At 41.8% G+C, this 144,179-nt stretch overlaps 3 protein-coding genes across 3 annotated transcripts; all 3 read right to left on the bottom strand.

Moving 5' to 3' along the window:
* Nucleotides 1–59,816: 59,816 nt before the first annotated feature.
* On the bottom strand, nt 59,817–67,024 carry SPTSSA (serine palmitoyltransferase small subunit A). The gene is made up of 2 exons (XM_030559305.1): nt 66,847–67,024; nt 59,817–60,844 (listed from the first exon to the last, which is right to left on the bottom strand). The coding sequence occupies exons 1-2, from the start codon at nt 66,953–66,955 to the stop codon at nt 60,741–60,743; spliced, it is 213 nt and encodes a 70-aa protein (XP_030415165.1). The 5' UTR covers nt 66,956–67,024; the 3' UTR covers nt 59,817–60,740.
* Nucleotides 67,025–77,092: 10,068 nt separating this feature from the next.
* On the bottom strand, nt 77,093–87,685 carry EAPP (E2F associated phosphoprotein). Its single transcript, XM_030559304.1, has 6 exons — nt 87,526–87,685; nt 86,028–86,209; nt 81,942–82,040; nt 81,087–81,210; nt 80,309–80,425; nt 77,093–77,708 (listed from the first exon to the last, which is right to left on the bottom strand). The coding sequence occupies exons 1-6, from the start codon at nt 87,597–87,599 to the stop codon at nt 77,432–77,434; spliced, it is 873 nt and encodes a 290-aa protein (XP_030415164.1). The 5' UTR covers nt 87,600–87,685; the 3' UTR covers nt 77,093–77,431.
* A 3,943-nt stretch (nt 87,686–91,628) lies between these two features.
* On the bottom strand, nt 91,629–140,886 carry SNX6 (sorting nexin 6). Its single transcript, XM_030559989.1, has 15 exons — nt 140,695–140,886; nt 137,286–137,435; nt 137,152–137,199; nt 129,673–129,777; nt 128,912–129,022; nt 122,356–122,477; nt 119,702–119,825; nt 118,144–118,239; nt 116,459–116,564; nt 111,388–111,463; nt 110,659–110,698; nt 109,144–109,230; nt 108,059–108,218; nt 104,863–104,948; nt 91,629–92,320 (listed from the first exon to the last, which is right to left on the bottom strand). The coding sequence occupies exons 1-15, from the start codon at nt 140,884–140,886 to the stop codon at nt 92,267–92,269; spliced, it is 1,557 nt and encodes a 518-aa protein (XP_030415849.1). The 3' UTR covers nt 91,629–92,266.
* Between the last annotated feature and the right edge of the window lie 3,293 nt (nt 140,887–144,179).

Raw genomic sequence — 144,179 nt, 5'->3', positions numbered from 1 at the left:
GTCACAGTGACAGTTGTAGTGTGTGTAATACTATAGTACCAGATTCTATTACATACATATTTTTGCTAGAGGTTTATGATGTTAAAAATATTTCTTCATTTTCCAATACCTTTCTGTACCTGTTGTGTAAATATATTAGAACCTATAACACTGAAGTCAATTTCCAGATGAAATGTGCACAGGAACAGTAGTTTGTCCTTTTATTTAAAAAAAAAAAAAAAAAGAGCACTGCATACACACTAATTATATTCAAGCACAATATTGAATTGTAATAAAAGATGAATGAGAGAAAGTGTGTGTCATTATGAAGAATGGGGACGGTTACAGAAAGCTGAGACTGGGGAAGAATTTATCATGTGCACTGCTTCAGGCATTGTGTTGAAAGATCTGCAGACTTAAGAGCAGTCTACATAGGAAAGAATTACTATAGATTTTTATCTCTAATATAAGACAAAGATACAAAGATAAAACAGGGTTTCTTTTTTTAAAGAAATCTATGAGAGAAATCCCAATTGCAATACAGGAAATAACCTTCAAACTCAGCTGAGAGACCATCAACTCCATAAATTCAGGGACAAGACATTTGTTAAAATACAGCTGATCCATAATTTTCAATGTAAACACAAAAGAGTGTTTTGAGTTACAAAACACACAACCACCTGAGACAACTAGAAAGCTCACCAGTTTTGCTTGTAAAACCTCAATGTACATATATGTGCAAACAAACTTTTTGACGGATTGTTATAATTCAGATCTAGTACAGCCATAAAATAGCTGTGGAAGCTGGAAAAATAATGGCATTCTAGGTGTATTAGTAAGTAAATGAGCATGCCAACTGACCCACTTTGCTTCCAGGATTCCTACAGCCAGCACAAGTAGTGTTTCAAACCAAACAAGGATCTGTTGGGTAAAGAACAGTTGACACCTTTTGCTCCATTATTGCTCCTTAGCATAATGAAGCAGCTTGGATAAAGTAATTAGTAGCCCACCCCAAATTCAAAAAGACAGTGGGACCACGACATATTCAAGAACTATTTCTGATGGATAAAAGCGTAATATGGCTGCTTAGTGTGTCAGCTACAAGGAGGCTTCCAGTTAGCTCAGCTGTTAGAGCCACTACTGTGTGTCCCATGATATTGTGTATGTTGCGCACACAGCTGAGCAAACAGATTTTTTGGTTTGCTAGCAATTCTGAAAAGCTGGGGTGGGAGGAAGAATTATCTCAGGTCAACCTGAAAACAAATTTTCAATATTTTTGGCAAACTGAGGAGTTAAAATAATTCATTTGGGTCAAACAAAACATTTCCTTTTGACTGATCTTTTAAAAAGTTTTAATGGAAATTTCAGAATGAAAAAGTTGTTTCAAATAAAAAAATTTCAAAAATATCAAAATGAATTCTTCTGATTTTTTTTTTTTTTAGATTGGTTGGGTTTTCTTCCTGACCAAGACAATTTGGTGAAATTGACATGATTTGCAACAAGTTTCAGCATCATTGCATTTTTCTCCAAAATTTTTTTGCTCAGCTCTAGTTGCATATGTCAGGAACTTTATCAACTGCCTTAACAATGGTAATGCTTTGTACTTCCATCCACAGCTCTCAAAGCACATTATAATAGTTACATCTGAATCAAGCTTCAAGACATATTTATCAAGCTCACTAGGGTATTATCCCTATTTTACAGATGGAGATACTGGACATAGAGTGGTTAAGTAATTTGCCCAAGGCCACTGAGTAAGTGAATTTCAGAACCAGAATTAGTCTAACATTCACTTGGAATGTCTGACCACAGAAGAATAGACAGCATTGATTTTTTAAAACAAAAATATGTTTATAAGCTAAACTATTTAGGACCTGAAAGGTGAAAATAAAGAGAGCTTATATTTGAGGGTGTAGGGAGTTTGTTCTGATAACCTTAAATTTGAAGTGGAAAGGGACAGGAAGCTGATGTTGTAATCTCTCCCTTCCAGCAGCTGGAACCATTCTACAGCTTTCAGTTAGGTAATGAAGAGTCTCCTGTGGCCCAGTAGGTGGCACTATAAATTTGAGCCCCAATGATCAAATGAAATCCTCCTGGATGCATCTTATAATAAGTGAAGGGATGTTGAATGAGACCATTCCTTCCTTCAGGATGAAATTTACTTCACCGGTCCTTCCGAAAGCCCAGTTATTTATTTCATGCAGTCAAAGTGGAGGAGGGGGAAAATGCACCATGAACATCTTATTGCCACTGCATGGCAACACAACAGCTGCTTCTGTAGTCACTACTCCAACATATAGGCTACAGCGGCTCTCTATGCCGTGTGACTGGTAACTTGGGCCAGTGGATCCATGTTAACGCTCTCAGTCCACCACATCACTTCCATACATGTCTGCCTATGTAGGCTGACACAAAGATCCTGTGTGGGGGTGGGGGCACAGAGCAGCTGCTCTAGATCCCCTGCGCTATCCACAACACAGAGTCTGAGTAGTACAGAAGGCGCTGGTCATCTTAGAAGCCAGTGTTCTCAGATGAAGTTTCAACCCATTCTGGAAATCAGCGAATCTCCTCAAGCACAGATCTCTCGCTCTCTCCACCCTCCACTCATATAAAGAATTACAGATGAAACTTTAAACCCATAAAACACAGGAATAATTAGAGTTAACTGTAATTAGAGTTAAGCTTGGGTGAAATCTTGGCTCCACTGTAGTCAATGATAAAACTCCCATTGACTCCAGTGAGGTTAGGATTTCACACAATAATAATAATATGCATAAAAGGGTCAAATTTAAGTTATGTGCTATGATAAAGTAAATATGGGTTTTCTATTAATAGGTATAGAAATAGTTTACTACAGTTAAGGAATGAAATATCAGATCATACTGACAAATTCCCAGAATTATAGGCAATATAACTAGGATTCTCGTTTTATTCAAAATCCCCCAACAAAACCTGCAAATTAAAATAATTTTTCACATAGAAAGAGCTGCATCTGTATTGTTTAAACAGTATCAATAGCCAACAACGTCTATAATCATATAAACTACTAATAATCATTACAAGTACAGGAATTTCATTTTTTTTAATCAATATTTATTAGAAATAACAAAAATGGTTCAAACCGCAGTAGTAGAAAATATTTATATTATCGTGGCACTCAAATGGCCCCATTTTGCTGAGAGCTCTATGAATCGAGAAGAAAATTCCTACCTCAAATGGCTTATGGTCTAGAGAGAGAGAAATAAAGAGAATCGTATTATAATAGATAGCTTGTGAAATATTACTACACATCATCAAATATGGCTCCTGGATCTCTCTGTCCTGGAAAGGAAGAAACAACCATTTTAAGTGTACAGGATAACCATCTATAGCAGCTTTCTAAAAAATTCACTTTAAACTAAAATTTTCCATGCTTAAACAAAATTAACCTCTGACCAGAAGTCATTTAAGAATTTTCATAAAATTTATTCAGTTATTTTTGAGTTATGGAAAGGTAAAGAAATACTCCCCACACACACACACACTTTAAGTAATTTTTAGACACTTTCTTGCATACAACTCAAAAAGGGCTGAAGTTTATATATTGAAATTCACAAGTTAGCTAACAGGTTTAAAAACTCAACTTTAACGTTGCATTAATAGACATTTGCATTTAGTAATCTGCTGAAGTTTACAGGGATGGGTTTAGGGGTCCACTAAATCTCTTCAATTTCTCTTCCCACACACACTTTCATTTCATCCTCTCCCCATTTTTCTGTAAGACCAATTATAGTACAGATAATGGAGTCATGATCAGCCTATTCATCTAGGCACATAAGGCCCCAATTCTACAAACACGTAGGCACATGCTTATCTATGCATGTGTCTATAAATGTTTGCAGGATCAATGCCTCATGTTGGCATCCATTCCTTGTGTCTGCACGTGGGAAGCTGAGGCAAAGAAAGATTAGGTGACTTGCTCATGGTCACACAGAAAGTTTGTGTCAGAGCCAGATCTTCCCAGTCTCAGTCCAGTGCCTAAGCCACTAGAACATCCTTGTGCTGTTCCTCAAGGTGCCCACATGGGGCAAGCCCCATGGTCGCCAATTAAATGTTGAGACAAACTGAAATAGGAGGCTGCTGCAAACTGGATTCCCCCCTTCTCCTTTCAGTGAGTGGCTTTTGTGGATCCTAAAAGCCAGCTCTGGGAGTCTATCCCAATCAATAACTCTAAAAGGCTTTTAGAAACATTTCATTCTAACACACAGTATTAAGAAAAACAAAAGAAGAGTTATACCTACACTATATAAAAGAGTACAAAGAAATTCCACAGCACCAGACAAGAGAATGACTATTAAGAGACCATAATCTAACAAGGTGTCTGCTATCAGCTGCTGCTGCACTAGTCGAATTCACTTTCCATGAACAGTGGTGTTATTTGTTATAGCTTTCTGCAGGGAGTGATCAGCAGATACTCTATTATAAACATCTACAGAAGTGAAGTCAGAGTTGAAAAGCACTTCTAGCTCTGCCTCCTTGCTGTCTGCCTTGTTCCTTAAGCATTGTTTTCTTTTATCAAAAGAGATTGTGATATCAAACTTGAAAGGAAATGAAAGCTGTGAAAACAACAAAGACACAGGACAAAAAATTTTAATTTTGCCTCATCTTCTTTGATGATGAAATAGGGTGACCAAATGTCCCAATTTTATAGGGACAGTCCTGATTTTGGGGGCTTTTTCTTATATAGGCATCTACTACCCTCCACCCCCATCCCGATTTTTCACACTTGCTATCTGGTCACCCTATGATGAAACCTGTGCTGAATATTAAATAACAGCCTTAAAGTTGAATATCGAGTGTATGTGAAAATTCTACTTCTGTCAGAAACATGAGCAGATGCCCCACTAGCCACATTCAGAGGGGTATTCAGCGAGTAGCAAAAATTCTTCTTGCTTTTACAGTCACTCAAAATCAAAGGCCCAGCTCTTACAGCACTGTGATCCCCCAATCTCACACCATGCTGTGACATCACAACTACAATTCGTCTATGGGGTTGTGGGGTGGGAGAGCAGACATTTTTGCTTAGAACACTCGGATTTCATCAAAAACAATTTTTTTCCAAAACTTTTTGCTCTTTAAAAATGAATAATTAAAAAAGCACCAGGGGTTTCTCAAAATGCCCCAAAATAAAAACTTTTAGTTTTAAACCAGAAATTATTTGATTACCAAAAAATCCTTACCTCACCAGTTTTAAATCAAATATTTTTGGTCTAGGGAAAAAAAACGTCAGCTTCTCAACAAAACCCCAAAATTTTCATGGGGAAAAAAATTCCCAGACCAGAAGGAATCATCACTAGTAAACAACTCCATTGAAGCACAAAATTATCTCACATGGGTCAGGGAAGTCACATTTTTTCAGCATAGGTCATGGTTTTCCAAAGGGGATTTTTGGTTTAGAACCCAGATGGTGACTTGCAACTTCAGAGAACCTAAGAGAGAGAAAACATTATATTTTAAGGTGTACGCTGAATGTATCTTTGAGCCTGGTTAGTGAGGTCATTCAGCATATGTTGCTGAAGTAAAGAGAATTTCCATATTTACATTTCTAGCTCACTGGATATCTTTAAAAGCTACATTTATAACTAACAGAATTTATGGTCTTGATGTGGACATTAAGCAAGGTTCTTTGGCTTCTATTTTGCAGGAGATCAAATTAGATTTGCACATTGGCCCATTCGGGTCTTCAAATCAATGAACCATTATTATTGTTACTATTTTTAATTATGAACATATATTCAGAACTATCCAAACAGAAGACTCAGTTCTATCACTCTTAGTCAAGTTGGGTAATACTTGCTAAAGCTAATCAGCAGAATTACTTGAGGCATAAATTAAGTTATGACTCAGCCTGAGTTAGGGTGGCAGAATTGGGGCTACTGAGCTAGACTGGTTCTCTGCCCGAAAGAGCTTACAACTTACCCTCTGAAAGTGTTTGTCTTTTGTATTTTAAAGGGTCACTATAGTGTGAATAATCTTCAATTTAGAAATGTGAATCTTAGTTCTTTTTAGGCGCTTCTCACCTGGTTCAGAAGAGTTTGGGAGAAGCCAGGATGGCTGACATCAAGGGGATTCTCGGGGATTTTTTCAGTGTCAGGGGAGAGCAATCAGCCTTGTTTTACAAATAAGGCCAATGGGGACCAAAGTTGTTCTAATTCTAAGTGTTTCTCATTTGTTTTCCCCACAAGAAAAATAAATCAATCAATCCATTCTCTCATGCTCAAAGCTAGGGTAACTATTTCATTGATATTCATTGGACGTCACAGTTTGCTGGATATGTCTTCCAAAGCTTATGATTATTGCTGAGAACTAAACCAAAAACCTTCTAATCTCCCAGCTGGCTGAACATTAGATTTCAGCATCATTAATATTTTGGTTTGTATTAGTCTATTGTCAGTGGCTGGAGGAGAACATCAGTTGCCGAGTTGTTTGGTGGGATTGGTTTGTTTGTTTTTCACTTTGGTTAGAGTTGCTAATAAGTGTTAACTTTTGGTACCCTGATGGGAAGAGGAGATACTAGGCCTTGAATGTGCAATTCGGTCTGCAGAAAACGTAGAAAGCTTTTGACCTTTCCTAACCTCCTCCCACTTTCCCCCCCTGGAAAAAAAATCTTTAAATCTCACAGGGAGCTATTTGGATACATTTTAAATTACAATTAAGACTAATTTTAAATTGCTCAAATTGAGGGCCAGATTGTGAACCCCAGGCTACTATTGGTGAGCAATTACTCCGAGCAGTGGTCCTACTGAAGTAAATGGACCTAATCTCAGGAGCAACTCACTCCCAATAGCTGTAAGTGGTTCACAACCTGACCCCAAGTAATTTCTCCCCCTGAGCCTGTGTGTCAGAGGCATGTATTAACCATATTAGCAAGAATCAGGAACAAAATAAAACAATCAGAGTAACATGCTTTGTGGTGTCTTCTTGGCTATTTCTAATGTACAGTAGTTACCACCTCTCACCCTCATTAGTACGTCAACAAGCAACCCCAGGTCAGCTCTCCATCGCCTTCATGTCCAAGGTTCTATCCACCATGATCACCTGTCCCCATCTCACCAAGCTACTTTTTGTTTTAAATGTTCATATTTGTAGTTCAGAAAGTTGACATTAAACTTAATTAGCTGCATTAGAATCATAGACTATTAGGGTTGGAAGGGACCTCAGGAGGTCATCTAGTCCAACCCCCTGCTCTAAGCAGGACCAATCCCCAGATTTTTACCCCAGTTCCCTTAATGGCTCCCTCAGGGATTGAACTCACAACCCTGGGTTTAGTAGGCCAATGCTCAAACCCCTGAGCTATCCCTCCCCCCCATTACTCATAGTAGAGTAAGCAACTGGCTGCCAATATTGTCGTTCCACCTCAACTGGATGTATTTTAAAACAGAAGTAAAAAAAATGTAAAGCAATGATACATACATTAGGGCCTATGACAAACAATGGTTTTATATTGGGGAGAGGAAAATTGGCTGTATCAACTCAGCATTATTCAGCTGCTATCTGAGTGCATGGAAAGGTTATGCCCAGGACTCCAGTTCAGGCCTGATCCTGCAATTCAACATGTAGACAACACTCCCATAGATTTCCTTATGAAAAGGAAAATAGTGATGTACCTGGGGACGGTCTTGAGAACCCCTTGTTGAAATTCCACCACCAAACTGGAGAAAAGGTTGAGATTATTTCCCTGCCTCTGATGGAGTTAGTTACCTCATCTCTGGATACTGCTAAATCATTCCCATCAGAAATGTCTTATCTCTGGAACTCATAAAAATACTTCTGAAGACCATGCACTTTTTTAGAATGCACCAGGCTGTACCAAATTGTGTCAGGTACTTTAAAAAGCAAAGTAATCTCTTGAGGGAGCCTCCCTTTCCCCATATGGTCCTCACACAAGTTCCACACCATGCTGAGCTATCAATATGCCCTGTATATTTTTTCAGGAACAATGCATAAACATTTCCTGCAAGTGCCTAAGTTTGTTTGCCAAGTGCTTCTCTGCTTGGTTACAGAAAACATTTATGTTTAAAGGAGAAAAAGACCAGATTCCCAAAGTCCTTCAGCCTTTCTTTCTACAAGAATGTGCACCCATGCACATGTTTATCGTGCTAAAAAGAAATACTTTTTATCAGCACCCCTTGTCATAAAATTGGTAGCAGATCACTGGGATCAAACTATTAGTGCTGAGAGAAGTTCTGGATCTAAATAACCCACCTTCACAGTGTATACATTTTAGTGACTCACGCAGGATTTTAGCACAATATGCAAGCATGACACAAAGAAAATTGCTCCTTACACTAGAATTGAGTATTTCAGTTTCCAACTCATGAATACAATTTTGGTTGTTTTTGACAGAAATAGTTGAGCTAAGAAATCAGATTGGATTGTGTTATATTGCCCCCTACAGTTAAAAAATTAAAATATCTTCAGCACTGCTCCTAGCTTGACAGCTTGCTTGCCATGCAGTGGTATGGGAGCATAAAAGCTTTAGCATGACCAGAGTGCTTGCAAACACTGATCCTAAAAAAGGATTATGTTATAATTTTAATAACATTTTCCTTTCCAGACATAACCAGAGAAAGCTGGTTTGCTTGCTTGTTCTCAAATGCTCCTATCTGATTAGATTTGGCAAAAAAAATTACATTTTATGGAACACAGCAACAGATCTTATTATTTTCTTCTGTTTGTGGGTGGCAAACATCTCTCTCAAGAGAATTCCTCTCTTTTCATGATATGACAACCTGGGTTCAGGATGGGATGGGGAGGGGAGGAATAGCTGATGAAATATTGAATAATCCTACCAAGAAAAAAAAGCAGCATTCCAAAGGGGGTGTCAAAAAAAAGGGAAAGGGGTTTCCCCATGCTTCAAAAGGTGCTCTTATACCATAATATAAAAGATGGCTCAGAAGACCAGGCACAGAGGACTATGGAGACTGCACAGCATGCATGTGCGCACACACACACACACCCCCAAGAGACCACATGTTGGTGCCATTCTGTTTAGTAGCCAAGACAGTGTCATGTAATCAGTTATTTTATTCATATACTCACATCTCTGCCTGCTACTTTGCTGCAAAACTTTTCAAGTATCCTGGTTTACCAACTAGTAAATATTGAACTTCAAAGGAATAGGAAATGGCTGCTGAATGGCAAAATGTTTTTATTGCTCCAGCTACAGTGTGTAATCTGGAACATGACAGAACATTTTTCATTCTACAAAAACATTATAAGGACTACACTGTAATATGGTGCGACACAGGAATTCTGGCAAGATATTGAGCTTTATTTCCTGGCTCTAGTCATATGATATGGAACAGATTACAGGTGCCATAGCCCCCTCACATGGCAGAGCTCAGTATCCTACCTCAGTGGCCACATAAAAGTGTGCAGAAATGTAGTGGTCATTCTGGAAAATTTTACCTTAAACGTGACTTATTTGAAGTTTCTACTGAAATCTACCCCAAGTAGTACCCCTGAATAGCTGTTATTAAACTTCCAATGTTTCAAGAATTTCCATTCAACAGGAATAATGGAAAGCAACTTATTGTTGGGATTGGAGATTTGGATACATGCAACAGTTATCTTCAAATACAATTAGCAGCTCAGCCACTATTTCAGGCACCCTGATCTCTTGCTCAAATTTCAGAGGTTCAATCTTCAAACCCAATTTTCCCAGTCCTTGGGGAGGGGAGTCTTTGCCCCAGTAACTGTCTCCGTTTGAGATCAGTTAGGGAGCTCAGGTTTGGCTCCACTATTCCCTAGCCTTTTCAGAGTATCTGATCTAACAACTTATGTCTGAGCCTGTATAAATTTTCCCTATACAATTCACAGAACCTATTACACATTCACTAGCCAAATTCCCATTATTGTTGTTTATCTGCCTAGATCGAAAGAAAAACTGTGGGGCTGATCCTTGTACTTCCACGCTTTGCCCCTTTCATTCCCCCCAGCTTGGTGCAATACCACACACACTCCTTTCCCAAACTGGGAGAGAGGATTTCACTAGATATCTACAACAGTCAGTCTTGGCCCGCGTCAAAATTTATAACAATCCTTCCTTATGTGGCCAATTTTGTGTTAGTACCACCATTTAACTGAATTGTTTTCATTAATATTTGCATTGTTGCCAATTTCCCTGGTTGTACAAATGAAATGTATCATTTGTTCCAATCATTCAATATGGTCATGAACCAGATTAGAATCCCCCACTTCATCCTACATATTAGACAGAGAGCAGAACTTACAGTACTCATGCCGATCAGCTTCCATCTTCCACAGCACCTCCTGCTACCTCTTCTGGTGCACTGCTGCAAGAAAAAAATCCACATTCTCTGGCAATTTCAGCAGCCTCTTGGAAGGTCTTTGGTATCCTTTTCCTGATCTTGATCTGCAAGTCCAGGTCCAGATGAATAGCTATAGATTGGTCCATCACCTGTTTATTCTGGAAGGCTTCAGTGGTATCTGGGTATGCCAGAAACACAAGTCTCCACAGGTCCTCTGCTGGCTCAGGTAGGGTTTCTTCTTTCCTTCTCCTTCTAGCTCTAAGTTGTGCCTTGGCCAGCTTGTACTGATGGCTAGCTCCAAACCTCACGTCAAGTTCTTGTACAAGGTCTGGATAACTCCATCTCTTTTCTGGGGATAAGTTCTGCAGCACCATCAAAGCTCATCCACCAAGAACTGCTAGTAACCCCCTTTCTGTACCTCCTCCGAGCCATTCATTTGAGGTATAACATTGAATTGAGCTAAATAAACCCCCCAGGGCATTTTCCCTTCAAAGATAGTAGGGCTTTTGCATCACTAGAGCTGGGACAGCCTGATCTAGGCCTCTGTGGGTTCCAAACAGGGTAGAAAATTGTTGTAAATGTCTGGTCTTACCCAAGTCCTCTCGGTGGCTCAATTCCTCATTCAGATGGCTGCTGGGATTTTCTTCTGCAACTAAATTTTTCACTCCCTAAATTCTTACTGCAACTTGTCTGAGATGACAAGTTCCAGATTGGCTGGTCTCTACTATTTCAAGGAAGAGTCTCTGATCTGTGGCAGTTAAATTGCTAGTCACCTCATCAGTCCGTTCAACCATTCCAACCTGGATGTATTGCAGCTGAGGTTCCCAATCTGTCTAAACACTTTGGGCTGGTCTACACTACAGAGGTTGATGTAAGACAGCTTATATCGGGGTCAGCAACCTCTGGCACACAGCTCGCCAGGGTAAGTCCCTGGCAGGCCGGGCCATTTTGTTTACCTGTCACATCGGCAGGTCCGGCCAATCGCGGCTCTCACTGGCCGTGGTTCACCATCCCAGGCCAATGGGGGCAGCAGGAAGCAGCACGGGCCAAGGAATGTGCTGGCCATGGCCTCCCACCATCCCCATTGGCCTAGGACGGCGAACCATGGCCAGCGGGAGCCGCGATCAGCTGAACCTGCCGATGCGGCAGATAAACAAAGTGGCCTGGCCTGCCAGGGTGCTTACCCTGGCGAGCCGTGTGCCAGAGATTGCTGACCCCTGGCTTACATCAACCTACCTCTGCAAAGGTCTACACCACAATGCTGCTTCCACTGAGGTAATTCGCCTAGTACACTGACCTAATAATTCCACCTCTGTGAGAGGTGTAGCGCTTAGGTTGATGTAGTTAGCGTGACGCAGTATCTGTATAGACACTGCTTTTCTTACATTACCTGTTGGCTGACAGACCCATGTGGGGCTTACACCCCTTCACTTCCTCTGCAGAGAAGACTGATGCAAAGAATTCTTTAGCATCTCTGCAATGACCTTGTTTTCCTTGAGTGCTCCTTTAGCACCTCGACTGACTGTTGAGGCCTTTTTCATGCAGATCTGCTATACATGTTAAGGTGCTGTCTAACTTGGTCATGATGCTGAGTAATGCTCAGGAGATTATTGATAGCTTTTCACTGATGAGGTCCCCAAATTGTATTGGGGCAATTGATGGAACCCATGTGCCTATCATTTCCCCTCTCTCTTCCCTCCCAACCAGGGTGCAGAATTTATAAACAGATTCAATTCCTAGGACTGGTGGACCACTGTGGCAGGTTTCCAGACAGAAATGCAAGGTGGTCTGGGAGGGTCCATAATGCCAGGATCTTTCAGAACTCAGTACTATGTAAATTAAGGGGAAAGAACTTTTTGTCCCCAGGCGCTCTGTGGACACTGATGGTGTGGAGGTTGGGCCAGTTACTGCTGGAGTTTTGCACAATATTTGTGAAAGCAAAAAAAGAGAATAAAGAAGTGTTATTTACCCTTTCCCACAATACAAAAACCAGGAGTCACCCAATGAAATTAATAGGCATCAGGTTTAAATCAAACAAAAGGAAGTACTTTTTCCCACACAATGCAATCTGTGTAACTCATTGCCAAGGGATGTTGGAAAGGCCAAAAATATAATTGGGTTTAAAATCAAATTAGATCAGTTTATGGCGGAGAAGTCCATCGATGGCTATTAGCCAAAATGGTAAGGGATGCAACCCCATGTTCTGGGTGTCCCTAAACCTCCAACTGCCAGAAGCCAGGGCTGGATCATTTAATAATTGGCCTGTTCTCTTCATTCTTTCTGAAGCATCTGGTACTGGCCACTGTCAAAAGGCAGGATACTGGGATAGATGGACCATTTGTCTGACCCAGTGAGGCCATTCTTATGCTATCTTTTCATGCTGAATTGGCTGGCTACAGACCAGTAACATTTTGGGGTGGCCGGTTCCAGATGGTAATGACGACCTGTTTCTCTATGGGTTTGTTGGTACATTGTGACTGAGGCTCCAGGATCAGCTCTACAATTCTCCAAAATGGTAGCCCTCCCCATCTTGATGTTCTCTTGCCACTGCTACTCATCCCAGCTCTGCAGGACTGTTCTCTCCCACTAGGCTTGGCGTCCTCCTGTTCTTCCACCTTGCCCTGCTGCCACTGCTGCAAGTAACCTGCCACTGCCAGAGTCGTCATTGCTGCTGCCATAAAATATTCTCCTGTTCCTGCATCATCTGCTCGGTGGTGTGATGGGTGAAGTCCAATACATAATTAATCGAGCTCCAACTGATATAATACAGCCCAAGCAGCCTGTACATATTGACACTTACCACAGTGTATTGTTGGGTCCATGCGGGCTGACAGCATTTCAAAAATTGTGCATGTCAGCCCAGAACGAATTATAGGGAAGAGACAACGGAAACAAAAGATTTTAAAAAAAAATTGAAGCCACCTGGCTTTTCACAACTTACAGAGAAAACAATCCGAGGATGCATGCTGCCCAGCAGCAAAGCAAAGCATCATGGGAAACCTCCAGAGAATGCTACATCCTCAGTTTAGAGCAAACTACCAGCATGTGTTCATACAATGCGAATTGAAAACAGAACAGGTATTCTATGTGCACACTAGTGGTGCGAGCAAGTTACCTGAAACGCACCAAAAAGCTTTGGATTCCCCATCCCCCCATCTCTGCCAGGTAGACACACCCCATGTGAAGAAACTTCAGCAGCCAAAACCCTGATGCAAACCATGTATTACTGCCAGTCCCTAAAGACCTTGCTGGCAAGCATGCAATCAACATTGTATACTTCTGGAATTTGAAGTTATTTCCTTCCATTCACTAGTAGTTTCAGCTACATTGAAAACATGACAAAGGTAAATGATTGTAGCAAAGGAAAGATGATTAACATAGCAACTCTCTCCATAGAATTCTTTGTCCCACCACCTCCCCCTTCCTCAGAAATAGTGGACAAACCTCTAAAGGTTTGGCATTTGGGCTAGATTTGGATAATCCTCTAAAGGGATTGGCTGCTTAGCCAAGTTTTTCAAACTGCAGAATCTGACACTTTTGCATTTGCAAAATTGATCTAAAAAATCTTACGAGAACAGGCTTCCTTGCAAGATTTCTGGTACAATGCTTCCTGCTTCTGTTTCTGGTGGAAACACAGCGAATACCTCATGCATGGTATTTCATTATCTCTGGTTCTAGTGCTGGCTACGGAAGACTGACAATGCAAAGGTATGTAATAAAGAATAAAATAAAAATCATAACTGAACATTTTCCTACCTGTAAAGTTGTTTGGTTCCTGTTCTAAAAATGAGCAAACTTGTGTACCTAACATTAAACACCTAAATCCATATTTAGGCACCTAATAAGATGGTGAGGAGAAGGTAGGGCCATTGAAACAGAGGTAGGATCCATATGAATGATTTTTGCTCCCCAAATCAATTATGCTTCTAAGGGGAAATCCTGTCCCCTCTTCTATTTGGGAAATCAGATTTTTGAAACCCAGCTCTACAAGACTTCCTCACACAGGCAAGAGTTGTGACCAGGGCAGGCTAGTAGCAAAGGAAGGGTCAGTAGCCCAATGACCATCATCCTCACCATGGAGCAAATGTGATAAGCTACTGGAGCCTTGAGGGTGCAGTGGCAGTCATTTTGCTGCCTCTCTGGGAAGTAGAGGTGAGCAGACCACCTTAGTCTGAACAGAGAACCCCAGTGCAGAGCACAACTAGGCAGACTGCCCAGCGAGCACCAGGATTTGGGCCTATCTTGTAGTCCTTGCAATTGTCTAAGCAGCCTCTTGAATGCAATGAATCCTTTGCTAACAGAATCAGAGAACATGGAGCTGTTTATGAGGTTTCACAAAAACTCTAAAACTTTTACATTTGGGGTTTCATGAAACTTTGAGGATCACAAAACATATCTCCCTTTCATAGAGAGCATTTCTTTTTCGAGGGCAATTTCATTTAAAAAATAAAAATCAGATCGAACTGAACTGAAGCCAGTTCTGTGCACACAACAAAGATGCTCGTATGGAAATAATTCTCACCCTGCTTCTAGGCAAGCAGCGGATTGAAATAAAAACAGGCAGCAGCTTGGAACTCACATCATTGCCAAGCCAAAATCAATTCAAACCGCTGAGTTTGCTCCCCATCTAGACCCCCCAGTTTTCAAGTGAGTTCTGCATTTGGCAAAATGATAATTTCTCCAATGCCAAATTGCACAGCAAATTCTTGTAAAGAAATGCCCAGAAAGAGTCTGGGTAAAGTGCTCCGAAAGGCTGAAAGCATAAACTTGCTAGCTACACAGCAGTAGATCTGGGCTTTTCTTCAAGGTCAAAATGCTTTATAAACAGATCTAACCTCTCCCTACATCCCATTACCCTCTCCCCCTACCCCTACCCCCAGTTGCTTCCATAACATACCACAGAATGATTTTTTTAGACATAGACAACTACTAAATTTGTCCTTTGAAATTCTCCTGTGGTGCTATAACATTGTGCCCAGGTGTAGCAGACACTTATAGAGGTTTCGGACTTCTCCCCACATGCTCTGGTAACCCCTCTTTTGAAGTCTCACACATTCGAGACACAAGTCAGGGCCTGTTGCACCCCTGAGTTTATACCATGCTATACACTACGAACATTTAAAATGGAGCTGCTTGGTTGCTGAAGTAGGCATGGTGAATATTCATAAAAAATAACCTATACTCTCAGAGTCCAGAGCAGCAGGAGGTATCCAGTGGGCCCCTATGTCCAGGAGCCAGAGGCAGAGAAATTAGATCAGAAGGTCCTACTAAAGAGACTTTTTTAGTTTCCATGAGCCTATCTTCAAGTTCTGCAGGACCTGAGCAAATCCTTCTATGTGCACAGGAATAATGATGCAGAGGGGTGGAAAATACAGTGTGTGGCAGTGAACCAGGTAGGCACATACAGAAAAGTTTTTGGCCCCAGAAGGAATAAGTTGAGGAATCCTGCCTAAGAGAGGTGATGCCCAGTTGCGGGGAAATGAGAGGGAAGAATGATCAGGGTAGAGGAAACAGATGGGAGAGAGCGAGAAACATGAGGGAAAAAGAAAGGATGGGAAAGAGAGGAGAAAGATAGGAAATAGATGAGAGATCTAGCAAAAAAATTAAATAAGCTAGAAATAGGTAGGGGAGCCAGCAAATGAAAGGCATAGGAATAAGGAATACAAATAGCAATTAGAAACTATCTACACATTAGACCAGTGATACTCAGACTGAGGCTCGAGAGTCGCAAGTGGCTCTGCAATGTGTCTCCTGCAGCTCTTTGCAGCACATGATATTAAAATATTGTGTGGTTTAATTATAAACCAATCTAAGTCATTAACCAGTCAGGATGCTTTTACTATGTTATTAACAAATTGTAGTATACTTGGTCAGTCATTTTGCTGTAAGAATAAGAGAGAAAAAATAGTAAATGAAGCAATAAATTCACACTACTGTGGCTCTTTTGATCACTAATTTGGCTCCTGAACTACTGCCATCTGTGTATCACTGCATATCTCACTTATATCCTCAGTGTACCCATATCCTTCTGTATATGGGAATAATAGCACTCCCCTGCTTCACAGGGTTGTTGTGAGGAGAAATACATTAAAAAGATTAAGAGGTGCTCAAATACCACAGTAAGGGGGGCCATAAAAGCATGTTAGATGCAACTATGGTGAAAGGAAGAGAACAGGCTGGGCCATGCAGGCAACAGATGTAATAAATGCGACAGAGAAAACAATAGATGAAGAAGTAAGAAACAAAATGGAATGGGAATGAAATGAGAAAATGGAATGGGGAATGAGGATTGCCTAGACAAATTAGAGGATTTTCTAGACAAATTAGAGGATTGGGCCAAAAGAAACCTGATGAGGTTCAACAAGGACAAGTGCAGAGTCCTGCATTTAGGACGGAAGAATTCCGCACTGCTACAGACTAGGGATCGAATGGCTAGAAAGCAGTTCTGCAGAAAAGGATCTTGGGGTTACAGTGGACAAGAAGCTGGACATGAGTCAACAGTGTGCCCTTGTTGCCAAGAAAGCTAACAGCATTTTGGGCTGTATAAGTAGGGATATTGCCAGCAGATTGAGGGACGTGATCATTCCCCTCTATTCAACATTGGTGAGGCCTCATCTGGATTACTGTGTCCAGTTTGGGGCCTCACACTACAAGGATGTGGAAAAATTGGAAAGAGTCCAGTGGAGGGCAACAAAAATAATTAGAGGACTGGAACACATGACTTATGAGGAGAGGCTGAGGGAACTGAGATTGTTTAGTCTGCAGAATAGAAGAATGAGGGGAGATTTGATAGCTGCTTTCAACTACCTGAAAGGGGGTTCCAAAGAGGATGGATCTAGACTGTTCTCAGTGGTACCAGATGACAGAACAAGGAGTAATGGTCTCAAGTTGCAGTGGGGGAGGTTTAGGTTGGATATTAGGAAAAACTTTTTCACTAGGAGGGTGGTGAAGCATTGGAATGGATTACCTAGGGAGGTGGTGGAAACTCCTTCCTTAGAGGTTTTTAAGGTCAGGCTTGACAGAGCCCTGGCTGGGATGATTTAGTTGGGAACTAGTCCTGCTTTGAGCAGGGGGTTGGACTTGATGACCTCCTAAGGTCCCTTCCAACCCTGATATTCTATGATTCTATGAAAAGAGGAGAAACAGGGTTGGGAGAAATAGACGGGAATAAAGAAATTGAAAATAGGGGGAAGCAGCAAGAACAGCACACACAACATTGGAGATATTAAACTTCATTTTTATTTTGTTTATTTTGGAACCTACTAGCCAGTTTTCAGAGGTAGCTCTTGGAGAATGCTTAGTTCAGCAGATAGTATCTACAAATTTAATTTTGTTCAGTTTTGGAGCCACCAAAAATTCTTTAGTTAAGGCCAGCTTTGACTACATCCTTGGCTAGACCTGTCAACAACTGGATTCAGAGACTTGGGAATCTCTTTTCAAATCAATATTATTAGCATTCCCAGTTCTCATCAATGCCATTAGTGGGCATCCACAGTGCTTAATTTGTGCCAGGGCTGAGACCCAGCAACTCCAGGCTTGGCAGTTCATCGCCTGGCACCTCTGGGCTTTCCGCATCAGTTATGCTTGATCCCCAGCACCTAACTGCTTAAGCCTTGGCACCTCTTTCATTATAAATTAAGCACTGGGCATCCAGTTACAAAAAGCTTTGTTAAGCCTGGACCAATTCCTCATCATAGTTATTCAAACCAAATCTGCCTCCTTTAGTAAACTCTTCCTTTGGCCAAATAATAGAGATGAAAGCTTAGTGAGGATAGAGGACCATATTGATTGCATTTCAACAGCTGAAGTAAGCTATCACAGAAACCTCAACTTCCACTCAGTTTTTAGCTGCATTTCCTTATTAAAAACAATTTCCCACTCAGCTTGGTAAGAGATACAGCCAATATTCTGACTGAATGTCAGAACATTTGTTAAAGTGAGCATGGAGCTTCCAGAAAGAGCTTAAATTAAGGTTTTCTTCCAAGCATGCTGAAAGTGCGTGGAAGGCAAATTTAGACATCAAACAGGGTTCCACACAGTGGAAATCCATCTGGCTACACTCAAGATTGTGCATTCACTGACTCAGATGTGCTTTTACACTATAAAACTAGGCCATTTAGATAACAATAAAACTGAGCCAGCCAGGCGTATCATCAGTTTCTATATGCCAGTCCAGCCAGGATGACGTTGGTACATCATTCATGAGTATGCAGCAGTCCACAAGGCTCACAATATGGGAAATTTATCTGTAACCTCCTTACATAAATGAATATTTCATTATCTCCTATGCTGGGGCTACTTATATTGTGTGGGAATAGATTTTGTCTTTATCAACAGACTGGTGGATTTTTAATAATAGTTGTGGCCATTGTGGCCAATTGGAAAGACACATTGTGCCCATCTCGCTGAATGGCTCATAGCCAGTTGAATATATAAATTTGAAACAGCTCCAGTCAGGAATAGATTGAAATGGAAGCATTTTTCTGACATATGGGAGCCTTCAGGAATTATTTCTTTGTTATGCACCAACAATGTGCTCAGCACTGTACATGACTCAGAAGGAAGACAGCCCTGAAGAATTTATATTTATATTCCCCAATCTTGTAAATCCTCCAGCAGAAGACTCAAGTGAACAAAATTAAGCTTAAGTGTTTGTAGGATTGGGATGTAAGACATGAAACAGAGAGAATGAGACATAATGTGAAATCCAGAGGAAGGACTGATGGAGTTTAAACTTTGTGGTGTGTAATTAGGGGCAGAGGATAAGGGCACAGCTTACCTCACTGACATCAAGGGTGTGGCTCTGCCTCAGTTTACCCACTGAATGGGGTCTTGCCAGGACTGGTAGGGTGATTGCAGTGACCGCTCCAGGTACCAGCACTCCAAGCGCATGCCTGGGGCGGCAAGCCACGGGGGGCACCTTGCCGGTCCCTGCAAGGACAGCAGTCAGGCAGCCTCCAGCATCTTGCCTGCAGGAGGTCCGCTGGTCCCGTGGATTCTGTGGCACTTCAGTGGTGGGTATGCCAAAGCCACTGGACCAGAAGACCTCCCTCAAGCAAGCCGCCAAAGGCAGCCTGCCTGCCGTGCTTGGGGCGGCAAAAAAGCTAGAGCCACCCCTGGGTGATTGTGCCCACCAGCCAAATCAAACATCCTTCCTTTCCAGGGTAAATAAACCCAGCCAAAAGACACAACCAGCCTTTTTGTCCTCATTGGGCCACACCTGTCTGCCCTAGGATCTGTGCAACCATTAAATCCTTCCCTGTTGGTCCCTTTCACGGGGGTCAAGGCATCTGTGATCCACAACCTTCCCCAAGTTACTTCTCTGTCAGGGATGAGAGCCTGCAGCTGTACCTGCTCTGTCATCAGGCAGCCAGAGTGCAGCTGGGCCCCAGCAGAACCACCTGATTGGCTAAGGCAGCCAGGTGGCTTGCTGCTAAGCCCAGCAGCTGCAAATGATCAGTGGCTACTCAATGCACACACCTTTGAATTCTCTGCCTCCTTTACTCCAAGCCTTGCTTCTACTTTCCCCGATTCCAGGTAATCCAGTTCTGACTCTGCCTTGATCTTGGGCTCTGGTATTTGGACTGTGACCAGTAGACCTGACTCCTACTCTGACAAGTAGGCCTGACTGCCTATGACCTAGTCTCCTGACAGTTGCAGAGTTTTTTGACTGCCTCTAGATAGCATCATAAGGGAGCCCAGGCCCTCCCTCTACTCCAAATGCTGCTTCTGGGACCCTTTACTATTGAGCACCTATCTGCCCTAACTCCAACCTATACTGCTTCACAATTCTCAAAGGCAGAAGCAGAAGGTGTCCATCTCCTCCTAGTTTCTCCTCAAGCTTTCTCGAGAGGCTCCTTACAGGCTCCATCCCTGGTCTTCTCTGTAGGGAACTGATGCTATTCTCAATATAGATCCCTGGTCCTATGAAAACCCTGCCAACATGGTGCTGCTCTTCCCCAGATCTGCTCCTAAACTCTCTCACATAGCTTCAGCCAACCCCCTTCCAGGTTCCTTCCATAGCTGTCTCAGCCCTGGCCAGCTTACATAACCACCTAAGATTCCCCACTATGTCTCACTCTTCCATGCAAGCAACTAGAATTTGCCTTTTATTTCCTGCTTCCCCCTTTCCAATAGGCTTTGCTGTAGCCCAAAGTCACCTGATCCGGGAGGAAAACTAGGAAGAGGTAGGAATTGGGGCTGAGTTTCTGAAGCTCCCTTTGTGACTGGGTGGCTTGTTCATTTTGGGGTATTGTGAAAATAGTAATTCTTAGAGAGATGCCTGAATGCAGAGAGGGATCCAGTTTAGAGAATCTGGGTAGGGGGGTTATTCTATATGGAGGGGCTGTGTGGGAACAGGCACAGAGCCAGGTGTCAGAGAAGGAATCAAATAGGACATTGAGGTTCATGATGAGACACATTTGGGTGAAATCCTAGGCCCGTTGAAATAACTGACAAATCTTCCATTGATTTCAGTGGAACCAGGCCTTATCTTTAACTGTAATTTTGAGATGCTTGTCCAAAAGGCTTCTTCCTCCTCTCTGTGTTCTCATTTGTTACAACTTGTCCAGCTCTTACACTTGACCTTGGGATTGTATCTTACTCTGGTCTTTGTTCCTTCTAAGTCAGTGGTCCCCAACGCAGTGCCCGTGGACACCATGGCGCCCGCGGAGGCATCTTAATGCACCCATGTCCTGGTCCCTGGGAGAGCACCTGCCGGCATTTCGGCGGGGATGCCTCTCGCTGACGCCGCTTGTCGCCGACAAGTGATGTCATCGAGAGGCGTCGCCCCCGAATTTCGGCAGGGACGCCTCTCGCTGACGTCGCTTGTTGACGGCAAGCGGCATCATCGAGAGGTGGTGCCGCCAAAATTCGGCGGCATTTCAGTGCATGCTTCACCGCCGCAGTGGTCCTTCGGCTGGCGCCTGCCAGCCAAAAAGGTTGGGGACCACTGTTCTAAGTCATTTTTTAAACAAAATAACTGGAAAATATAAATCTATGAAATGTAACAAAATAACCCGATGACCATTATGTACATTTAAATAGCTTAGCTCCTAGGCCCAATCCTCATCTAGTATAAATTGGTAGGTGCTACATCACATTTACACCAGCTAAGGATCTGACCCTTCACTTTTCTGAAGTCTGATAATATCAGTCTCTCTCTCTCTGATAAACAAGGAATGTATAAAAAAAGGCTTGAGCTTTGGGACCATCTACATTTCCCTTGAAGAGCCCATGTGGCATTTCTGAAATGAGAAACCATTTTTTATTTAATTAATTTCCAATAAAGCTGCTTTAACTACAAATAATAAAACTCCTTCTACCATGTCACTCTTCCTGCTTTAATAAACACAAACCTCAAGAAAGCTCTGGGCATTTTGAGAAAAAGAAATAACCAAATAACTCAGAATATTTAATTTTCTATGCTGGAAATGAGAAACAGGTGTAATTAAAATAACACTTTTTTAAATTAAGTGACCTCTGTTGGCCAGCCATCTGTGTATAATTTAGATTTTTTTCCCCATTATTACTGTAACATTAAAACTACGGCATATAAATGGTGAGATCCTCTTTAAATATCTTTAAGCACCAGCAATATGTATTTTCTACCAGTTAAAATCCTTAACAATACCAAAAATCTGTCAAGCATAACTCGCCCAATTCATTCGCCTGAAACCATCAGTATTTTATCATGCACTTGCAGTTGGCTTCAATTTAACAGTCCAGGTTACTAATCAAACAAAACACCCAAGTCATTAAAAGTTAGCGTGCCATTTAGAAAGTGCATTTCACGTTTATTAAAATATCTTTCATGGAGCCATTAGAAGACTAAAGTTTTAATTACAATCAGATATTTAGTTCTACTTCAGTTATGCTTTTGGCACACTATTGCAACTGCCTTGATTAATCTTCTGGACAGAACTCATCCATTACCTCCTGAAATTATTTTCCTCTTAACTTCTTCATAATTCATCTCTTTTTCTTCCCCCCTCCAAACATATAAAATGTATTAAAAAGGTGTGCACAATACCTGCCTGAAAGATGTCATTAGAAAGATTCCATTTCAAATGCAATTTGTTCTCAAAAGTACTAAATAGCCATAATTCAAACAGATGTATTGAAATTGAAATATAGGTCTTAGTCATCATTTTAAACTATTTTCCTACAGATGAGACTAATATGAGCACCCCCCACTCCTTCATGGTTTGAAATATTCAGTTGTCAGATTTTGTGTGGGTAATTCTGAGAACACCATGAACTCTCAAACATTCCCTGTCACTGCAAATCTTTCTTCTTTTTCCTCCTCAATATAATAGTCAATGAAATATATTTTACCAAGGCTCTGTGTTGAGACCATTTCAATGGCTGCTTTCTGTCCACATTAATAAACAATTATATATTCCTAGCCTGCAGTAACTAAAATACTCATTTCTGTCATCTCCTCATTTAAGAGACCCATTTGCTAAGGGAATATCCAAATTTGAGCTGTGTACACAAAACAAAAATCTTGAGAGCCATGTCTGAAAGTCTGGCCCCTTTATGTATCTGTTTTGGATCTATGTATCACCTACTTTCTGTGGAAAGACCCTAGCTTGAAGCTTAGCCCCATTTTTAGCTTGAATAGGATCAGATTTGTTTCCTCTCATCTTCCTGATTTTTCAACATCCTTCTCCTTATTCCCTCCCTGAAACTCTCTGAATGTTGCCTTGGGTCCCACCACAAGACTCTCCAATAGGCCCTAGTTAGCTTTCTTTCCATCCTCCAATAAGTTTTACATTATTAGCATCCACTACCCAGACTTCCAGTCACAGGGTATTTAAGGCATCCCTCTTGCCATCTCTAGTGTTGCTCTGCTGGGGAATGGATTCCCACATTGAGGCTCTTCAAGGCCCAGCTCCCTGCTACCCACACTTATGGATTAGAGTCTACTGTGAGCAAATGAAGGGTATTTGGGGCTCTGATAATGCTATCTAGCCTCATAGATAGACTCCTAGCCAAAGGTTCATGAGGCCACCAGGCTTGCTCTTCACTTCTCCTCGTTCCTCATTAACTGGAACAGGGTCATTCCTGTCATCTGAGGAGTGCCTCTGCTCTCATGGTGGTTGAAACCGAGTGAAAATACAAGGTCACCATCTATAGGGTGCAGAAAGGCCACTAAAGGCTGCAAAGCTCGTATATCCAGCTAGCAAAAATACACAAATGGCACAGTGGCTATACTGGCTCATTTAGAGCCTGTTCACTCCTTGATATGATTGGCAGCATTGGCTCAAGAGGTGCATGGGTGTTTCAAGTCAAGGACTTAAGTACATAGGCCGAGAAGTAGGAGAAGCTTGCACAGCTCCTACTTGCCTCCGCCTTGGCTAAAGACAGTGGAAGTTGATCCTTTCCAATACCACCAAATTCACACCATTTATTTAAATTATTTTTATTACTTTGCAATAATACAAAATGTTATGCCTAGATCTAGCAAAATACAGCAAGAGGGTGTTTTTTGAATGGTAGGGACATAAGAGAAGCAGATAGAAAACTGATTAAGTATTCTTTTCTGTGATCATTCCAAATTATACACAGATCTAGGGTAATACAGGATAAAAGAACCCAGGGTAGTACAGTTTTTAGAGAAAGAGGACCCAAATTAAACATCAGATTTTAAATTGGACCTATTCTGATAAAAGCTTGGAATTAGTGCTACAGTTCAGCCCTCTCTAAACACAATATATTTTGAAAATGTAGCTAAACAAAAGGTGATACCACCGTGCATTATAAAAAAATCCTGTTCTTTTCAATGCTTTCAAGAAAAGGAAAAGATGTTAAGATAGGTTGTTGTGTTTTCTGGGACAATCCTTGATAACCTAGTACCATCTAGTGTTTGCTGTGAGAATAGTATCTTAAGTGGGACACTGGAGAAATGAATGAGTTGGTGAAGCTAACCCAGAAAAGATCTGAGTTTCCTAAAATTGCACCTTGCTAGACTTGAGTCAGAGTCTTTAGATCATTTTATATAAATGAATTAGCAATAAACGATAACACTAATGCTGTAGTTTTAACGGATAGGGATGATTAACTGTCCCTTTCTTTCCCCAGGGCAGTTCTGTTTTTCAGCAGTCTAATTTGGAAATTTGGAACTTTAAATCAGGACATGTATCTTCTTTCAATACTCAACATCCCTCACTCCTAGTTTCCAGCAGAGTGCTGCTGTGGGCTCTGGAAAGCTACTCTCTAGAGTACTGTGAATAACTGATTTGCAGGAGGCGGGGTCACAGGCAGTTCTAAAAAATTGTTAAGGGTTGATCTGAAATTAAATAAATTGATGTTTTTAGCTAAAAAAAAATTATTTTGAGTCAAACTAAATGTTTCATTCAACTCAAATTAAAATGTGTTTTTTATTTTGGCTAAAGAATACTTGTTTGAGTAGAAATGAAAATTTCATTTGAACTCTAAATTTTTTTTAAAGTAAATTGAAGTATAATTTTGAAATAAGAAGCATTTCTAATCAAAAGCTTTTGTTTCAAAAACAAATGTTGAGGGAGGGGGGTTCAGTTTTTCAATCAAATCACTTCAGCAAATTCAACATGAATGTGTGAAACATTTCAGCTGATCCAAATCTGCATTTGGCAGAAGAAAGTTTGCCCAGCTCTTTTATTCTCAGCCTTAGCACTTATTGGCAGAAGCTGGCAATGGTATCAGGAGGAAAGGGGCGAATGTAGGAAATAGACTTCTCATTATAGAGGGGGTAATGTGTGTCCCATGGTTTTTATTTTGGGAAACTAGTTACCTTAAGTAACAAGCACCTAGACTACAGTGAGGTAGTACTATATAAAACAGAGAGAGATGTTGGTACACTGTGTGTAATCAAGGACAGATATTAAAATTTGGTATTTTGTTAAGCCAAATTAGAGTAGCACAATAAAAAGCTTGGCCCAAATGTGGGCTGGCTGAGATATGCCTCTAATTATCAAAGCCTCATTCTAATGCCTCCCTGAGAGGTTTCTCCTCAGAGGCTCTTCTAGAAGCTTTTTTATTGAAAATGCTGGCAGAGGGAGCCCAGAGAGGGAATATTAAGCTTTTGAACTGGGAAAATGAGGTTGTTTAAAGCTTCTAAAAAAAGTGTATGGGGGCGTGGTGTTTCTGATGCCATGGGGCTAGACTAAATATGCCTTAGGAAAAGATCGTTTATCACTGGGCATATATTCTCAGACTCTCAGCTTTTTGGAGCAGGTATGTGTTCTCTGGGTTTATCCAGCACTTAACACAGTGAGGGTCGCCCCCCGCAATCCTCACTGGAGCTTTTGAGCACCATTCTAATGTACCTTAGAAATGATATTTCTAAAAACCCTGCACAAGCTAGCCTGACAGCAACAGGTTATCAGATCCACCTGAATTCTGCTCGGTGTAGGACCTGCAAGAAGATTGCTCTAGGCAAAGGAAATCCTCATCTGGCTATTTAAAAAGGGCAAAGCATATGGACTTAGATAAATATCTGGCATGAAATCCTGACCCCATTGAAGTCAGTAGGGAAACTCCCATTGACTTCAGCAAGGCCAGGATTTCTCCAGCAAGGCCTGGCCTTTCTTTCTTTCTGTTATTTCTTACTATGACACATGCCAAAGTTTGATACAATAGGAGGCTTTGGGTGAGTTATATATACCAGGCTAGACTAACACCATATGTCACAGGAGTGCACTCACAACTAGTAGCACTTCCTCCTGGAGATTAGCTCTGGCTAGGCGGCGTGCCCTCCTCCAACAGTGTCTCTCCCATCATCCTGTCACCATCTGCCACTCAAGGGGCTCCCCCATCATGACTTGGCCCTCTGGCCAAGTCACCACATGTGTTTCGCCTTCTAGGGGGAAGATGTATCAAAGTCCCTTCATATAAAATGGCACTCTTCCCTTTACTGCTCTGGCCTTGCCACTCATCCAGTGACTAATAGAGGGTACCAAGCCCACCCTCTACTCTAAGTGCCAGCTCAGGGGACATCTGGTCAGCAGCCAAAGCCTGCACTGTCCTACTTTGCTGTTTTCCCCCTGAGCCTTTTCCTACCTCCTCACTGGTTTGCCAGCCTCCCAACTCCTTACTCTCAGGGAGTAATTGTGGACTACCCTCTAGTCCTGAACACAGCTTCCTCCTCCTAGGGGGTAACTGTGGCCTACTTTCCTGCAGCCCAGACCTCCGTTGCCAGCTTCCTGACTTATATAGGCCACCTCTGTTCCTGTCCAGCTGAGCCTCTTCTAATTAAATCCCTGCTCCCTGTCTTCTTCTCGACTTAGTCATATTAACTCCTCCAAGCCTTGACTCTGCTCTTACACCACCCAGCTCTGGTTGCACCCCTGCTGAGTTCAGGATCTCAAAAGGCAGGGGCACGGCCCTTAGCATATTCTGTCTCTGGCACCGATGCCCAAACCTTGTTTAAATCTGTTTAACACTGTACAGTAACAGGGTCGTGTTAACACCTTTGATACTTTGGGTCCATTTATTCTATTAAAATTAATATGGACAGATAGGGAAATAAAAGGAAACAATGAGATATTGATCAGCATGATAGGCAGTTGTCTGAGGCCTTACCACTGGCAAGTTTTTTTATAGCACTAGGGGAACCTAAAATGAATGCTAGGTTGATTAGACCTGAGGTTCCCAAATAGTAACCCAGGGAGCTCTTATTGGTAGTCCATAGGCTACTAGCCGGCCACTCTTAAATTGCATGAAAAGACAGTTAAAATTTCATTAAATGCTTTCCTAATATTTTCCCATGTAGGTGTGACTGCTGCAGGGATATGTGATAAAGAATGGGACAATAGATTATCGAGCAAAACCAAATAGCTTCCTCCACAAGACAATCTATTAATGTGGCCTACACCCTAAAATGTTTGAGAACCCCTGAATTAAAGAATTCTCTAGCTTCCAGATTGTGCAGTTCTCTCTTCACGTGTCATGCAAATAGAGTTTCAATTGTGCCCACGGGTTTTTTAGGTTTCTTACTTTTATCTGTGGTCAAGATTTTGCCATTCATCTCTGCAGTTTGTTACATCAGTCTACCCAGTTACCAAAGATATTCTTTCTTTTCAGCCTTTGCTGCTTACATTTTTTCAACTGTGAATGTGTGTCTGGGAGGAAGAGAACAAAGAAAGCTGATTCACTGAAAACCAAAAAGGAAACACGTCACATAATGGCATGACTTTTGCCATCAGGCCCTGCAAAAACTCCTTCTTCCAGACGATGAGATGCTGAAATCTGGCAGCTGGTGAAGTCCTGACAAATGAAAAAAGCCAGCATTCTGGGATACCATTACTGGGGCAGTAAAGATATGAAGTGCACCTGCAGCAACCAAACTACCAGAAGAGAAGCAGAAAGACAGATTTTGGAGACATCAACAACAAAAAAATGAGCACCAAAAAAATACAGCCATCCTCTTTCAACAGATACAGCATGTAACAAGCATGCATGTTGATTGGGTAGAGACACTTCTGAGAAGACAGTACATCAGTACAGATTACTCTGGATGTGCTTTAATACTAAGAAGCCAACTTAAAATAGGCATAAGCAAGAACAGTAGGTATTGTGATGTTTTTCACAGAGCTAGGACAAAGTTTTTTTGGAACTGTCTAGGTACATTTGGTGCATAGGCCTCCTGTTGCCTTGGATATTTTGACTGTTCAAATTTACAGCAAACCCAACAGGCGACATGACCACCAGATTACTTAACTCATAGAAAGGCAGGCTTCACGCTGAGGAATACTTAAACTGGATAGAACATTAGGTAACACACTGTGGTAAGTAACCTTCACTAGATAATGTGCGTGGAACACAGACTATATTACCTAATAGACTTTATCTGGCTCTAATTTCTATGATTCCAGCAATGATACCACAAAGCTGACCCATGCTGAATGACTACAAGAACCATGTCAGAAATACTTCCAGCATTCAGACTACATATAGGTAAAACGTGTATTTGACAGAACAGGGTGATGGACTATCAGCGGGTAGTCTGGCAAATTGGATCGTTTAATCCCAGCAAATATCTACACCCGTCTGACGACTCTTATTTCCGGCTTCTGAGCAGTAGGGGATCTGAGCTGAAGTATTCTGTTAAAATAAGGATAGTCTAAGATTTTGACTAAATGTCACAGAAGATATTTTAAAGGTCAGAGAGTTGTTTAAGAACCTACAAGAAAGTTAAAGTAGGCTGAGGGCAGAGAACTGCAGAAAGCAAAATTATCTCTCAGTAGAGGTTGCTAAGAGGTGAACCAAAGGACCTGATGGCAAGAAGTTAGAAGGAGAAGGCAATCAGAAATACAAACTCGCTTAGCTATTAAGGGGAAAGAAAGAAGAAAATAATCCGATAGTATTTAATTATCCTCAAAATGTTTGGACAAGGGACACATAATGGTAGATCAACTGTAGAGACATGTCAGTGGTAGCATTTTAACTTTATTATAAATCATTGCTCACAGTTTGCTAATGTTAAAAAAGCAAACCTAGTAATAGTATTAGGCTGGAAAATAAAAAATGGACAGTCAGCTAAGATGTGATGAATTGTATTTTCCTGCTGAGAAGGGAGGGGAAGTGACTATCTGGAAGAGAGAAGACTTAACATTTGATGTCTGCTAAATGAGTCCTGATGAATAATGGTTATGCTTGTCACAACCACCACAAGATTCCCCTAAAGTAGTGAACTGATTGACCAGAAGCAGGGCCAGCTCCAGGCACCAGTGAAGGAAGCACGTGCCTGGGGTGGCCAATAGAAAGGGGTGGCACGTGTGATCTGCGGCAGGAATTCAGCTTTCTCAACTCCACTTCTGTCTTCAACGGTGGGTCCTTCACTCCGTCTCATCCTTTTTGGTGGGCACTTCAGCAGCAGCTCAATCGTGCTTTTTCCTTTTTTTTTTCCTTTTTCTTTTCACTCCTTGGGGTGGCAAAAAAGCTGGAGCCGGCCCTGACCAGAAGTATTTGTCCAGTTTCAACAAGATGTCTCATCCTGCTACTATTGAAATCAATGGAAGTTTACAATTGACTTAAATGGGTGCTGGAGAAGGCCCTGATACTAGGGTTGCCAATTTTCTAATTGCACAAAACCGAACAACCATGCCCTGCCCCATGCCTGCCCCTTCTCCAAGACCCTGTCCCCTGCTCGCTCTCCCCTACCCTCACTCACTTTCACCACACTGGGGCAGTGGGTTGGGGAGCAGGGGAGGGTGAGGGCTCCGGGATGAGGCCAAAAATGAGGGGTTCAGGCTGCAGGATGGGGTTCCAGGATGAGGCTGAGGGTTGGGGTGCAGGAGGCGGTGAGGGCTTTGGGGTGCAGGAGGGGGATCTGGGCTGGGGCCAAGGGGCTCAAAGTGCAGGAGGAGGCTCAGGGCTGGGGCAGGAGGTTGGCGTGCTGGAGTGGGTGTGGGCTCTCGCTGGGGGTGTGGGATCAGGGGGGCAGAGATGAGTGGTGTAGGATGGGGCTCAGGGATGGGGCAGGAGGGAGTGTGGGTGCAGGCTCCAGGAGGGAGTTTGGGTGCAGGAGAGGACTCAAGGCTGGGGCAGGGAGTTGGGGTGCAGGAGAGGTGTGGAGTGCAGGCTCTGGGAGGGAGTTTGGGTGCGGGAGGGGGTTCCGACCCGGGGCAGAAGGCTGGGGTGTGGGAGGGGGTTCGGGATGTGGGCTCTGGCTGGGTGTCACTTACCTCAGGTGACTCCCGGTGTGTGGCACAGCGGGGCTAAGGTAGGCTCCCTGCCTGCCGTGGCTCCTCACATCTCCCAGAAGCAGCTAGCATGTCCAACTCCTAGACGAAGAGGCCAGGAACTCCGAACCCTGCCCATGCGCACAGGCTCCATCACTGCAGCTCCCATTGGCTGCAGTTCCCAGCCAATGGGAGCTGTGGGGCCAGTGCTTAGGGTGGGGACAGCGAGTGGAGCCTCCGTAGCAGCCCCTGCGCCTAGGGGCCTTAGCCCTGCTGTGCCACTGACTAGACTTTAATGGGCCAGTTAGTGCTGACTACAGCCATCAGGGTCCCTTTTCGACCGAGCTAAAGTTTCTCACTCGCCCTGAAAGTGTCCTCCATCCAAAACAAGTTTAAAACCAAAATTTGTTTTCCCAGAGGTTTTTCCCTACAGAACAGACATGAGGAGTTAAATATATACCTCCAGATCACTGGTAGCACTATGGGCACCCGCATGGCCCCACAATATGCCAACATTTTTATGGCTGACCTGGAACAACGCTTCTTCAGTTCTCATCCACTCATGCCCCTTCTCTACCTATGGTACATTGATGACATCTTCATCATCTGCACCCATGGGAAGGAGACTCTGGAAGAATTCCACCACGATTTCAACAGCTTCCACCCCACCATCAGCCTCAGCCTGGACCAATCTACACGGGAGGTTCACTTCCTAGACACCACAGAACAAATAAGTGATAGTCACGTTACCACCACCACCCTATACCGAAAACCCACCAACTGCTATGCCTACCTTCATGCCTCCAGCTTCTATCCTGGATGCACCACACAATCCACTGTCTACAACCAAGCGCTGAGGTACAACCGCATTTGCTCCAACCCCTCAGACAGAGACCAACACCTACAAAATCTTCACCAAGCATTCTCAAAACTATGATACCCACACAAGAAAATAAGGAAACAAATCAACGGAGCCAGACGTGTACCCAGAAGCCTCCTGCTTCAAGACAAGCCCAAGAAAGAAACCAACAGAACTCCACCGGCCATCACCTACAGTCCTCAGCTAAAACCTCTCCAATGCATCATCAGTGATCTACAACCCATCCTGGACAACGATCCCTCGCTTTCACAAGCCTTGGGAGGCAGGCCAGTCCTCGCCTACAGACAATCTGCCAACCTTAAGCATATTCTTACCAGCAACCACACACTGCACCATCATAACTCTAACTCAGGAACCAATCCATGCAACAAACCTCGATGCCAACTCTGCCCACATATCTACAACAGTGACACCATCACAGGACCTAACCAGATCAGCCACAACATCACTGGTTCCTTCACATGCACATCCACCAATGTAATATACGCCATCATGTGCCAGCAATGCCCCTCTCCTATGTACATCGGCCAAGCTGGACAGTCCCTACGTAAAAGGATACATGGACACAAGTCACATATTAGGAATGGCAATATACAAAAACCTGTAGGAGAACACTTCAATCTCCCTGGACACACAATAGCAGATTTAAAGGTAGCCATCCTACAGCAAAAAAACTTCAGGACCAGACTTCAAAGAGAAACTGCTGAGCTTCAGTTCATTTGCAAATTTGACACCATTAGTTCAGGATTAAACAAAAACTGTGAATGGCTAGCCAACTACAAAAGCAGTTTCTCCTCTGTTGGTGTTCACACCTCAGCTGCTAGAAGAGGGCCTCATCCTCCCTGATTGAACTAACCTCGTTATCTCTAGACTGATTCTTGCCTGCATATTTATACCTGCCTCTGGAAATTTCCATTACATGCGTCTGACGAAGTGGGTATTCACCCATGAAAGCTTATGCTCCAATACATCTGTTAGTCTATAAGGTGCCACAAGACTCTTTGTTGCTTTTTACAAATCCAGACTAACATGGGTACCCCTCTGATACTTGAGGAGTTAAATAGTACTTCCTGGGAAATTTAGCTTAACCTGTTTTTCTTTTCATTTATTTGTTAAAGGTAAACAGAATTGCTGTAAAGAGATTTTCTAAACTAAGCATTAAAAGAGGATCTTGGCTACATAAAATAAGTGAAGATAGCAGAGATGTGACAATTGAGATCCTGAGATATGGTTATTCTAAGAGTTATACCAGTGATTTGTTTTTAATCTCTTTCCCTCACTTGCTGCATCTTTCCTGAGTTAGTTCAGCTGTTTTCTTACCTGTGCAGAGTAGGATCTTGTTCTATTTCTTTTTTTATTCTGTTGAATCACAATATTTCTGCAACCATAGCAATGAAATATATGTATTAGCTGCAATCACAAGTATTCTAAAACTGTTTTGTTTAATTTTAGAAAATCAGGACATTTCCCTACCACCATTATAATAGAATGAATGGGGAATATAATGACAAAACTGATACCCCATATCTCTTTAGTTTTCTTGTTATGGAAAAATATGGTGTTCGCTGATTGTGATCGTTGTCCTGGGGTTAAGTACATAGAGACTTACTCCATATAAATCAATAAACATGCTTTAAAAATCAGATGATACAAAAAAGTGCTATAGAGTAGTGATGCCAGAGATTCATTTTCCTTTCTCTTAAACATGTTTTCCGTACCATTTCCAAAGCTAGCTATGCCACTAGAAGACTACCAACAGGCTGCAAAAGCAAATTTATACTTAGAGCAGGTTATACATGCCTTCCAGACAGATTAGGTCATAGAATGGAGTGGCACTATACCTAAATGATGCCATAGAATCCAATTGGAAAATTTCTGAATGGAGAGGCCCAAACTGTAGAATCTGTACATATGGAGACGTATAAGAATGTAAACGTCACCTAGATGGTTATTCATATTTATCCACTACAGGGTTGCTTGCATCATTCCCAAAGCTTCAGGCAATAGCTATCTCAGACAAGATACTAAATTAAATAGAGCACTAGTCTGATCTGTTACGGCAGTTCCTATGTTCCAGACACAAAAAGAGAAAATCAGAGTTTCCTCAAGTACAGTAACTCTTAACGTTGTAGTTATGTTCCTGAAAAATCTGACTTTAAGTGAAATGATGTTAAGCGAATCCAATTTCCCCATAAGAGTTAATGTAAATGAGGGGGTTGGTTAGGTTCCAGGGAAAAAATTTTCACAAGACAAAAGATATTTTATATATATATATATATATATATATATATATATATATATATATATATATATATATATATATATATATATATACATATATACACACACTATAAGTTTTAAACAATTTAATACTGATACACAGTGATGATGATTGTGAAGCTTGGTTGAGGTGGAGGAGTCAGAGGGTAGGATATTTCCTTTACTGCTAAATGATGAACTAGCAATTGGCTGAGCCCTCAAGGGTTAACTCTCTCACTCTATAAGGCAGCAGGAATGGAGGGTGTGAGAGAGAGAGATGCATTTCCCCTTTAAGTACACTGCCTTGTTAATTAGATCAGCTTGCTGAAACTGCAGCTGCTGCAAGCTCCCTCTGTCATGAGCCCTGGTGTGTGTCCCCTGCTCTATTGAAGATGGGGTAAGCGGGGTGCAGGAGCAGGAGGGAGGGGGACACTGACATTCAGCCCCCTCGTCCTTCCCTGTCCCCCCCTCCCCCCGCAAAGCAAGCAGGAGTCTCGGGGAGCAGCTCCAAGGCAGAGGGCAGGAGCAGCACATGGCAGTGGCGGGAGGGACAGCTGAACTGCAGGCAGCTGCTGCTCAGGGAACTTAGGGAAGCGGGGAGCTGATGGGGGGCTGCCGCTCCATCCTGATTTCAAGCCCCCACCAGCTAGCTACAACGAGCTGCTCTTCCTGCAAGCAGTACACAAAGCAGGCGGCTGCCAAAGGACATTAGAAGGGAGCATTGCACAACTTTAAATGAGCCTGTTCCCTAATTGATCAGCAACATAACAACGAAACAACGTTAACCAGGATGACTTTAAGTGAAGAGTTACTGTACAGAAAATAGTTGCCCAATGCTAGGGCAACTATTCAAGCAGAATCTTAGAATTTAGAAGTGGGATCAAGCCACAAACCTTGGCTCTAAAAATCAAATTTCTCCAAAATGTGGAAGGAATCAAATCCCAAGTTATGATTTGGACTCATCTCTGTCTGGAAACAAGATAATCTAATGATTTTGAGAGAATTAAATCCACTAATGAGTCACTGTGTCTGTAATCTCGATTTGACAAAGATGATGTGTTATATAGGACAAGCTCATAAGGGATACCACATTTAAATTAAATCTAGAAAATTGACAGAGGGGAACCTCGCATTCCTTACGTTGTGGAGTAACTAGTGAAGCCTTATGGTGGATATTGCTTCCAATTATAAGCCTTTGCTGCAACAGACCATATTACATGACAACTACTAGCGACACACTGGGCAGTAGTTAATTTTAGGTTTTGTACTCTCCTGACATCTTATTGTTTGCATATGTCATAATTTTGAATTATAACACTAGAACACAAGAGAGCAGTAGCACTGGAATAACACCAGCAAGTTCTACACAAGCTTCTCTGCAGAGCTCTACACTGCCCCTCCATCTCAGGCTGAAATTCCCCTGCTGTTCCTGAGCAGAGGCTGCCAATTTTATACAACTTCCTGCTGTTGATGTGACCTTTCAGAGATGTTACAATTGAAGGGAATTACAGAATAGTTCACTATGCCTCAAAGATTCAGTGGGAAGAAAGCACAGTTGTGGGGATTGTTCAGGCTAGAGGAAAGGACTATTACATGGATGCCTTGCTGGAAACCATCCCCTCATTTTTCTTTAACAACAAGACCTCCTATTCTGTGTTCACTTCTGTAAGGAGTATTCATTTTTATTGATAACTCCTGTATAAAAAGAAAAAAAATCCTTCTTTAGTTTTGTTTTTTTCTGCCAGTGCCTTTTGTATATGTGGCTTTGTTCTTCTCTTGCCTTAAGTCAATTTTAGTACTATGTCATTTAATCAAAGAAGTGCTGAGCCTGGTGGGGATCCATAGCAGCTTATCTAGTCCACTGACTTTTTTTCCACAGATATCTAATAAGTACCTAAAAACAGAGTACAGGCAGAAGGATTCCTTTTTCATTTAAAGGACAACCTTTCTACCGTATTAATTTTCTACATATTCTATGTCTTGCCTTTCACCTGCTAATAAAGGTACCATTGCAAAGTCTGATGGTAAACGGGGACTGTTCTATTATGAAAAATCCTGGAAAAAGCATTCCTCTCTTCCCAGAAATGTATATTTGTACCTACTCCACCACAGAGAATATGAGATTAGCGTGCTTTGCCAGCCCACTGCAGAGTACGCATCACAGCTAAATAAAGTCTTTGTATGTTTAGGCTTATCTCATGCATGTGTGTTGCAAAGGATAGAACTATGGCATAGGTCAGGGATTGGCAACCTTTGGCACACGGCTTGCCAGGGTAAGCACCTTCGTGGGCGAAGCCAGTCTGTTTACCTGCCACATCCGCAGGTTCGGCAGATCATGACTCCCACTGGTAGCGGTTGGCCGCTCTAGGCCAATGGGGGCAGCAGGAAGCAGCGGCCAGCACATCCCTCGGTCTGCACCACTTCCCGCCACCACCACTGCCCTGGGACAGCGAACCGCCGAACCTGTGGATGCGGCAGATAAACAAACCGGCCCGGCCCGCCAGGGTGCTTACCCTGGCGAGCCGCATGCCAAAGGTTGCTGACCCCTGATATAGGTCATGTACACTGTATTTTCTTCTCCCACAGGTCAGTACAATAGTAATAACTAGTCTATGTTTATCTGATGGGAGAGGACGATGGGCATTCCATTAGGGCTGCAGCACCAAAAGAATTGTGGGCTCTTTACAGACAAATAAGGAAACATATAGTCCCTGCTCTAAATGTAAGGGCCCAGTCCTGCAAGCTCATGAACAACTTTACTGAGTTGGTGCCAATAGGGTAAGTTTCAATTACTGTATTTTTACATTTGTAGAGTATCATAAGCTGATATGCGGACTATATAGATTAAAGGGAAAAGATTTTTGGGAAAATCTCAAAATATGTTTTAAGAATGGGATTTGTTAAATAATTTGCTAAACACTTTTAGGTCAGTTAAGGATTGGATTGTCACTACTTACAGGAACTTCCCACATGTGCACACCAGAGGGCTGTCTAGGGCTTAGCAGAGGTTGGAGTTACAAGAAACAGACTTCTGTATAGTTTCCAGTTGACGGACGAGAACTTAATGCTGCTGGAAGAAAATGATCTTGAATGCTTATGGTTCAATGTCCTAATAGATAAAATATAACATGGGGTATTAGTGTCTGCTACAGACTACCACATCACACTATGGATTAGAATGACCAGCTCCTTGTGAACTTACTAATGAGAGAGGGAAAAAACTGTGTGATCATGGAGGACTCCAAGTTGATATATTTGAGGTCTCATGCTGCCAGTACTAACACAGCCTTGACATGTCTAACAATTATAGATGAATTTTCTGACTCAGTAAGTTTTGCAACCACCAAGGGGAAATTCTATATTAAACATCATCTTGATAGATCAAGAGAAACTGATCACAGAACTAAAAATTAATAGTAGCTTATGTACAAGTGATCATGACTTGATCACACATATGTGCAAGCAGAACAAAGTCCAAACCCTTAATATATACAGTTGATGCCTTAAAAGGGCTAATTTCACAAAGCTAAAAACAAGTGTGAAACAAATCAGCTGGCAGGAAGTCCACTCCTAACTTTTCCCATGGTTGGGTGGGTAGGTCATGTGGTAATAGAGTCTCTTTCTGCTAGCAATTATCACATGACCGGCAAGCATCACACCCTTCTATCAAGAAGCAGAGTTTCTATTCATTCCTGGCCAGTAAACACACTCTGAAGCCCATCTAACATAGAGGTCAGTGCCCAGATATGTATTTTTTGCATGACATCCCTATGTAATGAGGCAGGGACAACAGCTCTGTGTCCTCAAAATATATTTGTATCCTGCACATTCAGCTCATCCTTATTTAAAAGTATGGTTCTGCTCCTATTAGTGCTTAGTTTTAGTCTTCTGGCCACCCTGCTAGTATCTCTCTTGACTGCCTGTGGATGGATGTCCTTTTCCATAATCTCTTTGATTTCCATCAGCTTTTCTGCTAAAACTGGGACATTGAGTCCATTAACAGGCTTCACTATGTCTTGATCCCCTCCCGCCAGCTCACTGAGGCTGGATTGTTACTAATAGATCTGGAACAGTTGGGGGAAGGAGGAGGATGCTCTCAGGAGTGGAGGCTCTCCATCTTTTTGCCAGGCCCTTGGAGCAGTCCACCACGGCTGCTGTTTTTTCCAGGGGAGGGAGAGGGTTGACACAAGCTCAGATTTGGGTGGGCCTGGGTGCCACACCTCTGGGGACGAGGCCTTGGTTACACTGGTACTTTACAGCGCTGCAACTTTCTTGCTTAAGGGTGTGAAAAAACACACCCCTGAGCACAGCGAGTTACAGCGCTGCAAAGCGCCAGTGTAAACGGTGCCCCAGCACTGGGAGCGCGGCTCCCAGCGCTGCAAGCTAATCCCCACAGGGAGGTGGAGTACTTGCAGCGCTGGGAGAGCTCTCTCCCAGCGCTGGCGCTGCGACCACACTCACACTTCAAAGCACTGCCGCGGGAGTGCTCCCGCGGCAGCGCTGTATGGCTGCAAGTGTAGCCAGACCCTTAGACTTCACATTGTAATGCATAATGGTAGGTGCCCAGTCGCCCAATGGAATCCACAGACCAATTTAGATGCCCAAGAATGGAATTCACAAAAGCCAGCCCACTGGGTGGTGAACTGGCTAGACAATAGCAGATACTGAGGAGAGGGGTGGGACATAGGCACCTAAGTCCAGTCTAGAGGGAGAAAACAAGAAGCTGAAATAAAACAATTGGCAGCTTCCTAAAGCATTCCTGAATGAAGACATAACTTTGTGCGCAGAGTACTGTAAACTTTCATTATTTATTAGTTATATACATAGATCACTGTCCAATCACTTTTTGAATCTTGCTAAGTTCAACAGAACCCAGTACCACAATCTTCAGAAGAAGATGCAAGAAACCGTGCAGCTAGAAGTTTCTTCCTAAACCCCATTGTCACAGTTCAGGGCAACTGCACTTGTATTTTCTCTTAGTGGCTCAGCAAGGGCACCTGCTCTCAGACTCTGGCTCCCTAGCCATTGCCTTTCTTGGGTGGAGTCCTGCATTTATTTTCCTCCTGGTTGGGGTATCTCCAGGCTGAACAGTTCCCTGCCTTCACTATGTTATACTCAGCAAAAGACAGGCTACCTAAGCACACTTCTCTGACCTTCTCTTCAGAGACTAGTAACAGAGGGATTGCCTACAGATTAGATTACCACACAGCACTTCCTGTGCAAGCATATTATATTCTTAAGGTAAAAGCTTTACAGAGAAAACACATTACAAAAAATATAAGAAGCTACACACATGCTAATAAGCTTACCAGAGATCACTGCAACCCCAACATGGGCTCTGGCAAGAGCAGTCCACCAAAACCTCATCCAAGGGGTTTCCTTGTGGTTTTAAATTCATCATAGCTTCAGCTCAGAACAAGCACACTCATGAAATGTCTAGTCTATCCTTTATATAGTTGCAGGGGCTTTGATCTGGAGTTTTCAGGAGTGAGCAACTAGTAGACAATGGGTCTCTCTCCAGGGCCTCACTTAAAAAAGCCTCACCAGTACTGTCCAGGAAACCCACTTCACAGAAATTCCCCAAATGATTTTTTGAAGCTCCTAAGGTCATGTCCCTAGAACGTTAGTCATTAGACATTAGTCATGTCCCTAGAAAAGTTACATGCTGTCCCACAATAAAACGTAAGCAATTGCATTTTAATACAATGGATCACCAAAGCTATTAAACCTAATTCAATAAAGTTTATCTTAATTCCATAAGGTTTATTTAGGGTATTGAGGGATATTGTCAGTCTGCCACACCTAAATGTTAGAGGTTGCTTATGCCCTGAAGTGCAAGGATTTATATCACTTTTGAAATTTAAAAAATAATCCTTGCTATTATAACTCTGGGTATTCTCATTATACATAGAAATGTCCAATCTGTTTTTGAACTCTGCTAAACTGTTGGCCTGAATGGGCATCTTGAAGGGGCGACCTAAGGAAGGTTTCCCTTGAGCCAGTTGGCAGCTGGCGGTAACATTGCTAAATCATATTTTTGTATAGATGAGAGATGATGAGTAGGGTAGAGAGGGACAGACAGGAGAGAATGGTGGTTTGAAGAAATCCTGAGATGATAGAATGGTTTGAGGAAAGAGACAGGGATAAGAATTCAGGCCCACTGCTACAAAATTTAGAGAGAGAGAGAGAGAGAATAAAGGAAGAAGGAGAAACCTAAGATTAAAGAAAGGATGTGTGATGGGAAAGAGCTTTTACCAAGAACACATGCAGTTCATTTCTCACTGTAAGGAAGGTAAGACCACTTTCCTGGCAACATCATCTCTAATTTCCTAGTGAAAATGTGTGGGGTTTCCCTTTAATACAGGACTTAATTTTCAATAGCCCTATGCCTACACACAAGGGAGTAGGGGGATATAAGGAACTGCCTTATTTCCTTGTGTAGGCTACCTACTGCATGGAGTGGCAGTGCTGGAGAGGAAGCAGGCTCCACAGAGCCACTACTGACCCCCTCTCATATAGCCAGTGTGAGATACACCAGTTATAGGCCTGGCACAGTTTATTTCGTCCCTGGTGGAGCTAAGAGGTAGGAAGAAGATTAACACACTCAGAGTCACAAACTGCTTCCCTAGTTCCATCTTGCTAAGATAGATTGTAAAGTGACCATCTAGACCACAGTATGGGTGGGATTTTGAAAAATGCTCTATGTTGACCCAACTCTGCTTCCATTGAAGTAAAATGAGAGTGTTATTATTGACTCCAATGGGAGTACAGTTAGGCCAGCTCTGACTTTATAAGTACAGCCAAGCCCATTTCACTGCTTAAACTATTCTGAACACCAGCCCTTCTTGTATTGCCCCAAGGCTATTGCATCCATTTAATGAGTTGACATTGCATCATTTCCCATCTAATGTCACGTGAAAGCACAGCTAAGTTCACTCAAACAGCACTATTGTCAATTGTCATATGGAACTTGAGTGAGATTTTCAGTATTCTGTAACAAATAATGTGGCTAAAGCCTGTTCTGTCATTTAAATTTAGTGTTTTATGTTTATATGTGAACTTTCAAACCTGAGCTGATGAAGTGAATGAATGCTACTGTGGCTTGCTTTGGATGCAATCAGTCAGGAAATACTGCTCATCCACTTGTGTATCCTGGCAGGAGCAGACAGAATTGTGCTATGCCAAAATGTTTCAAGAGTCATTGCACTGGCATCTGTTCATTCTCCCCAACAGGTTGGACAAGTCCCAAAGGCAGGGCCGGCTAAAATATTGGCTCAGCCTTGTGAGTAAACAGCCATCCTCCAAAACGTCTGTTAGTCTATAAGGTGCCACAGGACTCTGCTGCTTTTAGCCATCCTACAGTTTGCTAGAGGCCTCTTAACTATTCCACAAATTCTGAAGTGGGAGGTGAGAAATTGTGTGTCCTCCCCTCCATTTTATTTCCTAAATGACAATAGCACTAATAATAAGCAGAATCCTGCCATTGAAGCGAATGAAGAGTCCTTTTAAAACTCCAATGCGTGACAGCCCCATTTGCTTGCAGAGCACTGGGTTTCCTTCCAAGTAAGGGAATGACTCTCAGCCTTGGACAGCTTCTCCACCAATCCTTTCCTATGGTTCTCACCCTCCTTTTCAGGACTTGCTTGTGCAACAGTGTCATTCTGCCTCTTCTCAGCACTTAGGCCTTGGAATATGACATTTTAAATGTCCAAAAAGACATTGGAATGCAACTTCCCCACCATGCCTTGTTGGCTTCCCAGCCCAACCTTACTTCTACCATTATATCTTTTGTAGCTCCACTCTTTCCACCTCTCCTCAAAAATGTTTCCTGCCTGCCTTGGCTTCTGCTCTCTTAGGTCCCCCATCTCTTGGCACTAGGACCTCTTGGCTCATAGTAGTAGTAAATGGTATAAATACCAAGTATGTGGTGAATGATTTGTTCATATGCAGAGTGATGAACGGAATGATTTTTCATTATGTTGCAAAAAAAGTTTTAGCAAAACCCGGCAAGTAGCAAATAGTAAGATTTGCTGTTAATAAAGCAACACAGTAGCTGATCTGATATGGCTTAGATAGGAAGCTGTGCTGAACTGAAGAGTTTAGCTCTTTTTAGGTACCTCCGACATCCAGATTTTTTACATTAATTTTTAAACGATGCTCTATTCTGAAGCTACACAATCTCCAAGATTATGTAATAGGTCTACTATCACTTACACAGTATAAGGAAGGTGTTTGCTGTGTCTGGTGTGGATAATATTCTTGGGTGGTGATTTTTTTAAAACAAAGGCCTTGGCTACACTGATGCTTTACAGCGCTGCAACTTTCTTTCTCGGGGTGTGAAAAAACACACCCCTGAGTGCAGCAAGTTACAGCACTGCCCCAGCGCTGTAAGCTAATCCCCACGGGGAGGTGGAGTACCTGCAGAGCTCTCCCGCGGCAGCGCTGTACGGCTGCAAGTGTAGCCAAACCCATAAACACGTGACTATACCATAACAAGATCAGCAACCTGCCCCCGAGACTGTCTTCTTGTGACACATGTAGAGTAGGAAGGAGAGCCATTTTCATTGCATGGGTTTCATTAGCACTTTGCTAACCCTTCCTAGAAGCCTGTCTGCATGTTCCATTAAATCCAGTTTGCAGGCCATAAAAGGGATCACTGTAAATTGGAAGAAGCTGAACGGTGAGGGAAAGGCTGTCTTCGTTCGTGAAGTAGGCGTCAGGGGGATCTGCCAGTTCCCCTTGGTCAAGTCCAGGGTGTAGATAAATTCTGCGTGGCCTAGTCTCACCAGTAAGTCATCCACCCGTAGCATGGGATAGGCATCAAAGCAGGAGATGGTGTTCACTTTACAGAAGTCGATGCAAAATCTGTACCTCTGCAGGCTTTTATACCTGACTTCCAGTTGGAGCATGCCCAACAGAGCCTCAGGAGCGGGGCTTCCTCTGCTAGGAGGGACTGGAAGGGTACAAGAAACAATGGGCTTAAACTGCAGCAAGAGAGATTTAGGTTGGACATTAGGAAGAAGTTCCTAACTGTCAGGGTAGTTAAACACTGGAATAGATTGCCTAGGGAAGTTGTGGAATCTCCATCGCTGGAGATATTTAAGAGTAGGTTAGATAAATGTCTATCAGGGATGGTCTAGACAGTATTTGGTCCTGCCATGAGGGCAGGGGACTGGACTCGATGACCTCTCGAGGTCCCTTCCAGTCCTAGAGTCTATGAGTCTATAAGAGTTAACCCCCTCAGTAACAGTGCATGGCCGATCCGCCCTGTAACAGTACCACAGACACCTCTGTGGGAATATAGCCATGCAAGTCATCGATCAGAGTGCAGCATCAGAATTTCATAGCTATAGAGCATGAAGCAAAAGAGGAGTCTCATGAACAATGGAACATACGGGGATGTTTTCAAAAGCAATGGATGCTTCAAAGGAAATCTGAGACTGGAGTAGACCCAGAGTGAAACCTGAGTGCTTACCAAGAAGGAAAATTCTAGTGGCATTATGTAAACCAGTATGCAAGGAGCTTGAAAGTCTGCAGCGCAGGAATATTATAGCACCTGTAGAGGCCAGTACAGTCTGAGTAAGCAGCATGGTGTTGGTAAAGAAAGCATCAGGCAAATTATGCACCTGTATAGACCCAAAGCCACTGGGGCATTGAAAAGATGCCACTATCCACTGCCCACAATTGATGACTTCTTGCCAAAACTCTCCAAAGGTAGATTTTGTATTGTCTGTGATGTGAGACATGGCTTTTGGCACATAAGCCTGGATAAAGAATCCAGCATGGTGACAACTGTTGCAACATCATTTGATCACTACAGCTGGCTGTAAATGCCGGTGGGCATAGGCCCAACACCATAGGCGTTCCAAGGAAGACTTACCCAGGTGTTGGAAAAACTGTCTGGGGTGAAAATAATTGCAGATGACATTCTCATTGTTGAAGGGTACAATGATGCAGAAGCTGAACAAGACCATGACAGAAAACTACAAGCTTTTCTACAGCAATGCAGGGACAACAACATAAAACTCAACCCCAAAAAAGTATGATTCAAACAGTGTAAGGTCACATTGGACATCTGCTCACAGTAAAGGGACAGAAAGCAGATCCCAACAAGATCATGCCAGCTCCAGTGGATGAGAATGGAGTACAACATTTCATAGGGATGATAAATTTTCTGTCCTCACCTACTTGCTATAGCAAAACCCACAAGTCAGCTCAGAAGGCAGGATGTTGAGTGGCACTGGGCAGGTTCCCAACAGCAAGCATTTGACATTCTGACACAAACAACAATGAATGCCCTGGTCCTGAAGTACTACTAGCCAGGAGAGCCACTGACATGGGGGTGCATCAGAGAAAGGACTGGGTGTGTAGCTCTTTTGAAGGAGCAACCAGTCACTTAAGCCAGAAAAGCCCTGTCAGAGACTGAAGAGGGGTATCCTCACGTAGAAAAAGACTTCCTGGTTGTGGCATTTGCAGTGAAGAGAGTTCATTGGTACACCTATGGTCACCCAGTAATAGTGCAATCAAACTACATACTCTTTCAGATAATCATTGCAAAGCCCCTACTTAGTGCTCCAATGAGATCACAGCTTGTGCTGATGCACCTCTAGCACTACCAGGTAGAGATCAGATATTGTCCAGGATGATTACTGGTGTTATTGTTCTGAGCAGTCCAGAGGAGGTGAGTTTTCAGGAGGAACTTAAATGAGTTGAGGATAAGCATTTGGCAGACCAGAGCAGGGAGGACATTCAGTGCATAGGCACCAGCATGGAAAAGGCACAGAGTTGCTTATGGGAAGGCCGGACAAATGTGTCAAAGTTAGTGTCGTTAGTTTAGTAGAGGAGGCAAAAAGGTGACACGATAAGAGATTACATTGGATAAATACAGGAGATGGAGTTCTACGGGGTCATGAAAGCAAAGGTGAGAAATGTTTTGTTGAACTATTTCCCTTGGTTTTAGATTGCTGAGTCTTGCTGGAGGGTAGTGGACACAAGTTGGTGGATCCATTACAAGTAATTCCATGACAGTAGTGCAGATTGCAATCAGACTCATCAGCAGCTTCATACTCTTTCTGGGCAGCTTGCTAGCAATGTGCTGATTGTGACGGCAGAGCACACCTACTTTAATCAAGATAATATATGTCATCACTCGGTTTCTTTTTTACAATATTAAGAGAGAGAGAAGGGAAATAGGATGGCTCAGCTAATCAGTAATAGGATACGTGGACTTTCACTTCTAGGTCACTGATTCAAGTCCACAACAAATCAAAAGTAGAGCGGATTGGGAATTTGTCAACAAAATGTTTTTTCCATCAGAAAATGCTAATTCAAAAATACTTATGCAAACAAATTTCAGTCTATGACTAGCTTGCTTTAGCTATTCACTGTTGGTTATGTGATTTGGTCATCTAAGTCATATGATATTGTTTCAGACTGGATCACAAACTTTCTAAACAGGAGAATAATTAAATAATATAAACAAATAGTGAAATTAGATTCTTTTTTCTTTTCCCTTCCTAAGCTGAACCTTCATAGGAAATGGAAAAGGGTATCAGATTTCTTCATCACTGCGTCATTCATGGTTGGTGATGTGGCAAATATCATTTACAGAAGTCCTTGGGTGTGGATAATAATGATTTAAATTTCTGCCTCATTTGTCTAAATGCATGGGAAGGTTTTAACATATACATTTCAAGGCTAAAGAGTCCTCATGCTGCCTGCCAAGAAAAAAAGGGGAGAGGGAGAGTACATAGCAAATCCACACTATAAACAATGAGGTTAGTGAGAAGGAAAGGAATTCTTTTCCTAAATCAAAGAACTCCATTTTATAGACAGAGTAGATTGCCTTTTATTGCTTTTATAGCAGTGGGTCTCAAATTTTTTTTTTCTGGTGACCCCTTTCACATAGCAAGCCTCTGAGTGTGACTCCCCTAATAAATTAAACACACTTTTTTATATACACCTCTACCTCGATATAACACTGTCCTTGGGAGCCAAAAAATCTTACCGCGTTATAGGTGAAACCGTGTTATATTGAACTTGCTTTGATCCACCAGAGTGCGCAGCCCCCCGCCGAGCACTGCTTTACCACATTATATCCAAATTTGTGTTATATCGGGTGGTGTTATACCAAGGTAGTGGTGTATTTAACACCATTATAAATGCTGGAGGCAAGCATGGTTTGGGGTAGAGGCTGACAGCTCGCAACCCCCCATGTAATAACCTCATGACCCCCTGCGGGGTCCTGACCCCCCTAGTTTGAGAACCCCTGTTTTATAGTAACTATGATCTATACTTTTCTTAAGTATTTCCTAATTACCAAAGCTCAGCAGATAGTTAAACAATAAGACGTGACCGTATAAAAATACAATGTACTAAAGTTTTAATTATGTTAATTTTAATTCATCTATAATGGAGCCTTGTTATAGAGGCTCTAGAATTATCAGTTATTACTGGTGCATGCCTCAGAGATATCATCACTTTACACAGCCAACAAATGAGAGGCTAAATTACTGAGTCATCCCAAACTACTAGCATTGGAGTCAGTTTCTACTATCTTTGTACGAGAGGTAGTAGAAGGGATAGTAAATTAAAATAAATATTGCACAATAAGACAAAAGTTATGAGACAAAGTACCACCATTCAAGTCTTCCTGAAATTAAATATAGTTACAATGAAATTTAATTACTTAATTCATGTGCTGGCTTACTTAAAAAAAAAAATAAAGTCCAGGGATGAAAATAGCTTCATAAATCCATTAAAGTAATTATAATACTTTTGATACGCATAGTAGCTTTCATATGATCAAAAAGAGCAGGTAATGATCCCTCAAACAAGCAGTAGCCAAGTTCCATTTCTTAAAAAGAAATTCACACAAACTACTACAAATTTCCAAATCCAATGATGAATGTATTTCTTATTTGAACCAACTGAAAAATAGTTTCACAAAAAACGGAAATTTCAGTTTTCATTTTGAAGAGATTGAATGGCCACATCTTTCAAAATTTTTATAAAAAACATTATTGAAATAGCTGTCACTTTTTGTTTGTGCTTTTGGCAAACCAAAATGTGATAACCATTTCAATAATGTTTTCAACTATATTTTGAACAAATTCATGCAAAATTTAACAATTTTTCACAAGAAATGTTGACGACTTTTTGTGGAAAATTTTGTTTTTGAAGAAAGGCCATTTGATGATTAAAAAAAAAAAAACTTTTGGTACAAATGCCCACCAGATTAAATGTGGGAAATTATCTGATAATTCTGGCTACAATTCAGTAAATATTTCCAAGTTATGGTTCCCTTCAGGCACTGGATTCATTATACCAAGTTGCCTGACTGTCTATCACTTTTGACCTGGTAATTATTTATTATTTTTGTTACCTTAGTGACTAGATGCCCTCTAGTCATAGAACAGGACCCCCTTGTGTTAGGCACTATACAAACAAACACCCACATGACTATGAACCTCTGTACATCCCTGGTATTATAGCCACACCATCAAATTCAGAACAGGTTATCTGAGGGGCTAGCACAACTGACTATGTCAGCAACAGTATTATGCAAATTTACATTTTCCACTGCAGTTTTACACACGGCTGGTCTGCAATTAATAAGACATGGAAAGTTGTGTGTTCTAAGCCATCAATTTTGTGCTTATTGAAAACAGATTAAGCTAGAATAATGGGGGGGGGGGTAGTTCAAAAGCTGTGGATAGAAAAGTAATAGCTACCAACTAAGGAAGAAGCGGACAGACAATTCTGATCCTGGTATTTTTTTAAATCACCAAAAAAATGCTCCTAAATGGCCCCAAATCACACAGGAAATACTCCTAAACAGGAAGTACTCTTAAATTGTCAAAAAGGAACAAGAACAAACAACTTCAGGCTGATTTATTGTGCAGAGAACCTTCTAGTTCTCAAGTTATAACAACTCCTCTTCTAGGCCTCTGCTCCATTGGTAGATATTGGGATGATCTTTAGTAACAGAACCAACACATTAAAAAAAAAAGAAAGGCACATTAAGAGTTTATTTATATTGTGTGAGGTTAACAACAAAAATTATAGTTGGTTTATGGATCAATGCCACTTAGTTTCCAAAACTGAATAAAAAAAGAAAACAACCACACCCCCATCACACAGCCTTCCATTGTTTACATTAAACATTCCCAAACCAGTCTGATCAAAAGTTACTGAAGGTTAATGAATGGCAACAAAGAAAAAAAAAGAGACACCTCAGTTAACCCGTAAGACAGATATGAGCCAACAACACAGTTCAAAACAAAACCACCCTTTTGGCGTTGCCATCACAAATATGCAGGAAATAAGGCTTGAGGGCTGTTCCCTGAGCAGTGTCTTTTCTTTGCTCCTTGATGTTTAGGGTGTGCCAATAACAGATCTACTATGCAATCTCAAATTCAGCTGTTTGTGCCTCATACGGTTATCAGACTAACCTAAAAGAAGTATCAAGGGATTCCAGAGAATGATTTTTACTGCCCTGCTCTACAAGCATGATCGTTGGTCTAATGTGTGACTGAAATAACAGAGCTCTTAGTGTTTCATTCACTTCAACTGCACCATGATAAATTTACACAACTTGAGGATCAGGTCCATAATGTGTTGAATGTCAACAAGTGTGTGTGATTTTTTTCTCCCTCCCCCCCCCCCCGATCTCTCCTCTTGCTTCTTTCCATTAGAGAGAGGAAGTTCGGATCCAGGTCTAGACCACGACTCCAGGTTTTAGATTCTTGCCCTTGTCTATTCAAACGTATAATCATAACACAAAGGGCAGAGAGATAGTTGTCTACAGATACAAAGCTTACAGTGAAGAGATGAATATAACAATCCATTCGTGAGAGAATATGAAATACGTGGAAAGATGTAAAACAAAGTGGCATGGGGTAAAATGAGAGGGGAAACTTTTCCCCCACATTAGCAGTTCTAAATAAATGTACCAATAAATCTGGCACACCCACACTGTACTGAGAAAAGCAATGCAGTGAGCCTACCTTTTAGAACTAACTAACTAATACAATGCACATGCCAGTAGTTCTGACAGCTCCACCGTAACATACACAATGACACTTCCAAATGGGGAGATCAGCACAAAGCTGCCTGTGTGTGTCCCACCTATGGAAATATGTGTACGTCATTCTACAGATTCTGTGATTTACCACTGGTGACAGTGCATAGCTTGAACCATGGCTACCACGTTATCACACAGTCCTATTAGTAAAGCTCCAATATATCATCAAGAAATGGGAGACTGACTGCCAGGTACAAAACAACAAACAGAAACCAGAAATAAACACAGTGCTTTTACATCTGTTGGTCAAAATTAAAGAGTTCAAATCCTTCACACATTTGGTTCGTATTGTCTCCCTGAAATAATCATGAAAGGCTAAGATGCCTGCTTTAGTGGAAAATAAATGAGTGCAGTCAAGAAAAAGATGGCAAATGTGACAAGAAAAAATGGTACGTTCAACAGAAGGTGAATTTGTGCTTCACTACAGATGACCACAGAGAATGAAAAATGACTTCATTAATCCCATTTTAAATGTCTCTGTGAGGTTAGGGAGAAAAGCAAGCCACAACAGGTCTCCATCACATTAAATGGATCTGTCAATCCAAGGTAGGGTTCAGAGAGGTATATCCAGTCACAGCTGATGTCAGATAAATCATGATCATATCAGCTATTGCCCTACAGTAGGGTCTTTTGCCTCAGCTGAATGGCAATCAGTGGTTCTATCTTTTACAGCAAGGTCAGCATAACTTGTCAGAAAATGAAGTTAGATAAATTCATTGACTACAGTCAAACAATAGTGCTGTAAACACAGAAAACAGCATTGCAGAATCCAAAATTCATGGTGGACATGGAGACTACACAGGATGTGCTGGTCAAGACACCTGTAGTTAAGATTGCTAGAGCATTTTCATCGTATCTACCTAATTTCCACTGCTCACAATTTCCTGACATTTTCATTGCATGGGCTGAAATTGTTCAGGCTCTGGCCTCTGCCTGAAGGTAGAGATTTCTGAAAAGGTTGAGCAGACATGGTTGAATCACTTGGAGAACAGGGAGGGTGAAAAAAAATGCCAGCCCACATTGCCCATTATAGGAAAATTGGGGTGACTTTCTTTTTTAAAGACATCCCTGGCACCAAACTGGCTGTGTGTAGAATGTTGATATTTGGCAGGGAAAACAGCACTCACTATGGGGAAGTGCCTTCAGTGCATTCTCATTAATTTTTTATTTAGCTGATTTACAATGTTTTGAAAGTTACTATTATGTAGGTGCAGTCACTGAAGAAACTAGTTAAAGCACTTTTTAGCAGAGGAAATAATAGGGTGAGAGGTTTTGGGGTGGGGAAGAGGAGAGATTGGTATGTGGGTGGGAGTGGCAGGGTATGGTCTGCTCCTGTCTTCTTGCTCCACAGAGACCTGCTCAGATTCCACTGGCTGGATAGCCACACTGTGCTGCTTATTAGGTTCCACTCACCAATACCTTTCCAGTCCCATGCAGCTATTTACAGTGTCCTCTGTGCTTTTCCCCAGGGCCTGAGAAAAGCAAAGGTTCCTTTCTCTAAGAACTCTGAGACAGCTCTGCTAGCTCCATTCCTCTCCCCAGTCCATGCTTCCTTCCAGTGCCCTTCTTATCAGTCTTGAGCTGATAGGCTAATTGGCTCTTTAGCTCACCCAGCCCCTGCCTCACACCTCATTAGATAATTAACTCCAATTACACCATTCAGCCTTCCCAGGCTACCAGCAGCAAAATCACAATCCTGGACAAATCCCCATGGTAGGAAGGACACAGTCCACTCCTGCCTTCTTGCCAGGGCCATCCTTACCCATACGCAAAGTATGCAGCTACTGGGCAGGGGGTACGTAGGGCACCAAAATGGCTAAGGTAGGGATGGCCCTGACCAACACCCTTGTGCCCCCCCAACTCTGCCCATGGGCTCAGGGTTTCTGCCTATGGGAGTGGTGAGACTCACGGCTTCAGTGCCATTCAGCTCCCAGCTTTAGCTGGTGGGGAGGGCTCCCAGCTTCCGGGGAGGGGGCCTCTGACTTCAGCCCCACAGGGGGAAGCCACGACTCCCGGCTTCAGCGCCACAGGGGGCACCAGGGCTCAGGGTTTCTGATGTGAATCACTGCTTTAGCTCCCCCCTCCCCCACCTGATTAGATAATTAACTTCAATTACCTCAATCAGCCTTGGGGGAGGAGAAGGAACTAATCAGTGGCAGAGTGATCAGAATGCAGCCTTACCTGTTAACTCTCTCTTCCCTGTTAACTCAGGGAAAGGGTCTTGGGAGAGAGAAGAAACATTGCTGGAATTTCTAGGAAGTAGGAGAGAGTTAAGATTTCACACAGACAGAAGTCAGGATGGAAGAAAAAGAGACTGAGGGATTGTTGGGAGGTAGGATGAAAACTAGGTACAGGATGATGTCTCAAGACTGCTGGTGAAGCTAGGGTGACCAGATGTCCCGATTTTATAGGGACAGTCCCGATTTTTCATACTTGCTGGCTGGTCACCCTAGGTGAAGCATTTTTTGGAAGCTGAAGATTTCACTATAGCCTCCATCGGCGAGAAAAAATGAGATCACAGTGCAGGGAGAGTGCAGGAGAGACTGAAATGTGAAAAAGAACTTGTGAAGTTGGAAACATTAAGTTGTGGACGCTCTCAGAGCACTTCAGAAGGTATCCCTACTCCCAACAACCCTGTGGGCACTGCACTAGGCCCTACTGTTAGTCCCTGGCAAGGTATGTGCCATTCCTCTTTCCTTGAGTCCTCTTTCCTATTGTGCAATAAGGAAGACTTCACCCTCTCTATGTATATATGATGCACCCGTCAGCACAGTGCAGAGTGAAATAACACACTATTTCAACACACCACTTGTGTCAATCTACAGTAATACAATGTAGTTCTCCCTATCATGAAACCCTGGTTAAACCTTACAAGCCCGAGTTCCTCTTTTTTATTTCTTTTCCTGTTTGAATGACTACATAAAATGTGCATTTAAACTTTTTTCTTGTCCAGTTTCACTGAGTTTGACCAAGAGATATTTGCATTAAAATTCATTGGTGTTTTCTATCTCAAAACACATTAAGAAACCAGCATATGAAAACAGCCTCTATTTCCAAGGCAGGCTATATGATATAATATATAGAATACAATATTAAAGTCTGTCAAGATTTATATAGCAAGAACCATTAATACCTGACAAAAAAGACTCTAACCATCCCAATTCCCAAAGTCATTACACTTGGATATTGCTACAGTTCTGATCCTATTTATGTAGAGAAGCATCAGTGTTTGAAGAAGGAATTAAAGATTGACCAGTTTTTTTTCTTTTAAGTTTTCTGATATCAAAGGCCAAGCCATTCAAGACGCAGATAGAGAATAAAATGTAATTTTAAGGAATAGAAAGGCCAGTTGTTACAACAATATATGTTGTGAAAATATATACAATATGAGAATATTTTAATTTAGTGTATATGTATGTTTCTTTCATTAAAAAGCAGTATCAATAAAAGATCACAGTTCAGTTCCTGGCTCTGTACAGAATTCCTGTCTGGCCTTGGACAAGTCATTTACTCTCTTTGTGGCTCAGTTCCCCAACTGTAAAACGGTGATAACAGCACTTCTCATCTCCCACCCTTGTTCTGTCTTTATTAAGTCTATAAAATCTTTGTAGCAGGGATTAGTTCTGTGTGTTTGGACGGCACCCAGCACAATGGAGCCCTGATCTCATTTGGGGCCTGCAGGCTTTAATGTGATACAAATAATAATCACATTTTAAATCCTTTTTTACAGGTGTAATCTGGTGATTGAGGCTAAACTCTAGAAGCTGTTACTATTAAAAGGCTAGTTGTGGGCAGTGGCGGATTTAGAGTTAGTGGTGCCCTAAGCTTCATTGTCTGCAGGCCCCCCTCGGAACCCAGCCAAGAAAAAGAACTTTCTCTCTTCTCCACTCCCCACCCCCATTTTTCATTCCTTTTTTCTTCACTCTCCTCTTATATTAATAGGAAGTAAATGAAAATAAAGTGAGGTACCTTGACTGGGGCAGCTTCGACTTCAATCTTATTAGCATATACTTCAGTTAGTTACCCAGGCATTCTTGTGGCCGAACATCTGCTGATGTTCTTCATTTAAAATATCTGAAGCTATCAATTGACATCTTGTAGTTACCTGTCAGCAATTTTGTCATATTATTTATTACAGCATTCTATCTTGTGATATCTTATGATCTAGGGTTACTCCTGTGTAGCAGCTTATGCTAAGGCCTTTTTGGCCTTAGGCCTTGATTCGCTTAGCTAAGCTATAGTCAACAGGAAATGCAGGAAATAGTCAAACAGTCAAATGCAGAGCTTAGTTACCAGAGCAATGTAGCCATGAGTATTCTACATACAAACCTTCAGTGCAGCATTATGACAGCGCAACTGGGTCTTGATCCTGCAAGATGCTGAGTGCTCTCAGCTCCCATTGAAGCCAATGGGAAATGAGAGCACTGATCACCTCAAGGAACTGATTGGCACTTTACAGGATTGAGTCATTTCAACACACAAATTATATAATGTTGAGTTACGGCTGAGCAACCTTAACTCTGATGCCTTGATCACATGCATCCCAAAACAGCATCTGTGCTCCTCATTCACCATACTATGTTGAGAAATAGTCTGAGTATAAAAAAAGCATTCAGGGTTACTTTTATTTATTTGCACCACCTCAGGTATACATATAACACATTGCAATTGTATTGGAAATGTATTCTACATCTGTTTTCATATAGTGACATTGCCCAATTCTGACTTGATATCGCTTCTGCAAAATGGTTGAATATTTTTAATTATATAACATTCTTTGCACGCACAAGATTGTAAATTCTAAAATTTACAGGGATAAGCCTTTAGAATTTTTTTAAACTGAATTATACCAAAAAAAATGGCAGGGGAGTGTTTTTATATGCCCTTTCTGAAGTAGCAGATTAATTTTTATTTTTGATGTGCATTCTCCTAAAATGGTATTAAAGTTCATAAATTATTTTTATATCAAATGTGATGTTCTTTTTGTGAAAGGTATTAAAATGGTTTATTTAAGTAAAATGGTCATGTGAGGAATTACACCACTGTAAAATATTGATCTGAAGCTCAATTTATTTCTGACCGCCTTTAAAACGAAATTTCTCATATGATGCATAATTTATATTCACAAGTGCTAAATATCTAATTATGTTAAAATTATAGCACATGCACAGTAAGCTACAGAACAGAACTGAATATGCTGTAGTCTATTCTGCTTAATAGTTCACAATACTTTTACATGAATCCACACATGGAGGGTCTGATTCTAATCTCACACCAATGTTATTAGCTGTTATACCAATGTAAAACTAGTTGAAGTGGGATCAGACTCAGACCCCTAATTTTCACTTGAATCACACCTTCCGTCCAGTCATCCCAAAGTGCATTATAAATATTAAGGGTCCAATATTTGTTCTTTTGAATTGTTAAGCATGTAAAATATATTTTGTTTGTACAATTACTGTGACTCAATCAAATCAGGTAATTAAACACAAACTCAATCAAAACTGCACATTGGCTGCCATTATTTGATTTGCATGTACAATCACGGTAGTTGCATGTAATTCTATATCTAACAATTTAAAAAAAATTAAAGAACCTCTCCATTTTCATAATGGAAATCTGTAAGAGTCAGGCTACAGCTCAGTTCTCCTGAGACCTAGTCTTGTTGCTTAACCACAAGAAGCCAAGCTACAAGTTTTCCTGTCGCTCTCTTCCATTGTAGTGCTTTTGTAGTGCATAGCAGAATTATTTTATTGTGTCATTTTTATGTAAATAGACCATTCTTTCAGTTATAAGCATCTACAATATTACATAAACATGGAGACTGTTCTAGTATCTACAGTTAAAACGTTAGCTATATTACTGTATTTGAAAAAATATTATGCTACCACATAACTAAGCACATAACATAATTCAATGGGAAAAAACAAGTACGTTAACACAGAATTAAGGTTGCTTGGTGGTATAATTGTCCCCCCACAGAACATAAAGTTGAGCGAAACTCAAACTTCTGAAAACTAGGAAATGCAGAATTGTGTACTTGGTATAATTAGCAGGGCACGGGAGGTTATTGCAAAGGGTATTGTCAGTAGTGAGCTAGTCTATGAGAGCAGTCTAAGCATTTAGACTCCCCCGAGAGGAGGAGAAGGGTGGTGGCGGTCGGGGACTCCCTCCTAAGGGGGACAGTCGTCCATCTGCCATCCAGACCAGGAATCCCAAGCTGCGTGCTGATTGCCTGGAGCTAGAATTCAGGATGTGACTGAGAGTCTGCTGAGACTCATCAAACCCTCAGACCACTACCCCTCCCTACTAATCCACGTGGACACCAATGATACTACCAAGAGTGACCTTGAGCAGATCGTTGAAAAAGGTGGCTCTGAGAAGGATAAGAGTTTGGGGCACAAGTGGTGTTCTCATCCATCCTCCCTGTTGAAGTAAAAGGCCCAGGCAGGGACTATTGAATCATGGAAGTTAATGAGTGACTATGAAGGTGGTGCTGGAAAGGGGGCTTTGGCTTCTTCGACAATGAGCTGATATTCCAGGAAAGAGGATTACTGTGCTAGGATGGGCTCCATCTATCAAATACTGGGAAGAGCATCTTTGGGCATTGTCTGGCTAACCTGATAAGGAGACCTTTAAACTAGGGGGATAGTGACAAAAATCTGGCCAATGCCCATCCAGGTTTCAGTGAGGAAGAAAGGAGGGGCTAATTTCTGAGAAAGGTCTAGAAATCACAACTACATGAAAAAGGCAAAAAGCAAAGCAATAGGGTAGTCTGCAAGATCTCTCGCTGCCTGCATACAAATGCAGAGAGTATGGGGAACAAGCGGGATGAACTGGAAGTCAGAGTATATGAAGAAAATTACGAATTAAATTGGCATCAGAGAGAGTTAGTGGGACAACTGCCATGACTGGAGTACCAGCACTGAGAGAGAGAGCTTGTTCCAAAAGGATAGGGTTAGGAAAAAAGGGAGGTATTTGAGCTGTACGTTAAGAATGTATACACTTGCTCTGAGGTCCAAGGGGAAATGAGCAACAGACCTACTGAGAATCTCTGGGTGAGGATAGCAAAGGGAAAGAACAGTAGCGATGTTTCGGTGAGGCTGTACTATACACCACCAAATCAGGAAGAGAAAGTGATTGAGTTATTCTACAAGCAGATAACAAGATTAGCTAACACACATGACCCAATATTAATCGGGGGGGTTAACTTCCCTGTTATCTGTTGGAAGACTATTGTAGCAAAACATAATGTGTCCTGCAAATTCTTCGCATGTGTAAGGGACAGCTTTCTAATTCAGAAAGTTGAGGAAACAACTAGGGGGAGTCACCCATTTTGGATCTGGTTTTGACCAGCAGGGGTGAATTAGTTGCAAATGTGAAGGTGGTCAGGAACTTGGGGGGAAGTGATCGTGAGCTCATGGAATTCAACATCCTATGGAAAGGAGGACATGAGAACATCAAAGCAAGGACACTTGACTTCAAAAAGGCAGATTTCAACCAAATCAGAGAAACAGTACACAAGGTCCAGAGGTGAAAGTAAGCCGGTCCGGTCCGGCATACTGGCAAGAGCCAGTACACCGTGCTGGACTGCACCAGCTTCCACGACGGGGATTGAAAGGGCTCTGAGCTGCCCGCAGCCCTTTAAATCCCGGCCACAGCTCCAGCGGCCAGGCTGGGGCCTGAATTTAAAGGGCTCAGAGCTCCCCATGGCTGCGGGCAGCCCAGAGCCCTTTGAATCCTGGCCGTGGCTGAGATTTAAAGGGCTCAGAGCTCCCCATGGCTGCGGGCAGCCCAGAACCCTTTGAATCCCCGCCAACTCTGGCGGCCGGGCTGGGGGCTCCCCTCAGCAGCAGGAACTCTGGGACCTTTAAATCCCTGCCCCAGCCCTGCAAAGTTCAGCGTTCCCCCCGGTGGCCGGAGCCCCAGGGGGCTCCCAGCCACCTCTTCAGCTGGGAGCCCCTGGTTGATTTAAAGGCCCTGAGTCTCCCAGCCACAGCTGGTGCCCCAGGGCCTTTAAATCTTGAGAGGCCACGCCCCTTCCAGACTCTGGCAGTACCGGTAAGTCCTGTAAATTACTTTCACCCCTGACAAGGTCCCATGGAAAGACTAATTAGGAAGAAAATGAACCAAAGGGGGCTGGCAGTTCTTAAAAGATATAATGAGAGGCTCAACATCAAGCAATACAGAGGAAAGATAAGACAAGCCACAGGAGGCCAATGTGGCTGCACAAGGAGTTTTTTTAGCTATCTAAAAACCAAAAGGGATACATACAGGAAATGAAAGGAGGGGCATATCACCAAGGAAGTATACATGGGAATAGTGAGAGTGTGTAGGGATAAATCAGGAAAGCCAAGGCAAAGAATGAGTTACAGCTGGAAAAAATGTTAGAGAGAACAAAAAGGGGTCATGGGCAGCGGGTGAACCCTCCTTTGGGAAGGCCAGCCCAGCAGCCCTGCCCCTTCTGCCTAAGGCCCCATCCCCAGACCCTCATGGGCCCCCACACAGCTAAAAGAGCTCCGAGACACACCCACACACATAGCTGTACGAGCTCTGGCCAGCGCCCCTCCCCGCTCAGCACCAGGGCAGCCCCAGCGCCCCCTCATGCCAAACTCTGCCCCCCACAACCTGGCACAAGTGCTGCCCTGGTCTGCCAATGAGCCCAAGCTCCAGCCCACTAGATGCAGCTCACCCCCTCCACCAGCTTCAGGGTAGATTGGAATGGAGTATGGAGTCTCTCAGTGGAACACGGGCAGGGCCACAGCCTGGGTCAGGGGAGGCTTAGCTGTGCTTCAGCTAGCATGCTAAAAATAGCAGCATAGCCAGGGTTGTACAGGCTGCAGGTCAGGCTAGCCACGGGCGTATAAACCCACCCAGGCCCTCTGCATATGAAGCAGGGCAGCTAGTCTGAGCCACCATCCACACTATCATGGCTACATTGATTTTTTAGTGCACTAGATCAAATACAGTTAGCATGGGTACATCTATGCAAACTGGGAATCACACCTCTTAACTCAAATGTAGCTGCAGCCTCAGGGAGTTATATAAGTCCATTAAGTTGTTCTTAAACTGTACAGTATGGTATTCTTTCTGGTGAGTAGGCTAGCTGTATGTGTGCCAGGATCTGGAACCTCCTGAATCTTATAATGCCAGACCACCAGTGTATGTGCACATTGAGGCACTGCTCAAAGAGGGTAGAGGGAAAGAGGCATGGGCAACATTTCTCCACCCCACCCCTTAAAAAAAGTGTTAGATGGAATCTTGTCGATGACCTCACCAGGAGCACTTCTGTCCACCGAAAAGGGGCAGTGTGGGGGGCTGAGAGTAGGGGCTCTCAGCTCCACCCAGGCTTCTCAGCTCCTCACCAGGAGCAGGGGGCTAGTCGCTCGGGCTTCCCGTCTTCCTGAACATGGAGCCAGGGGGAAGCAGTCTGGCTGTAAGTGAGGATCTCGGCTTTAGCTCCCATTTTCTTCTCCAGTCCATGGCTCCAGCATGCCTGTTTTACCCCCATTATACAGATGGGGAAACTGATCCATAGGAATGATAGCAAGAAAGTTATTAAACCTAGATAACAGTAGGTAAAATCCTGAGTCCACCAAAGCAAACAACAGAACTCCCACTGACTTCAGTGGACCCAAGATTACACCGTCTTCACAATGAACCAATCTAAACAAGGTACATTATCAGTGTGCCTCAGGGAAATAAGAGTACTTTAAAGCATGTGTCTCTCCAAGGAGTTGCACCTTAATGAAAATGTGACCCATAGCTTTCACCATTCTAGGATACACAAAGTCTTTAAAGTAAATAGTCCTGCCATTTTTGGAACATTGTTAATGTACATTACTTCTAGCTACCCACATGCCTTGGTAGTTATTGGTGCCTTGGTAAACTTATTTCAATGTTCAGTGGTCCCACCCCTTTGATAGTGGGGACATTCAGCCCATACTTCTGAGATTAAATCAGTTTTCCTTCGCTGAATCCATTCTGAATTCTGTGGTCTTCTCTTTCAGTGAACTGTCAATTTTATATTGTAGAATATTTCTGGCACGTGATAACACTCAGGCCAACTGAAGATCCAAGAATAAAAGAATTGTCTAGCTGAAAATCTCACCATCACAATTTTTCAACTTTATGTCAAGACATTTAACATACTGAATTTTGTTATGCATCAACTTTCTCCTTATAATCATGTTTAAAATAGCTTCCTCCAACTCTAACAATTTTAAATTGCCTTTTAAATCTGGGTTTCACAGAAAAGCTGAGCAGTTATACAGTATACAAGATTTGACTGCTGAACTGACAACAGCTGTAAAATGACCACAGCAAAGTGGGAAAACGCTAAACTTGATCTTCTTAGGTAATTAGTGTATTATTTAAGCTTACCAAATGTTAGTCACCTACTGGTTTCCTTTGTAAAATTGAACAAACTCCTTATTAAATTATCAGTTTTGACTATCTTTCCTCCAGATTAATACTGTGAAATGCATGTCATACAGCACTTGCTTTTAGGACTATGAACTTTAGTTATATTACAATAGAAGAATCTTTTTCATCCTTTAACATCTTAAATTCTGACAAGATGATTCAGGGCTTTTATAACACTTACTTTAAGAAAATATAAGAAAACACAAATCCGCAAACGTGTGCTAATTAGTATTGCTAGACTCCAGTCCTCTGCAACTCCATTTATACTATAAGTGTTGACATGGTTGCATTTTCCCCACCATTAAAATAAATTGTTTTGAGAAAACTTGTGCATCATCAAAACCCATTTACAAATGCTTTCCCACTTAAAGCCATTTTTACATGCACAGTATTCTGCAGCATTTCTGTCACAGAATAAAAGAGAGTTCCCAAACACAGCTCAAACAATCTTAAAGTAATTGCTAATTGGCAATGAAAAATGCCTCTTTTTTTTTTGCTGTATCCAGTCCCCCCCCCCCCCGCCTTCACCCTCTAGTCTTTGTTTATATGGCCAGTTTTTTAACTGAATGAAGACAATTCTGCACCAGTTGTCTCTGTATCCCCATATCAGTAATACTAATGCATTAGCCTATCGTGCAATCAGATAATATATCCCAAAAGAAAATTTCTCAGATGCCAAAGCTTTCATTTGTTAGCTTTTGGGATAGTGAAAATTATTAACATGCCGCCTTCTGAGGCACTAATCTAGCCTCACTTTGGATACCAGAGGTGACAGCCTTATGTAATATCTGCAAGTCGGATAAAAGTTAAGCCAACTAAAGATTACAAAAATAGTTTTTATAGAACAAGTTATACTCAGTTAAACTGAAAATAAAATGCATACACTATTTTATTTTAAATATGGAAAAGGCATCTTACCGTTCCTCACTGGAATGCATATTTAAGGGAATTAAACCTTATTGTCATGTTGCATACTGTCAAACAGCTGTGCATTAATTAGGCATAATGCATTATGAACTACCTGTGCAACTTCCATTAGCATCAACAGCAGCTGCATATCTTAGGATATAATTTGGCCCACAGTACCTTTTACTGGGACAAAAACTCAGATCTTTGGTTAACATCATTCCCTTGCCTCATCACCTGTGTCAGTTTTGAGAACGCATAAAACATATTAACATCTAAAAATAAAAGGAAAAGAGTTTGCATCAATTCTGCTTTTAGCTTTTATTTTTTAGAACAAAAAAATATATCCTCCACCTTAGAAAGTCAGGTTGTTGCCATCTTACATTTCAGAATACAAACCTGAAAAAAAGTTAAGAACAAAGACAGGACTTCAGCTAAGTATTCAGCTTCTTATTGTTATATTAACTTAAGTCCACTTACAATCCTATGTTTTGGTCATTTGTAACAAGAGTATGTTCAAATGCGTTTGAAACACTAACTGCAATAAAGCAGTTTAAAACTAGACAATTACACTGCTGACAATGAGTACAGGAAAAAAACTCCTCTCCATCTGCACAGAAACATAATCCTTGGAAGACAAGCATTATGTACAAGTACAGTTTAGTTAGAAGTTAGAACATTAAATTATCACAAAATCTTGAGGGCTTAGATGCAGTTCATGAAAGAACAAATAAGCCCATTAGTCCTTTTGCTCCAACTTTGGAAAGATTGCATCTGTAGTCTTATCCCAAAGATGATGAATGAAGTGTTAACTCTGTCTCATCCACCCTCTTCCTCCATCAGCTGGAATACAGAAGACTTAAAGCCAACTATAGTTATGCACAAATATTTTGTTGGACAAAGTCTGGACAGCAGACAGTACACCTGAGTTGATGGTTACAAACTACTTTTCACAAAAGTTAAGAAAATACTGGTATCAAAGTACAAACAATGTTAAAATAGGCAAAACTACTATACAAGGGCATCTTGTAAAATTAAAGTGAATGAACACAACACACGAGGCATGTTGTGTCCCTGCTCTACACATCTGGTTTCCTAGTCTTCAGAGTCATAGCTGAGTGTTTCTTGTTCTGTCATCTGTAGAAGTCTCGTTAAAACTAGCCGGTTGGATCTTCTTTGCAGGATGAATCTTGAATCACTATTACTTCTTGAATATACTTTCTTCATCACTGCACAATTTCAAAGTAGTGTAATATCGCCATGATGTGCTGAGGAATGAACACATAGCCAGTGTACAGCGCCATTCCAACAATAGAAACCAGCATAGAATCTGAGGAACAGTTAAGGAAAGCTGCAGTTTGGAATTCTATTAAAATCACAAAACAAGAATGTTTTAATACTAACCTTCAAAACTATTATAAAACTTGTATAATTCTAAATTGTATATGCTCAACTGTATTCGTGTATAACAGCTGTAGGAAGAAATCCACTGTAAATGTGAAAACTAGAAGACTTGTGTGGAAGAAGGGAAAGAATTGACAAGGATTTGTAGGGGATCTTAATGCATGTCAGTCTGTTAGCAAGAGTTAGGCCAGCTGTAACCCTAATGACCTGAGACTTGTAGAAGTGAGAATAGTGTGAGGCGAGTAGGAAAGAACTGTGTAAGAAGTTATCACGACCTTGCACTGATAATCAAATACGTAGACTGGCGCCCAGAAGTGAAAAAAATAAAACAGAATGGCCTATGTATAAACAAAATGCAGCTGCTGCTCATTATTGTCTGTATTATTGCTTGTCATTGTCTGTAACAAAGGTATAAATGCTTGCTGTAATTGTTTACCTGTTGAGAGACCTGTCCCGGACTGGGGCGACCCTGTGTCCTAGGGCACTCCCTCCCTCAATCGCAATTGCTTAAAATATAATAAAATATTTAATTTTGCTGCACTCAAAAAAAAAACAGCAAACACTGTGTTTTTCTCTGACACTGGTAATAATGACTGACTGTATTATGAGAATGCCTTCCAGATTCTCTATTTTATTGTTTTTATGTTCAAAATATGTGGCAGTCTTTTTTTATTTTTTTTTGGGGGGGGGGAGGGTTTCAGGGGGGAAATGAGGAGGAGAAACACGTTAATGGAAATAACCAGATTCCCTAAAAGCCAAAAACTTCTGCAGGTTCTGAGTTTTACTGTCAGCAAGAGCAATATATTTATGCTAATTCATAGATATCTTTAAAAGATCTTGTGTAGCACTCTCTCTCTCCACACATATATATACACACTCTCTCTCACACACACTTGAAGAAACTAATCTTTCAATTCTGTTCTCAAGGATTCTCTTGGAACAGAGTGGCCCAAATAAACTAAATCTTAATTTGTGTACACACATTACTGGAGGGAGAATGGTCATTGGTATAAAACAGGGAGTCAAGAGACCTAGGTTCCATTCCCAGCTGCCTATAGGCTTTGGGCAGCTCACAACTGTCCAAAAGGAGACATTAAAGAAAGAGCAAGCTGGGCTTATAAAGGGCAGCTCTCATGGGAACTGTAATGACACGTCTCTCCTGCCCCAAGACCTGAATTACGCATTGCTGCAAAAACCACCACTGACCCATTTTGGAGTGCTGAATCTTGTTCTCCCCCCGAAACAAAAACCAAAATCAAACCAAAGTGCAGTCTTGAAAGATGACTTTAATAGACTCTTTGGAACATTATAACTGAAAAATGAAGAGTCTGTTCAATTAGTGTTCTTTATTTCTGTGTTCAAATATATTGACTTAATTTGTATTGCCATGTTTGTTAATAAATAAGCATTATTGATTCTCTAGGGAAAAATAGGTTGTGAGGCTCAATTTATTTTCCAAGAGTACTTCAATAGAAGGAACTATGGTATTAGTATTAATTTCCTTAGACAGCTGATCAATCTTGTAAGTAGAACCAATCTAGATGTTTCACTCAAATCATAATATCTCAAAGCACAGCCTTTGTTTTAATTCAAGCTGTGTTTGTAAACCGTTCATTAACATTTTATTGGAAGTGGCTGCAGCTCTCTGAAAACTTTTTTGTAGTATCTGGCAATCCACAACCATTCTCAGGCTATAGTTTCACTAGCTTATTTCAAATAGGATCAGTGATCACTTAGAAAATTCACATAAGACACATTACCTGTATTTGCTAATATTATCACTAGTCCTATGTCTAGTTCCAGGAAACCCAAACCCAGCCTTCAGAAATGCAGTGGGATTGTAGTCACTGTAGTTAGGTTGACCCAAACCTGAACGTTTCTGGACGCACACACAAATAAATTAAAAATTTTTTTTACAAACCCTTTTCTAATCAGACTACCTGCAGTTTCCTCAAATCATAACTTAAAATTAAGTTTAATAAACCTAATACAAAGACAGAACTATAAACAGAGCATTAGGTATTAAAGGGCCTGGCAGAAGTATCCAGTTACCACAGTTTCAACAGGAGCTGCAGGTGCTCATCAGCACCTCCAAAATGAGGTCTAAACTGTGTATATTTAACAACAAAGGCTATATGGCATACCTGTTAGAGAACAAACCTAGAAGATGTACTCATTCACTAGAGTATTTTTAGTCATGGCAAGTCATGAAATATTGCAATTTAAAAGCACTGAGGGAGGGTCACCTCAAATCTCTAAACTTTGACGTGAGTTCTTAGTCACAACCTTGGGATTCCAAGCTATCAGACAACGTAGATCTACGCAGACTGTAAGCTCACTGGGCCATCTTTTGTTCTGTGTTTGTACAGCACCGAGTACAATAGTGTCTCATCCGTGACAGGGGCTCCTAGGTACCACCAAAATACAAATAAATAATCTAAGGCCTTCTACCTTAGGATAATGGCCCGTCATTACCAGTACTAGTGGCAAGTGCTCCAGCCATGCTTTCTGTAGCAATCCTCTCTAAAGTTGAGCTATTTTCATTCACAAGTAGAGCCAAGTGGGAATTAGTTGCTTAGCTATTTTCAGCGCAGGTCCTAGTATCGACAAACTAGATCCTAGAATCAGATTTGAACTTATATTGAGAAAAAATGGCCATATGGTGATCAGGATGTTACTGTCACTGAAACAAGCACACTTCTGTCTATTACCCTCCAACACCCCCCAAATTATACCCAAGATTATAACAGCCAAAAAGTTTAGATTTTGAGTTAGATGTATTTTACAGAACTTCGTCTGTAGTCAGTTTCACCGTTTCCCCTTTAGAATTAGTTTCCTCTGTGTTATGCTTAAAGAAGCACATGGGATTTTTTTTTAAAGGGGATAAGGCAATACAGTGAGTTTATTGACAGTACAATTTAAGCACTGAAATTAACATATGCTTTTATTTACACACATGGTTTCAGCTGGATTTTATAGTTATCAGTTTTTAAGTGTTGCGCCATCAGATCCAGTGGCCAGCTGAAACTGCACAGGAGGGAGACAGAGGTAGGCCTTTGTTGAATGCTTTTGAATTTCCAATGTTGATGTAGAACAGGGGTCCGCAACCTTTCAGACGTGGTGTGCCGAGTCTTCATTTATTCACTCTAATTTACGGTTTCATGTCCCAGTAATACATTTTAATGTTTTTAGAAGGTTTCTTTCTATAAGTCTAATATATAACTAAACTATTGTTATATGTAAAGTAAATGAGGTTTTTAAAATGTTTAAGAAGCTTCATTTAAAATTAAATTAAAATTCAGAGCCCCCTGGACTGGTGGCCAGGACCAGGGCAGTGTGAGTGCCACTGAAAATCAGTTCGCGTGCCACCTTCGGCATGCATGCCATAGGTTGCCTACCCCGATGTAGAACGAACCCAAAGACTCCTCTGGGAGCTTGTAACTATAAAAGAAGGGTGTATTCCATGGAGTTTGGGTTTTTAAAATTGTACTCCATTTTGCTAGCCTTAAATTAGTAAAAAAAAATTTTCTAAAATTTATTCTTTGCTAATTGTGTTAATAATTGTTCTTAAAAAAATAAGTTTTATGGCTTTAATTGCCTTATTTACTGTTTGGTATGTAAGTAAAAGTGTATGGTAATTAACTAAAAAACAGCTGGGCCAAAAGGTCAAAAAAACCAAAAAGTCAAAAGGCATCAACTTTATCATCAAAATCACCAAATGGCAAATTAACAACGCTAAAGCAAAGGTATACACCCAAACAACAAAATAAAAAGTAAAGCCAAATAAAAAAAAAAGACAGCTACGAATAACTCCCAGTAATAACCCAAATAATGTTAATTAAAAGCAACCTTAACTACTTTGTAATTAACAGCTCTGGTGTAACACAGCAAGGCCCAGAGACTGGTATGGGAACTTATTATTATAAAAGAAGGGTGTATTGCCATGGGACTTTGGGTTCATTCTGCATCAACATCAGAGCTTCAAACTCCACAAAAGCTCAGCTCCCCCTCCCTTGTGTGAAGTTTCAGCTGGCCACTGGAACTGACCAAGCAACACTAAGGACTGGTAACCAAGATCCAGCTGCAGAACACAGCTATCAAGTTCATACCATGTTCATTCATTTCTGAATTATATGCTCTCCATTTTGGAGCTTTACATAGAAAAAAATGCACCTGTAACTTGGGCAAACAACAGTCCCTACTTTTACTAATGGCAGATATTTTCTTTAAAACTGACCACCACCTCTGTTTGTTACCAGTTAGATTAGTTTATCTCCTCACATCTCTCAGTACTCCTTGGAGGTACTTTTAAAGGTCATCCATCAGAGAGTGGCTGCAAATATGAGGTACCATTTTAACAAAGGACCAAGTAACCATCACATTCAGAATAGAATGAAGGGACATTGTATTATCCTCTAGAAAAAGCGGCTCAAAAAACCACAATAATCTAGACTCTTGATACAAGTCTCTACAACTGAACCTTCATGTTAGAAGGCTGTTATAGTGAAATACATAAAACAAGCAAATTCACCAACTACAGGTTCAGTAAACACCAATTAGAAAAAGACACAGAGAGACAAAGCAAAATGGAAACCTAGAGCTGCATGACTATGCAACATACATAAATTACTCATTATATAAAATACACATTTTCCTTTCCAATGTGCAAAGTATGAAGGCATGCATTAAAGGTATTTCTGACTAATGGAAACAATTCTTCAAGTTAACAGAGAAAAAAGTTGCATAATTCTAGGGAAGGAAAGTGAAAGGAGAAATTGCATCAAGGCACAGCAACCTGTCTCTGACTCAGAAATTAACTACACTGCTAAATGGCCAGAAGGGATACTTGATACCTTATTGTTCTGAAAGATAATCTGTGTTGCTCTCTCTTAAACATTGGCAACTTGTTATAGTTCATTGTAACAATACAGACTGTGAATCTGAATGTGATTTAACAAGCAAGGAGTGAGTGGATTAACAGATTCCTCACACATGGGTGAAAGGGTTCCTTCTTTGTTCACACAATAAACATAACCTATGCGACTAGGAAACAGTGCTACACTATATACTTTGCAACACTTGACCCGCACCAAGGCCAATGTAGCTATAGACTGCTACTATGTATCAGTGTTATTTATCTAACTAGTTAGATAGCCAGTTACAATTGAACTTTGGGTTTTTAAACCACCAGCATAGCTACACTGGGATGGCTAACAACCCTCAATGTGAACAACGGCTAAGCACCTCCCAAGCATCAATAAAATGCACACACAATATGTCTGCCAGGAAAGTGTTACTGGACCCATTTTACAGATAAGAAGGGGAACATTAAGCACCCATGATCAGAGAAGTGCTCAAAGGCATTCTCAAAATCTGGAAAGGCCAAGAATCGAAGCCAAATCTCCAAGGTCCCAGTCTGGTGCCTTAATCATAAGAGCATCCTGCAGAACAGGGGCTGAAGGGATAGCAGGGCAGCTTGCTCAGGACAAAGGTCAGACCTCCTCTCCTAAGGCACCTCTCACAGCTCAGCTGAGCCTGAACCACACCCCGCACAGTCCACACCACGGGGTGTGCAGAGATGCACTCGAGGGAGTTAGAAGAGCTTAGGGAGCAGAGCAGCACACTAGTGTCCAGTCCCCTCCCTCACGCCCAAAGCGGAGCAACAGGCCCTGGACAATCCACCGCTGCCCCGCAGCCTACCTCCCACGCTCGGCCATGAACTGCAGCCCACCACGCCCCCTTCCAGTCCAGCCACGTGCTCCAGCCCCTCCCCAGCTCCCACTTCCCCAAGGCTGCCTGTGGCCTCCCCCGCACCTGCCTCGCCCACCGCCCTCCGGCGCGCGCGCGCTGCCGGCCGCGGCTCAACTAACAGACCCCTGCCCCGCGGCGGCCGCGCCCGCCGGTCCCGCCCCGGCCGCGGGAGGATACTGAAGATCGTCCGCTCCCAGGGCTCCAGCATGTAGAGCGCGGTGACCAGCAGGTACTGGTAATAGAGCCACGACACCCGCCCCCAGGCCGAGCCCAGCGCCAGCGCCATCGCCGGACCTGTCTACGTGCGGCGTGCGCGGCCCTCGCAAACAGACTGAGCTGGGCCTGACCGCGCGGGGAACGCCCTCCACTGCGCCCCGCCCCCCTCTCCGCTCCAGGGGCCGTGCACCGCTAGGCCTCCCCGCCCCGCGGCTGCTCTGTTGGTAGGGAGCATGCGCTTGAGGACTGAGCATGCTCAGTAACACCTGCCGACCCCGCTGCCCGGACTTTGCCCTCTCTTGTGGTGACCACGTGCGAATTGCTGGTGACGTGTTTGGGGGGCAGGGGGAGGAAAAGGGGCGGGGCTAACACTTACCGAAGTGGCCTGAACCATCTGCAGTGCCTGCAAAAGACAAGTGGTGTTGGAGGCGGAGGGGCGGCCCAGTCCTGCATCTCACCACCTGCTTCCCAGGGCTGTGCTCCAATGTCTCTGGAGCCACCTATTGAGCTGCTAAAGGACACTTGATTAATTCAGTGAAATATTTTACATACTTCTGCTTGTCCAAAAATGATAATTATCAACGTTTAAAATAATCGCTTATCAATTTATATGTCTCTGTAACTCCTCATAGCAGGAAACATATTTGGCTTGCCTTTTATTCGGATAGCCTGGACTGGACTGCATTTTTCTTGCAATCCACTGTAAAATGGAGTTTCACTCCATTTACTTTTTGAAATTATATTTGTATTACTCTTAGCACTTCATTTACCTTTGTTAACATTGTGCAGATGAATGTCATTCTAGTTCATAGATATTTTAATAGCAATATTGGAAATATTAACAGTTGCTAGTAGCTTCTGCAATTATTTCTCACAGTAATTCAGCTACAGCTCCTCCTGTTAGTATTGGATATTAGGTTTTAGTTCTAATTTTTTTTCATATTTTATGTAAAAGTTTATTCTTTGAGATCACATGACTTGAAGGCTGACTGAAGTCCTGGTTTGATGCCAAAATGTTTTGATGTCAAAACAGTTTTCTTTGAGCCTCCAATGGGAATTGTCGTTGGCAACTGTTATTTTGCCCCTCAGTGCATTTTCATATGTCATAATTGTGTGTGCAAATTGGTTCCCAAATATTCACCACAGGCCAGATTTTTAAAGTTTAAAAGCACCTAGATACTTTTGAAAATCCCACTAGTTGCCTAAATATCTTTACAAATCTGGCCCTAAGGGCACTATACTATCTTTCATGAAATCCTTCTCAAAGGTAAATTTCTTCTGTAATTTTTACTAAATATAGGTATACAACCCCAAGATAGATTGACAGCCACCAGCATTCAAAAATCATGAGATTATACACCCAAAAGTTATGGCATTAAAAGAATCCCAAAGGTATATATGTATATGTTTGTTTATTTTATTTCTCCTTTTTGTTTCTGAGCCTTTAGAGCACATTAGCTTCATATTTATGTTGTGACCTCTCCCAAAGAATCCATGTATTTGAAACAGTTGTACATTCCCATAACATTCAATACCATTTTGGACTTCCAGTATAATGATTCCTTACTGCCTTTGTAATTAAAAACTTATTAAAAATCCTTATTTTTATAAGTAATTCCTCACCCTGCAAACACTGAAAATCACACTTGACTCTTCTATTAGTTTATTTGTTCCATACATAAATGTTGATTTTTCTACTGAATTATTTATACTTCTAATTGCATATTTTAATTTTATTGCCTTTTATGTACGCTACATATTTGGTTATCAAGTAAACAGAGTGTAGCTTCAAAAGGCTGGGATTTTGCATAACCGGAGATGAGAAAGTTGCATTCACCTCCCCCTAGAGATTCCCCAGGGAAACCACTTGACCGTGTTTGTCCCAAAAGTCCATTCTTATCTGGCACATTGTTCAGTTAAATATTAGATAAGTTCATGAAAGATTGGTCCATCAATGGCTGTTAGCCAAGATGGTCAGAGACAGAACCCCATGCTTTGGGTGTCCCTAAGCCTCTGACTGCTAGAAGCTAGCAATGAACCACCGGGTGCATCACTCAATAAATTGTCATGTTCTGTTTGCTTCCTCTGAAGCATCTGGCACTGGCCTCTATCAGAAGACAATATACCAGGCTAGATGGACCATTGATCTAACCCACTATGGCCATTCTTATGTTCTCCATACAATCCTTTGAAGTCACAACACTTCCCTGGGTTCACCTCACATCTCCCCCTAAAGAGAGGTTACATACAATTCCAGCCCACAATAATACATAAACCATTCATTTAATACAATGGACTCCAAAGATAGTTAAATTTAATTCAATAAAGTTTTTCAAGGATCCTGCAGGAAATTGACCTATCTGTCACAGCTTCATCTTCATACAGTCAAAGCTGAAGGACCAGTGAAGTTATTTGGACAGTAGTAACCATTGCACCCATATCTATCCCCAGTGGATTTACTGGAATGTTCTGGTACCAGCCTTTGTTCTGATACAGTCCTTGGTAGCACTATGGTGCACCACAACTCAGACAAGCATTATAAGGTGATTCATTTGCTAGGTCCTAAGGCCCTCATACCATGTGGCCTAATGAGCACTCTGTCAACTACATCCATTATCAACTCTACTTTGTCAACATTCCTCCCAGAGTCCCCTATCCCATTCCTTTCATCGGTCCACCTCCTCACTGTGCCAGAACAATCAGGAGAGAGAAGAGCAGCAGATTCACTTCCTGGCACTCATCACACACTGCCCTCTGCTGACCTGTGACCACTCAGCCAATTCATCACGCTGCTCCCATCTGTGAAAAACAAGCATCCTCTCTTCCATCATTAGTCCACATGAAAGCGTTGGTACCAACAAGAAACTCTGTGCTTTCTTTGTGATCTCTGTTATCCCTTCTTAGTTCTGGGTTCACTTTCTTCTGCACCCATATGTTAATTTCAACTCAGACTAGAAGTCTCCTCACATATTGGATCTTCTACTTGCTCAGTAGGTTCACCGTCACCTTTGGATCAAGTTCCATAAGTGAGGTTACTCTCAGAGATTCTGCCTCATGGTCTGATGCAATTCCCTCCAATAAGTTTTACTCCAGGATGTTGTGTATCAGAGCCTGGTTTGTCACGCTGGAGCACATACCAGTGCTGTTCCTTGCTTGATCCCTTTTACTGCCCAGGGGCTCAGCCCTCATGATGACCAGGATACTCCCACAGTCATTGGCCTGGTTTGGTTGTGGTGCACTGGCCAGAGTTTTGGCTCAGTCAGAACATAGGTAATGCAGAGCAAAACAACTTCTCCTAGGCTAGAAGTCAGTACGCAGATGAATTCTGACATCCAGCTGACCCACCTCATATGGACTTTTGTACTTCCTGTAACAACTTAGCACTCAAGCTCCTTTTCCTTTTGTAATTGCTAACCCAAACCAGTTAACACTCCTGATACACCTGAGCAGACATATTCTTAAGTCAGTGTGTGTTCCGTCTGGGATAGTTTCCTTACTCCAGTAATGGTTCGCTGCTTGTCTGACAGTACTGAGAACACCTGCCACCTGGGTTACATACCTAGGGATTAGTATACCCTTCAATAACATCAGTCCCACCCAGTAATTTTAGCAGATGATTTCATATTTGAACTTTATATGTGGCATGTACACCATGGATAACCGTACACGAGTTCTATAGGCTATCCTGCCTAAGGGAAGCAGGACATCCTAGTTCTATCAACTGGGTGTCTACAAAAAAATGCCAACACATCTGTCAGTGCATGGTGAAGACTTTGCAACAGTTTGTCCTACTATGGGTGGTAATGGTGGGGTGCAGATCTTATTTATCTCCGGCACGTCACAAGCCTCTCAAAACAACTGCAACTCAGAGTTTTGACCATAGTTGATACACAAGAAGTGAGGCATACCATACTGGCAAGCAAATTGCTCAAAAAGTATCTTAGCAATTGTTTGTATTTCTTGATTGGGTAGTGAATAAGCTTCTGCCAACTTGGAGAAGTAATCAGCTATTACAAACACATACAGACTGCTCTTCTAAGATACCAGGATACCTATAGTCACTCTGTTGAGAGGACAGATCCCAAAAATGGAAAACACATTGCTTGGGGTGTAGCACTAGTCATTTTATGGACCCTGCTGGCATAGAACTTCACCTACTCTTTAACAGACCTGCATCAACTGGGCCAGTAGTAGTGACTCTGGACCCTTTGGACTAGCTTCACTATTCCAAAGCTCTGACCCGGTGGTGCCTAGGGCAGCCCTCACTAGAAATGACAAGGGCAGGCTGCAAAAGTGAGAGCAGCTACTCCCAAGACTGGTAGAGAACACTGAAGTTAAACTCAGGACTAAACACAAAATGGAGATGATGCCGCTGCCCTTTATAGTCCTTCTACCATGTTTCTGGTACTTCCTTTGTTCCAAACACAAACGCATAGCACATGGCATTGACAAACCTTAGAGATCTCTCCAAAGGCAGACCCAACAGCTAAATACTGATAACATATATGCTATGCCAACCTACTAAATGTCAATATTGTATTTTGACTTAAGTAAGCTCCACAGACTACAGTCCTGAAAACCTGTTAGACCTTTCAGAATGGGTAGACAGACCCAGAGGTATATTGATACAAAGATGCCTGACCAGACCTACACGTGGAGCAAGAGTTACTGATCTGGAAGTTGAGGGCATTGGAGTAGAAGAGCAATCACACTTAATTAGTGGCCTGAAAGGGACTGGAACCTGTCATTTTGATGATATTACATATTAACAAGATTGGGGGACACTTGTGTGATGCCGTATGGACTATGTGGGATACTTTATGATATTGTTCATGCCAATATTGTAAAACTGGAAGGAATCTAACCAAATATGCGAAAATGTTATAATCGGCCAGGTATGATAATCTTGTTTATATGTTTGTATCACCTTTGTATTATGACATAGATATGTATGGTATATCTGTATTCCCAACTTGACCTGTGTTTCTGGGTGAGACCACCAGATGGATTTGCATCAGCACTAGGCCTGCTTGATGGCCCACCAAGGGACATCCGATGTACAATGAACCTACTGAAGGAGCCGAGGACTACAGCTTATAACTAAGGCTACGTTTTTAGTCATGGGTATTTTTAGTAAAAGTCACAGACAGGTCACGGGCAGTAAACAGCCCATAGCCTGTCTGTGACTTTTACTAAAAATACCCATGACTAAAACTTTGGCAGGGGTCTGTGGGTGCTCTAGGGAGGGAGCCTTGGGGGCACTGTGGGTGCCGGGAGGGTGGCCTGGGACCCCTGCTTGTGCTGGGGGGAGGTGGGCAGCTTGTGGCCTGGGACCCCCACTGGTGTTGGACAGGGGTGGGCAGCGCCACATGGCCCAGGACCCCCACTGGTGTTGGGGGAGGGAAGGTTAGCAGGGCTGGCAGGTTCCCTACCCAGCTCCATATGTCCCTGCAGCTATTAGAGGAAGGGGAGGCCGGGGGGGGGGGCTCTGTGCACTGCTCTTGCCACAAGCACCAGCTCCACAGTTCCCATTGGCCTGCAACACCAATGGGGGTCCCAGGCTGTGTGGTGCCACACACACACACACACACCAGCACCAGTGGGGATCCTGTGCCATGCGCTGCCCGCCTCCCTCCAGCATAAGCAGGGGTCCCAGGCCACACCCAGCACCCACAGTGCCCAAACAGGACAAGTCTGGAATACAGATTTCTGGTAGATAGCCCTATTTTAGGCCTTGTCTACATCACACAGTTTTGTTGATAAAGCTGATTTTTGTTGACAAAAGAGTTGCTGTGTGCACGCTGAAATGCTCCTGTCACCAATGTAACTTCCCTGCTATGCCAATATAATAAAACGACCTCAATGAGACACGTAGGGCATATGTCCACAAGAGCCATGACATTGACAAGAAAGCCAACTCCCAGCTCCCCAGCCAGGATCTGCTGGGTCTCTGTTCCAGGCCAGGCTAACACTCAATTTCCTGGCTTGGGCTGCCTTGCGGGCTTCCCACTCCTACCTGGAGGAGCCCTAGGCTGGCTGAAGCCGCACACCCGCAGGAGCCCCAGGCTGGCTGAAGGCAGCCACCTGGAGGAGCCCCCAAGCCTCCCCTCATGCCTGGAGAAGCCCCAGGCTAGCAGAAGCTACAGGATGCCTCCCCTCCCTGGACCCAACCCACACAGGGGTAAAGGTTTTGTTAGAAGACACTTTTGATATGCCCCATGCAGGTTCCGAATCGGCTGAGGAGACAGGTATATGCCTCCTCAGCCACCCTGTAACCTGCATGGGGCATAATAAAGCAAAAACTTCAGCGCCAATCCCCACAACTAGGGATCTGGTGGCCCCGGCCTATTATAGAGCAGAGCCTATGTTCGCCTATTATACCTGCCGCCCATGTGGATTCTGGGTGTGGATCTCCCTACCAGAGCAAAGAAGCCCCTGGTGGCTCCTGGCTGGAAGCGCAGAGGTGAGAATCCGCACACCACTGCCCCTGGCTGGGAGTAGGGAGGCAAGAAGCCCCAGTGGGCAGCTGGGCTCCCAATTGGCTCTTCAGCTGGTGGAAGACCTCCTGGTGAGAACACACATCACTGACAGAAGGATGGTAATGTGGACATCAGCCATTGCAGTAATTAATGCAGTGGCTGTAAGTTGACCTAAGATAGGTCGACTGAAGATTGTAATGTAGACATAGCCTTAGTCTCACGCACATATTTCACATCTTGTTTACCACGGCGATAGATTTGGATTTTACTCTTACATTTTTCACAGTTAAACTCAAGATGGTCTTAGCAAAAGTCTACATATTCTGCACTGAGAGGACAGCAATTACAAGAAAATCAGAATTATGCTGCTTAAGATCTTCAACTGCTCCTCTACCAACAAGACTTACTCTTCCCTCTGAGACTCAAACTGTCATAATTCTTTTCCAGCTGGAATTCTGCTATTATAAATCAATCAGTGTTGCTATTGAGCAAAATAAATTTCTAACACTTCCAGAGACTACTGGAAAGTGATGAATTTTACTGGAAACTGCCAAATGATTGCTGCTGTCTGCATTTCACAAAAAGCTTGCAATAATACATATCTTTGCAGTCCAGTAAATAGAGGCTATAAGAATTGTTGGTTCATATTTCCACCATCAGCTGCAAGTAGTTTCCCTAAAATTCATAGGATAAAAGGGTGACTAGTACTGAAATGTGTGTTAAATTATCTTTCCCTAAGGTTGAATGAATTTTTTTTATATAAATGTTAAATTTACAAAATAAAGACAGTCAATAGTACACAAAAATTATCATCTGTATGAATAGCTTCATATGTAGGGATAGTTATGTGCACAATGTCAAGCCAAACCATGGGGTGTGTGTATATATATATATATATATTTTTTAATAGCAGCAGCTGCTGTTGTGACATGCACAGTACAATTTCATGTGGAACATCATTTGATATTTTAATATTATGAAGATAATGCAATTACACACCACTCCGCACTATATTTTAGCTAGTTACTTTAAAAGGTTCCCTATGTCACTCTAGCCAGTCTGTGTGCTCAAATTCAGCTGGACTTTTGAATATAGCTGTAAAGGTATTTCCATCTTTTGATTGCCATTTGCAAACGTATTTACACTCCTGATATATGGAATTCTTCCCCCCCGCCCGCCTTTAGATTGTGTTTTATACAACTCAAACTCTGAAGATGTGCTTCTTTGCACACAGGCCCTAATGTCCCAAAATACATATACTCCATCAGGAGGGATTTGGGTGACTCATCAGAATTCTTCCACCACCACCACATCCATTCCCCCACCCCAGAAAAAAGTTTAGAACAGATGCGCCTTGCATTGAGCTAAGTTGGACAGACAGTCTTTGCTGAATTAATAGGGAAAGCAAGTTCTACGGTCAATGACACCTATCTGAAAATGGCCCCACTGAACCCCTTTATGATTAACAAAGGAACTGAGAGCGTGAGTGCCTGTGATGATCTCAGCTGGCACGGTATTATAAAGGGGGATATAGAGAACCTGAGGTAACTAGACCCAGCCCAATTAAGGGTTTTATAGATTAAAACCAGCACTTTATATTGCTCCCAGCAATGTTGCCTTCTGTACCAGCTGAAGTATGAGTGCTCTTAGTTTAGAGAGGCAAGATAGGTGAGGTAATACCTTTTATTGGACCAACTTCTGTTGGTGAGAGACAAACTTTCAAGATCCCTGTAAGCTTAAAATCTTGTCTCTCTCACCAAGAGAAGCTGGCCCAAAAAATTCTCTCTCCCACCTTGTCTCTCTAATATCCTAGGACCAGCATGGTTACAACACTGCTCTTAGTTTAGCACTTTAATTCTGTGCAAGCAAACTGCAGTAATCCCAAAATGACAAAGCTATGGATCACTGTGGCAAGATCCACATCCAGAAGAAACAGCAGCAACCTTCTGGACAAGCATAGTCACTGCCACTGTGCTGGTACAAACCTGGTTGTCAAAAAAAAAAAAAAAAAAAAAAAAAAATCAGCAAAAGGATCCAAACGAACTCCATAAGGGAGTGTCTTACCTTCCAAGTGTCAGTCATACATCTGCACCTCAGTTTCCCTACTAGTCCAGCTTTGTAGGCTGCCATGATGCTTTTGACCCAGTGGTCAAAAGTCCAAAATCCACCAAAAACACAATCTTTCAGTCTTCTCTGCATTCAATAGCTAGCTCATCACTCCTAATTATGCAGGGCTCCCTCCTGAGGCTATACAGCAGCTGAGGCAGTGTGAAAATACAACACAGACTTTTTGGTGACCTTTCGTGTTAAAGTAGTCCATTTTGCTCCTCGTCAGGCTCGGTAGTTTGCTAGCCCTTTCCTGGGCTCAACAATTCCTTTGCCCTATTGGAGCAGGGCTAAGGGAGGGTGGAAGGAAATCCTGGGACTCAGCCCCTAGCTAAATGCAGGCGTCACACCCCAATGCCACTCTGCTTATGCCTGCCTGTGTCTCTTCCTTCTCACATCACCCCTTCTCTGGTTCTTTCTACATCTTGTCCTGCTCTTAGGCTGCACCTGGCTCCACTCCACTGCCACCACCATTGTAGCTGTTTCCCAACTTTATGTCTGTCACTGTGGAAAGACCAAAGTAGGTCTTATTTCCATCCCAGCCTGCTTCAAACTTGGTCCCAGGCTCACCATATATAGTCCCAGCAGAGTCATGATTTCTTCCTGGAACTACATTTCCTAGAGTTCCTCAGCCTTAGAGGGCCAAATCCCCACCACCAGCGCGGCTCATGGCACCGATTCTTAAAAGGGTCAGCATGCTTCAATATAAAATTCCAGATTACTCATTTGGTTACTAGGTTTGCTTATTTGATTTGATGAAGCATTGGATAGCTATACAGGTGTTTTTCAACCAGTGGGTTGTGGGCCCCAAAAGAACCAACAACAAAAGGCAATCTGGAAGGTTGAGGCACTGAAAATGTTATTAGTCATGCAAAGAAAATCTCACTCCATGTCCACCTTTATCCTTCAAAGTCAAGTATTCTCTGTCAACTTCTCAAAATACATACACTAATTATATAGGCTTATAACTGATACTTTTCATTCTTACTTTTATAAGTAAACACAAGGAGGTAATGAAAATATTTCACTGAATAAGTCATCACCAATCTGAAAAGTCTGAGAAATACTGAGAAACACAGCAATAGAAAAAGTGCTCTTAGGTAATCAAAACCAAGAGGCTAGCTTCTGGGAGTATGCTTTGTCAAGCAGATTAATGGACCAACCATTAACTTGACAGTGACTTTGAATTGTGGTTGACAAAAAGTCCAAACTACCAGATAAGAAAAGCCATTCATTGCTGCCATAATAAAATTATCAGTCTACTAAACAAAGAGGAAAAACAAACAGCTATTTCCATGACAACAGAATTGATTGTATACACATCTTTTTCTTAAGATATGTCCATCAGTCATCACAAATGGGAAAAAATGTAACAGAAAACATAAAAAAGCCTATCTTACTTACCTACAATCGATAATTAAAGCTCAGGGGTTTTTTTATCTCTTAAGTTTAAATATTTTTGCTTAAATGAGATGTGTAGGGAACAAAGCAAAAAGAATACAAAACCTTCCAATGTGCATAAATAAAAACATCCGTATTTAGACACTTTAGTGGGGTCCGTATCCAAATACATCAACACAATCAGCACCCTAAAATCACTCAATCCAAGTATGGAGAAGATCTCCAGTTTACAGCGTTTTTATTCTAAGCAACAGTTTAACACACGTCAACATATTGCATATGTACATGAGCAATGGTTCTAATACACAAAAATATTGCATACTATGTATATGAATTTAAACTCTCTATGCTTTTATCATTATCTGAGGGACTGAGAGAACATTGCTCCCAAATGTGATCAGTTAACTGTATCTCTTCCATGAAGTTTTACAAAGATTCTTTCAATGACTGTTTAAGACTTTTCAAATGATACAAAAGGGTTGTTTTTTTTAAAAAATGATAAAATATTGTCCACATTTTTGAGATTTCATAGTCTTAAACAGCACAGCTGTTTTTCCACATTAACAGTGACTTGCTAGAACATTGAAGAAATGGAAAACTTCATCTTTATCCAAGACTGCCACTTCAGTTGAACATTCGGTACATTTGACTGGATGATATACTTCCTCCTCTTCCTGATTTGTTTGCCCAGTGATGATCTCATTGCTGTGTTTCATTTTCTTATGCCTCTTCTTTATTTTCTTGTTCACCGGGCCTTTGTATTTTAGGACCTCTTCTTTGTTAACTGAGCAGTTCATCACAAACATTGCTCTGTACTGTGTTTTGTAGGATTCATGTCTAGGAAGAAGAGAAGAAAATGCAACAGTCATATTCTCCTATACAATTCTGCTTCCACAAAACTGGTTAACACTGCTGAAGGTAGGACTGAAGACAGGAAGCACCAAATCAAAGGACTAGCAACCTGTCAAAAGTGAAGTCTTATAAACAAAGCAAAAATCACAACTACAAAAGCCAGGAAAATGTAGCATTTCTTTAGTTTTGAAGTTAAGCTATGTAAAAATAAATAGATGCTTATTTTGATAAGTATCCCTGAACTACATAGCTATATTACTATGGAATCATGAATGGTGATTTATGGCTAAAAATGGGACAAAGATTAGAAGCCAGAATTTGAACCATCCTTTGCCCCCCAACATGAAATATTCAAAATCATTTTAAGCCTGTCATTTCTCATGATTCAGATCAGTCCAAAACTAATTTTGTTTTTCAGAAAAATGTTTATGAACCACAAATCTAATGCCATTTAAATTTAGTATCTTAAATTGTTAAATTTTTGAGCTAATATATTTACCCTAGAAAGATCATTTCAGATCCAACCTTCAGGACAGCATTCAAGGAAGGGGTCACACACACACTATAATTTGTAATTTGCCTGTTTCCATCCTAATAAAATTCTGTTTTACTGTTCCTCAATTCAGCTCCATGCTGTGTGTTCCCAACTCTTCCCGGCTAAGATGATCATTCAACCACGAACCTGACCCAGACATACCTAGCTTCTCTCATTCAGTTTTGGCTTTCAAAGACTTTTCTCAGGGTATATCTACATCTACAATTTTGCAGCGCTGGTTGTTACAGCTGTATTAGTACAGCTGTATAGGGCCAGCGCTGCAGAGTGGCCACACTTACAGCAACCAGCGCTGCAAGTGGTGTTAGATGTGGCCACACTGCAGCGCTGTTGGGCGGCTTCAAGGGGGGTTCGGGGAACGCGAGAGCAAACCGCAGGGAAGGAGACCTGCTTGCACGGAGGTTCGGGGAACGCGAGAGCAAACCGGGGAAGGAGACCAGCTTCCCCGCGGTTTGCTCTCGCGTTCCCCGAACCCCCCTGCAAACCGCAGGGAAGGAGACCTGCTTGCTCGGGGGTTCGGGGAACGCGAGAGCAAACCGGGGAAGGAGACCAGCTTCGCCGCGGTTTGCTCTCGCGTTCCCCAAACCCCCCTGCAAACCAGGGAAGGAGACCTGCTTGATTACCAGACGCTTCCTCAGGTATGCTGGGATACCTGCTTATTCCACGGAGGTCAAGAAAAGCGCTGGTAAGTGTCTACACTTGATTACCAGCGCTAGATCACCAGCGCTGGATCCTCTACACCCGAGGCAAAACGGGAGTACGGCCAGCGCTGCAAACAGGGAGTTGCAGCGCTGGTGATGCCCTGCAGATGTGTACACCTCCTAAGTTGCAGCGCTGTAACCCCCTCACCAGCGCTGCAACTTTGTGATGTAGACAAGCCCTCAGTATGAACAGTGACTTCCTCTATTTTAGTCAAGCAGTCCTTTCAAAGCTTGAAACACCAGGCAACTGCCATTAAGGTAAACAGATAAGAGAGCTCAACACTTCTCAGGACTGGGCCTTTGTGAGCATCATTATACAGTCTCGAAAATCTACATCTCAAGAAGAGTGTGCAACTTTTGTATGCAGCACAGAGCCCAGAAGGCTAAAGAAAACCAAGTGAGAAGTACAAAGTGTAGCAGATGGCAGCCACGAGTTCAGAGAGGAAGGTGTTAAATTTTTCCCCCTCTCAAATTTGTCTTTTTGTTAAGATTTCTCTCTTCAAAATCTGGGACAAGGTGGGTACCAACGCAGTTACAATATTAAGAAAATTAATACATAGTGTCAAGAACGTAAGACTAGGCATCAAAGATCATTATAATGCTTAGGATAGTGAAGTCCAGACTGAGTTAAAAATCATTTGAACACTCCAGAAAATTGTTTTGGGCAAGAACAAAGGCATTTTCCTGCAGCTCAGCCAAACATTTACTACTATATATGAACCCAGTACCTTCATCTCAATGTCCTGTATTGACTCTGGAATACTAGTTCACTGTGACCCAATATTCTTTCATAATATCAATGTATTGCTAGGGATATTTACTAATCTGCCTATGACTACCACTTCCCCCCAAACTCAAACTCTTGCTTAGCTGAAAAACTATCAATGTACCACAAAACTGAGTATCATTTGAGTATTCGATCATTTAGTCATTAAGAGGTTGAGCCAAGCCACTAACAAATTGACTGAAAATACAGCTGACTGACTGGTTTGCAAAATAGACAGGATCTTTAAGATTAACTCTTCTGAAAAGCATTAGATATAGTGCAAATCACTGTCTCATAAATATTCAGTGAATTTGCAAAACACTTTTCTACATATTGCTTATTTCCATACTGGTCCCACCCCGATCTCTCTACAGAAAAATCCTAGATTTGCTACTGCTGAGCCAAAGTGAAATATAATTGCGTGCATGTGTTGAATCCACACCTTTACTTCCATAATGACACATCTGCTCAGTTTAAAACTAATAAGTGTAAATTACATATTTCACTGCAGCTGAAAATAAGACATTACAGAAAGATCATTTAATGTTTATGATTCAGTAATTACCTCTGACAATCAAAGCACAATGTAGTCATGCAAGCAGGGCAGTTCAAAACAGCATCACTGTTTGGAATGGCTGGAGGTTTGAACTGCTGCTGCTGAGTTCTTCTTATATTTTGGTACCTACAAAGAAGTAAACAAACAGGTGAAAATATCCATCTCTGCAGGTTACGCATCTAGACTGACCCTTAAAGCTGTATTTACAACCAAAAACCCCAGACAGCAAATGTTTGATACCTCTGGGAACCCTGCTCTCCCAGTCCAAAGTACACAGATTCAAATCGCTGGAAAAAAATAAAGCGCCAACATTTGTCTCTCACCCTCATTTTTATATTTTATTGGTATGAATGGGTTTTTAATTTGCTCAGGAGTTTGACTCTTAACTGAGTGTGGATTTTTGTGTCATGATCCTTTGTGCTGTGTGAAGTAGAGTGCATTTTTTCTAGGTGTAATCACCAAAAGCCATTTAATTCTGCTTTCATCAGTTCTTGTTAAACTGCAGAATCTAGTTTTCCTGCAGTCCGAGGGATTTTTACTTCATACACCTCCCCCAAAATCCCACAGAAAAGAAGCTCCAGGCTCTTTCCATTTTATCCAAACACTCTTTTTCTGCCTCACTAAATTCCAAGCCTGTCAAAAACAAAAATGCATTCACGCTAGTTTCAAATGAAGCTCTGAATCAACAAAACAACTTTTAGACATACTGCCTTTACCGCACAGTCTGTTAAGTTACTTGGCATATTCAACAATATTTTCAAGGGTTAAAATGTTTACAGCTGCTTACCCTCGTCTCTGAGAGTCCACCCACTCTTGGTCTCGATCATCTTCTTCTGGATCATAGAGTAGCTCATCGTTAGTAGGAATCCGGCGCTGCTGATGTCTTTTTTTTTTCCTGGCCACCTGTGTACCTGAGAGATTTGGGCAAACATAGTTGAATCTCCCAAATAATATGATCCATTAAACAGAAAACTAATATCTATTTCAGGGGTCCACAACCTTTTTCTTTCTGAGCCCCTCCACTCTCCAACATGCTATAAAAATTCCATGGCCAACCTGTGCCACAACTTTTTTCTGCAAATCCAGTAGATTAAAAGCCGCTAGCATTAGGAACAGCACACAGGGCAGTTGCCCAGGGCCCCATAGCACAGGGGGCCCCTGCGAAGCTAAGTTCTTAGGCTTTGGCTTTTGCCCTGGGTAGTGGGGCTCAGGCTTTGGCTTTCTGCCCTGGGGCCCAGTGAGTCTAACGCTGGCCCCTCTCTGGTTTATTTTGATGGACCCCCTGAAACCTGCTTGCAGCCCCGTCACTGAGAACCAATGTTCTATGTAACTAATTAACGAAAGCAACAGTTTCTACTTCATTTTTGCTGTGCTAAAATCACTAAAAATCCCCATTAAAACAAAGACTTGGATCACTGCTGCTGAACACTGTCACAGAAGGATTAATGCAGCACCAGGCTATATAAATTCTCTCTTTTTCAGAATTTTGGTGGTGGTGTGAGATGACATACATGCCTCCAACCAAACCACCTGCCCTCCAGGCCCTCTCCAGTCACAGTCTCAGACTTTAGAGAGGACTCTTCAAGGTCTGGAGCAGGGTATATGGCTATAGAGGTGGCCAACTCTTTCCTCAGTCATTTACCTACTTTATCTTCATCCTCCGAATCAGAGTCAAAATAAACGTCATCATAGTACTTTGTAGTGGTGACTGTTCCAGCTTGTCCAGTACTTGAGGAAGTACCTATTTATGAAATTATAACCAAACAAAATAAGAAAGCACCAGAATTAGCCATTATGAGTCCAATATAGAGAAACAGACTATATCTCTAAGAGTGAATTCAGGAAGAGGGATCACCAAAGGCACATTCCCTTTAACTGTTTGAAAAAGCAACTGGGATCCCATTCTTATGCACATGTGTAACTTCACCATGTGAGTAGTCCCAGTGAAATCAATGCATGGATGGTGATATGGTTAGTTTAATATTTAGGAGATTTAATAGCACTTACATAACACTTTATTTAGAGTTAAATTTAGACACATTAGTTGAGAACCTGTCTAAAATTGAGACCTATCAGTTTATACCAGTAACTCACTAGCTGATGTGTCTAACTTTATCTCGAAAATAAAGTGTTATATAAATGCTATTAAATCTCCTAAACACTAAACTGATTGTACCGTACTCTATGCAGTGTGAAGAGTCCCATTGAAGCCAGTGCATGAAGGTACATACACTGAAGTCTTTGCAGGATTGAGGCCTAAATTATAAAATGCACCTACATCATCTTCTCTAGGCACAGATATACCAATCATAAAGCAACTAACGGACATAATGTCAGCTCAAAAGGATGGTCAGAGTATAGTCTGGGGTGAACTATCATTTGCAAATTATGGAACTCTACCTGGGAAAGTGTTACATGGCCTCTTTGGTAATACAAAGATTATTAACTGGAAACTGTGCACAGGTTCACATCTGTCCAGCTAACTGGAAAAACGAGATTTATCTTGCTGAAATGTCTGCAAATCAAAGATCCTGTTTAAAATAGACCTTTTAATAGGTGACTTGGGAAGATAATTAAGAATATCTCACTATGCATTTTGTAACAGGAACAAAGAAACACATGGTCTCCTCAAGAGTAAGAAACTAATCCCCCTGGCTATTATGTCACTCTGAATCACAAAGAACAGAAATATCTCAGGGAAGCACTCTGGGGATGGAAAGTTTTGGCTATTCAGAAGCAGCTTTTAATTCTGCTGTAAGAGAGTTAATTATACTCCCAGTTCATAGACTAGGGGTATGGCTACATTTGGAATTTCAAAGCGCTGCCGCGGCAGCGCTCTGAAGTGTGAGTGTAGTCAGAGCGGCAGCGCTGGGAGAGAGCTTTCCCAGCGCTGCATGTAAACCACATCCCTTACGGGTGTAGCGTGCAGCGCTGGGAGCCACGCTCCCAGCGCTGCTGCCCTGATTACACTGACACTTTACAGCACTGTATCTTGCAGCGCTCAGGGGGGTGTTTTTTCACACCCCAGTTGCAGCGCTGTAAAGTGTGAGTGTAGCCAAGCCCTCGCTTTCGAAATACACCTCTACCCTGATATAATGCGGTCCTTGGGAGCCAAAAAATCTTACCGCATTATAGGTGAAACCACATTATATTGAACTTGCTTTGATCCACTGGAGTGTGCAGCCCCTCTCCCCCCGGAGCACTGCTTTACCACATTATATTCGAATTCATGGTATATCAAGTCACGTTATATCGGGGTAGAGGTGTATTTTTTAATCGGTGTTCTGTCAAGAGGCTAAGGTTTAAAATCTTTTTTTTGCCCATTAACACATTTTGATTTTAACTAGTTCCAATCTGATAGCTTTTTGAGAAAATAATGACACTGTTTGAAGTGTATGTTATTCACTCTAATTGATTACATTCAAATATACTCCTCCTACCAGCACCATTTTAACTTATAAAAAACACAAAATGGAACTGAACGCTGTTTGCTATATAATGATACATTAGCCAACACCAATGCTTTAAAACTGTGGCACACCTAGGGACTGAGGTTTACCAAGTTCAACACATCAAACACCATTCCTTTCCTTCTGAGGGTATGGCTACACTTGCAGCTGTACAGTGCTGCTGCGGGAGCGCTCCTCATGGCAGCGCTTTGAAGTGAGAGTGTGGTCGCAGCCCCAGCGCTGGAAGAGAGCTCTCCCAGCACTGCAGATACTCCACCTCCCTGCCGGGATTAGCTTACATTGCTGGGAGCGGCACTGTTTACACTAGCGCTTTACAGCGCTGTAACTTGCTGCGCTCGGGTGGGAGGGGGGGGGTGTCACACCCCTGAGCGAGAAAGTTGCAGCGCTGTAAAGCACCAGCGTAGCCAAGGCCTGAGAAGGGAATCCTTGTAGCTGCTTTAGATGCCTTAAACACTTGATTTTCACTTAAGAATGTTCGGAACATTACAAGTGCTCAGAGAGAAAGCAAAGCTTTAAAGCCTACAAAAGCAGTGTGAAGATTGCTCAAAGCCACTAAGGTTAGACCAGCACCACTAAGCTTAAAAAGTGGCTGTGTTATCTAAAATGCTAGTCAAAGACTAGAAACATTTATTCTGTGACAGCCATGGTAAACCACAGATGTGTGTGTCTTGGAACAAATATTTGTACCATGTCCAGATTAGCATTTGCAATTCTGTTAGTTAACACAATTTAATCAGCAATCAATTCACTCAAGTTAAAACAGAATCTCAGAGTTTGGCTACACTTGCAGCTGTACAGTGCTGGGAGTTATAGCTGTCTTTGTACAGCTGTGTAGGGAAAGCGCTGCAGTGTGGCCACACTGACAGCTACAAGCGCTGCAGTGTGGCCACATTTGTAGCATTTGCAGCAGTGTTGGGAGTGGTGCATTATGGGCAGCTATCCCAGCGTTCAAGTGACTGCAACATGCTTTTCAAAAGAGGGGTGTGGGGTGGAGTGTGACAGGGTGTGGGGGGGGGGGAGAGAGTGGATTTTTGGAGCCCACACTGTGTCACTCCCTGCCTTGCAAATTCCGACCACTTCCCCCACCCCTCTCTCATTCACTCTTAGATGCAAATAGCCTTCAGACCAGATAAGCAGCTCCTCCGATGGACCCCCCTCCCCTGCTGTTTCTCTCCTCAAACAAACACTAGCTGTGGACATTCCCTGCCTGTCTCTGCTCAAGCAAACAGTAGCTGTGTTTGTTTTCCTCCTGGAGCCCCGAGTTCACAACAAAACAAAGAGAGGCATCATAACAAAACAAAGACAGTTCTTTCATTAAAAGCATTATGGGAAAATTCCGGAGGTCAGTTACAGCGTAGTAATATTAATCGCTGTTTACACTGGCACTCCAGTGCTGCAGCACCAGCACTGTTCCCTTTATTCCTCTCGTCCATGTGGAGTACAACCAGTGCTGTAGCCAGGGAGATACAGTGCTGTATGTGCCTTGCCAGTGTGGACAGGGAGTAAGTTGCAGCGCTGGTAGTGGCTTTACAGCACTGCAACTCTCCAGTGTAGCCAAGGCCTCAAACTCTACTCTAGAAAAACCCTTTAGTGTAGCTCTATTCTCCAATTAAACTCTTCTAGCTCTGTGGGCTCCTGGGCAGTAAGCAATTTCTTTTTCACTTTGTAACATAAGTAGTATTTTATTTTTACTTCTTTCCTCTCTATTGCCAGTAGGTGACCACTTCCTAGAGCCCCATGTCATAGAGGCTAAGTCCCATATGTCAGAAGTGGTGGCTAACAGCTCTGAAGATGATCTGCAGCAGATGGAGGGAATCTGCTGCCTGTTGTCCCTTCTAAGAGCAGGTGATCCAAATCCTGGCAACATCAGGGAGCCACTGGAGGCAGGGGGAGAAGTACAGCCCCAGCCCCAGCCCCTCATGTACAAGAACAGGACTGGAGACTCCCTAAAAAGGAGCAGTGGACCAAGGAAGGCAAGCCACTAAATGAAAGAGCAGAAGCTCTGCAAGACCAAGAAAGGAAGAAAAATCCTGGAAAGCATGAAATGCCCCATTCATCTAAATGAGCACTGGGACATTGATAGTAGTTTAAATTTAAATGGCTAGGTGAACTAGTTAATTGCTGATCATTTTAGCACAAATATCCAGCTATGATTATCAGTGAACACACCAAACTGAAGAGTCAAATAATGCATTAACTTAGCCACCCTATAATTGACTATTGTATAGAAGAGCAAATACTAAAACAGATATAATTACCTATTTCTAGTGACTTCCACTTGCTTTCCATAGTTTTCATGGTGCAGTTTAGTTCTGCCTCCATTTCCTTTTGAAACTCATCTTCACTTGAAGATTCACTTTCTCCAGTAAGGCACTCCCTTATCAGTTTGCGCTTCTGATCGGGAGTGCCATATAAAAGCACATCCACTTCATCTTCTGAGCTATAGGATATTTAAAGTATTAAAATCCATTATTATTGGTTTAAAATATCAACCTTTCTATTGATGCAATAAAAATCTCTTTTGAATTGTTCTGAAGTATTGGAACAACTCATCTGTCTAATGACTGGACATATTTTACCATTTTAGTTGGACTACTGCTGCATTTTGGCCTATATACTAAGGCCACAATCCTGCAATTGACACTGAAGTCAGTGGGTCTGCGGATAAGCACAACAATCTACCTATGCATTGTCAACTGCAGGACTGGCATCTTAAATATTTCAGTTTAAACAAAAAATTATTGATTGTAAGTTAAAAAAACAACACAGCAGCAAGTTTTGAAAAAAGTCCTAGAAAATTGTTTCCTTTAAAGAAGGAAATTGCATTTGAGTGACATTGTATACTGTTCACCATAAATTACAGCCTGCCTCCCTTCCAGTATATGCTCCTTGTAGTTCATTTCTTGGCAATGCACAGCAGCGGTGCAATAAGAAACTTCTATGTGTGGTGACACAGTGTGGGAATTGAGGAGTCAACAGTGCACAAGACCATTTTTAAGAAGTCTTTATGAGAATGTAAGATGTGTTCCTGTAGTGCTCTTGCAACGAACCATGTATGCTTACTTACACTGATGCAATCACAATGCCAATAAACCTATACATTTAGTTTTCAGGGTGTTACAAGGCACTACAATAACCCAAAACAAACAATGAAAATAAAACAAAGTAGGACTAGAAACTGAAATGGGAATATAGATAAGCCTGGGAGAATTCTCTTTTAAAAGAAATAATTTCAAAAGCTAATACTAATATGTACTTTTAAACATTTTTCAATGGAGACATTCTCAGTTGTACAAACCTATGGGTTTTAAGGATTTATTATCCATTTAAAATTTTTACAGCGGCAAGAAATGATGGATGGATCAGATCTGAGATTGAAAAAGGTAAAGCGTCATAAGCAGGTGTTTGAGCTGAGCTGAAACGAGCTTTACGCCGCATTTGTTACATCAGGTGTTATGCTCATTAAGGTGGGACTCTAGGGAGTTCTCCTGCAGGCTGGCTCACTTTGCCTGTCTGTACATTCCGGTTACTTTACGCTGGGCGTGCGGGTGCTGGAGTCATTTCTAGCCCCTGCAGGCCGAAGTATGGAACTTTATTGGAAGAGGAGAGGAAAGAAGCAGGATCTTCGCGTGACCCCTCGGAGTCCCGCCCGGGCACCGGCGCGTCTCTGCCCGCGTCAGTCACGGGGACGCCAGGCCCAGTCAGGCTCTGCCGGGGACTCTCTCACCCCCGTCCCCTCCGCGGGTCGCTCGGTACCTGCTCTGCCCCGGCTCCTCATCGCTCGGCTCCTCGATCAGGTAGGGATCCTCGTCCTCCCGCAGGCGGCTCATGGCGACACCCGACCAGCTCCCTCTCTGCTCTGGCCGCCCCCCTCCGCTCGGTGCAGCGGCGAACTCGGTCCCCAAGCCCGGTCTGCCCGGAAACCTGCTCCGCTTCCGCTCCTGCGCCGCGCCCCGCCCCGGCTTTGCTAGGCCCCTGCGAGCGCTGCGGCAGCGGCCAACAGACCACCGGGCTCCTTCTTGGGGTCCGATCCCCGGATCAAGGAGGCCGCCCACCTCCGCCTGCCTTTATCCAAGCGCAGCAGCACGGGAGAGCCACGCACTGATCGGGGCTAATGCACGGGGTAGGGTGACCAGACAGCAAATGTGAAAAACCGGGGCAGAGGCTAATAGGCACCTATATAAGAAGGAGACCCAAAAATCGGGCCTGTCCCTAGAAAACCGGGACATCTGGTCACCCTGTTGGGGAAGGTGCAAGCCCAGTGCAATAAACTGCTTTTTACAATGGTGCAACATCCCCCGCCTCCCTAAAACCTTCAGCGCTGTGAAAAACTTCACTCTGATCGCTGGAGTTAGGCCGATGTAACCCACTGTAATGGGCAGTATTCTTCCATCTCAACTGACCTACCAACCACCTCTTGGAGGAACGGATTAACTACAGGGATGGAACAAACACTGCTGTTGCTGTAGGAAGTTTAGAGGTCCTATTTTATCTATTTCCTTTTTTTCAGGATATGTTTCGTACTTCTTTTCTCCTATAGTCTGATTATAGATTATGAGCTCCTCAAAATACATACATAAAAGAAATGATCCCTAAAATGAATAGCATATTATTATAGACACAACTGGAAATAATGATATGCATGTGTAGTCACTGGAAATGTTGATTTTCAAAGTTGGAAGCTAAACAATCCAATGCATGATGCAAACAGCATTTTCAGCATCAGCTCCTCTTTAAGGGCTTGTCTAAAGTCAGGAATTTATACCTGTGTAGCTACATATCTGTACAATCCCCCAGAGTAAAGGGAGGTTTGCACTGTGCATCTTACTCGTGTCTGAAACTACTTCTGTTCTGAGACCCAAAAATGGTATCAGTGTGAACCCATGTAGGAGATCCAGTTATTGGCATATTAACTCACTTCTGTCTGGATCTCCAACACAAAACCCGTTTATCCAAATCCCTGCTGCGCTGCCAAGTGTCCACAAAGCAACACAAGCAGCAATTCCAAGATTGAATGGGAGTTATGAAACAGATAACAAGGTATAGACCGGTGGTTCTCAACACCCTCCCCACCCCAACCACTTGAAAATTGCTGATGGTCTCAGTGGATCACTTAATGATCTTTCCAAATGTTGTTTGTACTGTTAGCAAACTATTGTAAAGTGCTTTGGATAAAAGAGCTATATAAAAAAAAATAACATTTTTTGTTCTACAAATAATATCAGTAGTCTTAACTTTCTAATGCAATGGATGTGCCCTCTCTCCTCCGCCACAGCAGCCCCTGAGCTGGGGCTGGGAAGGAGGGGGGTCTCTCCCTGGCAACTGCAGCCCTGGAGCTGGGGAAAGTTACCTCTTTCTCTAGCCACCATAGCCCTGCACCTCCTAAAGTCCCCCAACCCCCTCTTCTCACCCTAATGCCCCCTCCCACTTACATCCCCTTACACGTGCATCTTCTCTAGAGTACAGGCACCTAATTAGTGGACCCACGCCTGCACACACCTTAGAATGGAGCTTGCGGACCACAGTTTGAGAACCTGTGGTATAGACACTTTTGCACAGGTGCTCTAGAAAACAGAACCACAGCTCTGGAAAAAGACATGGTTCAAATCACTAACCAAAGACTCAGGCCTTGTCTACACTGGCAGGTTTCTGCACAGTAAAGCAGCTTCTGTGGTGTAACTGCCACTGTGTACACACTACCAAGCCACTTACTGCACACAAACTGCGCAACTGCAGCACTGTAAAAACAACACCCCAATGTGTACAGCTTTCTGTGCTCGGGCTACGCCCAGGTCTATTACAGCGGTCCTCTGAAGGTATGCCACTGAGACACATGGCTATAAAGGGTTAAGCATCCTGCACAATAACCCTCAAAAGACATGTGGAGAGATGATTTTTGTGTATTTACATATGTATGAATAGGGTTGACAATATCATGAAGTCCCTGTCTATGTGTATTCTGATAATTCAGAGATCAAAAGAACATCCTAGCACAGGGGTCGGCAACCTTTCAGAAGTGGTGTGCCGAGACTTCATTTATTCACTCTAATTTAAGGTTTCACGTGCCAGTAATACATTTTAACATTTTTAGGTCTCTTTCTATAAGTCTATAATATATAACTAAACTATTGTTTTATGTAAAGTAAATAAGGTTTTTAAAATGTTTAAGCAGCTTAATTTAAAATTAAATTAAAATGCAGAGCCCCCCCGACTGGTGGCCAGGACCCGGGCAGCATGAGTGCCACTGAAAATCAGCTCTCATGCCATAGGTTGCCTACCCCTGTCCTAGCATTTAAATGAATTGTAAACACAGGATATCACTGTATTCATCTCTCTTTGAAATGTCTAGCAAATAATCTGTGAATGGTGGAGGAACAAGCAAAATTGCCTTATGTTGATTCTATAGCTAAGTACCAGCAATGGACCTCTTTCAAAGTCATCCTAATTACTCCCAACTTGTCGAAGACGACATGAAATTGTATAAAAGATCCTTGGGTCCTGATTCTGTCACCTCAGATTTGCTTAAGCTTCATCAGGGGACGTTTGAGTCGCAAGACTGAGGTCTCAGTTATGGTAGTACGCCCTACTTGTTCACATGCTCAGAGTTTAGCTGATCGCCATATTTGGGGTCGGGAAGGAATTTTCCTCCGGGGCAGGTTGGCAGAGGTCCTGGAGGTTTTTCGCCTTCCTCTGCAGTGTGGGGCATGGGTCACTTGCTATTTGGACATTGGACTATAACCTATGAAGTGAATTCTAAAGGAACTCTTTGCAACTACAAAGCTCCCCCTCTCTGCTATGAATCTAAACCTCAGTGAATTGAACTCATAGCTGTATGTATTGTGACAAAGTTCCTCCTCTACCTTGGTGCGTCCTGTGCTTATTGGCGGATTTTCTCGCCTCAGACACTCACCATGGGGGTCGGGGAACAGCACAGAGACCTTCCCCTCTGGTGGAACCCACAGTCCAGGTCAACGCTCCTGTTTCTGATCAGGAGTTGGGGGGGAAGCTGCTTTACTGCGCAGAAACTTGCCAGTGTAGACAAGGCCTGAGTCTTTGGTTAGTGATTTGAACCATGAGTCTTTTTCCAGAGCTGTAGTTCTGTTGCATAATTCCAGAGCACCTGTGCAGAAGTGTCTATACCACAACTCTTAGCAGCAGAAGAGGAAGAGATGCTCTGTAGGATAGCTGCCCAGAGTGCACTGCTCCAAATTCCGATGCAAGTGCCGAAAGTATGAACATGCGATTGCGCAGGCAGCTGACAGTGTGAACATGCATCCGCGGTTTCCCTTCAGCGCTCCCTGAATGACAATGTAACTCTGCCAATGTAGACATATCCTAAGGATCCAAAGTCAGTAAGAGTCACAGCCCAAAACTTTGGCCAGGGGAACATGACCCTCTTCTCATTCCTGCCACTCCATGTCTAAATTGTTGTTTTGGGGGTTGTTTTTTGAGACAGAGCTACTTATGTTTAACCAAGAAGGGGCCAATTGCAACACTGTCTCTTTGACTGCCTCCCCTGCTGTCTAAACTCATGCTTTTGCCACTCTTCTTCCTCTTTCCTACTAAAAAACTGAACTCTTTTTAAAAATTACTTTCCTATAGAATAGTAACCAAGTCTGAAACAATGTCTAAGTGAACTAGAGGATACCAGTAGATAAATTTGAAGGTTTATTAGCTTATCTAAGTGAGAAGAGTTATTGGAAGAGAGTCTAGCAGGAAGCAGGGTCAGTCCAATCCAACACTATTCGACAACTTGCTTCAGGGGAGGAGTGAAGAAAATGCTGATCAAATTAACCAAAATTTGCTACAAATGCCTATTTAAATTATTATAGATAGGACTGCATAGTTTTAGAAAAAAATCACTGATTTCACAGTTTATTTTACAATAATTGGAATTAGTCTACAAGTTAAGGCAAACATACTAATGCATTTGCTTTTCCTTTTAAATCATAATTATAAAGATTACATAAAGTTCTCCAAAATTTCTAAGAAATGTTCATTATTTGGAAAAAAATCATTAAGATGCTTGATACCAGAACATGGAAAAACTAAGACAATGCATACAATGCTTTATAATAACAATATTCAAACATCTAATGGCAATATTTAATCCATTTGAACAATGCATTCAAATGGGCAACTTCAGAAATTACTTACACAGGTAAATAAGATTGGCAGCCATACCATAATACTATTCATAACATGAACATAATTATATTGGCTACTTTCACAAAGAAACGGGACATTTGATTTCTGAACAATGAAAGCATACAATGATTAAATAAATGTGTGTCTGAATACATGTGCATAAATGAGTATGCTGTTGCTTCATATAGTCTGGAACTGCTTTCAGGAGTCTTCACTTTTTCAGAGATGAGGAGCTTATTTATGCATACTTTGCCAACTGATTTCTCTGGTGAGATGTAAATCCCTATTAAAAGTCATGAAAACAAAATCCAGAAGAAGGCAGCCCTTGTTAGTGGATGGACAGAGTGTTTTATGTGTCTCCATTTAGCACTGCCAGGCAGCTCTGCAGCAGCTGCAAGTTACCCTGTAGAAATAAAGAAAGAAAACAATGATCACATGTCCATATTTTCTGAGGTATAAAATATTTTTAAATGAAGATAAAATTACTTATTAAGCAGCATGGATAGCTATAAAACATTTGTAAAATATTTTCGTTTTAAGAAATTTTCATTTCTTAGAAAGTTCTGTTGAACATAGCAAGCCAATCTCAAGGAACCGCTAAACAGAAATTTTGAGATCTAGTACACTTTCTGAATTTGGTTAGTTTAAATAACTTCTCTACTGCATCTCATATCCTTCCCAAACATATCTCAACAAAAGCCTATTTGTGATACAAAACACAACAAATTCACCATAGAGGTCTGTTAGACTCATAGACTTTAAGGTCAGAAGGGACAATTATGATAATCTAGTCTGACCTCCAGCACAAATCAGGCCACAGAATCCTACCCATCCACTTCTGTAACAAACCCATAACCTATGCCCGAGTTACTGAAGTCTTCAAATTGTGGTTTGAAGACCTCAAGCTGCAGAGAATCCTCCAGCAAGTGACCCATGCCCCACACTGCAGAGGAAGGCGAAAAACCTCCAGGACCTCTGCCAACTTGCCCCGGAGGAAAATTCCTTCCCGACCCCAAATATGGCGATCAGCTAAACCCTGAGCATGTGAACAAGACTCACCAGCCAGCACCCAGGAAAGAATTCTCTGCAATAACTCAGATTCCATCCCATATAACATCCCATCAAAGACCACTGGGCATACTTACCTGCTGATAATCAAAGATCAATTGCCAAAATTAATTGCCAAAATTAGGCTATCCCATCATACCATCCCTTCCATAAATTTATCAAGCTTAGTCTTAAAGCCAGATATGTCTTTTGCCCCCACTACTCCCCTTGGAAGGCTGTTCCAGAACTTCACTCCTCTAATGGTTAGAAACCTTCGTCTTAATTTCGAGTCTAAACTTCCTAGTGTCCAGTTTATACCCATTCGTTCTTGTGTCCACATTGGTACTAAGCTTAAATAATTCCTCTCCCTCCCTAATATTAATCCCTCTGATATATTTATAAAGAGCTAGCATATCCCCCCATGACCTTCTTTTGGTTAGGCTAAACAAGCCAAGCTCTTTGAGTCTCCTTTCATAGGACAGGTTTTCCATTCAGATCACCCTAGTAGCCCATCTCTGAACCTGTTCCAGTTTGAATTCATCCCTCTTAAACATGGGAGACCAGAACTGCACACGGTATTCCAGATGAGGTCTCACTAGTGCCTTATATAATGGTACTAACACCTCCTTATCTTTGCTGGAAATACCTCGCCTGATGCATCATAAAACTGCATTAGCTTTTTTAATGGCCATATCACATTGGCAGCTCATAGTCATCCTGTGATCAACCAATACTCCAAGATCCTTCTCCTCCTCTGTTACTTCCAACCGATGTGTCCCCAATTTATAACTAAAATTCTTATTATTAATCCCTAAATGTATGACCTTGCACTTTTCACTATTAAATTTCATCCTATTACTATTACTCCAGTTTACAAGGCCATCCAGATTTTCCTGTATGATATCCCGGTCCTTCTCTGTGTTAGCAATACCTCCCAGCTTTGTGTCATCCACAAACTTTATTAGCATATTCCCGCTTTTTGTCCTCCTTTCTTTTAGAGTTAAATTCTCAGTTGTAAAAGGATGACTGATTTGTGTGGAAGTTATTCTTTCAGGTGCGCCTCACTCAGAAAAGATAGTAATACTACTATTGTCAGATTATTCTCATAACAGAATTATTCATATTATTCAAGTAATACAGTATATCAGTAAAAATAAACTAGACAGGAATTTGATATTTATTTTGGAGCAATACAGGAAAACAATCAATTAAATGCCCTAAACCAATCATTTAAAGGATGGTCCTATCCTGAAAAATTACAAAAAGTGGCACCTTATTCCTCAGACATGTTCCATGTATGTTACCACTTTGGCAGTGACAAAATAAAAAGCTAACTTGTTCGCACTGCAGAGACAGGAGCTATAGAAGAGTGATTATCAGAACTGTTAATCGAGTTTAAGCTGCAAGGCCAAATCTATCCCTAGTTGTACAGATGTAAATAAAAACAAGTTGGCAGGCAAAATCTTCATTACTAGTGATGTAGAAAGCAACAAACAACTTGACTTTTGATCCCAGACTGAGTTTACAGGGCTGGCAGTTAGAAATATATATTTACTTACAAATGAATCAAGTATGGGCTGGAAATCAGTGAGCTAACTATAGAACCCAACAATGCCATTATTAGAAAACAAGTTACCTTTTAGAATTTAAAGGAAGTTAAAAGGCACAGTGTGCTGGCTACCATCTGTTTTACATATCCCATTTCTAGCAATTTCAATTATCTGGCTCTGTTCTACAGTTACAAATTGTACTGAGTTTGTACTCCAATCTAAAGCTGAAGAGTATGGGCAAGAAAACAGGAACATCCTGTAAGAATGAACATCCTAATATTTCATCCAGTCCAATGAAAGATGGACAGACAAAACCCCATAATGCACAATTATACCATGCAAAAAGCTTCTTGATCACAGTTAGTAATGAACATATATCCTGTCAAGCATGTGGACTGATGAATTTTATAGTTTTAAATTCTGTTCTTATTCAAATCCAGGTCTTTCTTGGAAACTATTGTAACAGTGAGTTCCATCACTTTATGTATCATCTTAATTTCAAATTTGATTTTTAATATAAAGAAGCTTTTCATATGTTTTAAAAAAAAAATCTACTGCTTCTGTTTAACCTATACAACGACTAAGATTCTTGGCATCTCCTCCCCATTCTTCTCCTCTCCAAATTAAGCAGTTCAATTATGTATAAAAGACTTCATATAAAAAAAAAAATCTCACAGCCATCCCGCCTGTTGATTTTGTTTCCTTTGCCCTTCTTTGGAGAAATGAGAATCAGGTCAGTTAAAATTGCAAACACTAGTCTTGTCTGATCCTTTACCCCATCCATCCTCACTCACTGGCAGCAGTCACCAGTACTCCACAAGTGAAACTAAGTTTTTCCTGTTGTGTATATGAATTACACCTACACAGTGTTATGTCCACCCTTCCAACTCATGTAAGGTGCAGGGAGAATCACCTATGTTGCTAGGTCATAGGAACTCAGGAGTCTGAGGCCCATGTTGGTAGACTGATAATGGCAAAGGTTGATCTTTGCCCGATGCCGGAAAGGTGAATGAGGTAGAGTGGAGCATATAGTATGCTGGCAGAATAGACAAAATGTGTATGTACTGTATATGGATAGTAATACATGAGAGATTGTGGTCTCTGGCCTGTAACAGGACGATCTAGTTGCCAGCCTAGTATATGTAAAACATGTAAAAATAGAGGATTTTGGATTCCAGCCATTCTACTGAACAACAGGCACTCTCATATCAACATGGGAAAATTATGTAGGAAACTCATTAGCATAAATGTTAATTAAATCCATGCATCAGTGGGAAAACAGATCCATTCAAGTTTAAGGGAAATCCCAACACTGACATATTAGAATGCATAAGTCACTTCTGACAAGTGGTACACCACTTAACTTTTCTGATCTGTGGTGATGGGCATTTTTTCCCCCTTTCAGAATAGAACAAATTTCATATTCTAAGAATAGAACAAGTTTCATATACTAAATCTTTCAGATACACATCCCTCATAACCCCTACGTTTGGAGAAGACAACAAAAACCTGTATTAATGTAATACGTCAAAACTGGGTTCTGTCCCACCTTACATATTTGAGTATCTAAATTTAATTGCCAGATCAGAATTCTGTAATGAGTTGTTGATTGAACTATGTAAACTGCACTCAAGTTGCACTGTTTATCCTCACCAGTTCCAGAGTATGACCACCACCTTGTTTATGAACTGTAATTCAAGTTCAATGTTACAGAACTAAGATGGTTTTAAAGGGGTAACCAGGGTTACCTGTGACTTTCAAATGAGGTAGCCAAACATTAAATACAGACTTCCACACTTACAGCTCAAGAGCTTTTATAAGCATAATATATTGAATTTGTGAACCGAGTGAACTGCGAGAGTTGTGAATCGAGTGAGCTGCAAACAGAGGAGAAGCAAACAGAGGGAGAATGCCTAGGAACTGAGCTATGGTGGGTGCTGCATGAGCTAATGAGGTGAATATCTGACTGTCCACTGTGACCATTTGTCTGACTGGTGCTAGTTGCTGGCTGTTTGACCAGGTGTGTGTTTGTTCAAAAAGTGTGGCTGTTTGACCATTTGGGTTGTTTGTTTGAACAGCATTTCATAGTCACTATCACTGTCCTGGTCAGGTGGTCGATAATAGATTCCTACTGTTATATTCTTATTAGAGCAGGGGTCGGCAACCTTTCAGAAGTGCTGTGCCGAGTCTTCATTCATTCACTCTAAGTTAAGGTTTCGTGTGCCAGTAATACATTTTAACGTTCTTAGAAGGTCTCTTTCTATAAGCCTATAATATATAACTAAACTATTGTTGTATGTAAAGTAAATAAGGTTTTTAAAATGTTTCAGAAGCTTCAATTAAAATTAAATAAAATGCAGAGCTCTCTAGACCAGTGGCCAGGACCAAGGCACTGTGAGTGCCACTGAAAATCAGCTCGCATGCCGCCTTCGGCACCCGTGCCATAGGTTGCCTACCCCTGTATTAGAGCATGGAATTACTATCCATAGAGATTCTATGGAACATGTGGATTCATTTAAGATTTTTACTTCATTTGATTCTACATTTTCTTTCACATACAGTGCCACTGCTCCCTCTCGCACAACCTGTTCTGTCCTTCCGATATATTTTATACCCCGGAATAATTGTGTCCCATTGATTGTCCCCACTCAATCAGGTTTCTGTGATGTCCATTATATCAATATCCTCCTTTAACACGAGGCACTCTTGTTCACCCATCTTATTATTTAGACTTCTAGCATTTGTGTACAAGCACTTTAAAAACTTGTCACTGTTTATTTCTCTGCTCTTTTCTGATGCGTTAGATTCTTTTTTATGTCATCCATCTGCACCCAGACCAGGAAACTCAAGAAGTGTGCTGCTTGGCTGGAGCTAGAATTCAGGCTGTGACAGATTGTCTGCCAAGACTGATCAAGCCTTTGGACCACTACCCCTTCCTGCTTCTTCACGTGGGCACCAATGATACTGCCAAGAATGACCTAGAGCAGGGGTCACTTCATACTATGTGGCTCTAGGAAGGAGGATAAAGGAGTTTGAGGCGCAAGTTGTCTTCTTGTCCATCCTTCCTGTTCAAGGAAAAGGCCCAGGTAGGGACCATCTAATTATGGAGATAAATGCATGGTTGTGCAGGTGATGTTGGAGAGAGGGCTTTGGATTCTTCGACCATGGGATGTTGTTCCAGGAAGAAAGATTGCTAAGAAAAGATGGGATCCACCTAACAAAGAGCATCTTCGCAGGCAGGCTTGCTAACCTAATGAGGAGGGCTTTAAATTAGGCTCACTGTGGGATGCAGACCTAAGCCCTGAGGGAAGTGGGGACGTGGGATACCAGGAAGAAACACAAGGAGGAGGGTGCAACAGGGGAGGCCTCCTGATTCATACTGAGAAAGTAGGGAAATCGGCTAGTTATCTTACATGCCTGTACACGAACACAAGAAGCCTGGGAAACCAGGAAGAACTGGAAGTCCTGACAGTCAAGGAACTATGATGTGATTTGAATAACAGAAACATGGTGGGGTAACTCACATGACTGGAGCACTGTCATGGATGGGTATAAACTGTTCAGGAAGGACAGTCGGGGGAGAAAAGGTAGAGGAATTGCACTGTATGTAAGTGAGCAGTAAAATTGCTTACAGCATCAGTATGAAACTGGAGAAAAGCCTGTTGAGAGTCTTTGGGTTAAGTTTAGAGGCTAGAGCAACAAGGATGATGTTGTGGTGGGCGTCTGCTATAGACCACCAGACCAGGAGGATGAGATAGACGAGGCTTTCCTCAGACAACTAACAGAAGTTTCCAGATCACAGGCCCTGGTTCTCATGGGGGACTTCATCACCCTGACATCTGCTGGGAGAGCAATACAACAGTGCACAGACAATCCAGGAAATTTTTGTAGCATGTTCGGTACAACTTCCCAGTGCAAGTGCTGGAGGAACCAACTAGAGGCCGTGCTCCTCTTGATCTGCTGCTCATAAACAGGGAAGAATTGGTAGAGGAAGTAGAAATGGGTGGCAACCTGGGCAGCAGTGACCATGAGATAGTCGAGTTCAGGATCCTGATGTAAGGAAGAAAGGAGAGCAGCAGAATACGGACACTGGACTTCAGAAAAGCAGATTTTTGACTCCCTCAGTGAACTGACGGGCAGTCATGGGCTAACATGAGGGGGAAAGGAGTTCAGGAGAGCTGGCTGTATTTTAAAGAAGCCTTATTGAGGGCAGAGGAACAAACTATCTCAATGTGCAGAAAGAATAGCAAAATATGGCAGGCAACCAGCTTGGCTTAACAGGGAAATCTTCGGTGAGCTTAAACACAAAAAGGAACCTTATAAGAAGTGGAAACTAGGACAGATGACTAGGGAGGAGTATAAAAATATTGCTAAAGCATGCAGGGGTGTAATCAGGAAGGCCAAAGCAAAATTAGAGTTGCATCTAGCAAGGAATGTGAAGGGTAAGAAGAAGGGTTTCTACTGTTATGTTAGCAACAAAAAGGTGGTCGGGGAAGGTGTGGGATCCTTACTGAATAGGGGAAGGCAACCTAGTGACAGATGACGTGGAAAAAGCTGAAGTACTCAATGCTTTTTTTGCCTTGGTCTTCACTGACAAGGTCAGCTCCCAGGTTGCTGCACTGGACAGCACTGTATGGGGAGGGGGGAGAAGCCCTCAGTGGTGAGGAGCCCTCAGGTTAAGGACTATTTAGAAAAGCAGGACATGCACAAGTCCATGGGGCAGGATGCAATGCATCCGAGGGTGCTGAGGGTGCTGGCTGATGGGATTGCAGAGCCATTGGCCGTTATCTTTAAAAACTCGTGGCCATCGGGGGAGGTCTCGGACAATTGGAAAAAGGCCAACATAGTGCCCATCTTTAAAAAAAGGATGGAGGAGAATCTGGGGAACTACAGGCCAGTCAGCCTCACCTCAGTCCCCAGAAAAATCATGGAGCATGTCCTCAAGGAATCCATTTTGAAGCACTTGGAGAGGAAGAAGATGATCAGGAACAGTCAACATGGATTCACTAAGGGCAAGTCAAGTCTGACCAGCTTGACTGCCTTCTATGATGAGATAACTGGTTCTGTGGATATGAGGGAAAGCTGTGGACATGATATACTTTGACTTTAGCAAAGTTTTTAATACGGTCTCCCACTGTATTCTTGCCAGCAAGTTAAAGTAGTATGGATTGGATGAATGGACTATAAGGTGGATAGAAAGCTGTCTGGATCGTTGGGCTCAATGGGTAGTGATCAATTGCTCAATGTCTAGCTGGCAGCTGGTATCAAGCGAAGTGCCCCAGAGATCAGTCCTGGGGTCAGTTTTGTTCAACATCTTCATTAATGATCTGGATGATGGGATGGATTGCACCCTCAGCAAGTTCACGGATGACACTAAGCTGAGGGGAGAGGTAGATATACTGGAGAGTAGGGAGGGATAGGGTCCAGAATGACCTAGACAAATGGAGGATTGAGCCAAAAGAAATCTGATGAGGTTCAACAAGGACAAATGCAGAGTCCTGTACTTAGAACGGAAGAATTCCATGCACTGCTACAGGCTGGAAACCGACTGCCTAAGTGGCAGTTCTGGGGATTACAGTGGATGAGAAGCTGGATATGAGTCAACAGCATGTTCTTGTTGCCAAGGAGGTTAACGGCATATTGGGCTGCATTAGTAGGAGCACTGCCAGCAGATCAAGCGAAGTGATTATTTGTCACTGGTGAGGTCACATCTGGAGTATTGCATCCAATTTTGGGCCCGCCACTACAGAAAGGATGTGGACAAATTGAGAAAGTCCAGTGGAGGGCAACAAAAATTATTAGGGGGCTGGGGCACATGTCTTATGAGGAGAGGCTGAGGGAACTGGGATTATTTAGTCTGCAGAAGAGCAGAGCGAGGGGGGGATTTGATAGCAGCCTTCAGCGACCTGAAGGGGGGTTCCAAAGAAGATGGAGCTCGGCTGTTCTCAGTGATGACAGAACAAGGAGCAATGGTCTCAAGTTGCAGTGGGGGAGGTCTGGGTTGGATATTATGAAAAACTTTTTCACTAGGAGGGTGGTGAAGCACTGGAATGGGTTACCTAGGGAGATGGTGGAATCTCCTTCCTTAGAGGTTTTTAAGGTCAGCTTGACAAAGCCCTGGTTGGGATAATTTAGTTGGGGTTGGTCCTACTTTGAGCAGGGGGTGGACTAGATGACCTCCTGAGGTCTCTTCTAACCCTAATCTTCTATGATTCTATTAATTTACTTTTGAGCAGTCACAAGCTACACAAACTTGCATAGTTTAGAACTTCTGGCGGTTTTTACTTGTCTAAAAAGGTACTACAGTAACAGCTTTACCCTCTACTGGCAAAGGAGGGTAACAATTTAAATTCAGTTTTCCTTTTAGTTTTCCCTTTAGATACACTTTTAGATTTGTATCTGGAATTTACATAATCCCCCTTCCAAAAATTCAGTTCCAGAGAGGGGGCACGAGGCCTGTGTCACTCCCCATCTCATCGATTCTGAGAAAGATAAGGCTTTGAGGTACAGTGGACATCATTTACAAATCTACAGAACTTTTCATGAAAACAAGTTCTTATTCATAATTCCAGTATTTGGGAGGAAGGTTTAAAAAAACAGCTTCTGGTGTTCAGTCAAATAGTAAGGAGATCGAAAGCCTGCCCCATAATTTTCATAAGAGAGAGACATATCCTTAAAGTTTTACTGGTCCCACCACTGACGTTATCAAAATAAGCCTTAGTATCAAAGCCTCCTACCTAATTCCTGAAGGGTCATTGCTGGGTTTTGTTTTCTCTCCTCTCCCACACACCATTTTTAACAGTTCCTTAAAATGAAAATCCACCAGAGCCAAAAAAGGATCTCTTATTAAAAAAAGTGTTATTTGGAGGTCTGAAGCAGGTTTTTACCAGCATTCCATTTTGCCAGTGACTGTATGCCTACTATGACCATTCCAGAGACAGCAATCTAAAATCTGAGAGAGGCAAAGACAACTTGATCAGAACATTTCTATTTTGAATAAGCATCTCTTGACCACAGCCAAAACTATTCAAATGATCATTTTGAAGTTTTAAATTTCCTTTGGATTGTTCTGAAGTAGTCAACTGCAATCATTTGATTCAACAGATCAGAGGAGTATCTAAAAATTTAAAAGTGGTCAATGGAAACTTAAAGGTAAATAATATAACTACAGTATCTTGCTACAGCTTCAGTTTCTCTTTCACATTCTGTCACATTGTTAAAACAAAATTAGATTATGCAAAGGCATCAGGAGTTATAATAATTTCCTGAGATCTAAAAGGAATGCAAAATGCATTAGCATTTTGTGCCACGAGACACACTAACAAGTACTAACAGGCTTAATAAAAGAATTTAACTAACTAACTTAATCTAAGAATTGGTATTATTTCACAACCATTGATCAAGTTGATCAGAATTTTCTATTATGCATTCCCTTGCTCCATTAACAACGCTGTCTGCAGATCACATCGCTAATGTACAGGCTTTGCAATATTTGACAAAGCAGGACTTGGATACTATCCAAAGGAGTAAATACAGTGCTAGAGTTGAGAATGGAAAACTGAGAGCATTAGGTCAGAGACAAAGTGGAGTCTGAATTTATCAGTTTTTTCAAAGGTCTGAATCTGTGGCTAGCATTAGCATTACTATTCCCTGGAAAGTATGAATGCAAGTGAGGAAATCTGGGTAACTAAATCACTGGAGAGGGAAGGAATTTGCAGCATACATTAAAGCAAATAGTACAAAAGGAAGTACTATAGATTCATGACTACGTACAGATTCCAAGAAAACTGTCTATGCTTAGAAATCTAAGTTCTTATTGACTAAAATAAGAACTCAGTATTGGAACACAGTATTTGGATACACAACGTCCCCGATTCCCATCTCTGGTAAACTAAAAGCTAAAATTTTACACCATTCCCAAAATATAAAGCATCTTTAGGACAAAGTGAAATGAGGACATTCAGGGCACCCCCCAGGTTTCTCTGTGTGACAGAGGTCCAATGGCAAATGATTCACTGTTTAATACAAGTAGCGCCTGTCTGAGACTTGATAAACTTTCCACACCACTCACTAGCACACCATTTTCATAGAGGTAGTATGTGAGGTCTCTACTGAAAGCTTGTAACCTATCGATAACCACTGCAAGATGTGTGTATGAGTAATATTTAAAGGAATAATGTAACTACAGTGAAAGTTATTCCTTACTGTCCTCAAGCAAAAGTGAGTCCCCAGGGAATAACATGCTCGGGGAGGGCCCATTAAAGTGGAAAGGAGCTGTCTCCCTTCCTGGCTAGCAGAGTACGTATTGTATTGCTCATCTGTCTACCTTTGCACCAACCCAGAAAAGTCAACGGAAAACCATCAAAGAAACTATAATCATGAAAGCCACTTGAAGTGAAAAAGGAACAACAGGACAGTGAAGGGATTGCCCTCTCTGTGAATAAAGACAAAAGACTGATTCAGTATGGGGGGAGTGGGGACGGGACAACACTAGACCCATTTCACTGAAGAGGTACCTTGATAAGCAGGGTTGCTTCATGAAAGACTGTGTCCTAGCTACTTGGAGCTAGCAAGCACTGTAAAAGACTGAACTTTGAGAATCTACTTTATTAGATAGGAAAGGTAACTATTAATAAGTTTAGGCCCTCGTTTCCATTTTATGATTTTGCTTCGTATGTATCCACTTGTTTCCATCACTCACACTTGTTCCTATTTGAATCTCTATTCTTTCTTAAGTTTCCTTTTGTTTTACTATAATTGAACTCAAGTGCTGTGTGTGATACATGAGTAGTGGCCTAACGTGACAATGGTAAACTGGGGGACACTGTTCCTTTGGGAACAGAGGATCTGGGATTTCTGTAGATATTCGGTAGTCAGAGGCTAGATACCACAAGGAGACACTTGGAAGGGACTTGGGAGCTGGGGTGTATCTACTGTCAACCTGCAGGACTGGTATAGCCCAGAGGAGAGTGCTTGAGTGGCTGACAGGCTGGCTGTGTGAGGGAACTAACATCCAGCTGACAGAAGAAAAACTTCCTTGCCCTGGAGGCAGAGCGTAACAAGGTGACTCTCAATCCTGGGTGCCCCAAGAAGCATCACACTCAAACCAATATAAAACAAGAATTTTTTAAAATTTAAATTTTTTTAGAAGGCTAACGGTGAATCCAGCCATAAGAATCTGATCCATAAGAATTGAGTGAAGGGTCCCACATATTCTAGTACATAAATACATATTGAGTTTAGTTTAAGATGGATGACAAAAGGACAAAGTAATGCAAAAAAGTTTACTTGAAAATTACATTTAAAAAAGCCATTTCCCCTCTCAGCATTAAAAAGGCATCCAATCTAAATTGTTTTACATCAAACTGAAATGTCCAAACCAATTTAAACAAAAAGTTGCATGGATGTACATTTTTAATAGATCTACACACATGCTTGAATTTCAAGTGTCTATGCCTAATTTCAGCCTAAAATATTCAAAACAGAGCCCCTCAGAAATAAGGTTTTAATGGAATCGGTGGCAAGTACAGACAACAGTAACAGTTGAATCACCTGTTCCTTCAGAATTCGCATTATTCAAGATAACTTTTCTGGAAAATTTCTTGGAATAAGACATTATAGCCAGTGTCTGCAGCTTTGTCAAAAGCAGTAAGCAATTATCTCCATAAAGACCAAAAAATAGTTGCTCAAAATGCATTTAAATGACATTTAAGGACAGTGCACTTAGGTTCTTTTGGGGGAAAATAATTCACCTCCTTAAAACCATTTAGCATGTTCAGTAAATTATCTGCAACTGAAGTTTCTTAGTCAACATCCTATGCTAGTGAACTAAAAGAAACCAAGGCTCAAAGGTATATTCAAGAATCTATACACAGATCTGGCCTCAGTGTCTTGCTCAGTGACAGACTTCCTGTATGAGCTTCAGGCATACTTTCATACCTCATTGGGAGGGGACTGAAAGGCTAAAATCCACTAATAATGGAGAAGGAAACTCAGATATTATGCTAATGAGAGTCATACAGGTACCTAGACAGATACTATCGGCAGCGATACTATAGTCAATGCATGAGATTTTCTATGGGATGGAAATGTTCAAAAAGAACTGAAGGCACTTAGGAGCACAAGTGCCATTCAAAGTCTGTGCCTGCACCCCTATTCTCCATAGTTTACAACTTTATAAAAGTTAGCCTTTCAGCTGAAGCTGCTCATACTTCATATCAGCACCGACTGAACTTTTTGGAGGGGGAAAGTAAATTACATAACTCAGAAATGACCAAACTGATCTTATCCAAGTATACACAACATGGAAAAACGGATTTAAATACCAATCAAAATAAGTTTTGATTACCTTAGCATGCTTCAGTTCCAATTCTGCAAGTTCCACTAGATTCTTTCGGAATGCAGCAACTCTTCTTGTTTTAAAGTCTACAAGTTCTGTAAAGTATAATTTGGGATTCCATTAAAAACAGTGTCAGTGCATTCAAGCATTACAACATTTTCCTCTTGGGATGGGGAGGAAAAAAAAAAAATCACAAGTTTAAGACTAAGACCAAAACTTGGGCTCAGAGCTATTGCAGCATTGTTAAGGTATGTCTATATTGCAATTAAAAACCTGCAGCTAGTCCGTGCCAGCTGGCTCAGGCTCAGAGTGTTTGAAGTAAAGGGCTATTTAATTATGGTGTAGACGTTTAGGCTCAGGCTGGACCCCGGGCTCTCAAACCCTATGAAGTGGGAGGCTGCAGCCCAAGCTCGACATCTATTCTGCAATTAAACAGTCACTTAGCCAAAGCCCCTTGATCCTGTGCCATCTGTCATGAGCCTGCTGTGCGTGTAACTGCAGTGTAGACATACTGTTAGAGAAGGAGCTATTTAAAATGTGATTGTGCTGGCTTCTCTTAATCATAATTTTCATATATGTAAAGCTCTTTTGGAGTCAGATAGCATGTGTCCCTTTAAAAAAAATTAAATATTAAATTTAAAATAGGGCTGTCGATTAATTACAGTTAAATCACGTGATTAACTCAAAAAATTTAATTGAGATTAAAAAAATTTATTGCGATTAATTGCAGTTTTAATTGCACTGTTATACAATAGAATACCAATTGAAATTTATTAAATATTTTGGATGTGTTTCTACATTTTCAAATATACTGATTTCTATTACAACACAGAATACAAATTGTACAGTACTCACTTTAAATATTTGTAATAAAAATTATATATGTGTTAAAATGATAAACAAACTAAATAGTATTTTTCAATTCACTTCATACAAGTACCATAGTACAATCTCTTTATCGTGAAAGCGCAGACTTTTTTCTTACATAACTGAACTCAAAAACAAAACAATGTAAAACTTTAGAGTCTGCAAGTCCACTCAGTCCTACCTCTTGTTCAGCAAATTGCTAAGTCAAACAAGTTTGTTTACATTTACGGGAGATAATGCTGCCCTCTTATTTATAATGTCACCTGAAAGTGAGAACAGGCGTTCGCATGGCACTTTTGTAGCCAGAATTGCAACGTATTTATGTGCCAGATACTCTAAAAATTCGTATGCCCCTTCATGCGTTGGCCACCATTCCAGAGGAAATGCTTCCATGCTGATGACGTGCGTTAAAAAAATAGTGTGTTAATTAAATTTGTGACTGAACTCCTTGGGGGAGAACTGTCTCTCTCCTGCTCTGTTTTACTGCATTTGCCATATATTTCATGTCATAGTCTCAGATGATGATCCAGCAAGTTGTTCATTTTAGAATGCTTTCACTGCAGATTTGACAAAACGCAAAGAAGGTACCAATATGAGATTTCTGAAGATAGCTACAACACCTCAACCCAAGATTTAAGAACGTGAAGTGCCTTCCAAAATCCGATCGGGATGGGGTGTGGAGCATGCTTTCAGAAATCTTAAAAGAGCAACACTCCAATGCAGAAACTACAAAACCCGAAACACCAAAAAAGAAAATCAACCTTCTGCTGGTGGTATCTGACTCGTATGATGAAAATGAACATGCATTGGTCTGCACTACTATGGATCGTTACTGAGCAGAACTCATCATAAGCATGGCCACATCCTCTGGAATGGTGGTTGAAGCATGAAGGGGCATACAAATATTTAGCATATCTGGCATGTAAATACCTTGCAACACTGGCTACAACAGTGCCATGCAAACGTCTGTTCTCACTTTCAGGTCACATTGTAAACCAGAAGCGGGCAGCATTATTTCCTGCAAATGTAAACAAACTTGTTTGAGTGACTGGCTGAACAAGAAGTAGGACTGAATGGACTTGTAGGCTCTAAAGTTTTACATTGTTTTATTTTTGAGTGCAGTAATTTTTTGTACATAATTCCACATTTGTAAGTTCAACTTTCATGATAAAGAGATTGCACTACAGTACTTGTATTAATTAAAAATACTATATTTTATTTTTACAGTGCAAATATTTATAATAAAAAATGAATATAATGTGAGCATTGTACACTTTGTATTGTGTACTGTAATTGAAATCAATATATTTGAAAAATTGGAAAACATTCAAAAATATTTATATAAGTAGTATTCTATTTTTTAACAGCGCAATTAATCGTAATTAATTTTTTTAATCACTTGACAGCCCTAATTTAAAGATTAAATTCATTCTTCTCTTCTCCCTTCATCACTTGCCCCAGAAACTTGACTTCACTCATGAGTGAAAGCAGGCAGGTGAAAAGTTCTGCAGAGAACACCAGAGCAAAATTAACTTGAAGAACAGCTCAGGCAGGTAGTCTAAAGACAATGTGCTTGCCAGAACACTTCAGGGGCTAACAGGATCTTTCTCCAAAGAGCCACTAACTTTGGCAGATTTACAAAGCCAAAGAATTTTAGCGACTTATGCGGATGGGGAAGCAAGGTGGGCTCCAGGGGCTAATTTAGGACAGGGGATGCTGACTGGGTCAGAAGACCACTTCCTCAAGCCAACTTTAACCCAAAGGGGGAAAAAGACTTGCAGAAAGGAGGCAGCACACTGAACAGTCTCTTCTCCAAAGGAGGAGCACCTTTCACCCACCAAAGCTGCTTCATTTGGGATAGAGCTCCAGTACTAGCATCCCCAGCAAAAAACTCCCCTCACTGGCTCCTCTGTTTCTGACCTATAACCACCTGCAATGAGATGTGGCAGTCAATGAAAATCAGCACTGAAGTGGCTAGGCAGAGTTGTGTAAGGCCATTTCAACAGAGCTTGACAAAATTATGTGTGTCTTCACTATCTGCAGTCAGTTACACTTTTGTGCATGTCAAAACAAGTGACAACTTAGTTACTTGTATCTTGATTTGAGGAAATTCAGCCATTTAAGCATCATATTGGTACGAGAAAGACCATTAGTCTTTAATATTGATGGAAAATACTGTTAAATGTCCTCAGATAAGTCACAAATAAATACAGATTAAAAACAGAGAAAATTCAGAGCAGTAAACATATTCTAAATGTCTGAAAAATTGAGGCTATTCAAGAAAACAGATTTTTTTAAAAGTGCAAATATAATGTGTGATCAAAGATTGCTCAAATACCTTGTTTTGCTGATTCAGATATTTTTTCAAATTTCTGACAACATACTTGCTGAGTAGTTTCAGCTTGCAGCACATCTTTATTTTTTGCTCTTGCTTTATCCAATGCCTTATTAGCATTTTCATAATCCACTAGTGACCTAGATCTTCTATATAGGAGATCCTGCAAAAACGAAGTATAAGACTGTATAAAATCTACAATTACCTACTGTTCGATATCTTCAATTTTAGCCCTAGATCAGAGCATAGACTACCTTGTTTTTTCAAGATTTTCATTTTATTCCCGCTTGTTAAGATTATTCTAACTTTAGTCATGTGAATATAGAAGAACAGATTCTCCCACCCCAGCAACAAAAAAGAACATAAAAATTCCCACATCAGATCAGACAAGTGATCTCATCTAGTCCAATATTCTGTCTGACAGTGGCAAACACTAGAAGCTTCAAAGGATGTTGCAAGAAACTTAGAAGAAGGCAGGTATGGGGAATTCCATGTCCTCCCAGAAGATCAGAATCAGACTACTGTTTAGAAATAGTACTAGCCTTCTGTATTAAAAAATGTCAACAGCATCCATCATCACCACTACCTTTTTCTGAATGTGGACAATTTTGTAAACTGCTTCTTCAAACTGTTAGAAGGAAAACAGTTTCTTCCCACACAAAGCAAACAGTTTTGGAACCAACTTTGCTTATAATAAAGTTTTATTTAAATTTGTTGTTTTAATTTAAGTGATTTTAGAGTATATGAAACAGTTGTCAAACTGTATGACTAATTAAGCACAACAGTTAGAATAGTTTGTGAATTATAAGTAGTTTAGAGAATTTTTCAAAGTCACTCTTTCATTGCTTCTAAATCCACAAATGATATTTAGCCTTGCAGATAGGAACAAACAAAATTTGACCACAATTTTCTTAAGAGTGAAGATCCAATGTCATACTGGGGGAAGAGGGCAAAAATTAACAGGCTGGAGATTTTAGTATTTAGTATTCCTCATCCACCGAATTAATGTAATTTACATTCACTTAGGTGATCCCTAAATACTCTTTCCAGTAGTGCACTACCTCATTGAACATAAAGCACAAATTCACCTTAGCAGCTTGCGATTCCCTTAAATAATATTTCAGAAGGTCAGAAAGCTTAAGGTCTTCATCTGCAGATACCCGTGCTTCTATTTTCTAGAAGGGGGGGAAAAAAAAGTGATATACCCTTCTCAAAACATCTGGACTCCAATTTTTCATTTGTTTGATGCAAGTACAGGTGCAAATACTCGCAAAGCAACAGTGCATGATGCACACAGATATTACCACTTTCAAAAAATTAAACAATCAAGGTTTTTAGCATAATGTGCTAGTTATGCCTGTTTATAGGAATGCGCTAGGTATGCCTGTTTGTCTTATAGGAAGCCAGTTTTTAACAGGGACTCTGTTCCCACTTTCAATGGCATTTATTGTATACTGAAAAAGGTAGAGAAGTTCACATAGCCTCAGAGGAAAATACACAGTCTCATCATATGATCTGAACAGAACATAAAAATTCTGTCTTAACTCCATATCAGCTATTCAAGTGCAGATACTCTTCAAAGAGACCAATTTCACTGTATGAACTGTCTGGAAAGATCAACCAGTTCTGTACAGTTGCTGGCACCTACCTTCATCTCCGACATCTACAGTGTTAAAATGTTATTCCAGTAACACATCCAGCTTTGACCAAATCAGTAACTGTGTTCAAAAGGTGCACTCATGAAGTTGAATCTCAGTGATGAGAAGGCAATAAACTGATTCAACAGTCTTTGAATAAAATATGTACCTAATACATTATTGCTGTACCCGTATGTAGTTAAACAGAACAGGGTAAATCATTTATCTAAAGAAACATTCCTGATTCAGAAAGTCTTCATTATTCCATGTCTGCATAAACCAATAGGTTTTAAAATATTCATGTTTACTAGCTATTTACATAACTAATTTGCTGACCTCTCAAATGATTGTTGACCAAGGTCCTAACTCAATATTTTTAAATTTTCCCTTTCCATTAGTGTCCTTTCCACTCAATCTACTGCATTATACTCTTACTCCTGATGGCTTTCTCATGGGATAGTATAACTTGGAGGCAATCTTCCTGTATGCTCCTTCAAGTGCAAGTCTTTTAAAATCACTTCTGTTGCAGTAATAGACAAAAAAAACTTTTGAGCACTTAACATTTTGGAGGACTAGCTCCCCTTACTTGGCAAAATTAATGTCAGGCCAAAAGGTACATAAACCAAATTCTTTGAAGAGCTCTGTGTAAACTTGTCCCTTTCACCAACAAGTGGTCCAATAAATATTACCTCAACCTCTCTTTTACCCTTTCACACAGTCTACAAAGTCATTTTTAATGTAGTTTTATTTAAAGACTAAACATTTACTTTAAAAAGCAGTTTGAAAATCCTATCACACTATCTTCCTCCTCACCACTGCCCAATGCTCAAATACTTATCATAAAAAACTTAAGCTGATCAAAATACCACTGACTCCAAGATACTAATTGTCAGTATCATAGCACACACTGAGATATATTATTACAAACAGAAGTTTACATCTAAAAATTGATTTAATGATACATACCCTTGTTTTGTCAAATAACTCTGATACCTTCAGAAAAAACCTGGGAACGAAACAGATACGTATTATGACTTTAATGGTTTTCAGTTCAATTGCCAATCAATGATCGAAATAACCTGATCACAAAACCAAGATTTGGTACTGCAACTGGTGTATAGCATCACCAGAACTGAGGTGAATTGACAAATATCTGTACGTTAACTTCATACATACCTCCTTCCTGCAATAATGCCAAGGACATGGTTAAGCCTTAACATGATATGGTTAAGCCTTCGTTTTCACAAGCAAGTTTCATAGAACATTTTTTTAAATTGCCTATGTTTAAGTGTGCAGAGTCCCAAGAGTACAATTTAGTTCAGAGTATCAAAAGACCATTCAATATATTGGACACAATTACCAAAAGCTTGAGTGAGCACAGGTCTCCATGTGGATGCATACTTCTTGTTTTCAACTCTAGGGAAAGAATGGGGATCCACAACGATGCCACTTTTCATGATCACTCTGCTGTGACTATGACAAAGCGTGCATATATCCAGATCTTAGACGTGCTCTTGTCATGCCTTACAATCTGCTTGCTGTGCATATGGGGAATGGTAAGGTAAGAGAAAGAAACTATTCTTTTGGATGTTATTCTTTCTTATGGACTCAATCCATTCTGATAATGGAATAGACATCAACCCTGGGTAGCAATCTGTCCCATAATTTAATCACTTTTAACAATAAAAATCTTACTTGCACATATCTGTGGAGTCCTGTGTTCCTAATGTATATAATGAAGAACCAATTCTATTACAGTCATCTGCAACACCTAGAAAGAAAAAAAGGACTTAAGACTGAATATTTCACTCTACTCTTGTATGAATATTATTTCAAGAAGCACAAGTTTTTTCTTCAAAACTGGATGCTTTTCTAAAAGGAATGCTCTAGTTCAACCAGGAGTTATGGACTTGATGCAGGAATTACAAGATGAAATTCTGGGAAGCAGCAGCCCCAGCACCCTAGCTCCATGCATTGCCTCCACTCCACCCCAAACTCCGGTTCTGCAGCTCCCATTCGCTGGGAACTGCAGCCAATGGGAGCCGCAGGGGTGGTGCCTGGCTGCCAGGAGAGCCAGCATGTGGAGCTAGGGAAGCCCCCTCCAGGTAAGCAGCAGCTCCAACCCCAAGCCCACCCACACCCAAACTCCTGCTGCCCCAAGACTGCCCCAGCAGCAGCCAATGCAACTGACTCAGGGGCACCCAAGCTGCTCAGGTGGCTACTGGGCCAGCCACACAGGGCTGCTGCAGAAGTCACAGACTCTGTGACTTCCGTGAAAAACACAATATACCATGGTGTGGACACAGCCTGCTTTTCACTGCAGCATGTAGCTACACCTACCCTACATGCCCTCACGAGTGGTGTGCCTTTCAGCTTTCAGATATTTGAGAAAACTGGAAATTTCTTAACTCACTTTACCTTAGGAATATAAGGAAGTTAATATTCTTGTTCTGATGGTACTTCATCACAATAGATTACAAAAAAGATACAAAAAGTTTGTAGCATAGACCTTGTTTTAACAGATTGTTTTTTGGACCAACTTCCCTCTGACTCCCTATTGTATATCAGCCTGTGGAACTACTATAATAGCTTATATAGCAGAGTCATAGTAGGAAATTATTTATTTTAATCAGTCTAAATCAGTGGTTCTCAAACTTTTTTTTTCACGGACCACTTGAAAATTGCTGAGGGTCTCGGCGGACCATTTAATGATCCTTCCAAATGTTGTTTGTACCATTAGCTAACTATTGTAAAGTGATTTGGATAAAAGCACTACATAAAAAAAAATAAAAAAAAATTTGTTCTACAAATAAAAGCACACAACTCATATTTTAGTATCAGTTGTCTTACCTTTCTAATGTAATGGATGTGCCTCTCTCCCCCGCCACTGCAGCCCATGAGCTGGGGCTGGGAAGGAGGGAGGGGTCTCTCCTGCCATAGCAGCCACAGAGGTGAGGCTGGGGAGGAGGGCCGTCTCTACCTGGCAGCTGAAGCCCTGGAGCTGGGGAAAGTTGCCTCTTTCTCTGACCACCACAGCCCTGCATGTCCTAAATTCTCCCCATCCCCTCTTCTCACCCCACTGCCCCCTCCCACCTACCCCCTATTCTCCCCAAGGCCATCACCTCACCTTACATGTGTGTCTTCTCCAGGGTCCAGGTACCTAATTCGTGGAGCCATGCCTGTGTTGCTACACTAATTAGGAGGGTGGCCCTTCATTCTCTCATATGCAGCCACCTAGGTGTGCACCTGAAAGGGAACTATCTGTGGACCACCTGAACGGAGATCACAGACCACTGGTGGTCCGTGGACCACAGATTGAGAACCTCTGGTCTAAATGATATTTTAATGTAACTTAACAGCTGGAAGTGAGACATGACAACTCCTTGCGACACTCCAGCTCTCTGAGGATCATTAGTAAGCACTCCACAGACCACGCTTGAGAATCTCTGCAAGATTCCTGTGGTCCATACTTTACTTCCCTAGAAAGAACTCTGAAGGAAACCATCAGTCCCCAGGCTCCGTTTGATTGGACTGGCCACTACGATACCTCAGAATGTTTAGAGCCATGTGTTTCTCAACCATTAGGATCAATGAAACTGTGATCTCTTGAGTTTAGTCAGTCTCTTGCTACCAGACCCTCATATTTTTGTGGTACATTGGAAATAAAAAACAGGAGAGTTACAGATCCTGTCCTGGTCCTAGTCAGATAATACCCAAGGGTATTCCTGATGTCATCTAGTATGGCATCTAACCTCCGCTAGACGTGAATAAATTTTAGGGAAAAAATACAAGAAAGTTAAGGGTCTGGTTAAAATAGAAACCTGAAACCACTTTAGACAGGAATTTGTAGTGAGGACACAGGGCCATTCTTACAGAACATAAGTCACAAGGGCCTGGCTCTCACTAGAATCTGGGCTGATAATGCAGCTATGCAGAATGCAATCTTCAGAGAAATTGTACGAAGACTGTCTGACAGGAGTTTGAACCAGGGCCTCCACTAGCTTCATAAGTACCAGTTTCAGATCCCATTAACAAAGGTGGTTCACACAGAAGAAGGAATACATGGAGTAAGTCTCTGGCAAACTGCATTACTGCAGGGTCAGTAAAGATCAACAGTCCATGCATTAGAGGGTGGAAAGTTGAAATGGCAAACAGATGAAGGGTGGTAGCTCATATTTTTAACATATATGTAGCAGAAGACCCAAAACCAGAAGTAATGGAAGGCCATTTCGGATCTACTCTTTTCTGACTTGCTCTGAAGGAAAATCCCTTCCATTTCATCAAGTAGGTTTTCCTGGTCAATGCTTCCTGTTTTCCAATATAACCTCTTGACTTTGACAAAATACTCAATCTAGTGTTCCCAGAAATCCAGACATCTAGCTGTCAGCCTAAGAAGAGAATCAGAATCTGGGTGAAGAATCTTGTCCTGATTCTGAGACAAAAGTTCTGGTAAACTGGGATGCAAGATTTGCAGTTCAGTTCTCACTTCTAGGGCAATGGAGAACTGAAATTGCATAAAACTCAGGCTGGGACTAACAGCACCATCTTGGGTTGCAAATCTCAAACAGTGTGCTGAGGTAAGCACCTCAACATACTCCACAGATGTCAATTACTATTACCAAGGGAGGCATATGGAATTGTCCTCTAGCAAGAAAGCTTTCATAGCTGTGAAAGCTCAGAAATCCAATCCCTATCTTTGTGCTGGGATTGGAAAGGACTTTGTTTATGTGAATTCCCAAGAACACTGTGCACCTTCCCTAGGGCAGAAGACACTCCCTATGGAGACTGGGCTCTTATAAGCCAATCACAGTTACAGCAAAAACAGATGTCCTTTCCCCAGTTCTTCCCTGAGAAAGTGCTACTTTGAGCTACTGCAGAGGTGCGGCTGTCACCAATCTTCACATCTTTAACCTGTGCAAAAACGGGGACTTCACCCACTTTTGCCAGGTCTGTAAGCAGTCACTTCTTGCAAAGGATCTTTGACATTAAAGTGCCCTTTTAATGAAGATTCTGCCAGACTCCACAGCTTGTGCCTTAAGAATCTCTTCCAACAGCAGTTTAAAGATGACCCTCCTAATCTTTTCAGGTTTCATAGGAGAAAGCAAGATAGATCCAACATCTATTCAAATTGTGACCGTCTCCCAGTTACCAGACATTGCACATAACCCTCAGTGACCAGCGTCAAAGTGTTTTATGAAGCGCAAGACTTGAAAGGCCTGCCTTTCTAGTCACTTCACCATGGTGCCATTGTGTCAGCAGACCCTAACAAAAGGGAAAGAAAAACAAAGATAAAAGAGAACTGTATTGAAAAAGGATGGTATGGCAATGCAAAAGAGCTGAGCCCAGATGACACTTGAAAAAAATATGCGAACACTGGGGGGAAAAGTGCTACTCTAAAAAAAATCTTATTTAATTTTTCACAAACAAAAATCCCTAGAGAAGATAAGGACAAACCAACTCAGCGAGGCATGCGTCAAGAACACTGAGCTATGCCAGCTCACTGCTCTTTTAGCAGTCTGAAGGACACAGGTGGGTCTATGCCTGCTTGTATGCCCTTGGAATTCACTGAGTGGAAGAAGGTGGGTGCACACACATGGCCCCAACAGACACTGCTTACTAGAAGTTTCCGAGCTGATTAATACCAATGGCACCTTCCACGACTGAAGCTGGGCAACTGAGGAATAAGACATTTATTTCTTTCCTGAACTTAAGGTCACCAATAGTCCCCAAATTTTGGCATGCCAAAATTTCACAAACCTCTCCACTCCCCTGACATATTATGACTGCCTCTTTTGGTTGAAGAAGCATAGATGAGTTTGAGGTTGAGTAAAGAAATTTAATTTCTTGTGTGGCATGAATTGAACCGAGGTAACTGAAGGCAGATCTAAAGTTCTCCCAACTAGAACAGGTTTGTGACAGAATTCATTCATAAATGTAGCTGTACCACCCACCTCTGCACTTTAAAATTCATAAAATTTAACTAAAGGTTAAATACATGTTTCAGTTATCCCCAAAAGAGATGTTCTGAAGAATCACACTGTCTCCAGTGTAAAAGCAAATTATTCTAATTCCAACTGGTCTAGTACAGCATTAGCCATGGGGAAAATGGCACTCTTGGCAGACTTGTGTTTAAGTGCCACAGGCCCCTACTGCCTCCCCAAATCCGCCATTCATTGCCCTGGCCCCCATGGCTTCCCTGCCCTACTCCCCATTACCTCAGCCCCCACTGCCTCCCCAGGCCTCACTGCATCCCCCCACAATTGCCCCAAGTTCCCTTCCATGACTTTGCACTCCAGGCCAGCTCTGCTCCTTGCCTCTTGACCATGGCGCCCACCCAGGCATTAGTTACACCCAGAGATATGTTATTCCAAGATCTGATTAGTCTTTGGTCCACCAATGGCTGTTAGCCAGGATGGGCAAGGATGGTGTCCCTAGCCTCTGTTTGCCAGAAGCTGGGAATGGGCAATGGAATGGATCACTTGATGAATACTTGTTCTGTTCATTCCCTCTGGGGCACCTGGGATTGGCCACTGTCGGAAGAGAGGATACTGCCCCAGATGGACCTTTGGTCTGACCCAGTAAGGCCACTCTTATGTTTACTTCTCCTTGCATAAAGACATTTGTACTCCCTGAGAATTTTACTCTTCCTTGCATGTGAGGCAAGTTATCAATGGAAGGTCACTGCCAATCACAAAGAATTACAAAGTTTTCTAGTGTGTGCTACAACTAATGGGGCTCCCCCCAACCCCAGAGAACAGAAACTCACTTTTGTGTGATCTTGTCATTTTATCAGATTTGCCAGAAGCATCTTTGACTCGGTTATGGTATTCTACAAGGAATGTTCTTTCGTGTTCAAAAAAGTCATCTACATCCTAAAAGACAAAACAGCATTTAGAACACAGATTCAGCTGTCTATAATAATGACATAAAATTTAGTATACAAGCATGACTGTGTACAATTAAATACTTTAAATACGTGTAAGTGAACTCTGTACTTATTTTGTACAACACCCTATATGAAAGTCAGTTTCTACTTCACTTACCTGCCAAGTCCCGCAAGATTTGCTGTTTGCCTGCAATGTTTTAGACTTTATGATAATAGGTGTTGCACCTACTTAGAATCCTGGCTCTATGATAATAGGTAATATACCTACCTAGAATCCTGAACACATAGTTAGCAGATAGATGAAAGAAAAACTGATTTTTAGATGTGGTGTTTTATAATGCATTTGTAATTTACTAGGGCAGTTGTAATAAGTACCTTCCATCTCTAAGTCACCAATTCTATTATGACTCAAACCAGCAGTGAAGGAGAGGGAGAAGTTTTATTACCATTCATCTGGCTAGTAAAATAGTTAGATATCTAGTCTCAGCTGCAGTATTGCATCCAGTTCTGGGCACCACACTTTGGGAAAGATGTGGACAAATTAGACAAAGTCCAGAGAGAGCAACACAAATGATTAAAGATCTAGAAAACATTAGTTACAAGGAAAGATTAAAAACTGAGTTTGTTTTGTCTGGAGAAGAGAAGACTGAGGGGGGACACATGATAACAGTCTTCAAGTATGAAAAGGCTGTTATAAAGAGGAGGGTGATAAACTATTCTCCTTAACCACTGAAGACAGGACAAGAAGTAATGGGCTTAAATTGCAGCTAAAGAGATTTAGATTAGACAGTAGAAAAAACTTCCTAACAGTAAGGGTAGTTAAGGCTGGAGAAGGGATAAAACAGTGAACGCCCTCCCTGTGAAGCAGCCAGATAGTTCTGGAAGGTGATTGGGGTAGGAGTGGGAGGAGATCCAAAGCCTCTTTCCAGCAGGTAGACATGCACCTTTAAGGGCTTGTCTTCAATGCCAGAGTAAGTCGACCCAAGCTATGTAGCTGTAGTTAACATAGCTTAGGTCAACTTACCCCGGGGTCTTCACTGCACTGCATTGACAGAAGACAATCTCCGGTCAACTTACCTTATTCTTCTCTGAGAGCTGGCATACTGGGGTCGACTGGAGAGCGTGCCACCATTGATTTAGCAGGTCTTCACTAGACCCATTAAATCGACACCTGCTGCGTCGATTGCGGCAGCGTCAATCTCCCCATAGTGAAGACAAGCCCTAAGATTACAATTCCTACTATCCAGAAGAGAATAATATGAATGATGGAACCTCCAGAAAGGGTCCCAAGATAGCACGCTTCTCAGTAGCTACTGTTGCAAGGGGCTAGGCATCTCATCAAGTTGCTACACCTGGGCTTTGCTGGTGTGGCCCCAAGTCCCTACACCTTCACCTCTTTTGTATCTACCTCTAGCAAGTGTATAATAAATTTGTGAAGCCCTGAAATGTACTTGGCATGCACTTGGTATTTATCTCCTTTTATAATCATATTTGATTTCAGTTCAAAGAGATACAGTTTCAAAAAATTATTGAACATTTTATTAACATTGCTGGAGATGAATCACCTTTACTCCTGAAACAATGACACCATCTGCTGATTTAACCATGTTTTTAAAGAAGTCTTCAAGTTTCTCTTTCTTGTTTTTCCCTCGAACACTCAACTGAAAGACAAGTTCACATCTCAAGTCAGCATGTTCTCTGAAGACAATAAAAGCAATGAATTCATTTTTGCACTTAGAGGAGCTAGAAATTATACTAGAAACTGAAAGTCTTGTATCTGGTTGATTTCTGTTTGCCTAGCAGTACATTGTATACATATGTGGACGATGCACCAAGTATTACTAATACAACATTCTGCATTCTACTAGTTATTGACCAGACTTCCTTTAATATCTAATGTGAGTTTTGGGAAAACATGCATCTCCATAGTATTTGGGAAGAATACTGAATGTATCTGTATCATTTCAACTACATTCATTCTCAAATGTCCTCATTTTTATACACAATAAAAGGAAGCTACTGACAAGTTAGCTAATGCCACTAGGTTCTGCTCTTCATTTGCTGCTTACAACTGCAAATTACTTCATCTTCAGGAATCCAGCTCCTCCTTGCTTCCACTAAAATCATCCCTCCCACATCATCTCCCCACATCCTTTCTGTCCACCTAACTTTCCAGATCTGTGTGGCCAGAATTCCTGGACCAGCTTTGCTTCTTCTGCAGCAAGTATTGAGTTGACCTTCTATATATCAAAGAACCAAAAGTCATGTTTAAAGTTAACAAAAAAATCAATTACCTGAGTTTTGGTTTTAGTTTTATTTTCAATTTTCAACTTTGAAGACAGCGCAAGATATATAGTTACAATTAGTTACTTTAAAAAGTAACTGAGGCACCACTAACTAGACAATATACACCATCATCTCAGAAATAGGTTCTTGGGCAAGTTACAATACATAACAGCGTTCACCTCACTAGCCCAATATTAGGATTCCAACTCCAATGCAGCATGAAGACCGCTTGTATTGGTTACTTCTCTATATATTTAACTAGTTTAGCTATCACAAAACTATTCTGCTTCTCCAAGATTTTTGTCATCTTGGCATAACATTTAATAACCATGTTAAGCCACAGATTATTCCTCAGTATAACAGAACCTTTACCCATCATAATTTTTAATCAAAGAGTTACTGTTGGAATCCTGACTTGATGAGAACTAATCACATTCAAGTCTTACAAAACAGTGATAATGGCAGTTTGTTTCATCATGCTCTCTCTTTCAAAACACCTGATATCAATCAAGAGAATGGTTGAGAAAATATCTTCTTGAGCTATAGCAAATGGCAACTGATTACAAAGTGTTACTAGTCTCCTATAAATATTTTTTTATGACCAGGCTATAGTTCAAACACTACAAATTAGGTCCTGAATGCCAATTTCCCAGATGGCAGAAAAATTAACTTTGAGAGGGCCAGCTAATTAAATTTCTTAAATTCTAAATCCAAATAGGTTTGGTTAAGGAATCACTGTAAATTATTTCAAGAGAGCAAGTGTTCTACCCATTTTCAATCAGATCATGAAAGTACATCTTGATTACTTTTGCTACTGAATCAGTTTTCAATACTCACATCCTGATTATATTCCAAGAAGACATGGAAATTTAAATCTTTTCTCAAGGTAGGATGAGCTGCCACACGACACAAGAACACTTCATGCATTGCAACTGTCTTCTTGAATATTGCCAGATACTCACTGGAAACAAAAAACAAGTACAGTGACTACAAAATACAGAATTAAAATTCCACCTGAAACAATTACTTTTTGATTAAGCCGACTGCAGAAATTAGAAACATCCTCGTACACAGAAGAAACTAAGGAGTGCTAAAATATTTTACCCTAACTTTTGATGTTAGTATATTATGTGGTATTTAATGTGTGCACTAAGAAGATAATGTTAATACATGGAGAAAAATGTAATCCTTTATCATATTACATAAGCAGACATATAGAGATAAATACAACAAACATTACAGGCCCTTTAAATGAGGATACAAATTCCACCTGTGTGTTAGTTCCACTGGAAGTATAAGGCCATTTAGCCTTCCCATAAACTATCAAGAACTAACAAGATGCAAAACTGTACCACACAAGCAATCTCGTAGCCTATTCTGAATATTCCTTCCTCTATCACCATCTTGCCTGTTTGCTCCCCTCAACTTAAGTGTCTGTATTTTGTCCATTTAGCTTGCAAGCTCTTTGGATAAGGAATCTCATTCCACGTCTAAAGTGCCTACAACATGTTGGGTGCTATATACACGGATCTTTTGCTTATTTTCATTTTTAGAACTGTCATAAAATTTAGTACAGTAGAACCTCAGAAATACGAAAACCTCAGGAATGCAGGTTATAACTCAGAAATGTTTGTAATTCTGAACAAAACGTTATAGTAGTTTTTTCAAAAGTTTACAACTGCATATTGACTTAATACAGCTTTGAAACTTGACTATACAGAAGAAAAATGCTGCTTTTAACCATCTTAATTTAAACAAAACAAGCACAGAAACAGTTGTTTTTTTTTAAGTAATTGAAGTTTAACACAGTACTGTACTGTATTTGCTTTTTGTTTTGTCTCTGCTGCTGCCTGATTGCATACTTCTGGTTTTTAATGAAGTGTGTAGTTGACAATCAGTTTGTAACTCTGAGGTTTTACCATATATCAAAAGCCAAGTACTGTATCATGATAAGTCAGTCGCCCAGTTCAACCAAACTAGATTTTAAGGCAATAATTGGAGCTTAGTTTATGGTGCAAACAAAAGATTAATCAGGAGGAGGAGCATCTATTCTTATCAATACTAGTTTACTACCATTTATTTTATTTTGTAAATTCAATTAACTGACATGTTTAGTAAACTGCATTGACTGTACAGAGATAAGAGGAAAGGGGCTTCTTTTATTCCCACTCAAGTTAACGATGAAATGGCTTAACTGACACACTTGCTTCCACTACGTGCAAGGAGGGATCATAAGATTTACATACCAGCAAACCAGCAGGATCAGTGTTGGGAGGTGTTTGATCTCTGTGAGAGCAGTAGTCATTCAGTGAAGACAAAAAAGAAGGATGCAGAGGATGGAGGTGGCAGTAGAAGAAACCCCAAGGTTTCTGTGTTATCCAGCCCCTAACCAGACCACAAAAGAATCATGATCAGGGCCGCTGGAAAATCACAGATTCTTTAATATTTATTGTGCTCTGCTAATTTCCAGTTTTCTGGCGTATGAAGTATAAGTGTATATTTCCTCTGCTGTCAAACCTTCTCTTGCACACCAGTCTAATACAGTACTTTTACCAGTTCAGTGCTTTGGAGAGAAGTAATCTAGTAGCAGTGTAAATATACACATGAAAACTGAAATCAGGGAGGGAGGAGAAAGAGCAAAGAGGTCCATGGATGAGATAAAAGAAAGGGGATGGAGTAAGGAAAAAGATTTTCCTATATGACTCAACACAGAGTACTAAACCTTAAAACAAATCCTCCAATCACTATCAACTGCATAACCAGGGAAGTCACTATTTCCAAGAAACTCTCCTACTGTAAAATTATGTACTCCCAATAAAAAAAAACATGTCAGGCAGTTACCAGATTTCCAGTTCTACACAACAGAAGCTTGATAATTGCACATTAACAACTAACTACTGTGGCTGTACAAGCTCCTATTACTTCACACAGATGTGAGAGCTCTTCTGCCTCTCCTATGTCTGTCACTAATAGTAACTAAAGGTAGAAAGTAAAATTTGCATTTTTAGTTATTACTAGAGCACATGCAAAGAAAGCAGCTCAGTCCATATTCATGGTGGAACAAAAGATTTATACAAGTACATAGTAAAAAACAGAAAAGCAGGTTATCAGTCTGACTGAAGCTGCCTTCATAAGTGATCTGTAAAGGAAAAGGTTAGTTGAGATCTAATTCCTCACCTTTACAGTTTATTCTTGAAGGATTTTTTGTAAAAACAAAGAAAAGCTAACTTTGTTTTCCATTTTCAGTGTTTATTTATATTACTCCTTTATACAATTCTTACAATTCTGAGCAATAATTTCTACAGTTTTTCTGATGGCGCTGATCATGATCATTATGATAACACTGATTACGTGGTAACTGTGGATGCTCAAACCTGCATCTTCCGGAAGGGATCACTGTTGTGAAATGATTAGAAGTATGGAATAGCAGAGAGCACTAAAAGGCAATTGAAACATGCACACACACAGAGCACTGAATAAAATATACATACGCTTCCAATTCTTGTTTCATCTTGGTGAACTCTTCCTTAGTCATCGATCCTTCTCCTTCTCCAAGTTTCTGTAGTTTTTCCCTTGAAGCATCAAAGTCAGGCCTCGGGGGTGCCGGTGGAATCTGTGAAATGAGTCAAAGTACTTTTGAATTCCTCACCTTCTTAGTCAAAGCTAAAGCCCTTCAAATAAGGGCACAGTAACGCCTTGTCTATACTATACAGTTTTACTGACAAAAGTCAGCTTTTGTCAACAAAACAGCGGCTCCTCCCGCCGATGTAACTCCTCTGCTATGCTGATATAATAAAATCACCACGATGTGTAGCATAGTGCTTTTTGCAATACAGTTAGAGCAATGCAGCATCAGTGGAGACACCTCAGTGGGTTATGTCACCTTAATTGGCCTCCAGGTGTCCCACAAAGTCCATCATGACCGCTCTGGCCAGCAGTTTGAACTCTGCTCCCTGAAGGTACACAGATATGCGCCACTGCCCTGTTTAAAGGCCCAGGAATTAGTAGGAGAAGGGGCATGAAAGGGACACATAGCAATGTCATGCTAAAATGAAGGAGATGAGGCAGGTGTACCAAAAGGCAAGAGAGACTAACCATAGCTCTATAAGGAGCTGTATGCCTCCTTGGTGGTGACCCCAGCTACATCACCAAGAGCCCGATGGATACTTTGGAGAGACTGGAGGCAACAGCCAGCAGACTTGACCCCAATGAGGAAGTTGTGGATGAGGAAGTGGAGCTGGAGGACGATGTGGTGCACACGGCAGGGTCGTCCAGTGGCACAGCAAGTCAGGACCTCTCCACCACTCCAGAGAGATCTAGCCAGTCCTAGCACTTCAGCTCTGCATCCTGCATGCCAGGAGAGGGGAGCTCCAGTAAGTGCTCATTTTGCTTTGATACGGTGAGAGGAGATTGAGCTCTCATGTACTTTTTTTATATGGTAAAGGATGGATGAGAGAGAAATTAACAACAGAGTCCCAGCTATGCTGTGGGGTCACAGCAGAAAAGTTTGTTAATGTACACAGGAATGTCCTGGGAATCCTTCATAGAAATCTCTAGGAAGCTTTCCTGTAGCTATTCTGCATTCCTCTGCCGAAGGTTCCTTGGGAGACCTGCCCTGTTTCTCTCCCTGCTATATGAAATTTTGCCGTGCAACCCAGCAATTATTTCTGTAAGGAACAGAGCGGCACACGGGTGAGCGGCAAACAGAGCTGGTTTGAAGCCACACGCATGCAAAAGATGCACCCGTAGGAGTGAGATATAAGGTTCGATTACGCTAGCCTCTGGAAAAGGGTACCAATATTGAGAATAGGCTCCCTAGACACTTATAGTAACCCACTTCGCAAACCACCCTTTGTCCCTTCTTGCCCACCCCACCCCCATAATTGGGACTGTGCTGACCTCTGGGTTAGCCAAGGGACAGTGAGTAAGAGGTGTGTGTAAATTTTGTGATTCATGGCTGGAAGCACATTCATAATACTGTGTCTGTTCATTGTTTCTTTGGCTTCTGCAGATGTGCCCTTGAGGACCCACTACTCCAAACCAGCAGAGTGCCTCCATTAGATAAGGCAGCATCCCAGAAGGAGTAAGGAGGATATGTTTCACAAAGTGCTGGAGTCAACAGATGCAGCACATGGTCTCCCTCCATGCTCTGGTTTGGCTATCAATGAAAGACTCAGGCTGGATAGCCAAGAAAGGACACAGGTGCAGGAGCAGATGATAAAGCTCCCGAAGGGCCAGACAGAGATGTTGAAGTCCCTCATTAACCTGCAGTCTGAGCACATCCATGCCCATATCTCCCTCCAGCCACCACAGAACTCCAGTCCATACCCTCCCCAAACTTCCTCACCGCATTCCTCACATGTTCCAGGTCCCTCACAGTATTCCATGCACTCCACACGTACAGACTGATTTTCCAATGAAAGCTGGAGTTACACCCAGCTGTGAGACTGTTCCTCATTTTCATATCTCCTATTTGATCAAAAGTTTGTTTTATCCCATTATTAAAGTTGAGTCTTTGAAATAAAATGAGTCTTTATTTGTGATTTACATACATCGCTCAAACACAGTGGCTATAAGTAGCAATATTTGCTCCTTGCAATTAATGATCAGGAAGCAAGCACTACAGGCAGCAAGTAAACGTTTCCTGGCCAAATGCATCTCATAAAGATGCATTACTGGAAATCATTGTCAAAATGCTCCTTCAAAGCCTCCCTGATTCAAATAGCCTCCTGCTGCATCTCTCTAATTGCCTTTGTATCTGGCTGCTCAAAATCAGCAGCCAGCCGCCTGGCCTCAGTGGGGAAATTCCCCCCCCCCCACCCCTCACTTCACAAGTATTATGCAGAGTACAGCAGGCCACAATGACCATCAGAATATTTTCCTCATTGAGGTATAACTGGCCAAAACAGTGCCAGAAACCTTTTAACCGGCAAAAGGCATATTCAATGATCATTTAGCACCTGCTCAGCCTGTTGTTAACGTGTTCCTTGCTGTTGTCTAGGTTCCCAGTGTAAGGCTTCATGAACCATGGGAGCAAGAGGTAGGCAGGTCTCCAAGGATCATTATGGGCATTTCCATATCCCCCATTAGAATCTTCTGATCTGGAAAGAAAGTCCCAGCACGCAGCTTTCTATATAGTCCAGTGTTCCGAAAGATTCATACATCATTCACGTTCCCTGACCACCCCACACTTATGACAGTGAAACAGTCATGGTGATCCACCAGCGCCTGCAGGACCATGGAGTAGTATCCTTTTCAGTTGATGAACTCCATCACAAAATGGTCACAGGCCAAATTTGGGATAAGTGTTCCATCTATCGCCCTGCCACAGCTAGGGAATCCCATTGCCTCAAAGCCATTTATTATTTCCTGCACATCACCAAGAGTCACAGTCCTTCATAGCAGGAGGCAATGAATGGCCCTGCACACTTGCATCACCAATACCCCCACAGTGGATTTTCCAACTCCAAACTGATTTGTGACTGATTGGTAGCAGTCTAGAGTTGCCAGCTTCCACACAGCAATCACCACTCACTTTTCCACAGTGAGGGCAGCCCTCATTCTAGTGTCCTTGCACCACAGCGTTAGGGTGAGCTCCACACACAGTTCAAGGAAGGCGGCTTTGCACATCCAAAAGTTCGGAGGCCACCGCTCATCGTCCCATGCATGCATCACGATGTGATCCCATCACTCAGTGCTTGTTTCCTGAGCCCAGTACCAACAGTCCACTGTGGCAAGCTGTTCCATGAATGCCAGCAGAAATCTTGAGTTATTTGTTTCCATGGCAGACAGTAGGACAGACACCACTAATTCACTCTGTTTCGCAGCCCATGAAATACTGCAGTACCAGCCACGTTGCGTTCATAATGCTCAAAACCAAAATGGTCAGCAGCTCAGGATCTATGCTGTCAGGCAGAGACAGCAGGCACAGAGTTTAAAAGTTGTTGAAAAATGGCACAAAATGAAGTAGGAAGCCCATGGAATGGAAAGAACTGCATCACAGGACGGCGAGCATGTCCCCATGATTCACCGCAATCCGTTCCCAGAACTCCCAGTGGCAAAGGGTGACAAGTTGCACAGTGGGATAGCTACCCATGGTACAATGCTCTCTCTGTCGATGCAAGAGCAACGATTGTGAACACACTCAAGCCAACACAAAGAACACTATGTGGACATGCTCCATCAATGTTATTAAAGCAACTTATGATCATCAACTTAACACTGTAGTGTAGACATGGCTTAAGTTGCTTAAAACTTTTTAGACCTGAACTCCTGCTGTTCTCCTCCCTGCTCATTGTTAACACTCTTATGGCCAAAAGTCACCCGATAAACAATTTATGGAGCATACTAGCCCAATGCCCTATTTTCAAGTCATGGTTTCCTTTCATATTACTAAAATGTTAGTTTCTGGTTCCAATTATCTACTTACAACTGGCCTTATGAAAATTAAATATTTCTGATTCACTTAACTTCTGTTAACTATTCTGATGTTTCTTTTAAACAATGAGGACATTGTCAAGGTATTTTCAAAAATTGTTTTAATGCCCTCCATTCATATTTTCTGAAAAGCATGAAATTGGAGTAATTTTTCTACCATTCATTGCACTTTCAATTGTTATTGCTAGGCTGCTGGCATTAAACAATACATTTGTCGGAAAAAGAGAGACGAACTTCATATACAATAAATAAAGATATGGTAGGTAAAATTTTGGGCCACTTAACCTTTCAGTTATTTTATAATATGGTGCACTATAAGTTAAAACAATTCATCTAAACTATTCCTGAATTACTAAGGCTATGTCTACACTACAAGCACTATAGCAGCACAGCTGCAGCTATTCTGCTGTAGCACTGACACTTTCCACAGAGACAGAAGGAGTTTTTCTGCCACTGTAGTAAATCCACCCCCGTAAGAATTCTTCCATCCACCCAAAGGTGTAGATACCAGGGCTTAGGTCAGTTTAACTACATTTCTCAGGGGTGTGAATTTTTCAAGGAATCAAAATTATGCTGAAGTCTAAACATGTTAATACAAACTGTTTAAGAACAACTTCTCATTTCACTTTAAGCCCTTACTACACACACAGAAAAATTAATCTCAAAGCATTAACAAACCAGCAACCAGCTGACAAAGGGCTGGTCTACACAGAAAATTTACAGCTGCATAGCTAAGGGTATGTCTACATCTACAATTTTGCAGCGCTGGTTGTTACAGCTGTATTAGTACAGCTGTATAGGGCCAGCGCTGCAGAATGGCCACACTTACAGCAACCAGCGCTGCAAGTGGTGTTAGATGTGGCCACACTGCAGCGCTGTTGGGCGGCTTCAAGAGGGGTTCGGGGAACGCGAGAGCAAACCGGGGAAGGAGACCAGCTTCCCTGCGGTTTGCTCTCGCGTTCCCCGAACCCCCCTGCAAACCGCAGGGAAGGAGACCTGCTTGCTCGGGGGTTCGGGGAACGCGAGAGCAAACCGGGGAAGGAGACCAGCTTCCCCGCAGTTTGCTCTCGCGTTCCCCGAACCCCCCTGCAAACCGCAGGGAAGGAGACCTGCTTGCTCGGGGGTTCGGGGAACGCGAGAGCAAACCGGGGAAGGAGACCTGCTTGATTACCAGAGAGGCTTCCTCAGGTATGCTGGGATACCTGCTTATTCCACGGAGGTCAAGAAAAGCGCTGGTAAGTGTCTACACTTGATTACCAGTGCTGGATCACCAGCGCTGGATCCTTTACACCCGAGACAAAACGGGAGTACGGCCAGCGCTGCAAACAGGGAGTTGCAGCGCTGGTGATGCCCTGCAGATGTGTACACCTCCTAAGTTGCAGCGCTGTAACCCCCTCACCAGCGCTGCAACTTTGTGATGTAGACAAGCCCTTAGTCTCTCAGGGGCATGAAAAATCCACACCCTTAATAGATGTAGCAAGGCTAACCTAACTGAGTGTAGACAGCACTAATTCTTCCATCAATGTAGCCATCAAAGAGATGGATTAACTACGGAGACAGGAGTACCCCCCCTCTTGTCGCTGTGGTGAGTGACTACACTAAAGCACTGCTGGTGTGCAACTATCATTTTAAGTATAGACACAGCCTAAGATAACAGGTTTGTTCTTCTCAAGTACCTCTCACCTCTTTCTTTTCAGGGTTAAAAATTAAATATGATCAGATTTGTGATCAACTAAAATGGTGCATCAGGATGGACAATGTGCATAAAAGTACTAAAAGATTTTTTTCCCTAAAAAACCCTCAATATTTTAGTTTTGAATGCTCTTTTTAAAAACCTTCAGTTAAACGTGTAAAAGATATTATTTTGACATTAATGTCAAAAAGATAAATGTCAAATATTTCCATTTTAAATCAACGTACTGATGTTAATGCTAGCTGCATTTACAATTACTTCTTTCATCATATAACTAAATACTTCGGAGACCTCCATTCCTCAAAGGCCTGAAATAAGTCCAAACGGGGAAGTCCTCTAAATTATGTATTATGTTTTCTTTGTCCTACTTTAAACCATATTTACTATTTTCTTTGAATTAATCCAAAGTGAAAATTGATTCTACTCCTCCTTGTCCAATTAGTAATGGAACAAAATTCCAAGAGCACTGACTTTACAGCTTAATACTGAACTCTTGCCATTTCGGCTACAAAGGAAACAAAAAACTCAAGTCAACAAACAGTAAGTTAAAAATTAATTCCTGAAAACAGGAATGCCAAGTTTCACAGTTCACGTATATGTTTTAATACGTTTTAGACTAAATGATACAGATGTAACGTTACGCCACTCAAAATTCTTGGAGCAAAGAAGAGAGAGGCACAATGCAATAAAACACATTATAACAAAGATTACACTGGCTCACCTAAGAATTTGTTTCAACATCTGACTTTGTGAAGCTGCCTAACGCAATGTAGTAAAACTTCAGGGCCTGATTTTGAGAGAGGAAAGAGCACCTATAGCGCCTATTAGCTTTAAATGGTATAGTGCTCAGTACGTGATAATCAAGTCCTTTTCATAAAAGAATAAGACAAATAAAATGAAAGGTTTAGAATACTTACGATGTAGCCTGCATAGTCTTCATTTTCAACAAAGGAATCATGAAGCCAGATAAACTCTTCGTGTTGCCGAACAACAGAAAATTCATTTTGTTTAAAATTTGGTAAAGAACTCTGCAAAGAAGGGGGCTTTTTTCAGATTTAAGTATTCAGATGTTTACACTACTATATAACGTTCTATAATCTCAATGCTGAAAAGTAGTTTACAACTAGAAGAACAGTAAAACAACCTTAAACTCTGCTAAAAGTAAGCTGCATCCTGAGTAACCATTTAACTTCTAAATGTTTTGTAAAATAAAAGTTATCTATTTTATAGTACTAATATCATGAAAAGACAGTATCAACAAGCAATCAAATCAAACTATAAATTACATAGAAAATTAAAATGTAAACCTGAGGCAGAACATAACTACTATCCTGAAGGACATTGTTCAAGTCTGTAGTGAACAATGGAGAAAACAATGTACAACACACTGAAGAATACAAGAATGTATAGAAAGGCTCCAACAGCAAGCCTGTCAATAATTTAACAAAGTGTGGGAATCACAGGGCAGAATACAGTAATCTATAGAGAATCTCAAGTAAGTTCTCGTAAGTAAGTTATGGTTTTACCTTTTAAATCAACATTTTTTGCATATACAACTTGAATTTTCTTTGTTGATTACTTGAGGCTGACAGTGTATTTTGATGACAATCTGTTACTTTCTCATTTTTTAGTTAATTTATTATACTTAAACATCATCCAGACACAAGGCTGGGTTTACCTTGGTATGAACAGTGAATTTCACTTTGTCCCTCTCGCTAAGAGCATCTGAAATATCCACTTGCAGGGCAGCATCAGTCTGGAGATCTACATTTATTGCTCTAAGCTAAACAAAGAACATCAGTTTAGACTTAATAAAAACAAAACAAAAATAGCACTTCATTTCTCATTCAGCATGTGCTGATACTGCACTGGTGGGCCCCCTTATAACACAACAGATGGAAAGAACAAAATTACAAAACGTAAAAAATATAGCCAGTGAGAAAACAAATCCCAACCCACATTTCTTGCAGTGCACAACCATGCATGGCCATTTCATTTACTATGCTTCCTTGTTTGTGCCCTATTATTAGTATTTGCATTTCTCGTATATTGTTTGTTAACTTGCTCACCATTCAGAAAAGCAAAATACACTGTAAATTTTAAATATTCTCAATTCTAAACAGATGGATTTTTTTCCTAATTTTTACATTATTTTATTATTTATAAACACACAACTCTAAAGAGCATGTAATATGAATGGATAACTTTAAAGGTGCCCTCGGGAGGGAGAGAGGGACAGTTTATGCCTTTTGTTTCTTTATGGTATTCAAAGGAATTATTTATTTTTAAAAAGTTTTTTCAATTTTTTTTTAATTAGAAACTCTCATCTTGTCTACCTTAGAGAAAATGGATGGCCAGAGACGTGTTAGGATTATTACAAATACTATCTATCTCATTGATAGACAGGATAATATTTTTATTCAGACTGCATTAAAACTCCATTTGTTTCTGACATCTATTTTTAACTAAACACCTCAGGCCTTTAGTTATGGGCTGAGAAAGCTAAGAAAAATTACCTCCAGCTTGCCAGGAAAGGCCAGACTTTACATTACTGATACACCTCTACCCTGATATAACGCAACCCAATATAACACGAATTTGGATATAACGCGGTAAAGCAGTGCTCCAGGGGGGAGAGCTGCATACACCAGTGGATCAAAGCAAGTTCGATATAACATAGTTTCTCCTATAACACAGTAAGACTTTTTGGCTCCTGAGGACAGTGTTATATCAGGGTAGAGGTGTACTTGTAAGGTAAAACAAGATGAGAATTTTGAAACCATACACTTTCAGACCTTTATACAGAAGCAAAATGGGCATAAACTCAAAATTGTATTTATTTCTACTGTAGGTCATATGTAGAGTGGCTCTAATTTGAGGTTTCAATAAGTCAGCCTGAAGATTCTCACAATCTACTCTGAGGAAGTGGATCTAAAGATTCAATTTAGGCCAAATTTTTCAACAGTTAAGTCTGGACCCACAAAGACAAAATTCACAGTCATGGCAGAAACTGTGGATCAGGTGCTTCACTCAGTCTAGGGAAAAACTAAAGCCAGAAGAACTAGATGGGGGACTTCAACTTGAGTTCTGTGGCTAACAGCACTCCCTCCACCAACTAAGTCTCTCTGTCAGTGCCAAAAAAAGAAGACTGTGGGCTCTGAAGACAAGATGGGGGTGAACAATGGCTGCTGCCTTGCCTCTAGATTATATACTCCCCCTCCCACAACCGCAGAACTCTGGGGGAAAAAAAAATTCAGGGAGTCACTGCTGTTCCTCATCTGGTAGTGATAGAATAAAGAGGTAAGAATGAGATCAAAGGAGAAGCAGGATCTAAATCGGGGTGGGCAATAATTTTTACGGGGGGGGCACTCCATGAATTTTGCTATGTCTACGCTATAATGGAGGGGGGGTCTGAGAGGCAGTTTGGATGCAGGAGGGAGCTCTGGGCTGGTGCAGAGTGTTGGGTGCAGGAGAGGGTGAAGGGTGTGGGCTCTGGGAGGGAGTTTGGTGCAGGAGGCAGCTCTGGGCTGGTGCAGGGGATTGGGGTGCAGGAGGGGGTGCAAGTTCTGGGAAGGAGTTTGGGTGCACGAGGGGGTTGTGACCTGGGACAGGGGTTGGGGTGCAGGATGGGACGTGAGGTGCAGGCTCTGGCCAGGAGGTGCATACCATGGGCTGCCTTTCTAGAGGTGTGCAGTGACGTGCCAGCAGCAGCTGCCTACTTCCGGGAGTGGCATAGGGCCATGGCAGGCAGACAGCCTGCCCGAGTACCCTGCTGCAACGCAGGACTTTTAGCAGCCTGGACTCGGAGATCGTGAGGGGGGCAGGTTATAGTCCTTTTCATCAGTGTGAGGTTGGAAACCCAGTCCCACTAAAGAGAAAATGAAGGGAACTCTGAGATGAGCACTCTATACCTTTTCAATGGGACTGGATAATCTAGAGTTATGTCCTTAATTCACCCTGTAGATCATTCATAGAATAAAGTAATTTGACACAAAATCTCTCCTCTAGTCCCTGCATGTGCAGGACATGGCTTGAATATGCTGGAGTAACTTGAGGACTGGGGTATTAGTATCCTTTTCCTTTAGAGATATAGGTCTCATGAAACTTATCAAAATTAAAAAGATTTATACATAAGCAACGCTTATATTTATTTAGAAGTAAGTCTCACCTTATGCAATTTTGCTAAGCACAGGAGACTAGATTAAATAGTATTTATTACTGCTGTAAATTCATACTGAGGTCTGAATCAGAGTTCTCATTCAAGGTTTCAGTTCCTTAATTATTGCAAAGAACAAAAACAGGCACCCAAACATTTTAAAAGTATGAAGGTTACTTTGAAATCTTCTCACGCGTCATTATCTAATTACATCATGGATAATTTTTAGTTATTTGCAGTTTTATATTTGTGATATTCATTTTTGGCTATGAAACAATTGGCTAGTTTATTTTGGAATTTATGCTGAAGTGTCAGGTTTTGTAGCAAAACATCCTTTCATACTATAACCACAGAGCAGCTTTTTCATAAAAAAAACTATATATAAAGACTGCAAGTCAAGTGGCAAAGTCCAAATTTCAAAATGGTTATGAAAATACTATCTCATATTGTGTCACTGTCAACTCTGTAGCATGTAAAAACAAGTGTATAATTTTCTATGGTAGTCTCCTTAATGCCATTAATAGTTAATTTGTAGTACAGTGGGTAAAGGACAAGTTTGGATTATTCAAATAATACTTCTGTAAACTGACTTTCATGATGACAGAATGAAGAAAAATCTGTTTTGTATAGTTTAATGCCAGAAGGGACCATCAGATTATCTATTTTAATCTGATCTCCTGCATATCACAGGCCATTAAATTTCACCTAGATACTCATATTTTGAATTCAATGACTTCAGTTGAACTAAATTTAGTTCTCAGGAGACTAAACTGTTGTGTGCTATAGGCAGAGAACAAGAGAGACAAAGGGCTTGTCTTCTCTACAGGGGTAAATCAATCTAAATTACGCTACTTCAGCTATGTGAATAACGTAGCTGGAGTTGACATAGCTTAGGTTGTCTTACCCCGGCGTCTTCACTGCGCTGTGTCGATGGGAGACGCTCTGCGGTCGACTTCCCTTACTCTTCTCAGAGAGCTGGAGTAGCGGGGTCGACCGGAGAGCACTCTGCCATCAATTTAGCAGGTCTTCACTAGACCATCTAAATTGCCGTGAGGTGCCACCAATCTCTGAGGCCTCTGCAATAGCAGGGAATTGATTAGGCAAAACATGCCCAGATGATCCTAGCAGGCGATCTACACCACATCCTATGGCAAAGGTAGAAAAAAAAGCCAGTGTCCCTGCCAATCTGTACTAACTTGCTTTGTTTTCTTTCACCATCTTTCCAAAGAGTCACACAAAACTAAAAAGGGTGCAGTGTAGAATTCTAAGGTTCAGTACAACAGTGCTTTATACAATGCTTGCAATACCAAAGCAATTTTACTTTTATATTTTTTCCACTACATTAATGTCAAATGTAACTTTCTCAACACAAGCCACTATTTTAAGGACAAAAGAAAATACGACAATTGCAAACAGTAAGTAAGAAAACACTGTTGTGATGGATGGCTTGCCCAACAGACACAAATGCACTTCCTCTATAAACCTTGGAGAGTTTAACAATATGTTAAGTTATGCTACGTTGCTTGCCTGGCAACAGGACCATTTTCATTTGCAAAGGTAATGAAGCATTCTATAAATGGTATCAAAGACAATCAGAAAGCTGAAGGAGCTTTGTGAGCCACTGTGCAACAAGAATAAATTCTTTGTATTTTTGGGTATTGACTCAAAAACAATGCTGTCGTGCCACACTAGTGAAGAAATTGCCCTACTCCATACATCACTACTTGAAAGAAAAAATTACTATCAACAAATGTCTTATTGATAGAGAGGGGAAGGAGAAAGAAAAACCTGGGATACACTGCAGACATTCACAGAGATGCTGAAAGTCTAAACCAACAGGTTGTGAAAAGCACTGGCAGCCTGATTTTAGGGTGGGCATGCAATTATGCCAAGCTGTACATAATGTTTCTATACATCAATTCATACTTTATGCCCACCTAGTAGAACTTCTTGTAAAGCAACTAAAATCAGTTACAGAATCACAAAATAAAAGCTATTTTCTCTACTTTGAGCACAAAAAAACCCAGCTTTTATTTAAAGTAACTGGAATACATTGTGGAGGCTGAAAATAAGAGTAACTGCTCTTGGGGTATCTCAGAGAGAAGGAACCTGATCTCAGAAGAGGTTGGGTCAAAAGTGAAGTAACATCTTGGGCTCTCTCTCAAGGGCGAAGCAGGTTTCAAACACTACTGTGAGGAAGCTGGCACAGTCGAGTCAAGCTACTTGCGGAATGCCAGGTCTCGTTATGTCACATCATTTACAGTAACATCTATACATCCATTGTTAAAAATGTAAGAGCACTGTTGACATGACAGTGTCTGAACTCTAAAGAGAGAAGGGGGTGGAGATACACAGTGATGAAGTCAATTAACCTCATCAAAGGCTGGTGTATAGTCCTTCACTACAGAGTGTGGGATGACCTGTGCAAACACAGGGAGCTGATTAAAAGAAAAATGGCCCCAGGAAATACCAACTTACAAAAGAGCACTTGTTTTTACTATTGCCACAGAAAAAGAGCTGCTATGGTTTTTAAGACTCAAAAAGCGGAATCTGAGGCCAGGTCTACACTATAGACCTATATCGCTATAAACTATGTCACTCAGGGGTATGAAAAATTCACACCCGTGAGCAATGTAGTTATACCAATCTAACCCACCAAGTAGACAGCGTTATGTCAATAGGAGAGCTACTCCCATCAACATAGCTATGGCCTCTCAGAGAGGTAGATTAACTACATCAATGCGAGAAGCCCTCCCATTGCTGCTGTATATGACGACAAGCCCTTCGGAATAGCTTGCCTGTGCTCCTTTCATTTATGTTTATATTATAATCAACTACTGAGAACCTGCAAAGAGGCCTGGTAGTTAATGTTGGAGATTTAGATTCAGAATAAATGGGCAATGAAAAACAGGATCTGAAAGTAACATCAGCTGAAAAGTTAAGGGAGGGGATGGTGATTATGTTGTTCTGTAATAATTAGTTAGCATTATTTACATCTGGTGTGAAAGGGAGAGAAAGATGTGAAAGAGAGAAAGAAAAGAGGCTCCTACTGGCCACTTTAAAAGGTATACTTGGAGACCTGTTTAGTCAAGACCCTTGACTAACACATTTATAAAGGCATTAAATGGGACAGTACTATGAACTCATTACTTGGCCTGCTAAACCCAAGGTTGTGAGTTCAATCCTTGAGGGGGCCATTTTGGGGTCTGGGGCAAAAAAATAGTTGGAGATTGGTCCTGCTTTGAGCAGGGGGTTGGACTAGATGACCTCCTGAGGTCCCTCCCAACCCTGATATTCTATGATTCTATGAACATTTGATTACTACAGGAACTTGTAGCAGTAGCGGAAGGGAAAATATAGGATTTTCCAAACAAGTTCTGTCTATTGGTATATATATACAAAGACTTGCAGCTTTGGCCATTGTCTAATGCTTCAGAAAAGGGCAATCTATCTAGTTCTAGAAATACCACACACATTCACTCTCTTTTGCTTCTGCAGTGTCTGGCATTATAAGTGCTCACTGATCATTCTCCCCACTCTCCCTATTTACTCTGCATTTTTCAGTAGGAATACTAACAAAGGCTCTATAATACACTTGCCAAACAGTGCAAGTCCACAAAAGTAATAGTCCTTCCTGAAATCTTAATTGCATTTTATGCTTCATGACCAAAACCAATTCAATCTTAACATGTATGCCTACACAGTGTTATTGGTCAAAATTACCTGTCGCCCTTTAAAAATCCAGCCACTGTACTTAACTTTATGCCAGATGTGTCAAATATATGGATGTGCATGATGTACCTTTGTGGTCTACATGGCAGTTTCAGAATCTTGGCTTTCATTTTAAGAAGTTCCTAATTTTTATGGGGTTGTCTAGATTAGCTATCACATTCTAGCTAACCCCAAACCAAGCATGACTTTTCCCCTTCAATCTAGCTGGTCAAGATCAATTCTTCCTAAGAGACTAACTTTAAGCCAAAACAATATGAACAATGGTTACACAGGTTTAAGTGCATCTACATTGCATTTTTCAATCAATATAGTTAAACTAGCACATTTTTCTAGTATAGAGAAGGTCCAAACAGGGAAGAGGAAGAGAAACAAAGGGCAGAAATAGGTGCAAGCCCAATGGTTAGAATATTTTCCAGCTGATACTGAACACAAGGAGGCACCAAACTAATAGTAAATAATTAAACAACAAAAATTTGGTTACTAAAAGTCCCAGTTGCACACATACTGTAGCACAAACCTCCCATTTCTATCAGTGGGAGGTCTGCTGTAGACTGAAAAGGGAAGATAGTGTTAATTTATTACCTAGGCCCCAGCCTATAATTAAAGATGGAATTCAGTGCTCTCCATCAAATCTGTCACTCCTGCTCAAAGCAACAAAAGATTTAAGAAGCATATGTAGGAGAGAAGAAAAGATCTGAGAACTATATAGATGCGAAATATGAATCTCCCTAAAATACAAATGAACCTGGATTAAGCTACTTTTTAAAAAAAGCTATTTAAAAAAAAACAACAATACTTGAACAGAGGGAAGAGAGGAATAAACAACAGGCTAAAGTATACTTGTTAAACTGTGTTGTTTCTATCCTAGGAAGAGAACAATTCCAAACCATAATAGCATTTAAAAACCATCAAAACAAATCAGTGTCTGTAATGGCATATAGACACCCAGACTGTCATGGAGGAGAGGAGTTATGACCAGGTTGTACCACTGGAACTAAGATTAAGATAAAATGCACACAGCAGCCCAAGAGAAAAACGCCGCAGCCACCACTATATCCCCACCCCATACCCCCGTGTGAGGGGCCCAGGAACTCGCAGATCAGATCCCACAACCCAGCCACAGGAGCCCGGATCCTGCAAAAACAGAACCGCCCCCCACCCCAGGGACCCGAAGGACAGAGCCACCACCTCCCCCCCGGGTGCCAGGCGCCGGCAGGGCCCGGTCCCATGTGCCAGCGGCCCAGGAGCCCCCGGGACAGGTGCACTTACTCCTCTGTCCTCTTCGGAGAGGAAATCTGGGCCGTCGTCCGAGCCTTCCTGCTCCGGGGGGAGACAAAGCGTACAGGTTAGTGACCCGACCACACGCCCCTCCGCCCCACTCCCAGCGGCGCCCAGACACCCACCATCATGGCTGCTCCCAGCGCTCGCTCACTCCCTCCCTCCGCCAGCACAGGCCCAGCCCCCCAGGCAGCCCGGAGCCGAGGGGAGGGGCCGGGCGGAGCTAAAGCGGGTGGCGCGGGCTGCCGCTGAGCTAGGGCGGCCCCCCTCTCACGCTACACAGAGGGGGGACAGACCCGCCGATCGCCGAGAGAGCCGCTGGGGTACGGCTCTGGGGCGTGGCTGGCACACGCGGCGGGGGTTGGGCAGGGTCTAGGGAGCGCTGAGGCGAGGTTAAGGCCTCCGTGGCCAGACAGGCGGCGCTCCTGCACAATGGTGCTTACCGTCCTTGTAAAAATGTACACCTGAGTTCCAGTCTGCATTTGGCTAACTTTAACTTTGAATCATAGTCTACCTTTCTCTGCTGGACTGACAAGCTTCTTATTAAATATTTGTTCCTCTTGTTGACTATAAGCAAGTCACCATTAGCCTTCTCTTTGTTAAACTGAATAGATTAAGATCCTTGAGACTGTCCCCATAAAGCGGGTTTTCTAATCCTTTACTTTGGCTTGTCTTTGAACCCTCTCCAGTTTAGCAACATCTTTCTTGAATACTGGGCACCAGAATTGAACAGAGTATTTCAGCACCAGTGCTAAATATAGAGGTAAAATAAACTTTCTGTTTTTACTTGAGATCCCCCTTTTTTTATGCGTCCCAGGATTGCATTAGGTGTTTTGGCCACAGCATCACAAGGGGAAATCACGTTCAGCTGATAATGCACCACAATCCCCAAATCTTTTTCAGAGCCACTGCTTCCTAGGATAGCATCCCCCATCCTGTAAATTTGTCCTACATTCTTTGTTCTTCAGGTCAGGTGCTCCTTCCACCCAAGTCTTCTTTTCTCAAGATTAAACATGCCCAGTTTGTTTAACCTTTCCTCATAGGTCAAGTTTTCTAAACCTTTAATCATTTTTGTCCTTCAGGACTCTCTTCAATTTGCCAACATTTTTTTCAAAAGTATGGTACCTGGAATTGGACACAGTACTTCATCTGAGCCCACACCAGTGCCAAGTAGAGTGGGACAATGATCTAGAATGTCTTGCATACAACACTGGACTTAGTACACTGCAGAATGATACAACCTTTTTCACAGCAGCATCACATTGTTGACTCATATTCAAATAGTATATGATCAAGTATTTCAAGACCGAATCATAATACTATGCACAAAAGGCAGAGTTAAGGTGGCTCGGGGAACTTCAGCTGGCATTTCCTGACTTTTGAGGACTTAAATGTGTAATCTTAACTTTCTGTTCTGTTCAGGTTCATATACTGTGCTCAGCGCTGTGTAAGGTGACCAGATGTCCTGATTTTATAGGGACAGGCCCAATATTTGGGGCTTTGGCTTACATAGATACCTATTACCCCCACCCCCATCCCGATTTTTCACACTTGCTGTCTGGTCACCCTAGCGCTGTGGTATCTGAGGTAACAGAGGCCTGGTTTTCCGAAGTGCTGAGCACTTGCTATCCATACTGAAGTCAGTAGCAGCTGTGGGTAGTTTTTATTAATAGAATATCCAGTTTTTAAAAGAAAAAAGAAATTATATAAACTCAAACTGTTGCCTAGCACTTGCAGAGCGCCTGGTTTTTGTAAGGTTCATACATAATGGGGAAGTTTTACATGACATGAACATATCTGGACCAAGTGCATCAACTTTGTATATAATTTCCTACATTTCTTCAAATGAAAAATGAAGAAACAAAGACATTTATCTATTTGTTGGACAGTACCAGAATGTTTTGTACTGTGCAAAATGTGAAATATATAAGACAAGAATCCTTGCCTCATTCCATGAAATATCAGATAGAAAGAGGCAGTACTGCAAGGAAATACTGCCTCCTTCCCTGGCACCTTCACTCGGTGAGGGAAAGGAGCTGGACTCACTATATATTTTCTCTTGCCCTGTTGACCGGCAGAAGACTGCAATGGACAACTTCCACCCAGGGAGCTAACATTTAACCAAAAACTCCCACCCACAGGTGCTGGCTTCCTCCAGGGCCCGGGAGTGCTCAACACCCCCGCTCTGTCTCCAGGCCCTGCCCCAAACCCCTATCCCACCCTGCCTCTTCCCACCTTTCTACTGATATCTTACATGACACCTTTTAGATACAAATTATGATGTTAGTGAGTTGGGGTACACTGACCTGGTCATACCAGCTGAAACTCACTACCAGATACCAATAAGCCCCTTTCCCTCTTGCATGGGAATGCTGTAGGGTCATACCCACCTCTCAGCCCCTACATTATTTCTGCCCCCCCAAAACATACATCCTCCCCTTGCTCCTCAGTGCACCGATACTCTTCACTCCATTCCCAAGCATGGGTGATAGCTGCAGAGTTCTCCCCCTTTCCACATCTGGTGTTCCAAGATGGATGAGGGAGGAGCAGAGAGCAGCCTGACTCATATTTCAGAAGAAAGGAGGGAGGGAGCAGAGCTGCCAGGCTCTTTCTGTTCCTTCTATCCACCCTTATGAAAATGGCATCACCTCCTTCCTTTCCTCCCTTCCCTCCCAAAAAACTCCTGCCAGGAGAGCTCTGCCTGCATCCTACAGCAGTTCTGATTAGCTGCTCTTCCCCAGAAGAAGAGGAAATGCAAAAAGCAGGAGCCTGTCCATTAGCCTGCCCCTGCCATGTTACACTTGGGCTGGGTGTTGGACATTATAGGTATGGTGACCATATTTCCTTAAAATAAAAATGGAACACTGGGTAAGAGATGGTCAGTGCTCTGGGAAGGTTACTTCCAGTACACAATAAAAAGATAAGGTAGTTTCATATATTTTATATATATAATAAAAGCTTTGTTATCCGGCATGTTGTGGAAATGAGGTGAGGGGTGCCTTTTAGTCAAATATTCTGGTTTACTAAGAGTTATGCTTACTAATGGAATACCAATTTTCAAAGAATTAGAATATAATAAAATGAATAAAGTATAAAATAGTATAGAGGTACTCACTAATCCAGTAGTAGTACTGCACTGCAGAGTGGTTGGTTTCTTGAACCACTTAGTTGTATACAGGTAAAGTTTTCTATACAGTAGGTTATCTTATGACACTACATATCACTATGGGCAGTGCATGACGTACATCCAGATCACTAAAAATACACTTAACAGTAAAACTATACTGAACATAATTTAATCTTTCTTTGATGATTCAGAAGGCACTTCACAGTCTTGCAGTGCCTCGGGGTCATCATTATTGACATCAATTATCATTGTAGATGTAGAAGGTGTGGGAGATTGGGCTGAATCTGCACTGACCCTATGACACACCGTGAAGCTGCTTTTTTTAATAAATCCCTGATATCAGCTTGATTAATTGTCTTCTGCCTCTTTTGCATAAAAGTAGAGCGCAGAACATGCAATTGCATAACCTCCTGAGCAGTATAACATGGCTGCCTTTCTCCAAATTTAATTATTGTATCAAAAACTGAAGAAGCCTTTCCCAAAGTTATTTTGTCCTCTTCACTAAAATCTTCCTCTTCACTGTCTCTATCAGTGTCCTTTGACGTTTCAGGATTCAAAACATTCTCTATTATTTCTGTATCAGTAACAGTATGTATCATTTCAACCTCCTTGTCAGCTTCAGTCCACTCTTATATCTCACTTTCATGACGTTTGTTGATGGAGTGTGAAGGAGTATCCCTCACCATTTCAAGAATCTGTGCTAATGTACTTTTTCTAACTTTTACTTTAAAGCCTTCAAATTCCTCCTAATCAGAAAACACTTCTGCAAATATAACACTAGGCCACAATTTTCTCCAAGCTCTCCTTAATGTTTCAGTTTTAACAGAATTCCAGGCACAAGCAACATTAAAAATTGCATCTTTTATGTTATAATGAGATTTAAAGTCCAGTATAATGCCTTCATGACTGATAAACTTTCTCAGGAAATCTCTTCAGTAATAACATTTCATATTCTGGATAACGCCCTGATCTATAGGTTGAATCAATGAAGTAACATTGGCAGACAGGAAGATGGTAAAAATATTACCAGACATTAACTGTGTTTCATGAGGGTGAGTGCTACAATTGTCTAGCAGTAGAATAGTTTTGCTATCTACAGATAAGCCTATTTTTCTAAAATGTTCTTTCACTGCAGGTACAAAAACATGATTAAACCAATCATGAAAAAATTATTTGTCCATCTGTGAATTATCTTGCACTTTGTAAACAACAGGTAAATGTGCAACACCTTTGAAAGCTCTAGAACAATTATACTTTCCAATCACCACAAGTTTTATTTTATGCGAGCCTGTTGCATTAGCACACATAAGAACAGTTAGGCTGTCTTTATTCTGCTTAAAACCAGCAGCACTAGATTCACATGCACCTGCTAGGGTAGAATTTGGCAAGCATCACCAAAATAGGCCAGTTTCATCAGCATTATAGAAGGTAGATCATGTTCAGCAATTAAATTTCTAAAAAATTCACAATATTTTTCTGCAGCTTCGTGGTCAGCCGATTTATGTTCACCAGACACGGGTAGTTTTCTAATACCATGACAAAGTTCAAAACATGAAAGCCATCCATCAGAAAATGCACATGGCTCAGACAATTGCATTTGCTTATAAAAATCTTTTGCCTTTTCAACGAGCATTGGGCCAGAGATAGGGGCACCCTCCAATCGTTTCAATGAAAACCATTAATATAACACTGTCCAGCTACTCTAATTTAGGCAAACACAGAGAACAGCGTTGTTCAACAGCTTTATTTGACTCATAACTAGCAAAAAATGGGAGCAGTTTTCCTTTTTGAGCCTTGATGTCATATACTGTGGATGAGCCAACATTGTACTCTTGCATCAAAACATTCTTATTCTCACCCTCTTCAAGACGTGTACAAATATGCGTTTTCTGTTTTAATGTCAACACAACTCTCTTACACATCTCTCCTTTGCTTTTTGTTGGTATTTGGGATACCATAATGGTAGGGTGGCATTGATATTTTACAATAAACACAAGACAATACACTGAGTAATAAACGGACCGATTACAATGGCAGATACAAAGAGAAAGAACATCATTCAGCTCTTCTTGGCTAACTCAAGCGTAGTCCAACTGCTCTTAGAAATACTGAAGTCCTGAATAGCTTTTGCATCGATTTCTGGTTAGCTTCAGCATCAGTCCCGGTTACTACATCGAAGATTAGGGTTGCCAACTTTCTAATAGCACAAACCAAACATCCTTGCCCCACCTCTGCCCCGCCCCTTCCCTGATGCCGCACCCATGCCCTGCCCCTGCTCCGAGGCCCTGCCCCCTGCTCACTCCATCCCCGCTCCCTCTGTTGCTCACTCTCCACCACCCTCACTCACTTGCTAATTTTCACTGGGCTGTGGCAGGAGGTTGGAATGTGAGAGTTTGTGAGGGATTTGGCTGGGGGTGTGGGCTCTGGGGTGGTGCCAGGAATGAGGGGTTTGGGGGGCCGGTGGGGGCTCCAGGTTGGGGTGTGGGACCAAGGTGTTCGGCATGTGGGAGGTGGCTCCAGGCTGAGGCAGGGGAATGGGGTGTGGGATGTGGTACGGGCTCTGGGATGGGAGTGTGGGTTCTGGAGTGGGACCAGAAATGAGGGGTTCAGAGTGCGGAAGGTGGATCTGGGCTGAGACAGGGGGTTGGGTGAAGGAGGGGCTGAGGGCTCTGGCTGGGGGTTCAGGCTCTGGGGTGGGGTGAGGGATGAGAGGTTTGGAGTGAAGGAGGGGTCTCAAAGCAGGGACTCAGGTGCAGGGGGGTATAGGGCATAGACTCTGGGAGGGAGTTTGGGTGTGGGAGGGGGCTTGGGGCAGGAGTTTGGGGCACAGGAGGGGTTTCAGGGTGCCAGATCCAGGTGGTGCTCCCCGCAAACAGCGATATGTCCCTGCTGCTCCTAGACAGAGGCATGGCTAGGCGTCTCTGCATACTACCTTCGTCCACAGGGGTTGCCCCCGAAGTTCCCATTGGCCACAGTTCCCAGCCAGACTCAGCGCTCGGAGCAGGGTGGAGGCAGCGAACGGAGCCCTCATGACTGTTCCTCCACCTAGGAGCAGCAGGGACATGTCACTACTTCCAGGAAGAAGCACGGAGCCAGATAGGGAGCCTGCCGGTCCCACGCTAACCGGACTATAAACCGGACTTTCAATGAAAATCAGAAATGCCGGTTTATAGAACTTTGTGATTGGTTAAGTGCCAGATAACACAGCTTTTACTGTATGTTCATATATTTTATAGTTTCATATATTTTACTTACAATTCAGTAGTTACTGGCATTGTTCCTTGTCTTGCTGCTGCTCTTCAGAGTGTGAAGTCTTGCAGGGCTGGCCCCCCCAGAATGTTTCTCCACACTCTCTAGGGGTGTACACCCCACAGTTTGAAAACCTCTGGCTTATGGTGTTGAGATAAATCATCACTTAATTGATCCAAATCTTTTTTTTTTTTTGCTCTGTATCCTGGATGGTCTGAACAATAAAAAATGTTTTTATTACAAGTAGAATAGTCTATTTAGAATAGTCTATTCTGAATAGCAATCAAGTCATCAGCTGGCATCCGTAAATAGGACAAATGCCCAGTTTCCCCCCACAAAAAATTGTGATGTCTGGGACAGAGCTTAAAAAGAGGATTGTCTCAGCACAAATGGGACATAAGGTCACCCTTATTATAGGAAGCAAGCCCAGCAGTGGCAAGCTGGCCAGAGCAGCGACTGTGAGGAGCTAGAGGGGAGCATAAGGCAGCTAGAGGCTTGTGGAAGATCCAGAGATGATGGTCTGGGATTAGCTATTTGGGATAAAGTAGGGAAGAACCATGGGTGGTGAGTATAACAAGCCAGGGAAGACTTAGTCTACCCTGGTGCTGCTCCCCACTTGCCGCAGGACACCTGGGCCACAGTA

Source organism: Gopherus evgoodei, chromosome 4 (assembly GCF_007399415.2).
Source record: "Gopherus evgoodei ecotype Sinaloan lineage chromosome 4, rGopEvg1_v1.p, whole genome shotgun sequence".
Classification (NCBI taxonomy): Eukaryota; Metazoa; Chordata; order Testudines; family Testudinidae; genus Gopherus; species Gopherus evgoodei.
This window is presented reverse-complemented; position numbering and strand designations above follow the sequence as displayed.

Excerpts from the sequence above, each read along its gene's own strand:
- SNX6 (XM_030559989.1), bottom strand. The coding sequence starts at position 140,886 with ATGATACATACTGTTACTGATACAGAAATAATAGAGAATGTTTTGAAT. Across the intron at positions 111,464-116,458 it reads AATGACAAGATCACACAAAA|GTGTTGCAGATGACTGTAAT; the intron begins GTGAGTTTCTGT and ends TTTTCTTTCTAG. Across the intron at positions 109,231-110,658 it reads AGTTATTTGACAAAACAAGG|AAAATAGAAGCACGGGTATC; the intron begins GTATGTATCATT and ends CCCCCCTTCTAG.
- SPTSSA (XM_030559305.1), bottom strand. The coding sequence starts at position 66,955 with ATGGCGCTGGCGCTGGGCTCGGCCTGGGGGCGGGTGTCGTGGCTCTAT. Across the intron at positions 60,845-66,846 it reads CTGGGAGCGGACGATCTTCA|ATTCTATGCTGGTTTCTATT; the intron begins GTATCCTCCCGC and ends ACTGTTCCTCAG.
- EAPP (XM_030559304.1), bottom strand. The coding sequence starts at position 87,599 with ATGAGCCGCCTGCGGGAGGACGAGGATCCCTACCTGATCGAGGAGCCG. Across the intron at positions 82,041-86,027 it reads GTGGAAGTCACTAGAAATAG|GTACTTCCTCAAGTACTGGA; the intron begins GTAATTATATCT and ends TTTCATAAATAG. Across the intron at positions 77,709-80,308 it reads TTGTGCTTTGATTGTCAGAG|ACATGAATCCTACAAAACAC; the intron begins GTAATTACTGAA and ends TCTTCTTCCTAG.